This window comes from Pyrus communis, chromosome 11 (genome assembly GCF_041283825.1).
Source record: "Pyrus communis isolate YQ-2024b chromosome 11, ASM4128382v1, whole genome shotgun sequence".
Taxonomy (NCBI): Eukaryota; Viridiplantae; Streptophyta; class Magnoliopsida; order Rosales; family Rosaceae; genus Pyrus; species Pyrus communis.
In genome coordinates, this window is record NC_142575.1 from 19,768,775 (window position 1) to 19,912,953 (window position 144,179).

The following is a 144,179-nucleotide window of genomic DNA, read 5'->3' on the forward strand; positions in this document are numbered from 1 at the left end:
TATGTTGTGCTTGTATAATGATTAGTGAAGATCCTATTATTGAGAATGACCAAGCTTTAATGAAATTTTGAGAACGCGTTTTCAAGGTATTCAACGAGATCATGGCCGGCAAAGGAGAAAAACAAGGTGCTAAAAGTCTTACATCTCGATGATATAACACAATCAATTCGAAGTGTACCAAATTCAATGAGTATGTCATGAAGATAAGTCAAAGACCTAAAAGTGGGATAAGTGATTTCGATGAGGTGATATTTTGATTAAATTATATTTTTATTAGTTACTTGCACAAATTACTTTGTTTCATTTTTTGTGAAAAGGTAGGCCATCCTTTTCGCATGGATCATTGTTCGGAGATTACAAAAACTTTAGCGAAGTGGCCGAAAAAGATGGTCCCCAATCCTTCCCATCTCAAGCGTGTCCATATATTGTCGGGGATGACAATGAATTAGAGACTGTTCCTAAAACCCAAAACCTCTGTCATAGGCTTATGGCTAACAAAAGGGCTAAATACAAAATTGAAAAGCAAAAGAGAGGGATAAAGGTAGCGAAGTTGCTAAATAGATGAGAGAATTCAAAGAATGTTTTGAGAAAACGGCGGTCTTGAAGACAATGTTGGTCTATACTTCTCATATGGGTCCAGATTTAAAGGTGTGAATTTCATACCAAAAAGGAAAATAAAAGAAAATAGACAGCTCGTACTATAAACTTTGATGATGACTACCACCCCGCAATGTCACATCCCTGCCCGGGATGTGGTGGGGCCTCGGCTAGGTGTCAGCCAGCACACCTCGATTTGGGGTCCTAGTGGACATTACGGATCAGGGTGTGTCACGCAACCCCGTTATTGCCACCATCTTAAAATATGTGATAATGTATTTCTTATAATCTAAGTATTAAGCTAATGTTTTGTTAGTTAGGTATTAAATCAATGTATTTCTTTTAATTAATAGAAAGCTAATGTTATCTTATCTTCCATTTTTCCTTATATTCAGATATGATTTTCAAATTCCAATAAAAGAAAATGATATGAATCTAATTAACCCACAATCTTATTTTCCAATATGTTAATTAAATTGAGAAACCAAACAACAAAGTGAGAAACTAAATCCAAAAAAATATTCCAATACCAGAAATGCTTAACTATGTGAACGTCCACAACTATCCATTTTTTCTAAAAAAGAAAAAATGTTAATTAAATTGAGAAACCAAACAACAAAGTGAGAAACTAAATCCAAAAAAATATTCTAATACCAGAAACGCTTAACTATGTGAACGTCCACAACTATCCATTTTTTCTAAAAAAAAAAAATGTTAATTAAATTGAGAAACCAAACAACAAAGTGAGAAACTAAATCCAAAAAAATATTCCAGTACCAGAAACGCTTAACTATGTCAACGTCAACAACTATCCATTTTTTCTTGAAAAAAAAAAAAAAAAATCATGCATAGATAAATTACTCATTTCATTTCTCACACATCAAAACCGTTGTCCTCCCTCATTTTTCTCAAAAAACAAACAACCAAACTCAATTCATATACATTTACTAATTCTTTTATTCATTTTAAATTACAAACACACCAATTACGTACTTAACCAACAACAGTTAACTAAATAACATTACAATGATATTTCTAGTTACTTATTGAAAGCATAAAAAATTGATTTGCAAATTATTTAATTATGCACTCTTCGTTTGATCCAAAAGGGTTCAACTAGATCATTTTGAAGAGCAATGTGGCCAACTAGATTTGTGATAGCGTTGTGATGACGTAGATATTCATGAATAGTTGAACGATCTTGTTCAATTTGAACTAGGGCACTGTTCATAGTACAACCCATAAATAATGAAAAACTTCCACTAGAGTCGTGAACATGATCATCATCAAGGACATCTTCATCACGCTCATCCTCCATGATGATATTATGAAGAATAATGCAAGCTTGAATAATTTCAGATATCATATTCAAATGCCATTTTTGCGCAGGTCTCTTAACAATTGCAAAATGAGCCTAAAGGACGTAGAACGCTTGCTTAACATCCTTGCGGTAAGCCACTTGTTTCATGGCAAATATTTTTTTCTTTTCCTCAATAGGTTGTGTGATTGATTGAACAACGGTGGTCCACTTCGAATAGGTACCATCTACAAGATAGTATCCTCAACTGTATTCTTTTCCATTAATAAAATAGAACCATTGGAGCACGTACTCTAGTATATCATTAAATAAAGGTGAAACGTAGTAAAGTACGTTGAGATCGTTATGGGAACCTGGCACTCCAAAGTTAGCATGCCATATCCAAGTATCGAATGATGCCACATCCTCAAGAATGATTGTTTCACGAACATGGTGACCACCTCCCATGCAGAAAATAGCATGAATGTGAAAGATATAGAGACCTCACTTGTATAGTGAGAGGATAAAAAGATAGATAACAATCCAATGGATGAGATTGAGATAAAAAAAATTAATCCAATGGTTGCAAAGAGTTAAAATCTTATCTAGATCAGAAATAATTGATCATAACACAAGCATGACATAATCTAATAACAAAGCTATGGCATAGGCATGATGTAATCCAATAATGAAGCCATTCTAGTTATGTTTTTTTTGAAGAAAAAAATTTGGTGTCAAAAATTTAAACTTTTTTGGTCAAAATGTTCACAAAAATATTTATGACAACGTACCGTTAAATTAATTAAAAAAAGTTAACACAAAAAAAAAAAAAAAAAAACAATTTGCACCTAATCAAAGAATCACATAATACTGTAAAAACCTGAAATTTAGGGATAAAGACTCTCCCATTGAAGACAATATTCATTTAGGTACACAAAAATTATTTTTAAATATTTAAATGAGTACTCAAAAGTGGTGATGGGAGTCCCTATGAGTCCCTAAATAGGGACTCCCATTGGAAATGCTCTAAGTGGCACCTTTCTCACATTTGTTGAGTACATCGATATTTTTTATATGAAGGGGAGGGGGAGTTTGGCCAAGCCACACAATGGGCAACCTAACTTGGTATTGAATTCGTCATCCATGATATTCAAACCTAAGACCTCTTATTTCTAAGCGAAGAGGAATACTATTAGACCTTAATATTGAGTGGCACTTTCTCACATTTAGAATAAAGTAATTATTGAGGAAAAAAACGAAAAAGAATGAAAACATGAATTAGACCAACCCACCAACCCAATACAAAAAGGCCCAACTTTGTATAAAAGAAAAATCAGAATAAGAAACCCCCAAAATGGGGAAGAAAAAGAAAAAAAAAAAATCCCCGACATTTGTGACTTCTATCGCCTCGCAGGTTCTCTCTCTGGCCCATTGAGGTTTATCATTCATCAATTTTGATTTCCCAGAGCAATCAAGAAATCAAGACTCCCCATTTCTTCTTGTGATTTAATTTCCACTCCCTTACTCTAACCTGATTGACTTTCCGCTGCAAAAATTTCTTAGGAAATATAGCAATTTTTGGCTTCTGATTCAAAGGTAAATTTTGCTCGAATTGCTCTTCTCTTCGGCTGTTTTTGGGTATGCATTGTTTCAGCTATTCGGTAATTGAAACCCGTTTCGAATTGCTGATATTTTGAAGGTTGGATCATAGAATGTATTGATTGGGTAGGAGAAATTGACCGTTGTAATATTCTCTCCAATACCAAAAAATTGGTCTTGTTATCAAACACATTAGTTTAGTGTGTAGACTTTCACTTAAACCCAGTACGGCGAATTATTGAATAGTTTCTTAGTGTTGTTCAATACAATGCTAACAATTTAGTGTTGTATGTAGTAGCTAATCGAATCACTGATTATACAGTACCAATGTCCTTGACCAGAACAGAGTACCCTTCTCAATTGCACTGTCGCTGCAAAATCTGTTTGGCATAATACATAAGTGATGGAAATTTCGTAATTAAAGCCAAATCCCCATTTCAATTGCATGGTAGCTATAGTGCCACCCTCCCCAACTTTAGAACAGAGTATTGAATAACGGGTATTAATTCAAAATTAAAGCACTCATTCAAAGTCAAGATGAATAGTGCAATTAGAAATCCAACTTTAGGGTAGATAATAATTTTTATATATTTTTTTAGTGAATAGATTTATGTTTTTTGTGTGATATTGGTTTGATTTTGATTTCCACTCAATTGAAGATTTGGGTGTCTAATTGTGAGTTTCATATTATTTTAAGGTTCATATTTATTGAGCAGTCTTTGTACTTGAAATTAAGAATTGTGGAATGAAGCTAGTTTAAATTTAAAAATGTTAAATGCAAGATGTGATCGCATCATTGACAACCAGTTTGTTGCAAAAGCTAATTTGTTTAGAAGCAAATGACAACTTTTTGGTTTTTGTTTTAGGGTGAGTTGAATTGCTTGAGTTTGTCCGAGGGATTTTTGTTTTATCTTGGGGTGTAAGCATCACAACCGCCGTCAATGAAGAATCACACCAGGCTTTGGCTTAGAACTTTTGACACGACAGAGGAATTGGCGTACGACAAGGCAGCTTACAAGCTCAAAGGCGACTTTGCCAGGTTAATTGCTTGCACCTTCGCCATAATAGCTCTATCTTCGGAGGCAGCTTTGGCGAGTACAAGTCATGCATTCTTTTATCGACATTGCAATGAATGGGGTTTATGTTTTTTATTTTTTATTTTTTTTATTTTACTGTTTTTCCCTTCAAAAATTTCAGGAGTTATGGTGTGTTTGGTTATTGAGAAATTGTGGGAAGGGATGGGAAGATTTGGGAACGCCATCATTTTCTACAACATGAGTGACAGGGCGCGAGAGGTGTGGTCGAAGGTAGGGATTGATGTGGTGTGGTCGAAGGTAGGGATCGAGGGTGGCTGAGTGACAGTGGAGACGAAGGTGAGCATTTTAAACATATAATCACATCTTTTTATTATTTTTTGTCCAATGGTTCAAGCTTGACATCCATATCAGCATACATATGGGGCTTGCATTTGCCATGTCATCATTTAACGGCTAAATTAACAGAAAATTTAACGTAGGTCTGACATTGCAATGAATTCATAAGTCTTTTACGATTTAATAGCAATAGCAATTACCCTTTCCTTACTATTGCTTTGGTAAAACGAGTGAAATTGCTTTTACCTTAAAAAAATATCAGTACATATGGCATATTGAAAAAAAGAAAGCAAACACATGCCATGATTTTTACGGGTATGTACAAAGTACAATCATAGTGACGGAGAGCGTGAAGTCCAAGTCTCATACAGTGGTCGTGACCAAGGGGAAGTAACATGACTTTTTCATTTTATTTTTTTAAAATGGATCAGTTAATGGCTTTGCCACGACAGTCCACCATTCTAGAGGTTGGAAGAGCACATAGGCATTTCAGCCTTCGAGAGCCAACATCGTGTGATTCACCAACGTTAGAAATCGAACCAGGACGTGCAATATCAAATAGAGAGATTATATTCACACACCCCAAATTACTTCTCCCACACTCTTTTAATTTTGTAATATTTTCTACACACCACTAGCACTTGATATATAAATATTAAAAAAATTAAAAGGTTGTGGGAGAAGTAACTTGGGGTGTGTGAATATAATTTCCCTATCAAATAATGGTTTAAAATTCGTCGCCAACTATTTAGCTACCTCGTGGTGGTTATGTAATGCAACTCTTTTGACGAATTAGATTACTATATACAAGCATATGCCCCACACTTTGTGTGTGAATTTTTTTTTTAATTTTTAATTTTTAAATGGGAAGGAGAAAGGGGGAAAAAGAAATGTGGATTAGAGAGAGAAGTTTTTTTTTCCCAAAATTAGAGGGGTGATGTCACATCCCAACCCTCAGCTCCAACTATATTGTCCGCTTTGGCATTCCCTGCCCGAAGACAGAGCTACAGCACGGTTTTGTTTCTGTGGACTGGTACTCAGCCGTAGCCAGCGCCTGCCCTCCCCTCAGGGAGTCCACAAAAGGCCTAGTTGAAACTTAAGGTTGGCAATGGATATATAAGGCCCAAAGACCACGCCCTCACGGGGATGTGGGATACTACAATAGAGAATAGACAAGGGGTGAGGGAATCCCGGGAGGGAAAGAGAGGGTATGAGTGTGTGTGTCCGTATGTTGAAGAAGAAGAAGAAGAACTCGGGGAGAGAGAGAGAGAGAGACAGAGAAGAGACAAAAAGTGAGGGAAAGAGGGAGGGAATCCCGGGAGAGAAAGAGAGGGTATGAGTGTGTGTGGTCCTACAACACCACACAACACAACACTAATGTGATAAAAACGAACTAGGGGTAAAATGGTCAATTCACACGTACGTTTTAATAATCCCGGGACGGGATGTTACAGGTGAGACTTTGAAAAAAAAAACAATAAAATTTAGTTTGTGTGAATTTACTTTAGAGCAGTTCCACCGGAGGTGGACTTGCCCAGAACCAAGTCTAAAAAACAGGCCGGCACCCTGTCCAAAACCTCCAGCCCGCAAAACAGCCTGGCACCCAGCCCAAGCCAGGCAGCAGGCCAGCCCATTTCGGACAGACCCAGAAGCCGGTCCAAAAGGCTGGCGCGTGCACAACACTCGCGACTGGGCGCGAGTAGGCGACAGTGTTGCAGGCGGTGGGGTCCGCATTCAGGCCAACTTGCCTTCGAACAGCTGAGGGCTACGTGGCCCTCCTCAAAGTCGTTGGATTTCCAACGGCTAGTTTTTGTAGGTCCAACGGTAAAAAAAATTTAAATTTGACTTTTAAATTGGACCGTCCGATCACAGATCAACGATCCACATTTTTTTCACCAAAAATAAAATTAAAAAAAAAAAAGGCCCAACGGTCAGAAATTTGACCGTTGGCCACGTGGCCAGATTAATTGTGACATCCCACATCGCCCAGGGGGTGATGCTTAAATGTATATTCTCATCCCTACCTAGCACGAGGCCTTTTGGGAGCTCACTGGCTTCGGATTCCGTAGGAACTCCGAAGTTAACCGAAAAGGGGGCTAGAGCAATCCCATGATGGGTGACCCATTGGGAAGTTGCTCGTGAGTTCCCAAAAACAAAACCGTGAGGGCGTAGTCAGGGCCCAAAGCGGACAATATCGTGCTACGGTGGTGGAGCGGGCCCAGGAAGTGGTGCCGCCCGAGCCGGGATGCGACAATTTGGTATCAGAGCCTAACCCTGGTCGCGTGTGTGCCGACGAGGACGTCGGGCCCCTAAGGGGGGTGGATTGTGACATCCCACATCGCCCAGGGGGTGATCCTTAAATGTATATTCCCATCCCTACCTAGCACGAGGCTTTTTGGGAGCTCATTGGCTTCGGGTTCCGTAGGAACTTCGAAGTTAAGCGAGAAGGGGGCTAGAGCAATCCCATGATGGGTGACCCACTGGGAAGTTGCTCGTGAGTTCCCAAAAACAAAACCGTGAGGGAATGGTAAGCCCAAAGCGGACAATATCGTGCTACGGTAGTGGAGCGGGTCCGGGAAGTGATCCGCCCCGGACGGGGATGTGACATTAATTACAACATTAAAATTAATTAAAAATTGTGAAATTTTTTTAAAAAATACAAAAAAATTTTAAAAAATTAATTTTTTTTTCTATAAATACCTAACCCTCATCTTCCACCTTACACTACATTTCAATATTTTCTACACTTTCTACACTTTCTACATTTGAATATTTTGTACACTTTGAGAGAAAAAAATGACTTCGTGGAAGTTCATTGAAGATGTTACGTTGTGTGAATGTTGGGTTCGCACTACTCATAACCCGATTACGGTAATGAGATGGATAAGCGAGAAATGTGGAGTAAAATTACGAAATTGTTTTGCGATGTACATGGAAAAGATGCCAGATCTAGTCAAGGTCTTCAAGGTCGTTGGAAAAAACTCAACGCATCCTTTACTTGTTGGAAAAACGCCATCTCTCATGCTTCTGGTAATCTGCGTAGTGGGACAAGTTTAGCGGATGAGGTAACAATATTTTTATTTATTTGTATGCATTCCACCCACATCAATATTTTAATTTATTTAATTTCTTATGTAATTTCTATGTAATATGCATTCCACGCCCATCAATATTTTAATTTATTTATTTGTGTTACACCCACATCAATATTTTAATTTATTTAATTTCTTATGTAATTTCTATGTAATTTCTTATGTAATTTATATGCATTCCACGTCCATCAATATTTTAATTTATTTATTTATGTTACACCCGTATTTTTTAATACTATCTTATCCCACATTTTTATAGACACTACAAGCACAAGCATTCTACAATGCAAAGAACCATAACAAATCATTCAACAAATGGGAATGTTGGCAAATTGTCAAAGATTGCCCTAGATACAAAATTGTGGCAACCGATCCAGAAGTTGTCATGCACGGTATGGGTCTACACAGTTTTCCAGAAGCAGACACAGCCGAACAAGAAGCCAACACATTTGAAGACACGGAAGGGACGCCTGAAGAAGTGCCAGAGACCCAACCGACTCGTCAGTCCCTCAGGCCTTAAGGTAAAAAGGCATCAAAGAAAAGAGGTAGTTCTTCCAAAAATGACTACACTAAATATATGGAGGAACTTACTCGTCAAGGTGAACTGAACATGGCATGGGAAAAGGCTAAAGATGAGGAAAAAGCTACTGCTATGGCAACAATAATAGCAGCTACTGAGGCTCGTGATGCGGCGGCTGAGAGACAAAGAGAAATAGTTAATCGAGAGAACGAGATGATTAGAGAAGCACTTCATCGAGAGAATGAGATGCTTAGAGAAGAAAGGATGACTCAAACAGATCGTGACACTATGAACAAGTCTCTAGTAGAACTGTCTCCGAATTCAAAATATTTTTGGACATCAGAAAAAAGAGATGTCGTGCGAAAGAGGCGTGCAAGAGATGCCGAAACAAGTCAAGGGGGTTCCAGCTACAAAAATCCTAGCAAGCAAGATCCTAGCACTACATATCCTAACTCCACAGACTTTCTATAATTTCGCATTTATTTGTACTACTTTATTTAATTTCTTATGTAATTTCTTATTTATTTTTAGAACTTTATTTAATTTCTTATTTATTTTTAGAACTTTATTTAATTTCTTATTTACTTTTAGAACTTTATTTAATTTCTTATGTAATTTTTGTACTTTATATTTGAATAAGTTTACATAAACTCACCAAATAAACATTTAAAAAAAAAACACCAAATAAAATTACATAACCTCACCATTTAAACTTAAAAAAAAAAAAACACACTAAATAAGATTACTTAAAAAACAATACACTTTATTCTTCAACCACAAGCCTTATTTTAATTATCTTCGTCTTCGTGCAATCTCCACTAATGGTCAATCAAGTCATTCTGGCGGGTCATGTGCCAGTATGGCTCTTGTAATGAAGTGTACCGTTGAACGATCAATTCATTGTAACGTCCATCCCGTTCCAACGGCTCGTGTTGCACGGGATCTTCGGTCCGGTCATGAGCATAGTAGATTTGTGTTCTTGAGTTGTTCATCGGATCCGGCTCGTATTCATCGACGGCATCATAATCATACTCGTCTTCAACAATCATGTTGTGGAGAATAATACACGTCATCATGATGGATCGAAGAGCCTCGACATCAAACATTCTAGCTGCAACCCTGACAATGGCCCAACGAGCTTGCAGGATACCAAAACAACGCTTGACATCCTTCCTACACCCTTCTTGACACTTTGCGAAGTGTTTCTCTTTTTCACTCTGCGGATGTGGCACTGTTTTGACAAATGTTGACCACCTTGGGTAAATACCATCTGCAAGGTAGTATGGTCCCTCGTATTTATTACCATTAACCCAATACGTGCATCTCGGCCCATTTCTGTAGCAGTTCGTCAAACACTGGAGATTGGGCAAGGACATTTAGGTCATGTTGAGCTCCTGGAACACCAAAAAAAGCATGCCAAATCCATGTATCAAAAGAAGCCACCGCTTCGAAAATGATGTTTTTGGCTCCTTTTCTGTCGCCATAAGCTCCTTGCCACGCACTTGGACAGTTTTTCCATGTCCAGTGCATGCAGTCGATGCTTCCAATCATGCCAAGGAAGCCTCGCATCTCACCCTTCCTCAGAAGCCTTTGCATGTCCCTTGGCGTGGGTTGCCGAAGGTACCCATTGGTGTAGAGGGCTTCAATTGCAGAGCAAAACCTCATCAAGGACTCCAGAACTGTTGTTTTTCCCATCCTTGCGATCTCATCCACTTGATCTGCAGATGCTCCATATGCAAGCATTCGCAAGGCAGCCATAATTTTTTGCTCAGGAAGAAGACCTAGAACATGAAAAGCATCATCTTTTTGCACAAAATATGGATCATGGTTGCAAACATCACTCATGATTTTATCGAACAAACTTCGTTGCATTCTAAAACGACGTCTAAAAACATGATCAGGGAAAACGTTGTTGGGAATAAAATAATCTTCCAAGAGATCTTTACCTCGTCTTTCCTTTCTTTTATCGATGTTTGCCGCACGTCTGAGTTTAGCTATCTGACTCATAGTTTCCATGATACGGCGGGAATGTGAGGCCCTCCGCATTCTATGGTGATCATCTTCATCCTCCTCCATTGCGAAGGCCTCATCTCCACCTCCACCTTGGTCAAGATTGACCAATTCTTCTTATTGTGCCAACAACCTTTTCTGCTGCTCTTGCAACTGTTTATACGCTCTACTTGAAGAAGACATTGTAAGAACTCAAGATTTGAAAACGATAAAGAAGAATTCTGACCTAAAAAAAAGGATTGAGTTTAGTGTGAGGATGGATGTAGAGATGTAGGGTTTATATGGACAAAAAAAGAGGAGATGAGGTTCTGGACAATGCCACGTGGCACTATGTGATTGGTTGAAAATCTTATCGAAATCTTGCCTAAATTATTGTAAACAGGAAGTGACACGTGGGTTGTCGGGATTGGTTGAAAATCTTAGCGGAAATCTATTCAAAAAATAGTACGTTCGGATAATGACACGTGGCGTGACGAGATTGGTTAAAAATCCTATCCGAAATTAAAACTATTTTATTTATTTATTATGTTATAAAAAAATTATTTAATATTTTAAATGGACTGGATGCCAGCGCATTTTGTAGGGGTGGATATCATTTGTGCCAGCGCATTTTTAGACTGGGTGCCAGCACATTTTTTTTGGGGTGGAGATGCTTTGGCTTATTACTGTTCATTAGGGTCTATTACTGTTAACTGAAGTGGATAAATGGGCTAGGTGCTGGCGCAAAGTCTTTAAGGGTAGAGTTGCTCTTACTGTCCATGATTTTATTTTATAGTAAAAGATAAAATTGTATTTTTATTCTCCATTAGTTAAGATTAGGATGAGAGAGAATTTCTCTGTCTAGATTCCCTCCGTCTCCGCTGCCAGCTTGGTTTGTTTTGTACCCTCCTTCCCTTCCCGTCCCTCCCATTGGTCCGATTTCTCCACTGAGACTTAACCTCGACTGCAGACGACCACTCCCTCTCCCTCCTCCTCCTCGTCCAACTTCAGCTTCAAGCAAGTAGGTGAAAAAGCAAACACAGTCCTCCCTCCCCAACAAAAATACTACCACGGCCACTGCTGCTCCCTACCTAATTCATTTATTATTATTTAATTACTAATTAAATCTAACCCAACCAAACAAGAAATTTAAAAGAAAAAATAAAGATTTAGAACTATTTAATATTACGATTTATTGTTATTATTCTTTATTTATAAAAGAAAATTTTACAGTACCTTATCGGCAAAAACGAATTTCAACCGTATTATTGTTTAACTCCTCATCCAGTAGATAATACGTTAGTTAAAAAAAAATAAAATTAGAGATTCAGAAGTGCGCCTTTTTGGTTGCTTCCCTTGTCATTCTCCTCCCTGTTTTTACGTCTTAGCCGGGGCACACGGACAGCGCAGTAACTATGGTAGTTGCTCCTCCTTCTTTCTAAACTCCAACCATCTCTCTCTCTCTCTCTCTAAGTCTTAAACCCTAGAAAAAGCCTCTCTCTCTGTCTGTGCAGAGTTGCCAACACTAGAGAGAGAGAAAGGGCTTTTGGTTTCAGATCGCGCTGATACCTCAGCTCAGCTCGCTCGCCGATCTACGCCGTCTCGCCCGAGTTCGCTCAATGGGCGGCTCGGACGATTGAAATGCTGGCTACTGCTCTCCGCGATTTCGATGTTAATCGCCTAAAATGTCCGCTTTAGCTGCTTTTGAGCGCCCCCTTCGACCTGCTGCTTCTAACACGGTACTCTTTCTTCCTCCCCTCTCCTTTTCTTGCTTAAATTAGTAGAGTCGATTTATTTATTTTATTTTTGAATATTTGTTTAAATTCGTTTTAGCTGCCTTTCGTGGGAAGCAGCCAAACTGATGTTGTGAAACGCGATTTTTCAATTTTTTTTATTTTTTAGATTTTGGTTTTCGTTAAATCACGGGTGGTGGAATGTTCGTCGCAAATGTTGTGAAATTCGATTGCATTAGATTGATTTTGTTTCCATGTTCTGTTCGGATTGCTGGAGCAAAGTGTACAAGAAAGGAAATTAAAAGGCAAAGGAAATTCGACGCAATGGTTCCCATACTTGTTGGTGTGGCAATGCACTTGTCGAAATTAATGAAGTTGTGCTTAGCCCGAGTTTAATCGCCTATTTTATTTTCGAGTGATGTTGATTTGGATTTGGAATGTTTCCTTTCTGTTATGGAACAACCGAACAAGAATTTCATTAAGATGATACCAATAGTGTACAAAACAGGATGTACAAGTTTGGAATGAAACTGCAGTGCAGTTTCATTTCATCCGAACAAACACAAACGTGCCCAAGTTTTGAGGGAATTGATGGAAACTTGGATGTTTTAAAGTGAAATCAATTTCTTTATACTTGAATGTGTTCTTAACTTTCAGATTCTCGAAATCGCAGTCTGTCAGTTATCAATGTAACCTGATCATGTTTCGGTGTTCCTTTACATCCCTTGTGCTTAATTTTGCAAAGTAGTTTCACATTGTGCTTCGTGGGTGGGAAATATTTTCATGCCTTCTAACATATCAGATGATCCAGCAGGTGTTCAAGAGTGGCCCACTTTTCATATCTTCTAAAGGTTGGTATACATCTCTTGTTCTCCTGTTCGGTCTCCACCCAATGACAGTTTTGGTCGCATTGCATTTCCAATTTATTCGTTATAACGCTCGTTTGACTTCGACATGATTCATTAATCTTAGAAGGAAAAAAATTGTAAATCTGAAATTTGATAATTGGCCTTTATAATGTTATCTTTACTTGGAAAAGAATTCTTTACTAGACTTATCAGCATATCAATTTGTTGAATCCATTAATTGCTTTGATCATTGCCCAAGTGTTTATTTGTTAGACCAATGGATGTGGTACTAGGAACTAAGTTCTTTGGAAATTTCATAAGATTTAGACTTAATAGAGGATTAATGAGGGAGATAACAGAAAGAAGAAAACACATCAGAATGAAAGAGAGAAACGGAGATAACACTCCGAAAAGAAACACCCAAGGCATATAATTCTTAAACAAACCATTTAATTTCCAGAGATATTCATATCCTATTTATTTATCTGATTTGTACATTGATAAGTTTCTTTAACCTTATCCTATATCCGTGCAGCGTCTGACGTAATTCAAATAAACCACATCATAGGTGTTAAAGAGTATTTTTCTGAAAACTGTGTGCTTGTGGATTTTTACTTTTTCAAGAGAAATAACTATTTTTGCTTGGTCTAATTATGAACAGCTATTAATATATTTTAAGCAATTAAAAGAGAGGAAAAGGAGTTTTTCCAAGGAGTTTTTATTTTGTTTAATTTGAATAATGAAAACCTTCCAAACCAGTTTATGTTGCAGCCTCTGTGTGAGAGATCTTGGGGACAACTGAAGATTTTTCTTCTTTCCTCTCAAGCTGATATGTTAAGAGTATCTTGGTATTCGTGTTTGGTTTTGTCAACTAGCATTCAAACTTTAAAATTTTTCTATCATGCATTTCATAGTTTTTTCAGAATCACGTCTTCTGCACTCATTATTTATACATTCAGTTCTTATGTATTAACTTTGCAGGAATAGGTTGGAAGTCTTGGAAGAAGCGGTGGTTTATCCTCACACGGACTTCTTTGGTTTTCTTTAAAAATGATCCTGTTAGTATTCATCAGTAATGTTTACCTCTTTTTTGGTTATGCCATTATGTTTTGTCTTCCTTTTAATTCCTCTTCTTCTTCTATGATTGGCCGCATTATTTTGCATGAATTCAATATTGTTATTGGAAAAAATTTGTTGGTCACTGAATTGACGTGTAAGTTGTATTGGTGGTAAAAATGGTGGACTTGAGACATGCAGTTTTGATGGTTTATTTGTCGGAAAGGGTTCACACCTAGCTTCCCTGTATGTTTGAAAGACACTAATATTCTACCATGTCAAGAGCTATGGAAACTTCTTCTATTGCCTCATGAAATGGGATGAATCCCTGTTCAGTCCTTCATATTGTGATCTTGATGATATGTGAAATTATTGTAGTTGCTTCTCTTCCTTTAATGTATATGTTATTAAGGAAACCAACGAAGATGCATGGTTTCCCATCATTCCTCCTTCCTCAATTAAAATGTCACATTGCGAATACAATTTCAATTTATAAGGCTCTGTATTTCAAGTGTTTGCTGGTTGGTTATGTGTTGGAGTTCCCAGAACAACCTGCTAATTGCTAGCTTATTTGCTGAGCAGAACTCTTGAAAACTGAGGCAGGACCTTATTGATTTTGTGTGTGTGTGTTTCTCTCTCTCTCTCTCTCTCTCTCTCTCATACGTATCCGACAGTTGAACAACTGCGAAGTGAATGTTATTTTTTATTTCGTTTTTAGTAATGAATGTTGTTTTAAATCTTTGTACAGAGTGCACTTCCACAAAGAGGTGGTGAAGTAAATTTGACTTTGGGGGGCATTGACTTGAACAATTCTGGGAGGTATGCGTGACCATGCCGACTGTTTATTTATTTATTATTATCTGCAATCTGACTAATAAAATGCAACTGGTTTCATGTAGTGTTGTTGTAAGAGAAGATAAAAAGCTGCTGACGGTTTTATTTCCTGATGGACGTGATGGGCGGGCCTTCACTCTTAAGGTGACTTTTTTTGTGATATTTTTGTTCAAGACTTATTAGAATATATGGTATAATTGCATAGCTTCTGTTGATGTTTATGTACATTGCATAGCTTCTGCTGATATTTATGTACACAATAATTCGATTCATTTTTGTAATCATAGGCTGAGACATCGGAAGACTTGTATGAGTGGAAGACAGCCCTTGAACTTGCCCTTGCACAAGCTCCAAGTGCTGCCCTTGTCATGGGACACAATGGGATTTTCCGTAATGACACGAATGATACGCTTGAAGGGTCCTTCCATCAATGTTTGTACTTTTTCGTCATTACACATTCAATGTCTGATGATTTCATATATCTTGAGCTAGTATATTTATATATAATTTTGGGCTGTCAGGGAGGGATAAACGGCCTGTTAAATCTTTGGTTGTTGGAAGACCAATTCTGCTTGCGCTAGAAGATATTGATGGAGGTCCTTCCTTCCTCGAGAAAGCTCTTCGGTTCCTGGAAAAGTTTGGTAAGTTGTGATCCAGTTAATATTGACAAGAACTCAAACTGTACGGAAAAATTCCTTGCAAATGTGTGTAACCCTTGTTAATCCAGTTAATATTTACCTTAGAACCCCTGTGTTTTCTAGTTAAGATTTACCGTAGAACCCCTACGTTTTTGGTAATCCAGTTAATATTTACCGTAGAACCCTTATGTTTTCTAGACTAACGTACGGAACAACCCTTGTTCATCCTTCGTGTTTCTCTTGTTCATGTATCTTGTATCCAATATCAGATTTTCCAAAAAGTCAACTATGTATTTTGAGTAGCAGATGTGTTTGTAAGTCTTTTGTGGGCGCATAATTGGATACTTCATACCTGTGCTTTACAGATGCAATTTGTATGGATATAAATAAAAAGGTGGACCAGAGTTGCATAAATCACAGGTTTTATGTTCGAACTTGGGTTCACATGTAGTGGTGGGGCACTTTGTAGACTGCACAGTACCATCTCCACCCTCGTCTCCCTTTCTTTTATGTTTTCTTAAAAGCTAATGACCATTTCAAAAACAGATGCATATGTTGCCTTGTTGGCAAGGAAGTGAATTTCTCGCTTAGGCTTTAGCACATATTTGTGTTTTTCTTTAATAAATCTATTAGCTATTTAAAAAATAGTTAATGAGTATGGACTTTTAATTGTATTTTTAGCACAAATGAGTATACATTTGGTATGCAAATAAATTCTTTATTCGCAATAATGGGCGACCCAATCTCCTACTTCTGTTTTAGTTTTTAATCTCTCTTAGGCAAAATATTATTTAATGTTTTGGAGTTGCAGGAACTCTGAAAACTGATGAAGAGGAACAGTATTGTGGAATCCTCTCCTTTTTTGCTTTTACCAATACCAAGAAATAATGTGAAAAAAGCTTAGAGAAAATAATGTATTAAATCTGAACTATTCACTGTGGCTTCAGCTTGGAAAAATAATGGATAAAGTTTGATAAATCCATTTATAATTAGTATAAATATCGGTTTATATAAGTGAAAAATATGCAAAATTGTTTACCATAAGGAAAACAGTCTAGATTGAACTTTAAAATGAACCCATAATACCGTACCAACTGAGTATGACCCTAGCTTACTCTGTCTCCGTAAACTATCGTATGTTGTACCCTTTCCCATTTTATTTACTGACTGGACCCTTTGTCTATGTGTCAGTGCATTACACTCATATCTGAGTATGATTAGAATACCATTGTTGTGATATTGGCCATGCAGAAGTCAAGATACTCCTTCACATACCAGTGTGGAGACATCATCAGTACAAACTGTTAATCCTAAATTCCTAATTGCCAATGAAACTATTTGGAAGCACAAGTCTGGGAATTTACTCATTAAGTCATTATATTGGGAGATATACCAAAAGAAAGATAGTGTGAAAACATATTTTTGAGCATTATACTATACAGTTTTATAATCTGTAATTTATTTGTCTAATAGGTACGAAAGCTGAAGGAATTTTGCGACAGTCTGCGGATGTTGAGGAGGTAGAACGTAGAGTACAAGATTATGAGCAAGGTATCCATTTTATTCAAGTTGAAAATATCTGCTTCATTCAATTTGGTGATTGCTTTGAATGGCTTTAGTGGATCGTAAAATACATAATAGATCCTGTTGTGCCTATAGCTCATGCCCTCAATTTTCTTGGAAGTATACATTGATTTCCAGCTTAGTGTCCTAACTGTTTTTGATGTTTGAAGGCAAGACTGAATTTGATCCGGATGAGGACGCTCATGTTGTTGGTGATTGTGTCAAGGTACTTTCCCAAAATTTGTTTGGTGTCATTTGCTATCTGGTATGAATAATGCTTTATTTCAATATTTACTCAATGTGTTTGATCTACAGCATGTTCTGAGAGAACTGCCTTCATCTCCAGTACCAGCATCTTGCTGCACTGCATTGCTAGAGGCTTATAGTAAGTTTAGCTTTATGTTATGCCTTGTGAATTCATAAATTAATTAATGGGTTCTTTGTTTATCTGGGGAGTTAAACAACTGGAAAACTTGTGAGATTGTACAACCACATACTGCATAGAAAAGATTGACCATCAGTCTCATGTGCAGTTATCCTTTTGGACATATTAAATAATACTTTTATGCACGATTCAGAGATTTGTACAAAGTCTCCATGTCAAATTTTCTGTCAACTGATAGTTTCCTCAAGTTTCTGGATTTATTTGCACAAATTGATCAATTTATATTATTGTAATGGAATAAAAAAATTTACCGTTTGTTTTGTGTTCTCTTTGACTAGAAATTGATCGAAAGGAAGCTCGGATTAATGCAATGCGCTCTTCAATATTGGAGACATTTCCCGAGCCAAACCGCCGTTTATTACAGAGGTAACCTTCTCGTACATGATGTGAGATGTCTTCTTCCATTCTACGTTCTGAGTTGTACTCATAATGTTTGAGACACCTACTTCTGTAGTGTGCTTGTACATAATGCATGAGTTTTAAGGGAACGAGATGTCTCATATGCTGGCAGGGAAGGCATGCCCAATAGTTTGAAGGGTGATACATAAAACAATATATGAAGCAAGGATGAAGATGTTAGGGTCAGTTGAAATATCCTTAGTCATATTGAGGATTCAAGGATATATTCATTGAAATATGGTTAAAAATTATGAATACAATGGATACTTGTTTTAGAAGTAAATTTTGAATGAAACATTAGGAAATGTTACTCTAATTAGTAGAACGTCATTTAAACATGTAAATTGTATAGCATACTGTTCATAAATTATATGACATGTAAAATCAAAAGCGTTCGCATTTTGAGTGTGAATTTATACAATTTTTTTGTTATCTATTTTATTTTAGATTTATTTCAAGTTGTCTTTGGTATGTCTGAAATATATTAACGTCAATAATTTTAATAATAGTTCTGTGTTGAATTACCAAAATAGTCCTAGTCTGTAGAATATTATAAATAACCATATAGAGATCTGGCTATAATGTGGACCTAAGGACCCTGAAAAATAGGCTTAAATGTTAAAATGGTCCCAGTCTTTTAGTCATTAGGTCAATTGAGTCCCTTTGTTTTCAACTTGGCCAATTTGGTCCTTGTGTTTATCTCCGTTAGCCAATTAAGGACATTTCCATCTAATTTCTGTAAATTTTTTTTTTATAAGTTATTATAAACATTTATAAAATTATAATTTAGTTGATTTAAATAATTTAAAATTAAATAAAATTAAAAATTAAAAGAAAAATTATTCTCCTTCCAACTCTCCAACCTCCTCCCTAACATTACCCCCTCTCTTTTCTATGTCACAACCTTAATCATTTTTCAGATTGGAAGTTTTATTTCTTATGTGTCATTTCTCATTGATTTGCATTTTTTTGTAAGGAGAAAGGGTAATTATTGCTCATATGATTTTTCTTATGAATTTTTTAAAAGATATTGAATGAAATGCCCTAAAAGAGAAAGGGTAATTAGTCCTTGTAAACACAAGGACTAAATTAGCCAAATCGAAAACACGGGGACTAAATTGGCCATATGACTATAACACAGGGACTGTTTTGACATTTAAGCCTGAAAAATATGTTACAAAGAAGTTTGACATGATGTGATTGAAAATATATTAAACAATGTTATGGCCCTAGTTACTCAGTAGTGGAAGTAATATGGGCATGTAGATTGCAACAAAGCCCATCCCAATATTAAAATCTTATTTCCTTCCATTTCAGTATCCGGTGCTTCAAATCTTGGCATATTGGTGAAATGTTGGATTGATGTTTCGACATATTTATCCATATAAAAGTTAATGTTTTCTTACTAGACAGTTTATGCGATAACCTCTGTTGAATGTTAGGTTGTTAATTTGGGAAACAAAATTTTAGCCACTTTGGGTATATTATATTGTAGAGACCACTCTTTCCCATGGACATGCATTCTGTTAACGATTATGCAAAACAATCATATTGGTCTATAACTTGCTTTTCTCCTTTTCTTTTTGCAGAATTTTGAAGATGATGCATACCATATCTTCTCACTCTCATGAGAATCGGATGACTCCATCTGCAGTTGCTGCATGCATGGCACCCTTGCTCTTACGCCCTCTATTAGCTGGTGAATGTGAGCTGGATGATGACTTTGATATTAATGGTGATAATTCAACCCAGCTTATTGCTGCTGCAAATGCTGCTGCAAATGCTCAAGCTATCATCACAACTCTTTTGGAGGAGTATGAAAACGTTTTTGATGTAAGACAGTTGCATAGTTGGTTTATACATTGTGTTCTTGCTATTTCATAAGGTGGATCCTGGATTTATAATTCTCATTCTTTCAAACTGTATAACTTCACTTATTCCAATCAACTATAGTATTCAGCGCAACGTGTTAGGATATCTACTCTCCTTTTAACATCCCTTTTACTGTGGAATGGGGGTACCATGGGCTTAGTGAAGATTGGTTGAACTAATGAAGGAGATGAGTTTGGTACTGGTACAAGTCATAGGTCCACGGTCATAACAACCCAGACTTCGTTTTTCCTCGGAAATATATCTTGAATAAGTTGATATAATCATTGTAGTAAGTTTGTGTGGTGTTAGGTTGATAATCGTGTTGGATGTTAAATCCATTGATGTATCCAAGTGTGTTCTAGGGAGCAGTAGAGAAACTTAAGCTACTCAGTGGTGGTTTAGGCTGGGGTGGGGGTCGTGTAGAGTGATTAGGAGCACGAAAGATTTTATGTTAAGCCTCCTTTGAGGGGTGGGGGTCGTGTAGAGTGATTAGGAGCACGAAAGATTTTATGTTAAGCCTCCTTTGAGACACCAGATTGGACAAACTAGTATTTTGGATGGGACTTAATGATATGGTAAATACATTGGCTTATCTTTGCTTGATCTAGAACAAGATCCAGTCTTTATGAGTAATGGATTACCAGCTTATTGACATGTTAGTACCATATCATAGGTAAGGTCTGATATGTTGTAACCATGACATGGTGAGAGTGCCTGCTTGAGATGACATCCAACTCTAAAGTGTCTTTGTGAATGATAGAAAAAATTGGATGCAGTTCTAGTTGAAGAATTGGTTTGAGGTGTCTCGGTTGAAGAAGGAAGGTTTTGTAGTTGAATTTGCCTTCCTCTTTATCTAATGTTATGTGTCTCAGAGATAAATGCTTATGGGGGTTCAACTGCAATTCTTGCATTTCGCAGTATAAGATAGGAGTTTCATTATTGGGATTAGTGGGTGCCATGCTATTTTATCCTTCGAGAGAGATATCAATATCTATTTTTGTAGGATCCTTTTATACCTCACTCTGAAAAGCACTCGAATAATTTACTTCATTTTACTTTAATTGTTTGAATGTTTGGTTTTTTTGGATGTTTCTTTGGGCCGCATGGCTAGTTGTCAATTCAATGACATCTCTAGTAAGTTTTAAAATGAAATACATGATATATTGTTTAAACACAAATTGGGATGAAACACTTCATTCATGAATGATGGAACTTTTGCTGACACCGATTCTTATGGTCTTCCTTTACATGCTATTTACAAAGTCTCGAAATCTTAAGTTCATGTTAAATTTTTCAATTATGCAAAGTGGTCTTTACTTGTTGGGCTCTTGTTTCAGGATGAAAATCTTCTAAGGTGTTCCATCTCTGCTGATTCTCGAATTGAGAATAGTGGGAGTGAAGATTCATCTGATGATGAAAATCTTGATCTGAAAGACAATGGTTACCATGACGCAGAAAATGAAGTTGATCCGGAAGCAGATGATGACCCGGATAGAGTACATAGTGGAAAGTTGAGTGAAAGCAGTGGTTATGCTGGCAGTGACCTCTATGATTATAAGGTTCTCTCCCTCCGTTTCTCTCTCTCACTCACTCACTCCACAGTGCTTGTGTTATGCTCTGATTTGTGTATGGTTTTAAGAATTTTTTATGTGTGTGTATATATATATTAATGAAGGGATTAGAGTCTTTCTCCTGTGCGACATTAGTAGGTCATGCCTTTGTATGCCACTGATTGCGTTGACTTTCACATAATTGATTCCAACAATTGCTGTGGGGTCCTCTATGAGTTATATGATGTACAAAAAGTTATATTTCATTAGTTTGATACAAACACCTGGAAGATTTTTGTAACGTTACGTTGGTTCCAACATGATACTGCTAATAGATCTGTGTCACTGTTACCCCTTTTGTTTATTTATTTATTTTTATTTTCCATAACCTTGGTCTTTGATTAGCTCTTGGGTCTTTAGGAGTCTTAAGGGATGTACTAAGTCAATTAACTTATATGCAAGTTCCTGATTTTGCCTATTTGATCTGATTTTCTTCTCTGTTGAAATGTTCAACTGTGTGAGTTATAATATTTCTCATTGACATGTAAATTGGTGTCATCAAACAGGCGTTTGGGGTTGATGATTCAGATGTTGGATCACCTAAAGGAAATCATGTGTCAGCTCAGAGTTCAAGTTCATGTGTTCCTCAACCCATCAAAGATCCAAATGTTGGAGTCGTGGAAAGAGGAAGCAAACCAAAAAAGGAAAATGAAAATTTAATTAGTGAGACAGAAACACCAAGTGCGTCACTTGCTGGAGATTCTTACAGATCAATAGGAGAGATTTTGTCAGTAGTGGATCCAGGGCATCCTTTACTGGTGCCTGGACTTGATTCAGGAACTGCGAAGACAGTGGCTAAAGTCACAGGCTCCAATCATAATTCAAAGCGATCGGCATTTTGGGGAAGAAGCAATGTGAGTTGTCATTTTTTGTTATCTTTTTTTATCTTAAGTTGATTATCGGGTTAACCCAGTTAACAAGCAGCAGATAAATTATATGTCAATCAGTGAAGAAGCGGTTTCATTTACCTGACGTTCAATAATCAAACTTGATAGCTCTTTCTTTTTTTTAAAGTCAAATTAACTCTGCATGAGAGAAAGATGTGGAGCCCCTAATGTCTTAGACAAAAAAGAGAGATGGATCTTTTTCTATTGGGTTTAATTCTTTGCATCGAGTACAGACAATGATTTATTGGATACCTCCTGAAACTGTATGGCTTCATTATCATGAAGCTTGTGCATATTTATTAGTTTGTTGACTTTTAATGTCCTCTTCTTTTCTTATTTTCAAGGTGAATTTGCAGTCTAGATATTATTTTTAGGTTTTAGTCGGTATGTGACATGATAGCCTTATATTTGAGCATACCCTTTGTTTTAGGAGATAATAGCTTAGCCGGCATTTACAGTTTTGTTTTAAAATCCAGTGACATCTGATATTCTTCATTGATTGTTGTACAGGCAAGAAAGACACCGTCAATGGAATCAGTCGATTCTTCTGGAGAGGAAGAGTAAGTTACTCATAATATGCACTCGAAGTTTTGTACTTTGTTTTAGCAACAGGCTTAATGCTCATGAAATATATGGACGTGCTACCTTTTGTTTAAAGCTTTACAACTTTCAAGTAGCTGTTAAGAAATCTGATATGTGCTGTAAGTTATGTAGTACTTTTAGTAAACGAAATAATTTGGTTTGTTGGTTTTTTAGGCTTTCAATTCAGAGGCTTGAGATTGCGAAAAACGACTTGCAGCACAGGATTGCGAAAGAGGTAGCTATACTTGTGCTTGACTTATTGTAATGTCAAATCATAGAAACTGGTACTTTTACTAACCAGATTAGGCACTCATGTTATAGGCAAGAGGAAATGCAATATTACAAGCTAGTTTGGAGAGAAGGAAGCAAGCTTTACATGAGCGCCGCTTGGCACTGGAACAAGATGTATGTTCATGAAAATATTCCAGATTAATTTTCTTCCTCCGTCCCTGTTTATTTAAGGACCTGACTAGATAATAGAAGGGAACAACAAAAGAATGTGTGAATATATTTTTGCCTGCATTCGGTGATGTTGTGGGGTTTACTCCTGTTTGCCACCGGGAGGGTTTGCTTCTGAATTTCCTTTACATGAATGCAAATGAAAGACAACCCTTTTACTTTTTTAACCGATACACTTATGTAGTGGTGATGATACCTCATAACTACACCTCTGTTCTGTGGCTTACAAAGGCAATTAGACAGCAAAAATGCTGGTTCTGTTCAGTTGCATAGGCGACTGGCTAATATTCGTGTACAACACCTTTTATTTTATTTTTTGACAAGTAACATAATAAATTACAGGTTTTGTGTTTTCATTTTCTCAATCATTTTATATTTGACAAGTAAGGGTGTCACTTGATTAAGTTACACAATTATACTGATGCTAAAACCTCCTCACTGTTTTTTCAGTGGAAAACCTGCTTAAACCTCCTTACTACTCTATTATTAGTTTCTAGATTGTCAATGTGGGAGCTAGATCTTAGGTGTGAACGTGTATGGTATTTAATGACATCTATTGGTAGTACTTTGTATCTTACAAGTAATTTTCCTCTTTGCTTTTTGGCTGTGTATAAGATCTTCGATTAACTATCTGCAAATGATAATATAGGTTTCAAGATTGCAAGAGCAGCTACAAGCTGAACGAGATCTTAGAGCGGCATTAGAGGTTGGTTTGAGCATGTCTTCTGGACAGTTGGCCAGTTCACGTGGCATGGATTCTAAGGTTTGTAGATTATAAAGGATTAGTTTTATTTTAATTCTTTTTCATATCATTTATCCAAGCCAGATTCTTATGATTAAATTCTGGTTCGAAGACACGGGCTGAGCTTGAGGAGATTGCTCTTGCTGAAGCAGATGTGGCCAGGTTGAAGCAGAAAGTTGCAGAACTTCACCATCAACTTAATCAACAGCGACAGCATCATTATGGTTCTCTCTCTGATGCTTGTGACCGTTATCAAAATGGCCAAAATCATAATTCCCAACAGTGAGTGTGCAGAACCCATCTCTCTCTCAAAAGAATAAAAAAAAAAAAAGAAAAGACATAACCATCTTATATGATTGAATTTTTCTCTAAAAAAGTAAAAATTGGGAAATGATTTTTTCACACCCATTTGAGTCTTTGACCTTCTGCACTCTGCTAAATTCTGCCCCCTGATTCTCTTTTGATTTATCCAATCCAGAAAGAGGATGAGGTGTAGAAATCAGTCCCCAAAAGATCAGGGGTTGAAAAGGGGAGTGCAGAAATCAGTCCCCTAAAATTCGGGTTGCTAGGCTTCTTAACAGTGCAGAGTACATTGCTATATGATTGAGGGATTGATCAATGCAATTTGCAGAGCTTTAATACTACTAGGAATTTGTTTGGTTCAGGTCAAGAAGTTCTTATGATTTTAAATTGTTTGCTTTCTGCAGGAGGTTTCTTCAGCAAGATTTTGATGCAACCCTTGCCTTCTGTAATCATGAAAGGAAACAAAGGAATGAGGTGAGGTGTTATGTTTTTCTATCTTCGATAATTCATGCTTCATATTGGGAAGCATTCCTGCTTGGATATTTTCCAGTGATTTGCCCTTAACAACCCAGTACTCCTTGACTATTTTGCTACAGGAGAGTTTGCTGGGGGAAGATTGGAGGACTATCAAAGGCCAAATTGTAGCATCTGGTAGCAGTGTAAGGCAGCCTTCTAGGAAGCAATTCATGGATCCGGCTAGCATAAGTGAATCAAAAAGTACTGATGCATCGAAAAGTTTGTCTGTTGAGCTTTCTGCTGTTGATTCTGCGTCCATGCCATCGACTTCAAGAGCAGCAGAGGCAAGCGTTTCTATTTTTCTGCGACTGTCATTTCTCTCAAAAAATTAAAATTTTTCTATTTAGTATCTTTGAAACATTATCTTGTATTGACTCTGGAATGGTTCCCGCCAAATTCAAACAATTGTAACGTATTGAAGTTGTGACTATGGTTCCAGGTGGTGGATTATCCAAGGCATCCATCAACAGCATCTTCTGCCTTGGTAGAATTAACAACTCGTCTTGATTTCTTCAAGGAAAGACGTTCTCAGCTGATGGAACAGCTTCATAATCTTGATTTAAATTATGGCACGGCATCTTTGCAAGACTCTGTTTATAGACCATCGTCCCCACCGTGGAATTGACTGGCGGAGGAAATTGAGTCAGAAGAAGAATGCCGGATGCCTTGTTGTATATTCTTTGATAATGTTTGCATATAAATAGTCATGTGGTACTCTTGTTCGATATTGAAAGTTGCTCCTTTTTCTTTTCTTAGTGAGAGGAAGTGAACGGAATTTCGGTGAGAAGTGTTTTCTCTGTGTTATATGTTTTGATGATTCCTTTTGTTGTTGACAAGGACCCTGTCACTGTAAACAAATCTGTCTTCTGTTGTTGTGTCCATAGGTGGGGGTAATGTTATTGAACGATAATATTTTTAGTCAGCTACTTTTTGAGGTCGCTTCCCATATTTCTTACCGCATTACTTGTTTTTAATCTTAGTTTTCTATTACAAATCCAAGGGTCTTTCTATATGGCATTACTTTTTCCTGGCTCATTTGATGCGCTTTAAGAATAAGTAGCTGTAAATTGAGCGATCAAAAAATCGTAGGATGTTATGAGCGTATGGTTAGTAGTGTAAAAATGTTTAAATTTTAATGCAGAACTTGTGTATGATGAAAAAAATAGGCATGGTGGTGAGGGTAGTGGTGATGGTGACGATGTTGATGACAGTGATAATGGTGGGGGTGGTTGGCATTATAGAAGCAGTAGTCGTGGTAGAGGCAGTGGAAGCGATAGTGGTGGTAGTTGTGGTTTCGGTGGTGACAGTGGCATGACCATGATGAGGTTGGTGATTGTATTAGGATGCAGTGGTCGCTTTCTTTCACAATGGAGAAAATGTATATAAAACATAGTAAAATACAGAACTGGTATAATACGTACTTGTATTATTGGGCGGCTTTGCTAAAAGATATTTTGAAAAATTCGGCAATTTTTTTAGATATTAATATTTTGTATGTAAAATATCTATTTATTTAAAAAAAATTATTTATCTTTGTTTTTTCAATAATATGTCCAAAATACATATTATTGAAAAAATGTGTCAATAATTTTATTAAACGTGAAAAGTATGTATGTACCTGTATCATACATTAGAGTTTTATCATGCATTATTGTATCATGTATTATTAAGAAGTGTACGGAAATGAGAGTTGTGGGACCATGATTTTCCAAGGCCAGAGTAAGACTGATTAAAATACGAATACCTCAAAAGTTTGGTTATGGACTTAACAACTTCGATTAGTAAAGCTGCTCGAATGGGCCATCGATGCCACCACATCCTGTTGTGCTCCATAAAGGTAGGCAAAGTCCTGCTTCGCTGAGATTGACCATTCTTGTTCCGCAATATATGAAACTTGATCCGATTGGGGATCAAATAAGCTTCCTATATTCTTGAGATTCCTACAATCTAGGGATTGATGTGCGCCGCAATTAATCACATTCATAAGAGGATGCAATATCTACTCCTCGATGTGGGACCATGATTTTTCAGGACCGGAGTAAGGTAGATCAGAATACGAATATCTATGAAGTTTGATCATGAAATCAACAACTCCAGCCTTATCGAATTGCACAAACGGATTAGCGATGCTACCATCATCTTGTTAGGATTAAGTACATGACATCTGTTGACTTCCCTGAGATAGACCATCCTTGTTTGGCAAGATACAGAAACCTAATTCGGTATGGAATCAACAAGGTTTTCTATATTCTTGGAGAATCCTACAATCTAGGAATTTAGCGTGTGTTGCAAGTAATTACACTCATAAGAGAATGCAATTTCTACTCCTAGATATCCTCTGAGAATCTTCCAATTTAATATGGATTCTATATTCTAAAAGAACTCTTTTTCGACTGGTATAAATACACCATTCTAGAGTTAATCCCTAAGAATGCGATTATCGTGTACTTATTTTATTGCCTACTGCTTGAGTCTCATATATTGCTTACTAAAATGATTGTCAAAGAGCCTTTGGTGGGCACCCCTATTATTCCTAAGGTTTCTTACATCTGTTTTCCAGTTTACAGGTAGTCAAGTTTATGCATCTCCACCCCTCGCGACGATGTGTGAATTTGGTTCAAATTATTGGTGCTTTCATGAGAATGAACTCATATTCCACGAATAGTGACCTTTGCTACGAGCGATGATGGAAACCAAATGATCTTGTTGACGGAGATTTTGATTAATGTCCAGAGAAAAAATCTCTTGCAGTTCGTAACAACCACCGATTTTGGTGACTCATATGAAGATTGCTTTTTGAATGGACTTGTTACTACTACTGTCGATGATCAAGGACTAGGTTTTCCCATCAAGGGAGGGTTTCTAATACATTTGTTTATTTTCTTCCAATATCTTAATTGCTTCGAAAAGTTTAAATCACTTCAGCATAAAATATCTAAGAGCACCATGTGACTAATTTGTATTGTTTTGCAAAAGGGATGTATGCTGATCGCACATCCCTTTTTTGTTTTGTTTTTTTTTTTTTTTTTTTTTTTTTTTATAAATTAATATTTTTTTTTCAACTCCCATAGCATTGGACTAACTCATTATGATACCATTCTAGTGTAGTGAGTAACTCTGACTCTGACGCCGACACGACTGCTTTGATGAGCATAACAGAGTCCAAGCACGGGAAAAAAAATTCAATGGGGGGATGCTACTCCAAAAAAAGAATAAGTTCAACTCTACCTACAACTCAAAACACAATGAATTTGGGGCATCTTGTTTATAGTGTCAGAGGAGTCTCCTATAGCCTATTCCATGGTATTCCGGTTAGTAGCTTAGGAGCCTCGAGCCGTATTAAGTGCAGTTATGATAAGTGAACTATGGACAGATAGACATAGTCCCCTAATCCAGAAGTTCTAATGCACCATCTGGCTTCTGGAAATATTATACAACCTAAGGTTGTGGGTTATAACATTCATGCTTGGGCTCTATGCCATTTGAGGAATAATAGAAAGGGCAATCCAAAAATCATCCGAGTAGTGACTTTGAACTTTGACCCTGAGTACGATTACTTCTATCTCGGATCAATGTAGGGTGTATTCAATTGAGATTTTGAGGGATTTTAATGGATTTATAAATCCTTTGATGGAGTTTAATTGATTTGTAAAGATTCCATAAATTTTTTTATTCAATTTCCTCGAAATCTCAGGGGAGGTGAGATTTGTGATTGCTTAAAATACATTACAAATTTCTCAATTTTTAAAATTATTTAAAAGTAATTGCTAATTGAATGCGCATGTAATCTTATAAACTTCTTTAATATCCTAATTGAATACACCAGAATTTCTAAGGATTTTAACAAATTATTTTAAAATTATGATTGAATACACTTAGAATTTTAGAGAATCATATAAAATCTTGATCAAATACCCCTAGATTTATTAAAAGAATTAAAATTCATCAAATCTCAATTGAAAACACCTCTTAAGTGAAGTACGTTCTTGGTGCCATATGTCTAATGTAGGTCCGAATGAGGCATCCATACTAGAAAATCTTCAAAAGGAATTTTATTTTAGTAGAGCTTCGATTAGCCAAGTCAACTAAGTGTAGGCCGATCAGAAATGCTCAGATGCAACGCATATGGTCTAACAAAAGGATTCTAAAGGTGTTACTAACCCACATGCAAATGGCCAAGTCCATAACGAACTTGGTTCCAACAATTGGTGCTTTCATTGAAAGTGCACTCATATTCCCTTAACCAAATCACTTTACCACAATGTGATGGCCAGATTATCAATCATACCTCTGCAGGCGTGACCTAAACTTGACGCACCTCTGATCCCTTGGACACTACAAGAGCCCCACTATCTTAACTTCGATGATCCAGATTTGTCAGAATAGCAAGAGTGGTGCAGATCACTGAATCGCGATGTTTTTAGGGATGCTCCAAGAGACACTCAAAATCGCCTCCCCAACAAGGTTGTCGCTAAAGTTAGAGATCCTATTTCTTCAACAATCGAATATGTACATTCTCTAAAGAAGTTCGCTCAACCCATGTTTAAGTACTTCCACAGAGATTTTGGCCCTAACTACTACGTCATTTATTGTCAGAATGTTATAGCTCTATACAACAATAAGAATGCATAGATGTGCAAGATGTTCCTATCTACCTTGGAGGGACATGCTATGAGATAGTTCTCAGAATTGCCAGCCCGCAGAGTTCTTATAATTGCCAGCCCATTTTCTTGACAATTACGACCTTACTAACATCTTCCTAATTACTTACTATGTCTATTGTGATGTTCACAATGTCACGAGGCCATTTTTCAGCATGAGCACTCAAATTATGAATGAGATAAAAAAGCTGGATGACAGACTCGTTACAATGGATGACAAACTCGTTACAATTGATTTCAAGCAAGGGCTCTATGTCCCTTGCCTCTCGCACAGAAGAATCAGAAAAACTACGATTACGACACCCTAGTAGAATGCTTCGATATTGTTGATGATATCATCGACTGAGAAGATAGAGCTTGGAAGAAAAACTCTAACACAATTCATGAAAGAAGGTCCATTTAGAGAAGAAATGATCGAGATACACTGCCCTATTTCCTCATCAGAATGACAAGAGAAGATGCAAGGATAAGCCAGCTCTTCCCAAGCTAAAACAGTACATTGCTTTAAACATTACCATCAACAACGTCCTTCATAGCGCCAAGGATAAACTCCTCCTCAAAAAGCCCAAACTTAATTGACTAGTACGTCCAACTAGTCAGAGTCTACGCATATCAATCTCACAACAACAATCCTTAAACTTGAACACATTCACATATCAGTTCATTGTGCAAACAATAATGACAAAGCAATTATGAATTAAAGTATGCTGGATTGACTAGTCAAACTCACCAGCCAACTATGTACATATTTGTTAGTTAACTAAACACAAGCCTATCAATCAAACTTAGTTTATTACAAGTTATCCTAGTTAATAACAATTCAATTCATTACTCATAATATGTAGTGTAAACTTAGTCCCAAACACATATCAAATAGCAACCCATAGGATGCATGTAACAAATGCTAATAAACAAGATACGTGGACAAGTCAAGTGTGAAATCCCGTTCCCGGATTTCACTGTTTAAAATTACGTATTACGTATTTCGTATTCTTAGTTTCGACACTTTTATATTTACGGCGTACTTGACCCCTATATATTGTTCCACTTATTTTTATATATTTGGATACTACTCGTCGATACGAATGCGTGAGCGCAAACGAAGTGTGATTCGGAATTATAACGAAGATTTTGTGAGGTTTTGAATGTTGAGGATATTTTGGTAAAGTGATAATTAATTGGACATGTGATATTTTTGTCTAACCATTGGGTGAGTGCCACGTGGGCACCCAAAAAAAATTCTGAAGCTTTCTTTCTTCCCTCTTTTATCCTATATCTCTTCACTCTCCTTCTAAAACTTTCTAACTCTCTCTTGGCTTTCCCTTTCTTCCCGTGAAACAAACAACCATCATCACCAAAAATTTTGGCTTGTTGAACACCAAAACCACCATTATCTACATGTCTTCACCACCATAAACCTAGTTTTGAGTTTTGTTTCATTGAAAACAAATCCTAACCTCGAGTTCGAAGAATAGGGTTTTGGGTCGAGACTTCTAGGCGTGATTTAGACAATTTTCAGCCATCTTCTGGACTCGAAAAAGGTATAAATCGATTCCTCATGATGTCTAGATGAATTTTTACGTGTGGATCGTGTGATTTGGTTGAGAAATGAGAAAGTTATAACAATTTAAAGTTTGCCCTGTTTCCGGCAAACTCATGAACTTCCATACCATTTCTGGCCAAATCACGTTGATTTTGCCATCACGAAATGTACCAATCTATTCGTCTCATTCCAAGCTATGATTTTTGTTTTTGAATCACTCGATTTTGTTGAGTATTGACAAAGTTATGGACGTTTAAAATTTGTCCAGAAATTCCGGCGAGTAACTTGTTTTCCCGCGGACAGCAATATTTCAGGCCATTTTACGGCCACCTCCAGCCACCATTTGGACTCCAAGCTCTACACTTCTCTAGCTTCGTTTTGGTATATTATGGGTCTAATTTGGGTGAGAAACGAGTGAGTTATGAAGTTCTAAAGATTGCCCAGAAAGCCTGCAAAATCTGCAGAATCCGGCGAAATTTCGTTAAGGTCCGCCACTGGAAGATTATAGCAATCGACGATCCGACCGTTGGATCATCACTAAACTTTGTTACGTTATAGTACGTAATATTTAAGGACCTTAGGAACTTACAAATCAAAAATCTAGTGGTTGGATCTTACGGAGCAAGTGACGTAAGATCATGGACCCTACTTTTGAACGACGATTTGATTCTCATTAACTGTTGTTGTGGGGGACATATGGGAGTTTTTGAGTATGTGAATTATCGAAGGAAATCTAAATGTGGAATTGTACTTTGTTTTAGGCGACGATAGTGCGTGACGTCTCAATTATTGTGCTAAGGTGCGTTAGCGCGGACTCCAAGTGAGTGACTTTAATATATGTGATATTGGTGATTACCCTATTTTCGTAATTGTTATCTTGTGTGGATATGACTTGGTTTTATAATTATGTTTTCTATAAAATTGTTTTTTTATTTTTATTTTTTATTTTTTATATTTAGCCATCGATGTAGTTTTATGAAATGTGATTTGACGTGTATATTTGAAATATGGTTTGATTTGTATGATTGGCATGTTGTGATGGAATGTGAGGGCTAGTAGTAGACCGTTAACCCATTGTGATGGGGATTTGTTGCTTCGATATTGTTTCATTTCCCACTTCGTTGATTCGTTCCAAATTTAGTATTTGTGCCTTGTTTCACTTGTTGAGCTTTTGTAAATTGAGTAACTTGATTCATGTTTCATTTCTTTGAGCCGTTGTACATTATGGTTGATGGCCTTCTGCTCGGCTCCGTTAAGTGATCTAGAACTGGTTTTCCGTGGGGGTTCCATTGAGTGGTCCGGTTCCCTACTCCGTTTGGATTTCGTTGAGTGGTCTGGAATCCCTCATGCTTTGCGATTCCTTTGAGTGGTCCGGAATCGTATCTAGCTTGGATTTCATTGAGTGGTCTGATATCTATTGTACTTCGTGATTTTGTTGAGTGGTTCGGAATTGTATCTTGGTTGGATTCCATTGAGTGGTCTGGAATCCCGATCGGTGTTATGGTTCCGTTGAGAGGTCCGGAACCTGATTAATTGCTTTGTTGATTCTTCGGATTGAGTTGGATTGAGATAGCTTCCGAGATTTAGGCTTCGACCGAACTGTGTCACTCTAGCCCTACTTTTCATTATGTTGTATGAGTTTATGGTTGTGAGCTTTTGTGACTTGTTTTAGACGAGCCGTTGGATGTGTGGGTGACTCCTTCGGGATTTTCAGTGGCTTGATTATGATTTCATAAAATATGATTTTATATTTGATGAATATAAACCGTGACATGGATGGTTTTTAATATCATCACATACGTTGCATTATTGTCACTCACACAAGTTTCGCGGCTTATCAGGGTTGTTGTTTGCCCGGTGCACCATTCCCATGGTGTAGGGGCGATTGTGCAGGTTTTAGTACATAGGGGAGCTTTGGGGTAGCAGACACAGTTAAGAGAATTTGGAGTGTTAGGTTACCCCTATACTTTTCCTTAAAAGGATGTGATTATTGTTATTTTTAGTTCAATATTTTAGTTTGTATTTCCTGGCATCCCCTACAATTCACCGTCGCACATCGATCCTGGACGTACGTCAAGATCGGGGTGTGACATCAAATAACAAAGATCATAAGCAGTTTTTGACTGGAAAAACCCACCTCTGGATTTAAAAAATTAGGGACTCCATCGAGTCTAATCCACTAGTGAAAATAAGATTCATACAAGGTCAAGCTCATTTTCTAGACCTAATCTATGAAGCATCTTTACCTTTGTACAAACTTACTTTGCATGAGATGGAGACATCTTCAATCTTCATAAGAGGGCAGATTCATCCATCTTGTGGCACTGAGACCAAACCGATTCATGTAGAATGATATGATGATGATGATGATATGAAATATCGATTCAAATGACAAGTCAGTTTCTCCAGTCAAATAGTTGAAGCAAGAAAACTGATGTGAATCCAACCTAGGTCTATATGAAGATTTGAAACTTAAAAATCTAGACTATGAACATTGCAAACCTTTTTCAAAGATAATGTGAGTGAGTTAGCATAAGATTAAAGACATGAAAAAAGATATGCAACTTGGGTTTCTAGTAAAGGATAAGAGAGGAAACTTCAAGCTTTTACAACACTCTCTAAAATCTAAACCCTCTAACCAACCACGAACTATGTAAATGATATGTAGCTGTGGATTAAAAAAAAAATCAATTTCCTCAACCAAGCATTAAGGATTGAAGAAACTAACTGAGAATCCTCCCTATAAAGGTCTATTAAAAAAGATTTTGAAATAAGATTGAAATCAAAGATTGGAGCAAGCAATTTTTATGAATAATTTTAAGAATATTCAATGAAGAACTTTTATCCAGAAAATGATTTGCTCCTTGATGTGTTATAAAATAGCACACAAACTTAAACCTTTTTTATGTAGTTGTACTATGAATAAGTAGGGATCATTATAGGCCAGGGATTAGAAGGAATGCTAATCAACTCAATTTTAAATTCTAAAACACTAAACTAGACTCAAAAACAGAAAACTAGACTCTAATGACTCAAAACAAACTAGAATGACTCAAAACAGCACAAAACATGCAAATTGACTCAAAACATAAACTAAGGGGGATTTTGGATGAATTTTGATTTAACTTGACTCAAAACACTAATAAAAATAGAATTGAACATGTTCTAGCTAAGTACATACGAAATATAAAAAGGGGGATTGGTTTTGACGAATTTAAAACTTAAACAAATAAGTTACAAAAACAAAGTAAATTGATATGAATTTGGGTGAATTGATGGGTGATAGGCTAGCTAGAGGGTCATTCTCCACACATGACACATATGCATACAAATCGATTTCCAATTATTATTCCAATAAACCATGAATGACAATGCCCCAAATTAATTGTGAACTGCACAAATTAACTCTCAGGTTTCCCTAATTTCATTGAATTGGACTCAGCAACGCAATCAAATTATTCTTATCAAGTTCCCATATGAACAACATGATAGAGATACATATCAAAGATCATTAAGTTCTATGAAAATCATAAGCATTGACAAGACATTCGTAACTATGAACTTCATGATACTTCTGCCATGGATTTACTTAACACAATCATGATTAGTGACTTCCACTACTTATAAATATAAGTTCATAAAGATTAGGTGAAATTCCCTTATATTTTAGCATCAAATTCATGCATGCAAACTAAGTAGGTCTCCTTAATCAACATACAAGAATAAGTTATCAATCAAATAGATAAGTAAATCGCATTCATGTTTTACGAAACAATAACTGGATGAAATCAATTCATATCACATATATGTTCATGACTTTGAATTCTCCTCTAGCCAAAATGAGTTTAGCTCCTCATGTTTGCACTTAAACAAAGATAACTTAAATTAAACATTGAAAATAAAAGATAGAATACACCTAAGAACGTTCCAACAATCCAAACTTGAATGGCAGGGCATGGCTCCAAGGGTCTCCTCTCTTCTCTCCTTGCAAGGCTGCGGCACAAAGGTGTTTGGCTCTGAAAATAGGTTAAAGTGTGTGATGGATAGATTCTATCCTCCCTTTTGTGCGGCAGAATACATATATCATTAAAAGGAGAAAGGCATGGCCCTTATTAAAATTTAGGAAAGATTTGCACACCAAATCCACAAGGAAAAAGGCTAATTAAAATCAGAATCCAAGAGGGAAAAGGGAAAGAAAATGTGGTAGGATCTTGGAGAGAAAGGGAAAGGGAGTGCACGACAAGGCATGGGTTTTCTAGAAGGAATAGGTGCGACACCCTTGTAGAATTAGGATTAAGCCTTCTAGAATCATATATTTAGGTGTCCTATTATAATCAAGGATTCCCCTAGCAGCTGGAACTTAAGTAGTGTAGGATTAGGATTGGCTAAGACAAAATAAGGTAGTTTGGCTCATGTTTCCTTCTTTCTTGCTGAGCTCCATATCTTCTTTGTCTTGAATTAATTCTTCCATCTCTTTAGCATATTCTTAGCCCTTCTTGAACTTCAAATTCGTCCATCCACCTTGCTCCATGCATGTGCTATCCATTCCAAGCCCAAAATTGCTCTAACATGCTCCAAATTGCCTTTTCTTGCCACATTAGCCAATTAAACCTACAAACACACGAAAATAGCTTAAATCACTATAATAAATAGAAACTAACTCACTAAATGCAAGGAAATAAGCTAACAAAGTCGCATAAATATGCTCCTATCAAATTCCCCCACACTTAGCTTTTGCTAGTCCCCGAGCAAAACAAAACAAACAAAACACAATCTAGACCTTCCAACAATTGCCTCAGGGATTTTCAATGCAACATGACATGTTAAAAATCACTACTCACATAGATTTTAGCTATCCTTACACTTGAGCTTATACTTAATCGCAGTAACCACTCACTAGCTCGCATTTAATGAATTAAAACAACATTTTGAATGTAGTAACATACCTTAGAGAATTCCCTCAATTCCTCACCGGATATACTCTATATTTTCACACAGAATTTCTAATTACACTTCCTACACTAAGTATATGTGAGAAGATTGATGTAAACATGTAGACTAGCACTCACATATGTTATAACAAAGAAAGCACTTTCTGGAATTATTAACATGAACATGTATATGATCTCATGAACGGAATGCCACTACTTAGAAGTGAGAACCAGGGATCCCATATGCTCATACTAGTTTCAAACTCCACATATTGAAACACGTAACAATCAAGATAGAAGTCTAAGGGTTGTAACGGGGCTAAGGTATTGGCTAACAAAGAAAGGTTAAGGATAAACAAGGGTTCTTAAAGCAATAGTAAGCAAAGTAATGAAATAAACACTTAGAATTCACTTTTGAATGCAGAAATCAACTTTAAACACCCATGGGAGAGTCACATAACACTTAGGGCCAGATTCAAACTTTTGGACCCTTTATTCAACAACCAATACTTGTGAGTTCATTCTCACTTATTTATCAACTCTTTTCCTTCTTTTCTTTCTTTTTTTTCACCTTTTTATTTTTTATTTTTTGTGCCATTTTCTTTCTGTGGTACACTAAACGTACATCCTCATAGATTTCCAACAAGAAACCTTCCCCCACACTTGTTTTTCTACATAATGTTGGTCAAAAGGAATTCCCTCTAAGTCATGCTCCACTATTATTTAAGAACAAGGGTATGAATAGTCCTATTCTAGGCTAGGTAAGAATAATGTGGCTAACAAAGAAAATAGGCTAAGTAAGGCTCAAAGGGGTTAAACCTACAATACATATGCAAAGGGTAAGACTGTTTGGCTCTGGTTTAACTAAACAACTTCATCTTATTGTATGTTATGCACTCAATATTATGCTTTAAATGAAACAAACATGAGTTCTAGTATTTGGAACTATAATGATGAAAACGCATTCTAAATAGTAACCAAGCAAAGAATTAATGAGACCATGCAACGACTTTAGAAAACAAGAAATCACAGATTAATAACTCTCCAAATAAAGCTTAGGCTTAAGTCGCTCAGGGTTGTAGCGTTAGTTTGAGTTCCTTCCTTCAAGCATGTTACAAAAAAAAAATTTTCTCTTTGTGATTACATGTGAATTCGTAAATGAGAACTACAACTAAGCATAAACCAAAGAGCATATCAAACTTCCATTGAATTTTGTAACTTTCTTTAACAGTCATGCAATTAAAAACCAAATCCTCATCATCTTGTTGTAAGGTACCCTAAGACACAAACGCACAAATGACTCTTTTTGGGTTTTTCAAAGCTTTTTCGAAAAAAAATTCAAAATTTTCGGATTTTCTGTTATAGGACACATTAAAACACTTCAAAACACAATAAAAACACTTAAAAACAGTGAGTAACAACTTTTGAAGTGATAGGTGATAAAATTTGACGAAATTCGTGTGTTTAAACACCCCCCCCCATTTAAACCAAACATTGTCCTCAATGTTTCAAACATAGACTCACACACAACAATCAAACAACACAACTAACAAACATGATAATTACGGCAAAGTAAAAGCAATAAAGAGGAGGGTTAAGGAATGCCAATCTGGTTTTGGAGTCGGAGATTCCTAGGTCTTCTTTATTTGAACACATAGGTTGCCTCCCAAGAAGCGCTTGCTTTAACGTCTTCTAGCCGGACGATACCTCCATTCAAGGTTCACTAGGGCCAACGACATGGAGGGGTACATCCTCCACGACATGCTCCTCAAAATACTCATGCATTGGATCTATGAACGGAATAGGGTAGTGATCCTTCCTGATTGTGGCGTTGAGCTTCCTAAAGTCAATGTAACCTTTCTCACCACCTTGGATTCGATGGGGTACCTGCGCCAAATAAGGTAACAACCTATTAGTTGAAATGGGAATTGGACTAGGTGGAACCAATGTACATTGACGAAGGCTCAAAAGTAGCAGCACTGTCAACAAATTCACTAGGGGTGTTCTCGGCCAGATTGGGTATTTTAAGGGCAGTGGCGTGTTCCTTGTGCTTCACTCCAATTCCCTCTTCGATAGTGGTTTTAGATACATCCTTCTTGATTGGTGCTGAACGTTCTTGCCCTGTATTTTTATTCACATCAATGACAAAACAAGGACGAACATCATTAGGATTCTTAACAGATTCAAAAACATTGAATTTAATAATATTACCACCAAACTCCATTGTTAACGCTCATTTGGCCACATCAATCTTGGTTTAGGCTGTTTTCATGAAAGGTCGTCCCAAGTAAGATTGGTAACGGTGGAGAGTGGGCTGAATGTTCCATCTCAAGCACATAGAAATCGGCTGGAAAAATCAAATAGTTAACCTGCACCAAAATATCTTCCAAAACTCCTTTTGGATATGCATTAGAACGATCGGCTAATTGGATAATAACTCTATCATTTTTAAGCTCTCCTAGATTCATAGATACATAAACAGAATATGGCATGACATTAATGGAAGCACCTAAATCTAGCATAGCATGTTCAAACCTTGTATTACCGATTACACAAGGGATAGTGAAACTACCTGGATCTTTGCATTTAGGTGGCAGCTTCCTTTGCAACATTGTAGAGACATTTTCACTTACATGTACCACCTTTTTCTCCCGAGTTCGTTTCTTTGTTGTACAAAGCTTCTTCAAAAACTTAGCATACTTCAGCATTTTCTTTATCGCATCAAGAAGCGGGATATTGACCTGCACTTTCCTAAATGTCTCTAGAATGTCTTTTTCATTCTCTTCATTCCTAAATTGCATAAACCTGCTAGGAAAAGGCATATTTGGTGGAATAACGTTAGAAGGAGTTGAATTTGGACCTACCTTACTTGTGTTGGACAGCTTAGGGTTTTTAGGTGGTTGCGGCAAGGGTTGTTCTACCTTTCCCATGGCTTTGGCATCCTCCTCTTCCTCGAGCAGCAGCTTTTCGTCCTCATTTTGACTTGATTTGGACGTTTGTGGGGTGGTTCCCACCTCCTTGCCACTTCTCAAAGTGATGGCGTTGTCAGTTTCAAATCATTCCCTTAGATTCATAATGGTTGAACTAGGCAGTTTGCCTTGTTCTCTAAATTGTCCCATGAACTCCGCTACTTGCCCCATTTGCTTCTTCAATTCGTCCACCTCTTTAGCTTGATTTTGCATCTCTTTAGTTTGATTTTGTACTCCCTGTGTCAAAGAGGTGAGTAATTGAATAACTTTATCATTATCCAAAGACGTACCTGAATTTGGTTGGGCCGAGTGTGGTTGAGGTTGCATTGGTGCAAATGGCCTTTGAAATATGCCAAGGAGTGGTTGTCAAAATCCTCCTTGTTATTGAGTTTGTTGAGGCTCCCTCCACTTCATGTTTGAGTGATCTCTCCATGTGTTGGCGTATGGGTCGTGCCTTGGTTGATTTTGGCCTTGATAGCCCACAACATTGGCATTTTCCCATCCCCTGTTTTCAATCAATTGAGGACATTGATCATTGGAATATCCTTGCATAGTGCACACGCCACAAACACTTGCTCTTTGCACTTTGGATCCATCAATAACCTGTGACACAAGAATAGTGAGATTAGTCAATTGAGATTGAATTTCAGAAATTGTACTTACCTCATTCACTTGTTGTTGTTGCCATGAGGGTTCTTTTTGTCCAACCTTTCGTATTGTTGTGCATTCAAGGCTCGATTTGCAATTAAGGTCTTGGCATCAATTGGTGTTTTGTCAACCAAAGCACCTCTTGCCGAGGCATCTAACATTTGTCTCTCAAAGGGAAAAAGTCCTTCGTAGAAATATTAAATTAGAAGCTTTTCTTTCATTTGATGTTGAGGGCATAATGCAACTAGAATCTTGAAATGCTTATAATATGCTGGAAAGGATTCTCCTTGATTTTGTTGAATTCCACTAATCTTCTTCCTCAAAAGAATGACTCTCGAAGTTGGGAAAAATTTCTCTAAGAATGCTCTCTTCATGCTTTCCCAAGAGGTGACGGTTTCAGGTGCCAATTTGTATAACCAATCCTTAGCTTTTTCCAAAAGAGAGAATGGAAAAGCTTTCATCTTCAAAATGTTCCCATCTATGTTGATTGGTGTCATGCTTGAACATACCACTTCGAATTCCTTCAAGTGCTTGTTTGGTTCTTCCATGGACAACCTATGGTATTTGGGAATGTGATGCAGCAAACTAGACTTTAATTCAAACTCATCGGTTTTGTTCGGAGATGCCCTAGGATATTGAATGCATAGGGGTACGACATTGTCCAATCCCGAGGCTGAAAGTTCCTTGACTGTTCGATTATCCACATCCATGAGTTGTTCGTCCTCTTCTTCTTCGTCAAACTTAGATTCAGAGCTAGAATTAGGTGGATTAGGTTATGGATCTTTCCTTTTCCTTCTCAAAGTTCGTTCAAAATCGTCGTCAAACTCCAAGATATGTGCATGAATAGGTTGAGAACTTCGAATCATAAACTAGTACCTAAACAAAATAAAACAAAACAAAATCAGAAACCAAAACTAAAAGACACAAACAGAAACAAAGAGGAATTAGCAATTTTGCTAATCCTCGACAATGGCGCCAAAAATTTGATGTGTTATAAAATAGCACACAAACTTAAACCTTTTTTATGTAGTTGTAGTATGAATAAGTAAGGATCGTTATAGGCCGGTGATTAGAGGGATGCTAATCTACTCAATTTTAAATTCTAAAACACTAAACTAGACTAAAAAACAGAAAACTATACTTTAATGACTCAAAACAGCACAAAACACGCAAATTGACTCAAAACAGAAACTAAGGGTAATTTTGGATGAATTTTGATTTAACTTGACTCAAAACACTAATAAAAATAGATTTGAATAGGTTCTAGCTAAGTAAATACGAAGTATAAAAAGGGGGATTGGTTTTGACGAATTTAAAACTTAAACAAACAGGTTACAGAAACAAAGTAAATTGATATGAATTTGGGTGAATTGATGGGTGATAGGCTAGCTAGAGGGTCCTTCTCCACACATGACACATATGCATACAAATCGATTTCCAATTATTATTCCAATAAACTATGAATGACAATGCCCCAAATTAATTGTGGACTGCACAAATTAACTCTCAGATTTCCCTAATTTCATTGAATTAGACTCAGCGGCGCAATCAAATTATTCTTATCAAGTTCCCTATATGAACAACATGATAGAGATACATATCAAAGATCATTAAGTTCTATGAAAATCATAAGCATTGACAAGGTATTCGTAACTATGAACTGCATGATTGGATTTACTTGACACAATCATGGCTAGTGACATCCACTACTTATAAATATAAGTTCATAACGATTAGGTGAAATTCCCTTATATTTTAGCATCAAATTCATGCATGCAAACTAAGTAGGTCTCCTTAATCAACATACAACAATAAGTTATCAATCAAATAGATAACTAAACCGTATTCATGTTTTACGAAACAATAACGGGATGAAATCAATTCATATCACATATATGTTCATGACTTTGAATTCTCCTCTAGCCAAAACGAGTTTAGCTCCTCATGTTCGCACTTAAACAAAGATAACTTAAATTAAACATTGAAAACAAAAGATAGAATACACCTAAGAACGTTCCAACAATCCAAACTTGAATGGCAGGGCATGGCTCCAAGGGTCTCCTCTCCTCTCTCCTTGCAAGGTTGCGGCACAAAGGTGTTTGGCTCTGAAAATAGGTTAAAGTGTGTGATGGATGGATTCTGTCCTCCCTTTTGTGCGGCATAATACATATATCTTTAAAAGGAGAAAGGCACGATCCTTATTAATTTTTGGGAAAGATTTGCACACCAAATCCACAAGGAAAAAGGCTAATTAAAATCAAAATCCAAGAGGGAAAAGGGAAAGAAAATGCGGCAGGATCTTGGAGAGAAAGGGAAAGGGAGTGCACGGCAATGCATGGGTTTTCTAGAAGAAATAGGTGCGGCACCCTTGTGGAATTAGGATTAGGCCTTCTAGAATCATATATTTAGGTGTCCTAATATAATCAGGGATTCCCCTAGCAGCTGGAACTTAAGTAGTGTAGGATTAGGATTAGCTAAGACAAAATAAGGTAGTTTGGCTCATGTTTCCTTCTTTCTTGCTGAGTTCCATATCTTCTTTATCTTGAATTAATTCTTCCATCTCTTTAGCATATTCTTAGCCCTTCTTGAACTTCAAATTCATCCATCCACCTTGCTTCATGCATGTGCTATCCATTACAAGCCCAAAACTGCTCTAACATGCTCCAAATTGCCTTTTCTTGCCACATTAGCCAATTGAACCTACAAACACACGAAAATAGCTTAAATCACTATAATAAATAGAAACTAACTCACTAAATGCAAGGAAATAAACTAATAAAGTCGCATAAATATGCTCCTATCACTCATTCTAGGGTTTCTAAGCTGGAGAGGAAAAAGAAAGACACTATCACTTTGAAGATGAAGTTGGAAATCCCAAAAAAACAAAAGGCCACCACACAAGGCTTTTATCAATTTATTTTATTTTATTTTGTTTTGGTTTAGTTGGAGTACCACAAGGACATGTGTCAAATGAAAAGCAATTGAAAAAGATCAATGGTGAAAAACTCACACTTGGGTAAAAGGTGTCAGTCAACTCGTTTATCTTAAATTGCTTGCCTGACTCACATGAAAACAATGAACAATTCTGACAAGGCAACTTCACTAGTCAAAATGTTTAAGAAATTTAAATGTAAAATGCATATGCATGTATAAACCTTACTTGAGCTGAGGCAACACCATTTGCAGTTTGATCTTTCATAACCCAGACTTTAGACCCAAGTATCCTAAGGTCTCATCTAAGGAAAATAGATCTAAAGAGCATGTGTGGTACATGATTACAAGATTTACAAGAAAAGCCAAAAACAACTAACTCTAGATACTTCACAAAGTATAATTATATTCTCAATGACAAATTGAGAACCCCGAGTCATATACTAGTATTTGAAACAAAATAAAACAAAACAAAATAAGAAACAAAATAAAAGAAACAAACGGCAACAAAGGGGAATATAAGCAATTTTGCTTATCCCCAGCAACAGCTCCAAAATTTGATGTAACTAATGCACAAATTAAACCCTGCAAAAGATGTGATCGTAGTACGAGTAAGTAGGGATCGTTCTATTTCAAAGATTCGAAGGGATGTTAATCAACACAAACTAAACAAAAAACAAAAAACCAAGTTAAACTAACAACAAAACAATGAATGAGAGATTTTGAACGAATTTAATTGAACTAAACTGAAATGAAAATAAATGGCAGCAAGTAAATTAAGTTGTGAGTGAGACATGGATGAAAGGCTAGCTAAGGGATTATTCTCCACACATGAAACATATGCACACAAATTAATTTCCAGTTATTCTTCCTATAAACTGTGAACGACAATGCACCAAATTAACCGTGAACACTAATTAACTCTCAAATTTTCCTAAGCTCATTGAATTTGATCGTCGCACAACTCAAATCGTTCTTCTCAAATTTCGTAACTATGAACAGATGATAGAAATACATCTCAAAGATCATTAAGTTATGTGAAAATCATAAGTATTAATGACAAAACATTCGTAACTATGAACTGTTGGAAATGTGCCCTAAAACCAATCATATGATGATACTTTATGGACATTTCACATGTTAAACTAATCTAGTTTAATATTAAGGGCAAAGATTATTGTTTGAGCCGTCTCATATAAATGTTATATGCTTAAACGATAAGTCCAAGGAATATGTGATTGGGAGAATGCGATCTAAAGAAGTTAGATTCATGAGACCATTCTTTCGTAGACACATCCTAAACGTTCCTGATCATAGGATTGCCAATTGGGCATTGACAGTCCGTTAAGATCAGTACGTGCTGTGTCTTCTCTCATGGAGAGTGACCAGTCTCGAGTCATTGGTGTGAGTGACACCAAGACAAGCATGTAGGTGCTCAATAGAGAATGAGTTCACTGAACACGATCAACGAAGAGTTCTCATATTCATGTCACATGGGAACTTATGGTTGGGATAATGCAAATTAGTCTTTTGACCTGAGGCATCACAGTTGTCTTGTGGTTAGGTCCTTAATCTTTGATTATGTCAAAGTCACTCCATCAGGAGGGTGTCCACGGCATCGTTGGGGTTAAGCCACTTAGCCATGGAGGCAAGTGAATGCGCAACAAGGGATCTCTAACCTTCAAACTGTTTGAGGGAGAATACTCTATGATATGATTTAGAATCTCTGGCCAGAGTATGAATGAGATGTTGGAATGCGTTCCAGATCACATTCAAGGTAATCATATAAGCACAAGACTCACATTGGATAGTAGACATGAATAAACTATCAAACCAAACAATGTGGTCAAGAGTATTGTATTAGAGAAAGACCGTATTGCATTTGTAATCCTAAAACTGAATAGGTTATCCACCTCTTCTGATTAGCTTGGGTAACCATGACATGCTGCTAGGCGTCAACCATGGTTTGTGGAAGCCCTAAAAGTGTATTATCACTAACGGGAGAATTGAAAGTAAGTTTCAATTCACAATCGATTTGAAAGAGTTTGAATCGCCCACTGCCTCGCTAAAAGGAACCTAATGGATCGTACACCGTGTAAGGTAGAGATTGAAGATTCAACGGAGATGAGTAAGAATAATTAAATGGTTTAATTATTTATGGCAAGGATTAATTAATATGTTAATTAATCAAACGAATAAGTTCGTTAAAGACCTTGGGATAGTTTTGGACCTTAAGACCCAATGGGCTTCGAACGTCAAGTCCATTGACTTAAGTTGTATGACAACTTAATGAATAATGATTCACAAAGGCCCAAATAGCCCAATAAATCCCCTTAAATTCGGCCATTTAGAGGAGGGTAGTAAACTTGGCTTAATTGCAAGTTTGCCACTCCATTGTGAGGTGGTATAAAGACATCTTTATAGCCATTTCATCAAAAGGGTTTTTCTAAGGAGTAAAGATGAGAACAAACTCTCCTTTCTCTCTAAAATGGCCGGCCACTCTTGAGGAAAACATCTAGCAATCTTACTTCCTCAAGGTCACTCATTTCTTCTCCAATCTTACCTTGGTGTGGAGACTTAGAGGTTCTCAATTTTGGGAACTTGGAGAAACCTTTTCATCCATCCAAATCCATGGATCTAAGATGCAAGGAATGAAGGCCCTCTCTTTGGGTGATTAGCCTTTGCTTATGCAAAGAGGAATCTACAAAGGTATTGATTTCTCAACTCACTTTCTTTTGAGTTGAGTCTTGGTTCACCTATCTACTAGGCTTTGAAGTTCATGGGTTAAGTTTTGTTTTTGAGTGCATATAAACATGATTCCGCCTTTTAATTGTTAATTGCATGTTGTTGATGTTGCTCAAATGAACTTGTTTTTCACAAATTTTCCTTCAAGTGGTATCAAGAGCCTAAGTCTAGTAGTTGGTGAATCCTTTTGGGTTTTGTAGTTCATAGTTTGTGATTTGAATGTTGTAATTGTTACAAGCTTTATTCTTGCTTCTTTGAATGTAAATTTTGTTAGAAAATTTGTCATCTCAAATGTTGTAGATGTAGTTCATATGAGCATGAATTTTGGAGCTAAATTTTGGTGCCATGTTTTTGGGGAAATTCGGCCAAATCCAAAGGGTGGATTTTTGGGTTCTTGTTTGACTTGTTAAAAGTGTTTTAAAGTGACTTTTGGAACCCCTATGTACCCTAGTATGGTTGTATGTTATTTCCCTTAAGTTTGAGTGGTTTTGGTATGTTTTTGGGTGAAGAATGTTCATGGAGCTCTTATGGGTTTTCATGGATGTTCTTCATTGTTCTTGATATGTTCTTGCCAAGAACAAAAGGTTTGGTGTTTTGATTCAAAGTTTTGATTTATTTCATAAAGTTTTTGTTTTGAAATATTTCTTATGTTTAAATATCTTAGATATTTGTTTTGAAAAATTAAAGAAATTTTAGTGGGTAGGTGTGTAATGATTTATTCCATTTCACCCACCCCACTTACAAAAACTTTGAAATTTTTTTTAATACTTTGCTTCAATGGCCGGCCACCCTACTCAATTAGGGTCCTTGTGGGGCTTTTATGCAATTACATAAAGTTTTGATACTTTTGTGTATTTGTAGTTTGACCCAAAAGTTTACGTTTTTACGTAAAGGTCCAAAATCACTAAAAGGACAAATTGTTTTGCTCCTTTAATGAAGTTTTAGCTTTTGTGGAAATTTTTGGGTTCTAGTTGTAATTACATGAAGTAGTGGACTTTTGTGTTTTTACAAAGTGACCCCAAAAGTTTTTGTTTTAACATAGTGACCCAAATTGTTGTGGTCATTGTTTTTGGCCCAAAACAAAATGAGAACAAAAATTGTTTTGTCTCTTTAAATGAGAATTGGATTTTCATTTCATTTAGCTCCATTTAAATCAATTCTATGGATACAAAAACCAAATGAAAATGTTGCATTCATGTTTAATTAGTTAAAGCGTTAATTAATTAAAGAAAGGGTGATTATGAACCTTAGCCTACGATAATTGAGCTATGTGAAAGGCCGTTTCAAATTTGTTTGAACCATGGGAATGTGTAGATTAAATTTTGGTTGTAATTTGATATGATCAATTGTTGTAAAAGAGCATAAGCTCTTCTTTACTTTAAAGTAATTTGATTTGATCAATTGTTGTAAAAGAGCATAAGCTCTTATTTACTTTGAAGTACTCCTTTCTTGTTTTATTCAATATGCATGAAATTGGAGTAGTTGGGTCCAACGCCCAATAGACAACACGCCTTAATGTGATTAAACGCGTAACTAAAATCAATCACCATCCCTAGACCGAGATTCAACACTAGGCTCGTGTTGAATCGAATCAAAGGTTCATAGTCATCCTAAGGCCCTAAGGCAACTATATAGTCCATCAATGAATGCAAATCTTATGTTAGTAGTACCATATAGTCTTGCTTTAAAAACCGTTTTAAAAGCATAGTGGGAGTATTATATACTACTAAATCAATCATATGGACCAATAGTTGTAATAGGACCAAAATGTTTTAATTGGATTAAAATGTATGTTTATATCTGATGAGACCTAAAAACCCTCAACCAAATGATTATTAAGTTGATAAGCGAGAGATGCTTTGAATATCTCTTCGTAGGCCTTCCACCGTGGTGGGCTCCAATCGTTTGTGACTCATGCACCGGCTTCACCCTATAATGGGGAAGTACAAAGTATGTGCTTACATCCAGGAGGAGTCCATAAACATATGATGAGGTGAGTGTAGACAACGAGTATGACCAACATGATATAATTCTGAGGTTGTGCTTGAACCTCTACATAAACTAAGCATGGTGGGAATAACTTAACTAAGTGCAATGGTGCCAACATGATATAATTCTGAGGCATTCATTCTCTAGAGGCCAAACTAGATGGGTAATTACAAGAGTTGTAAATGACTAAAGTGTTATTCTCTCATCATTATTTTTGCTAACCAACATGATATAATTCTGAGGTGGGCTTGGTAATGGTGAGTCTCCCATACCCCGCTAAGAGTTCAACAAAACTCTCGAATTCCGATGAGGGATATGGAATTTGCCAAAAATAGTGGGTGGTGCTATTTTGATTTAAAGATCCGGATCAAATAGCTTAAAATCAATCAATTTATATTCGTTATGTATTTGTTTACCAATATATTTGCAAACGCTATCCAAAAAATTGACAAAGAAAAACCGAATGCTTAAGTTTCCGAACTTGGTACCACAATCCCATAGATTGTCTTGAATGGATTGTAAAAGTGCCTAAGTAGTCTCATCCTCACAATCTTCCTATTGATAATGTATCAATGGAAGAACATGTTAGATAAGTCTATCATGAAGAGGACAATGCAAACTTTAGTGCTTGTCTCTTTGTTACACGAACAAGGAACTTGAGAAGTAAGCACAAGGGCATGGACACTTTATGTGCCATGATTCTTCACTTACAAATTGTTGTATGAAGAAATGAGAGTTGCCTTGAACAACTCTTGAAAGTTTGTAATTATGTTGAGAACATAATGGTTGGTTGACAAAAATAGTCCATCAACATGGACTTATGATGATTTTGAATCATTGAATGTTGAAGTGTCAAAACACTTAACGAGACGGAAACTAGGCAAGGACTTCACCTTTGTGTCCCTATCCTAATGGTTCACTAAGTTTATTGTAAACTATATAGTGAACAATAACCGCACGCTCTCCAAATCGTTTGATGTGTATAACACATTTGAAATAAGTTTCAAGAGAGATAGTGGGAGTTTAGGGACCATGACTATTGTAGTCAAAAGGGAAGTCAAATGAAGAAGGCAAAATAACTCCAAGGGAACAAACTTTCTTTATGAAAGGATGGACATTGGAAGGGGTATTTGCAAGAAATGTCTTGCAAGTGTCAAGAACACACCTTTCGAAGGTGTTGTAAAATGTTCTTGAATAATTCAAAACAGTTGGTTCTTCTACTTGAATACATGATTCTATATTAGCAACTATGTTTTACAATTGTTGTAAAGGTGTGCTAATAAAAAGTAGAAGATTAATAAGAGAAGAGAAAGTACTTCACATTCGGAAAGTGAATAAAATATAGATCTCTGCGAAAGCGGATTGTACTTACTTCCTCATATGAACTACCAAAGAAATTGGAAAATACTAAAGATTGTATTTACATTCCAATTTTAAGGAACTTAAATCCGTCACTATAGTAGAGATGGATAAATGTTTTGTTTGACAAAACATTGTTCTTTATTAATCAATAATTAGATTATTGTAATTTAATTGGTTGTCTCTATAGTAGAGATGATGTGGTAGTTTAACTGTTTAGAATACGATGATGCTTAAAACCCAAAAGGTTGCAAGGTAGTGACTAATCCCAACTGAGTTGTGATACCTCTAAAACATAAGTTACGAGTTGGTCATAGATGGATGCTTTGGATCGTTAGATCCGGATCCAATACCTTCTTGTTAAAATTGTATAGAGGCGAAATGTTCGAATCTTTATTCTTTTGGAAAGAAGAAAGAATCACAAAGTTGTTGAGGTTAATTCACTTAGATATTAGTGGCACTTGTCCACAACATAATACTGTATGACATTCACCGAAGATCACTCTCGGTTGGACTAGACTTTATTTTGAATAAACACAATTCCGAATACTTTGCAAAAGGTTTCAAAGAATTCAAGAAATGTAAGTAGATGAGTAAGACGTCTAAAGTATTTACCTCCTTAGATTTGATCCAAGGAAAGATAACACTTTAGATGAGTTTCCTTGAAAGATATCAAGGAAAATAGCATCATAAGATAATGAATTTCTCCATTAGGAGAAGAACGAACTTGAATAAAATTTAGTTCGTTGGATGTTATCTATTACCCATATATATATGATATATACTTCTAAGACAACCTAGTTCCTATACCACAAGCTCCAAGGTAGTCCAGAAGGATTTATAAACCGTCTCAGTTGAATGGTTTGAACTTTATGACTATGTCATAGAGTTGCACCTCTTAATTTGAAAGAAATAAGAATGAAAATCCTTATGACTACATTGAGTGTATATACGATATATACTCAAGGAAATGGTAAAGTACCATTTGACCCGAAATAATGAAACCTTCACAGCTAATTGGTAGCTTAAGGTGACTACAAAAGATTAGTGGGAGCTATAAGCATCTTATGAGAAAAAGGATCAAATCGTTTGATTTCTCACAAAGATGTAAATGAATCTTTTGTTTACTAGGTTTACAAAAGATTAGTGGGAGTTAATCATATTCCTAAATTTGAATATATATATATATACATGATATATATTAATTTTGAAAATGAAAGGAATTCTTCATCGTTAAAGTTATGACTTTAAACATTCTATAATGATAGAATGTATATGGGAGACATAGTCTACATACATGGGATGGAAATCTATAATGATAGATTTCAAGATATAATTGGATTATATCAATCCCTAAAATAGACAAGAGATGCTAGGAAGTTTCTCATATGATGATAAACTTCAATTAGAATGACAATTCTAGTGAGACTAGGAAGTTGTTCTTCTCAAAGGGAATGTACCCTTTGACTCCCAAAGAAATAAATAGAATCCTTTATGCATATGCAGAAAGGTGATTTATATATTTCATATTGTATGAAAACATTGATATAAGTTGTACCTAGAATGGTACAAGATGATATCAGTGCAAGCCCAGGATCAGAACCATGGCAACTGTCAAGTGAATCCTTAGGTATTTAAGAAATACTAAGGATGGATTCCTCAAGAATGAGGAAGAATTAGAGTAATGTAATGGAAGCGTAAATGTATTAGATTATGAATCTAATCCATCATAGAATATCTCTTCATTATGAATGAAGTGATAATGAGATATCTCTTTATTATGACTAAAGAGATATTTGGGTGAAAATGTTAAAAGTAATGACTTTAATGTGTTCCATCATGTATGCAAAATATATTGCCATATAGAAGCTTACAACATTGTTGTTTGGATGAGAAAGTTCATTTATGAACTCTCCATTCGGTTCCAACCAGAAAGTGTATGACACTAATGGGGCGATAGCTCAAGCCAGGGAATCAAGGTCTCATCAAGGTCCGAACTCAAATGAGAGACTGAACCACATGATTGAGAATCATGTATAATGGTGACGTCGTTATTCTCAAGGTTGCTTCTATGGATAACATATAGATATCCATTGTCTAGGCCTACTACTCAGCCATTTATGAAATGACTACAGAAGAGGTATCATCACTGATGACTAAGCTGATTGGCTCTAGTGCAAGTGGGAGATTGTTGGAAATGTGCCCTAAAACCAATCATATGATGATACTTTATGGACATTTCACATGTTAAACTAATCTAGTTTAATATTAAGGGCAAAGATTATTGTTTGAGCCGTCTCATATAAATGTTATATGCTTAAACGATAAGTCCAAGGAATATGTGATTGGGAGAATGCGATCTAAAGAAGTTAGATTCATGAGACCATTCTTTCGCAGACACATCCTAAACGTTCCTAATCATAGGATTGCCAATTGGGCATTGACAGTCCGTTAAGATCAGTATGTGCTGTGTCTTCTCTCATGGAGAGTGACCAGTCTCGAGTCATTGGTGTGAGTGACACCAAGACAAGCATGTAGGTGCTCAATAGAGAATGAGTTCACTGAACACGATCAACGAAGAGTTCTCATATTCATGTCACATGGGAACTTATGGTTGGGACAATGCAAATTAGTCTTTTGACCTGAGGCATCACAGTTGTCTTGTGGTTAGGTCATTAATCTTTGATTATGTCAAAGTCATTCCATCAGGAGGGTGTCCACGACATCGTTGGGGTTAAGCCACTTAGCCATGGAGGCAAGTGAATGCGCAACAAGGGATCTCTAACCTTCAAACTGTTTGAGGGAGAATACTCTATGATATGATTTAGAATCTCTGGCCAGAGTATGAATGAGATGTTGGAATGTGTTCCAGATCACATTCAAGGTAATCATATAAGCACAAGACTCACATTGGATAGTAGACATGAATAAACTATCAAACCAAACAATGTGGTCAAGAGTATTGTATTAGAGAAAGACCGTATTGCATTTGTAATCCTAAAACTGAATAGGTTCTCCACCTCTTCTGATTAGCTTGGGTAACCATGACATGCTGCTAGGCGTCAACCATGGTTTGTGGAAGCCCTAAAAGTGTATTATCACTAACGGGAGAATTGAAAGTAAGTTTCAATTCACAATCGATTTGAAAGAGTTTGAATCGCCCACTGCCTCGCTAAAAGGAACCTAATGGATCGTACACCGTGTAAGGTAGAGATTGAAGATTCAACGAAGATGAGTAAGAATAATTAAATGGTTTAATTATTTATGGCAAGGATTAATTAATATGTTAATTAATCAAACGAATAAGTTTGTTAAAGACCTCGGGATAGTTTTGGACCTTAAGGCCCAATGGGCTTCGAACGTCAAGTCCATTGACTTAAGTTGTATGACAACTTAATGAATAATGATTCACAAAGGCCCATATAGCCCAATAGATCCCCTTAAATTCGGCCATTTAGAGGAGGGTAGTAAACTTGGCTTAATTGCAAGTTTGCCACTCCATTGTGAGGTGGTATAAAGACATCTTTATAGCCATTTCATCAAAAGGGTTTTTCTAAGGAGTAAAGATGAGAACAAACTCTCCTTTCTCTCTAAAATGGCCGGCCACTCTTGAGGAAAACATCTAGCAATCTTACTTCCTCAAGGTCACTCATTTCTTCTCCAATCTTACCTTGGTGTGGAGACTTAGAGGTTCTCAATTTTGGGAACTTGGAGAAACCTTTTCATCCATCCAAATCCATGGATCTAAGATGCAAGGAATGAAGGCCCTCTCTTTGGGTGATTAGCATTTGCTTATGCAAAGAGGAATCTACAAAGGTATTGATTTCTCAACTCACTTTCTTTTGAGTTGAGTCTTGGTTCACCTATCTACTAGGCTTTGAAGTTCATGGGTTAAGTTTTGTTTTTGAGTGCATATAAACATGATTCCGCCTTTTAATTGTTAATTGCATGTTATTGATGTTGCTCAAATGAACTTGTTTTTCACAAATTTTCCTTCATGAACATCGTGATATCCTTTCAAAATATTTACTTAACTCAATCATGATTAGTGACTTTTACTACTTATGAATATAAGTTCATAACAATCAGGTAAAATTCCCCTATATTCTAGCATCAAATCCCAGAGTGTAAACTAGTGACTTTTACTGCTTGTGAATACAAGTTCATAACGATTAGGTGAAATTCACTTAATAAACATACAAGAATGAGTTCTCTACAAACTTGTTAAGTAAATTACATTCATATTTTTTATGAAATAATAACTACATGCAATCAATTCATATAAAAGTTATGCTTATGGCTTCAAATTCATCTCTAGCTAAAAGGAAACTTAATTACACATGTTCATCATAATTGAAAAACAATTTATAAGAAACATTGAAACTTAAAACAAAGATAGAAAAAAATCTAAATTTCCAGCAACTTTAATGGATGAATAAATAATGGGTGTGGCAGACTTGTGAAATACATATATCTTTAAAAGGAGAAAAGCACGATCCTTATTACTTTTTGGGAAAGATTTGCACACCAAATCCACAAGGAAAAAGGCTAATTAAAATCAAAATCCAAGAGGGAAAAGGGAAAGAAAATGCGGCAGGATCTTGGAGAGAAAGGGAAAGGGAGTGCACGGCAAGGCATGGGTTTTCTAGAAGAAATAGGTGCAGCACCCTTGTGGAATTAGGATTAGGCCTTCTAGAATCATATATTTAGGTGTCCTAATATGATGTAACTAATGCGCAAATTAAACCCTGCAAAAGATGTGATCGTAGTATGAGTAAGTAGGGATCGTTCTATTTCAAAGATTTGAAGGGATGTTAATCAACACAAACTAAACAAAAAACAAAAAACAAAAAACCAAGTTAAACTAACAACAAAACAATGAATGAGAGATTTTGAACGAATTTAATTGAACTAAACCGAAATGAAAATAAATGGCAGCAAGTAAATTAAGTTGTGAGTGAGACATGGATGAAAGGCTAGCTAAGGGATTATTCTCCACACATGAAACATATGCACACAAATTAATTTCCAGTTATTCTTCCTATAAACTGTGAATGACAATGCACCAAATTAACCGTGAACAACACTAATTAACTCTCAAATTTTCCTAAGCTCATTGAATTTGATCGTCGCACAACTTAAATCATTCTTCTCAAATTTCGTAACTATGAACAGATGATAGAAATACATCTCAAAGATCATTAAGTTATGTGAAAATCATAAGTATTAATGACAAAACATTCGTAACTATGAACATCGTGATATCCTTTCAAAATATTTACTTAACTCAATCATGATTAGTGACTTTTACTACTTATGAATATAAGTTCATAACAATCAGGTAAAATTCCCCTATATTCTAGCATCCAATCCCAGCATGCAAACTAGTGACTTTTACTGCTTGTAAATACAAGTTCATAACGATTAGGTGAAATTCACTTAATAAACATACAAGAATGAGTTCTCTACAAACTTGTTAAGTAAATTACATTCATATTTTTTATGAAATAATAACTACATGCAATCTATTCATATAAAAGTTATGCTCATGGCTTCAAATTCACCTCTAGCTAAAAAGAAACTTAATGACACATGTTCATCATAATTGAAAAACAATCTATAAGAAACATTGAAACTTAAAACAAAGATAGAAAAAAATCTAAATTTCCAGCAACTTTAATGGATGAATAAATAATGGGTGTGGCAGACTTGTGAAATAGGTTGCATGACACTTTATAAAGCATGACAGAATCCAAGGTTTATAAGTCCAAAGAAGAAATGGATGAGGGCGTTTAAATTATTTTAGACTCTAAGGAAATAGTTGGAGATTGTTTAAATTTGATTTAAACTTTTCTTAGAAGTTGGAGATGAGATAAGATAAAATACATATCAATTGCCTTATTAACTTTAAATCCTCCAGATTTTAGTGCATGTTAAACACTCCAAAAATATCCATCTCTTGTACAATCCAACATATCCAATCTAAGTCCAAAATTGCTCCTATTCCCTGAACCATTTATCGTCAACTTTGTCCACTAGACCTAAAATAAAACGAAAATAACTTAAATCAATATAACAAAAGGACATTAACTACGTAAATGCAAAGAAATAAGATAACAAAGTCTTATAAATATGCTCCTATCGAGATCCCATATAATCAAATTTAACGATAAAAAAAGAAGAAGATCTAACTGCCCAAAACGAAACTCAATGTTTAAAACAACTAAAAAATTTATTTAAATAAAAATTCATCCAAAATCTCTATAAATACTTATGTATTTGTTCAAACATTCACACAATATTCACTTTTCTCATACAATTGGCCTATCGAGCTTCTAGGATCCCGAACGCTCTCGCCACCTTTCCTACAATTAGCAATGAATATTAAGCAATATATCAAAAGAGGTGAAGAACTCTTAGTCAGGATCAACTCAGTTCTACCAGAATGGGAAGAAAAAGAAGCAGTCTTTATGCAAGACAAAGCAGATCCTTTCAAGATCGTAGAAAGAAAAGCTCGAACTGGTTATATTCCAGCCTTCCATATTATAAGCATTGAAGGATATGGTTGTGAGGTTGTTGCAAAAACAAACAAAATTATGTTGCATGTAATTATTAGATTGCCCATGTTTTTTTTAATTTTGCTTAATTTTGACGAGAGAGTCGGAATGTAATTTCGTGAAGTTTAACAGTCTTATTAATAGGTATTTTAGATTAATATATGTAATTTAGGTTATTAAATACCGGAATTCCCGACTCCGCAATAGTCAATACAGAGGAAAAAAGGAAAAATAAAACAAAATATATAACTGGACAGCCAAATGAAGACAACATTGATGAGGTCAAAACGTCGGCGTTCAATGGCTCGCCGCCTGAAACCAAAGCCGGTAAATGCCAAATAAAGAGAAAATGCAAAAATGAAGAAAAGAAAATAGAAAAAACTAAACGAAAAAGAAGAAAAAAAAGAAAAAGAAAAAGAAAAAGAAATTGCGTCTCTCTAACCTCATACCGTTTTGGACCCAAAAACCACAAATCCAAAAGAAACCAAACCACACCGCTCTCTCTCTCTCTCTCTCTCTCTCTCTCTCTCTCTCACCAAACCCTAAACGCGAAGACTTTCAAATTCGCAATCCGATTCTCTAATCCGTCGAATCGCTGCGTGGATCCGCGGTGGAGAGGTGCGTTTCTCTTCCATCTTTAATCTTCCTTTGTTTTTTTTCCCTTAATTTTTCAATCTATTTTCCGTATTTTATCGTGGAAAATTTTAGAGCTGTTTGATGTAAGTCCGATACGGGGTTTTGATTTATAGGATCTGATGTCGTCGTTCTTCTCTCGCAAGATTTTATGTATACGTTGAATGTTCTCATCTTTCTTTGCGGTGGGAAAATCTCTTGCAATTTTTTTTTTCTTTCTGAATTTATATTTTGCTCTATTCAGGAAAGGGAAATGGAAAGGGTATTGATACGCAGCTATTGGTTTTGAAAGCCATTTTTAAATTTTAGGTTTTGGTTTGTGTTTATTCTTTATCCCAAAATTTTCCAGAAACTAAACGTGGGTTTTATACATGTGGGTTTTATTATTATTATTTCCGAGTCGTCGATGAATATTAGGTGGTGGTATGAAGTTAGTGTTTCATGTTCTAAATTTCTAACTTCGGTTTAAGAATGTTGTTGGGTTGCTTTAATCTGCACGCCCGTTTTTACGAATAAATATGTGGGATGATTTTGTGACCTGGGGTAGTTGTCTGACAAGAAGCAAGAGTTTTTTGCGAGAGCAGGGGAATCCTTTCTCATGGGTAGAAGAAATGTAGAATGCGGTTGCGGTCTTTAATGGGTCATACTATGTGCTGGATGGGTTGGTAGTCTTTCGGAAGAGCATTATAAACTGTTAATTGTATTATTGGGTTTGTAAGGTAGTTGGTTTTGACAATAAATAGTTGTTGTGTTGTGACTGATCACTGTCCTTTCATGATTTTGTTTTGCTTCACGCGGGACACTTTTGTATAATTCTCACCTAAGTTGTTTTTGGTAGCATTATTCATGGTGTGTATAATTAATCAAGTTTGCCACTTAGTTTTTATTCTCTTTTTATTTTCTAAGGCATGACTATTCCGTGATGGCATGTTTGATTAAATTGAGTGGATAACTTGTTGAGTTAGCAAAAGGCTCGCCTCAGCCTAGGCGGCCTATGAGGTTGGGCGTCAGTGTTCCCACCTCTGTTTTGAGGGAGTGGGCGGAAGGCATTGCTAGAGTGCGTCTGGGCTGCGGAGGCCCGCCTCAAGGCTTCTAGGGCATTCATCTAGGCGTTTTTTCCCTTCAAAATCCAGGTTTTCTGAAATGTTTTCTGCCGTTCTAGTTTCAACAAAGAAGGAGAGACTTTCTCTCTCCAAATCCCATAAATTTCCATAATAGTTGCTCCACTCAGCCTTTATTTCATTTTAAATACCCTATAATTACTTCACTCAACCCTTTATTTTCCTTTAAATTCTCATAATTATTGCTTGATATCATTTTAAATACCCTATACTACTCCACTCAGCCTTTATTTCCTTTCAAATTACTTATAATTGCAACATTCAGCCTTTATAAATTTTCCTATAATTGTGACCATTCATCCTTATTTTCCTTGAAGTTCTCTATAATTGCTTACAATAAAATAAATTATAACATTTTGAGACTATATGACATAGTTTCCAAGTACAACTAGACTTGTTAATAAAGAAGATGACATTATCTTTGATTTAGTTATAGTTATATTTGTTTTTACAAAGTATTATATTGTTATAAATATACTTATATATAATATTTATTAAAATTTTAGGTTCCGTGAGGCTTCTCCTCATGCCTCGCGCCTAAGCTGGGCTATCCATTGGACGCCTTGGCCATGCCCCCGCCTTTTAATACATTTGTTCACAATGATTGGTCTTGTGAATGCTTAGTATGAAATCTTTTCAGCTAAATATGTGGCTCAAACAATAGGAATTTATGGTGTGCTATTCATGCCATATTTCAATGGTCTTGATTTCATTCTATTGAGGGACAAAATTTAGTTGATTTGTTTCTCAACAACTGATGCAGCTTAATTTTTTATGCAGATTTAATGCTGTATTCAGTTAATCAAACATATTTGATGGATGATGATTCCACAGATGGATAAAATGTCTGCTCCTTCATCAAGGGAGCGTGCCCAACGTCTATATGACAAGGTATATCCTTTTGCTCTTCCCCTTTTGGGAAAAATTATGCTGTTTCTTCCTATATGTTCAAACTGCAACTACAACTTTTTTGATAGAAAATGTTAAATGGGAATCCATATTTGATGCGATTTCACATTCATATTTATACCTTTCAGATTCTTGAGTTGGAGAATAGGCGTCGGAGGTCTACCCAAGCACGAATTCCATCAGATCCCAATGCCTGGCAACAGATGCGTGAGAATTATGAAGCAATAATTCTTGAGGACCATGCTTTCTCCGAGCAGCACAATATCGAGTATGCTTTGTGGCAGTTACATTACAAGCGCATTGAGGAATTGCGAGCACACTTCGGTGCTGCTACAGCTTCTGCAGGTTCAAACACATCTCAGGGTGTGAAGGGGCCAATTCGGCCTGATCGAGTTACAAAAATAAGACTGCAGTTTAAAACATTCCTTTCAGAAGCAACTGGATTTTATCATGATTTAATAGTGAAGATCAGAGCGAAATATGGGCTTCCTCTTGGTTATTTCTCTGAAGATTCTGAAAACCAGATTGTTATGGACAAGGATGGAAATAAAGGTCTAATATCGTGCCACAGATGCTTGATATATTTGGGTGACCTTGCACGCTACAAAGGATTGTATGGGGAAGGGGACTCAAAAACTCGTGAGTATGCTGCAGCCTCAAGTTACTACATGCAAGCTGTATCTCTCTGGCCATCCAGTGGGAACCCCCATCACCAGGTATTCGTTTTTTAATATTTTTCTTCGTAAATTTTTCTCTGGATGTCTGTTTATCATTATTTTGACTGTTCACTCTGAAATGCTTCAGCTTGCTATATTGGCTTCCTATTCGGGGGATGAGTTGGTGGCTGTTTATCGATATTTTCGTAGCCTGGCGGTAGATAGTCCCTTTTCAACTGCAAGAGATAACTTGATTGTTGCATTTGAGAAGGTATTGTGTATTTAACATGATCTAATTAAATTTATTAACTATATATTTTGATCTTGTCTTGAAATTTTGATGAATTTTTAATTATTTAGATCTTCCAATATAATTCTTTCCAATGTTTAAGCCATACTTAGAAAGCATTAGTTCTAATTTTTGTGCACTGAGAATGATAGAGGTTACTAATGGCTATCATGTATTTGTTCTAATTCTTTTCCGAGTATAAATTTTTCACGCAAGTTTCTGCTCTATTGTCTGATATTCTGTGTTTAAAACGTTTTTATTATTTCTTTTTTCTTTTAGAATCGTCAGAGTTACTCTCAACTGTCTGGGAATACTAATGCTTCTGCAGTCAAAGAGTTGCCTGCACGGTTGGCAGGCAAAGGTAGAAGGAAAGGGGAAATAATACCCGCATCTAAAGATAACAATACCAAGGTAAGCCTTGTTAAGGAAAGAGCATCCAGTGCTCAGGAGACCTATAAGGCTTTTTGCATCCGGTTTGTCCGTCTGAATGGCATTCTTTTCACGCGTACTAGGTATTTTTTTATTTTTTTGTTGAAGTTTATTAGTTTGGAGTTTTGTTGAAATATATCAGTCTGAAGTTTATTAGTTTGAAGTTTATTACAAAATTGTTTGGAAGATTAACCTCCTTATTATGATGTTCTTTCTTTAGCCTGGAGACATTTGCAGAAGTTCAATCTGTGGTAAGCAGTGGCTTATGTGAGCTTCTGTCTACTGGAGCAGAAGAGGTGCTGAATTTTGGTGCAGATGCTGTTGAGAATGGACTTGCTATTGTTAGACTTATCTCCATATTGATATTCACAATTCATTATGTGAAAAAGGAAAGCGAAGGTCAGACATATGCAGAAATTGTACAACGTGCTGTCCTACTGCAGAATGCATTTACTGCTGTTTTTGAGTTGGCGGGGCTAATCTTAGAGAGATGCGTGCAGTTGTGTGATCCGTCTTCAAGTTTCCTGTTACCAGGTATTCTCGTTTTTGTGGAATGGTTGGCATGTTGTCCTGATGTTGCAGCTGGAAGTGATGCAGACGAAAAACAGTCCTCTGTTAGATCCAAATTCTGGAAAGTTTGCATATCCTTCTTCAATAATCTCTTGTCGACTGGGCCAATGTCGATAGATGATGATGAAGATGAGACTTGCTTTAATAACATGAGCAGATATGAAGAAGGTGAAACTGAAAATCGTCTTGCTTTGTTGGAGGATTTTGAGTTGAGAGGATTTATTCCACTAATTCCAGCACAAACAATATTGGACTTCTCGAGGAAGCATTCTTTTGGAAGTGATGGCCATAAGGAAAAAGGGGCCCGTGTTAAAAGGATTCTGGCAGCAGGCAAAGCCCTTGCAAATGTGGTTAAGGTTGACCAGAAAGCAGTATATTTTGATTCGAAGTTAAAGAAATTTGTCATAGGCTTTGAACCTCAAGGGCAAAATGATATCGTTGCTACCTCCTATCGACATATGGCTACTAGAGATGATAATCTACAAGAAAATCAAGTAGAGAGCACAATAAATTTGGGAGCTGCATATCCAAAGACAGAGTTATCCATGGAAGGGGACGAGGAAGATGAAGTAATAGTATTTAAGCCAGTAGTGGCGGAGAAACGACCTGATGCTGTAAGCACTACGTGGACAGCGTATGACGGCGTAGAGACTGGTAAAAATGCTTCTACAGGTGATCAAACAGTTGATGGAACTTATAGTTCTGCCACTTTGGATAATCTGCACCATCAAAATGCTTTTAGGGCTGATTCACAAACACCTGTATCTTTTGCTAATGGTATACACCAGCACTTGCAACCGATCCAGTCACATGCTTCCAAGTTTTCAGTGGAAACTGGTTTTGGTGTTGGTTCACAACTACCTGCATCAATTGCCAATACTATCCCCCAGAATTTACAACCCATTCAATCAAATGCTTTGAATCCGGCAATGGAGGAAGAGATGTCTCTTGCTAATAGCTTAAGGAGTATGGGATTTATGGGAAATGGGCATGCACTAAAATCTGAGCCTGTGGCAGTTTCTGTACCATACCAACTCCCAGTGAATGGTAGTGCTAGTGGTATGTTTTACAGCCACACGAAAGCTTCAGAAGCTTTTTTGCCATATAAAGTTGATGCAATTGCTGACAGGTTGACTGTAAAGACATCATCAGCTCTGCCTACAGGTATCCGAAAAAGTCCAGTAAGTCGACCTGTTAGGCACCTTGGTCCACCACCAGGTTTTAGCCATGTTCCTCCTAAAAATGCAAACGAATCAATTTATGGTTCAGATTCAATGAGTGAGAGTCTAGTTATGGATGATTACAGCTGGTTGGATGGATATCAGATGCCATCTTCAACGAAAGTAAATGGGCTGAATAATTATGTTAATTACTCATCTCATTCCAATCCCCATAGCTTCACAAACAGCAATGGCTTAAGTGGAGCAGTGAACTTCCCCTTTCCTGGTAAACAGGGTACACCTATACAACTGTCAATGGAAAACCAGAAAAGCTGGCAAGATTTCCAGAGGCTTGATGACCTCAAGCTACACCATGAAATGCAGCTGCAGCAACAGCAACAACTTGTAAATGGAAATCTGCACCAGAATCCACAGCCTGAACAATATCAAGGACAGTCTTTCTGGAAGGGCCGCCATTTTGTGTGAAGTCGGTATGGTTATGATGGTAAGAATGTTCTTCTCTTCCTGCTGGTATTACAACTGTTGCCTATCTGTTCTTCATGTAGTGTGTGCCCTTGTTATTGTTATTATTGTTAAGGTTCCTGAGGATGATCCGGTGAATATCTGCATTGCCCTTTGCTATGGAATTCAAACTCCAACTTTGAAGCTTTGTCAATGTTAATTTTGTGTTGGAGCATTGGTGGCCTTGGCTTCTTGCTGGCAGTTACAACTACACAGGTATGTGTTTGTGAAATGTTATTGTTCACAAATTACTTTTCCTCCCGAACTGATGTTTTATTTTATGGTTTGTGTATTCTGTTGGTCAAAGTGTAATACAAATAGGTATCTCGGTTTCTAACATTCAAAGTCTATATTAAGTAAGTAATCTATGCCTGCAGATACTTCCCATCTCTTGCTTATAATATGCTAGGAGGTTCTTTCTATGAAGTGTCTATAATGTACCTAGCCCGTGTCTCCTATTAGTTGCAACCTTCTCCATTCCATAGACCATATATGGCCTAAATTTGTTGTTTAACTTTGTTGGTTGTTGATTACCTCGTCTTCTCAAAGAAAACGATGAGTGTTCAGATCATGCTACCCTGCACTACACTTTGCTTTCACTCCGCCAGGAACATATATCGTAAGATTCTGTTCACAGAGATACCGGCTTTGCCAATACTATCCTTGAAATGGTTGTTCATAGCGTTTTGGAAGTATAAAAATCTTTAGTTACTCATCCAGAAGTAATGATTCTGATGTTTTAATGCTTAAAAACAACCTTCCAATCATTTCATTGGGAGGATACTTTGAAGGTTGAGCTCTATTTACTTATTCTGGGTATTGATTTTGTGATTTTGTTTTGTTCAAGACAGATTTTGCCAAAACTCTTCAGCTCGGAGGATGAGAAATATGGATACATGTTTCGTGCTGCGGAGTTCATAAGAAGTAAATGCCTTGTCAGGTAACTTGGGGATGGATAGAAGGTGTTAATAAGATCATATGTTGGTTTTGGGGGGTATGCATGCCTCTGGCAACTGGTGGAATAAAAACTCTGTACCGGCTAGCTTGCTCTCTACAGAAGTGCGGAAGCATATATTGCTGTTGGATATCGGTAATCATCAGGTGGGAGATGATAGTATGTAATTCTACTTGACTTTGCTTTTCGGAAAGCTCGAGTTGGTGCACAGGTTATTGGGAATGAATGATATACTAGAAAGGATATGGATGTGAAATGGGATACGCGGTAGATATTATAGTTGCATATGAAAAATATTTGCGCTGTGTGAGTGTGATGTGGTGAATGGTGTCCCAATTTGGTCCCTGATGTTTTTATTGAGCTTTTCTAGCAAACTAATATGGTGAGTGGAATATTCAGCACGTGATGTATTTGAATAAAATAAATTATGTGAACAATTTGGAAATGTTGAATGTCCGGTTTTGTTGGTTTCGTTTGCGGTCGGCTCGCAGATATGGGCTGTTATTTGAGTGATCGATTGATCGATTGCGCATGGGATTGGGATGCCTGTCTGTCGACATTAGTCCTCTTATTACGTCGTCATGTAGATGACTTGAGAGGCACGCAACCATTTTCTTTGCTGTCTGCTGGTTAAAATAAAATTATTACATATTTCCTCTTGAGGTGCGTCGATAGTATATTCCTTGTACGAACAACCAGATTCATACGCGGGATGCCTAAATAAGTTAAAACTCATCGCTAAGTTGAATTAATGGTCCCCGTACCCTATTACTAATAGGGTAATTGGAAGATTCGAATTAATGGTCCCCGTCCCCGTACCCTATTACCGTGGGGAAAATTTGAATTTATAATCTCGCGTTGAAGTCCTTTAAGATTCAAGCCTAACATTAATGTTACCGTTAACTCTCCGTTAACATTGTCCACCCCAACCAACCCGCCTTTTTTCAAATAGTTTTCAATCAGATTGCAAAATTGTTTCCAAAAATTTTAGCTATAATATCGCCTATTAAGTCCAGTTTTCTATAGAATTACCAAATAAGCAATTCAATTAAAGTTTCCACATAAGAAAAGGATAACTAAAATTTTCAATGTTAATTAGATTGTAGTGCTAGAAGAAAAAAAAAAAAAAAAAGTAGCTTTGAATGGAATCGAAGCATGAAGCAAAGAATTCATAGTCTCGGATAAATGAGTTTTTTTATTTTTTATTTTCCTTTTGGTTGTGAAGGTTGGATGGAGTGTTGATGAAAATGTTAGTATTAGGCTCGAATCCTAACGGCTTTTTATCACGAGGGTTTAAATTTGAATTTTTTTCATCATGAGGGCGATGTTCTGATTCCCTTATCACCAAGGTTCTAAAAATTGTTAGGCACTAGTCCGGCGGCGGAAAGGGGCCTAGCGCATAGACGGATTTATGTAAATTTATTATATATCTTGTAAATAAGTGCCTATTTACACATAAAAAAACTGTACTTGTATGGATAATAAAAGAATGATAAAATGACAAAAAAAAATAGAAGTAGAAAAATACACAAGTTATATACATCCAAAAAGTTCAATATTTAAAAAACAGTAAGCATATAATCATAATGAGGAGGATGTGGATGATAGACTAAATTCTTCTTGTTCATGAATCATGATCCTTGCATTGGATTGGATATAGACTAAATTATTTAACCTTGTTGTATCTAGTTTATTTCTTTTCTTTGTATGTATCCCCTCAAAAGTGCTCCAATTTGTTTCACTATTGGATGAACTTGTAGTAAATCCATCATTTGCAAATTAGGTACACCATTTCCATAAGTATGCCACCATGAAACCAAAAGAGAAAAAAGCACACAATTAATAAAAAAAAAAACCGCCTAGGACCATCTAGCTCTAGACCAATTTTTTGAAAAAATTTGCCCAAAATGATAGTACCCACCCCCTCCTAACCCTCCTCCCTCTTACCCTTTCTTTCCCATCCTCTGATTCCTCCCTTCCCCTATCCTTCCTTGTTTTTGGTTTCCAGCCCTCCCTCCGACTCCCCCTCTATTTTTCCTTCCTTCCCCCATCCTTCCCTGGGGATTTTCTTCCTCCTTTTCCTACACCAAACCACTATTGACGGTGGTCTTGGATTATATTTTAATGCCCTTAGCTTTCGACTGCCATCACTTTGAGCGTTTTGCATCTTAGTTTGCTCTGACTTTGTCCCAGATCGTTTTCTTATGCCTTCTTTCTCTCCAAAAATTGCTCCTCAACTTGAATCCTCCACCATCTGCCCATGCTACTCATTTCATCGAGTGCCTCCTCCAAGAATCACCTACGCCGGTGCACTTCGGTGGTTGGGAGCATTTAAAGTGCAAGCATTTATAATGCTAAGTGCACTACTTGGTAGGATTATGGCACAAGTAGCTTGCCTACCACCATTTTCCGTTCATCATGTTGGTTCTCTGGTCTTTCTTCCAAGTAGTGGTGATGACTTTGCGGTGTTGGTGCGGCTGTTTAGGTGGAGGTGGCTACTTAACATTTTCAAATCTAGGTTTTTTTTTGTTGGAATGTTGCTATGGGCTGCTTAGCTAAGGCCTATTTCATTGTAATTTTCTTTTGTGGAGTTGGATTTTTGCTTAGCTATCTTGAATTCTATTTTGTATTGTCCTTACCTTGTCATAACTTTCTCTTTCAATGAGTTTCATTGTGTTTTTTTTGTGAACAAACGATATTATAACACTAAAAAGAGGTGGGTGTGCGCTTAGCCTCGCAATAGATTATCAATAATGTGGTTCAAATTCACCTTTGACGGGAATCGAACCTAAGACCTCTCACTTACAAGTGAATAGGAATACCACTTTTCATTGTTTGTGAAGATGGAGCTTGAACATCTCCAAATAGACAATGACTATGTATAGAGCTTACGTATTCTTTTTTTTAGTACAACGATATATTTTACACTAATGGGAGGAGAAGTTCGGCTAAGCTACACAATGGGCAACCTAATTTGATTTCGAATTCGCCATCTAAGAAATTCGAATCTACGACCTCTCACTTACAAGTGAAAATGAATACCACCAGACCGTAGTACTGAGTGACTAAAGCTTACGTGTTCTAGAAAGATAATATTCCATTTCCACATTTGTGTTAAATGGTTTTGTTTCACCAAACTAAAATATGAAACACATAATTAAATTAACCATATCATTATCAAACTTCATTCACAAAATTAGGTAATATGACAAACTAAGAATTTGCAAAATTAGGGGAATATTAGTAATTGTTCCGCTGTAATTTTTCGTTTGCTTCAATTTTGATATATATTTATGGTTTTCAGGTCCTACCACAATTTATTTTTACGTTATTTTTCTTTCCAGACATAGGAAAAAAACCCTTTGCAAAAATGAGAAGAACACAATGAACTGGACAATACAATGTATCATTTGAAATTCATTCACAAAAAGAATTATGTGAAATTCAGTTTCTCTTATGCACCTAGGAATATTTTAGCCAACGGATTTGGCCATAAATATTAATTAAATTTTCTAAACTGGAAATCTTTCATTTACCTTTACATTATTTTAATTTATTAGGGGTTGTTTGGTAAAAATGATTCGAAGAGAATTAGACATGAAATTATTTTGTTCTCTTTTAAACCTCTCAATTCCTTATAATTCTCCTATTTTGAGAGGATTCTTCTTGACTAATCATTCTCCAACCTCCAATTTGATTAAAATACATTAAAATAGTGCCGCACTTATTTCAATTAAATTATGTACACGAGCTAGATCTTAAATTCAAAAAAGGGAAAGAGATAAAATCTGAGAGGGTAAATTTCTGAAAAAGCCACACCCTGCGAGGCTGTGCCATGTTGTCCTCGTGCCCCGACCCAAAATAAGAAAACCGAGAAGCTTGTGGTTTCGAAATACATCTCTATTTCTAATCTAACATCTAATCTAATAATTTTATCGTTTGAAAAAAAAAAAAAAAAATCATATCTCCATGTCTAGGCAATTACTTAATGCACTGCCATCACCACTTGCCCTATAAAAACCAGGTACTCACGGGCTCGCCATCTCCAACTCTCTCTCTCTCTCTCTCTCTCTCTCTCGCCAGGCAACAGTGATTAATTTAGTCACATTACTCACCAAAACATACATATTTAAGTCCTTCAATCCAATCCAATCCAATCCAATCCGGTCCAGTCCAATCCGTAACTCTAAAATGGCAGCCACCGCCGCCATTTCCGTCCTCCTCCTGCTGCTCGTAGGACTCTATAGTCCAGTCCATGCCAATCCCATAAAAAACATAGTTGTTCTAGTGATGGAGAACAGGTCGTTCGACCACATGCTAGGGTGGATGAAGAAAACCAACCCAGAAATCAACGGAGTGGACGGCTCCGAGTCCAACCCTCTCTCCACCACCGACCCCAACTCCAAGCGCTTCTTCTTCAAGAACGAGTCTCACTATGTGGACCCTGATCCTGGCCACTCCTTCCAAGCCATCCGAGAGCAGATATTCGGGTCGGATAACACGTCGGCCGACCGGCCTCCCATGAATGGGTTTGCTCAGCAGGCTTACTCCATGGACAACACCACCGCCATGTCTCAGGACGTTATGAATGGATTCAATCCTGATATGGTTGCTATCTACAAAACTCTTGTTTCTGAATTTGCAGTCTTTGACAGGTAGGTAACTACGTACCAATTTTTTTTTTAATGATTTTCAGCACATTTTTTTTCTTTGTATGCGCATGTTTATTTTGGATAAATTACACTTTTATACCTCGGGTTTGAAGTCTATTTCAATCCTTACAACATCTTCAAAACATTTCGCTTTCATACTTTCAGTACTATTTTATTTCAAAATAATACATCCGTTACATTTTCTATCCATTAATTCGTTAAGTGCTGACATGGCCACCACGTGGCTGCCAAATGTGTGCCCCGTGGCAAAAAAAACAATTTTTTACTTTTTATGTAAAAAAAACCCTAAATCTTCTAAACATATTAATTAAAAAAAAAAAAAACAACTGAAGTTAACCTTCCCGTCATCCCCCCAATCCCCGTTGTCCCCTCAAAACCAAAAACCTAAAATAATCCCCTCCCCCCCCCCCCCCCCCCCCCCCCCCGCCCCCCGCCCCCCGGGGCCGCCGCCGCATCTCCCCCACCCGCGACCCTCCCTCCCTCCGCACCCACCTCTTTCCTTTTCTACACACCCCCACTCTCCTCTACACACCCCCCACTCCTTAAATCCACATCAATTCCACGAACTCGGCGAGGGCGAGACGGGATCTGGGGTTTTTTTTTCTTCTTCTTCTTCTTCTTCTTTTTGGGTTTGCAGGAAAGAAGATGAAGATGGGGGAGATGGGTTTGGGGGTTGCCAGGAGAAGACAGGTTTCAGTTTTTTTTTTTTTGGGAGAAAATTCATGTTTAAAAACAAATTTAAAAAATATTATTTTTGCCACGTGGCAGACATTTGGCAGCTACGTGCATATATGTGGCAGCCATATCAGCACTTAACGGATCAATGGATGAAAAATGTAACGGAGATATTATTTTGAAATAAAATAGTACTTAAGGTATGAAGGTGAAATGTTTTGAAGATATTGTAAGGAATTGAAATAGACCCCAAACCTGAGGTATGAAAGTGTAATTTATCTTTATTTTTTATATTTAAATTGAATAAATAAAAAATCAAAAGCAAAAGTAAACAGGGATTTGATGAATTCTCTGCTAACTAATTCTTGTTAAGCATACATTATTCTCATTATTAATGGTAAAAAATATTAAAAAGAGAAAGCCGTTGAGAGAATTGAATGCCAGCGAGAGAAAATGAATGCTTTGACCATCCACGGAAGATGTCAAAATTTTTATGTGAACTGTTTTTGACCAAAAAAAAAAGAGAAAAAAGATTAAATAAATAAAGATGGATTTTTTATTTTAAAGGAGAATAGATTTTTTTGTGTGACTGGAATAAGAGATGGTACATCACGTGATACTATGCAAATAATGAGATATGTGTGTTAAAAAGTTAATAACTTAAAAAATACAATTTTTCACCACTTATATAAAAACACGTGATGTTCCACTCGTGTTCCGTTCACAATGAAAAATAGATGCCAAAATCCTACATTAATTGATATTCTCCACTTTGCTGTTAAATTTGAAAGTAACATCAAAAATTTTATTTTATTTTATTTTAATGCTGGATTCACATTTGTTTTTTCATTATCAATTATTTGATTATTAGATTCTGGATTATATAAATAATTATAAAAATTTTACTCTGACATAGCAGTTGGGAATAAGAAACTTTACAAAATGTTATTTTAACACATCAGCAATTAAAATGAAATTTGACATTTTAATTTGGAGTAATGCTAGATAAATTAACTTTCACACAGAAATGTTTCGTTTTATCTTTACTTTTTCATGTTTCTGAACAGTAAATCTTTACCTTTTCATATTTTGTGAACAGTAAAATTCAGAAAATTTGAAGTATTATTTTTGTTTTCAGAATGTAAATTTCTTTGGCGTTGATGACATTTTGCGATAACAACAAGACAACTAACGTGTTGTGAAAATGTCAAATCCATCAAATCCATTTTGTTCCACTTTTGTAGTTTGCCATGCAAATAATTGCGGTTAACTCTTGTAGTTTGTTAGTTGACCTGCATTCGGGTTGTGTTTTTCTGATTTGTGTCGTTTTCATGATATACCCAATATTTTAACAGATCGTATCGTGTAACACTCGTTAAAGTAAATGAGTAATATGACGAGACCCAAAATTGACCCGTTAATGTTATTAGGTAATATGACCTAACTCGTTATCTGTTAAGGAAAATATATTTTAAAATAATAAATAATGAAAATAAAAAACATAATTTGACCCAAAAAATTGAAAAAATAATACTAAATTTGTACATATATATCACATTATCACATAAATATTACTTCAAAACATAAAAACAACATTTGTCTTTTAAATATTGCATACCCCAAAATAAGAGTCTAATGAAAAAATATTAGTACATTACTACAAGATACCAAATGTATATGCAAAACCTTGCACGTTTTTTACAATAAAACCCTTCAATTTTCATCAATCACCAAAGGAAATGATATTGGCTTATTTTGAACTCCTTTAAAAACACTATTCATGAGGGTTTGTATGATTTTAAAAATTCAAACGATGATGTACCCATCCTCAAAGCTTCTATGTGAACACAAGCATTTGTATATTATTTCACATTTTTTCGCATTTGTAAATTAATTATTTTATTTTTTTAGGGAATTTTTATTAGCACTTCAAAAATCCTTTAAAAATCTCATTTTTTCGCATTTGTAAATTTATATTTATATTTTGTAATTTTTAAAATTTATATAGAATAATAATACAATAATACATATTTTAATATATAATATATATACATATACACTATGACTATTGTATTTTATAATAAGTTTTTTTTAAAGTAGTTTAAAAAAAATTAAAATCATCAAAATAATTTTTTTCTTAACGTGTCGAAACGGGTTAGCAGTGTGTCACTCTTGTGTAAACCTGTTAAGGACCCGTTATTAACTCGTTCTTATCGTGTGACACGATAACGATCCAATTAGTTATTATGTCGCCCAAAATTCATTATCTTCGTATCGTTTAATTGTCTTTTTAACGGGTTGTATAAGAAACTGCCAGGTCTATTTGTTAGATTATGACTTATGAGCACACTGTTTTCATTATTTTCCTTTTTTTATTTTTTATTTTTTTACATTAAGAGTATTTGTTTATACATTTGAGGTCTTGTGTTCAAATATTCTTTATTGTAATTTATTATACATTCTCTTATCGTTTGTTAAAAAAATAAAAAATAAAAAAAGAAAAAAAAAACCTATAGAAAACGTTTATGTAACACACAGTGGCACTTCTGAGCACATTGTTTTCATTATTTTCCTTATTTATTTATTTTTAACATTAAGAGTATTTGTTTATACATTTGAGGTCTTGTGTTCAAATATTCTTTATTGTAATTTATTATACATTCTCTTAATGTTTGTAAAAAAAAAGAAAAAAGAAAGAAACTATGGAAAACGTTTATGTAACACAAAGTGAGGAATCTAGGATTTCAAGATCGGGGGTTCCAACATAAAAGCTCAAAAAAATTTTATTAAACTAATTTGGTTTCCATATCACTATTTTCTACAGAATTTGGTTCATTGAATAAATCAAGATTAATCTCAAACGTAATAAAACCAACAAATTTTCCTTAGCAACATAACGCAATTAGTGACTCTACAACGATAAAATTTGTTAATGTAACATATATATTATTAATTGGGAGTTGGGACCATGGGACCAGAGTCTAGGATTAAAAAACTTATATGAATTTGGAAGAAATAAAATTAGGCAGCTAAAGGTGGTGGAACAACAAATGGTGGTGGGGAATAGGGTAACTTGAGTTTAAAGTTGGAAGGTTGTGATGATTGGGGCTGAGAGTTTTTAAATATAATCTGGGGATACTGGAAAAGATTGGGGTTCTCGGGCTCTGTAGAGAAAACAGAGATATTTTAGTTTTTAGATTTCTTATAATGAGCTGGCTCAAAAACGCTGTCGTTTTGGCTAGGTCCTTTCAAACAAAAATTTAAAGCCTCTTCTTCTTCTTTGTTATAAGCACGGCTGCCGGCACATCCATGGAGGCAACAAACCTCTCCACTGCACCTGCCCAAATTGTTGGAAGGTTGATCAAAAGTGTTTATTCGGGCTTCCGAATGTCCCAAGACCCTTTGGGTCCCTGTATGGATCTGCCTGTGGTAACACATTGGTGTACGATCTAATTCATGTGCCAAATAATCATTTCGTGCATGTATTATTTGCCACTTCGAAGTTTTACATTATGTTTGGATGAGGGAAATAAACTTGGAATTTGGTAGAAAATCAGAATTTGTATATTGAGATGCACCATTTCCCTTGTCAGATTCATAAACATAGGAATCTAGAATTTCTGTGTGGAAAAAAAAAAACTTGGAATTTGGAACCTCCAATTCCCAAGTTTAAATTTCATGTAATTAAATATGTGTCATTCCCCAATTTCTATGATTAAAATCTTAAAAATAACAAATTCCGTGTGTAATTCCATTGTACTTTTAGGTTAACCAAAGAAGAAAATTTCCAAATCCTAGAAAATAAAATCCCGTCAATTCAATTTCCATCATTTTAAAATTCCTTAGTAATCTTAAATTTCTTCATCCAAACATAGTATTACTGTTTTACTTGACATTGTCGGCTGTCCGAAGCAATTAACATAAGAATTTTGTTAAGGTGGTTCGCCTCACTGCCAACCTCAACACAGCCGAATCGGCTCTACGTGCATTCAGGGACATCAGCTGGTGCAACAAGCAACATCCCAGCCCTTCTCGCCAAGGGTTACCCTCAAAGAACCATCTTCCAGAACCTCGATGACGCCGGAATATCCTTTGGGATATACTACCAAAACATTCCATCTACATTGTTCTACAGGAACTTGAGGAAGCTCAAGTACATATTCAAGTTCCATCGGTACAAAACCTTCAAGAGACATGCAAGCGAAGGGAAACTACCCGGGTACACTGTCATAGAACAGAGGTACTTTGACATCAAGAGTGCACCTGCAAATGACGATCATCCCTCCCATGACGTGTACCACGGGCAAATGTTTGTAAAGGAGGTGTACGAGACACTAAGAGCAAGCCCTCAGTGGAACGACACCCTATTCATCATCTCGTATGATGAACATGGGGGTTTCTATGATCATGTGTCTACACCGGTTCGTGAAGTCCCCAGCCCTGACGGGATTGTGGGGCCGGAACCTTTCTTCTTTCAGTTTGACCGGTTGGGAGTTAGGGTTCCAACGATCATGGTCTCACCATGGATAGAGAAGGGTACAGGTGAGTACTGCTGCTTCTTGATTAATTTCAAATTTTCAGCTAATTAAATGATTGACATGTGATTTTCTGCTTAAGTTTTCTATGTTCATATTATTCTGAGTTTTAATGTTGGCGACTCAGCATTTGGAGTTCATAGAAAGATAAAACACATTGGTAAAGTAATTCAAAATATCAACCAAATAGTTCAAAATATCAACACATGAAATTGTTCAAGTTGGTCATAGAATGTGTCTTTCTAGTATCTAAAGTGTTTTTTTTTAGATTATACACTTGGAGGGAACGAAACCTATATCTATCAATATCCTTGTCCTAATCCCACCTCCCATCACCACTAGAGTTCATATTACATGACGGGGTGTTTGTTTCACTGGACTAAGACTAGATTGAGCTATTTAACAATTATCCCAACATGAACTAAACATTGGAATCTGATTGATTAACAATTGGATAAATTGAGATTATACATATTTGTTGCGGGCTTATTTAAAGCCATTTAAAATGAGGGATCTAAATAGAACGAAGACAGGCCAAACAAATCCAAGCTAATCCCCGCAATTAGTTCGAGTCAGGTCAATCCCTATGTATCAAACGTGTGTCATGTTATATTATATATTATATTATTATAAGCCACCAGTCGATAACATAAGTTAGAAGTAAAAAGTAACAATCAAATGTTACAAACCTCAGTTTGTGGGTATAGTTGTTCCATGTTCATATTTGGATTGCTTCCAGAAATTGGTGCCCATTTCACATTGCCTTTTTGTATGGAATGGGTCGTCTACATCGTCAACGAACAACAAACTTTTTTGGTTGATAACATAATCAGCTATATATATGTGTCTGCATGCTAAATTTTATATAACTCTTATGGTTAGTAACTTATTTTTTGCATTGATGATGATGAAGCAGTCGTTCATGGTCCTAATGGATCGCCATTTCCGACTTCGGAATTTGAACACTCGTCTATTCCGGCGACAGTCAAGAAGATCTTCAACCTAACTGCACCCTTCCTAACAAAGAGGGATGAATGGGCTGGTACCTTTGAAGGCATTGTCCAAACACGGACAGAACCCCGAACTGACTGCCCAGGTAAGTCACATTTTACTAACAAAACAGGAAAAGATTACATGCAACGTTGATGCATCAATCCTGCATGGCGAATGGATTTCTAATATGTACGTCTCAATTGTCTGAATTTTGACCAGAGCAACTGCCAACACCAGTCGCCATCAGAAAGAGTGAGCCTAACGAAGATGCCAAGCTTACAGAATTTCAGCAGGAGATGATACAACTCGCGGCAGTTCTAAAAGGAGACAACATATTTACAAGTTACCCAAAAAAGACAGGGAAGGCGATGACGGTCAAGGATGGGAAGAAATACGCAGATGATGCAGTTAAAGGATTCTTTGAAGCGGGGCTTTACGCTAAGAGAATGGGAGTTAATGAGGAGCAGATTGTCCAGATGAAACCCTCCCTTACTTCGAGATCGTCCAGAACTTCACCAGAACACCCATAGAAATCTGGCAGTGGATCCTCCGGTGCATATGTAAAAGAGCAATCATATATTTATCTAGTTGTACAAATCCAAGGAAAGAAATGAAATAATCAAATGAAGTTTGAGCATTTCATGATATTCTGCATTATTTTGCCCATCTCGAATTCCAAGTTCTTAAACCGTATCTTGATATCTGGGAGAAAAAAATAAAAATCCCTCTCGAACTAAACTGAGGAGTTCGAAGAGACAGTTTGGACCTAAAGAGCTGAAACCGGTCTTTGGAAAGAGATTTTGTGCAGATCTTGAGTGCAGATAAAATGGACTGAGATGGCCTTCGATAACACCTTTTCTCAAATGTGGTGGTGTTGATCTCTACATGCTTTGGTCTAGCATGAGACAAAGGATTTTTGGCAAGAGAGATAGCTGATTGATTATCACACCAAAGTTGAGGAGTACATGGAAGATGGAAACCAATATCAGCAAGTAACTGTCATATCCATGTAATTCAGCCTTTGTTGAAGGACGAGCCATTGTTAGTTGCTTCTTAGCACTCCAACTGATGATAGATGAACCCAGAAAAATACAATAACCACCAATTGATCTTCAATCAAGTGTGCAACCTGCCCAGTTAGCATCTGAGAAGGCTTTGAGAGATGGAACAGAGATAGATTTTGTAAACCAAAGACCAATGTCAATAGAACCCTTAAGATATCGAAGGATCCTTTTGACAGCTTGAAAATGAGACTGGCTTGGATTGTGCATGAATTGACAAACAAGGTTGACTGCAAATGATAAATCTGGCCGAGTCCAAGTGAGATATTGTAATGCACCAACCAAAGATCAATATTCTGCAGGATTGTCAAGCAATGGAGAAGAATGATCCATCTTAGATGTACTGAGTGGGGGTAGCACATGATTTGGCTCTAGCCATGCTAGCCTTCTTTAATAGATCCAAGATATACTTGGTTTGTGAAATAAAGATGCCTTTGGAGGATCGCTTGACTTTAATTCCCAAAAAATAATGAAGTGCAGCAAGGTCTAATGGGAAAAAGAGAGCTAAGTTGAGAAATAACATGCTTGCAAGCTGATGTAGATGGCCCTATGATAATAATGTCATCAACAGATACCAGAACAAAGACCATAGGATCCCTTTTGACAAACAATGAATGATTTGATTTAGAACCAGTGAAGCCAAGGGTGTGCAATGCTCCATGGAGTTTTTCATACCGGGCTCAGGGAGCCTGTTTAAGACCATATAGGGATTTTGACAAACATGAGTAGGATGAATATCATCTTCAAAACCAAGCGACTGTTGCATATAAACAGATTCAGACAATGTCCCATGTAGAAATGCTTTGCTTACATTTAGTTGACTGAGACTCCAATCAAATTGGGCAGCAAGAGTGAGGAGGAGTCGAATTGTCATAGGCTTGGCTACTGGACTAAAGTCTCAGTATAATCCAGTCCTTCTTGCTGATGAAAACCTTTGGCAACTAAGCAAGCTTTGTATCAATCTATGGTACCATCAAGTTTTCTTTTAATATTGAAAACCCATTTACATCCCACAATGTTTTGATGAGTAATTTTGGGTACTAAAGACCAAGTACCAGTTTGTTGCTAGGCAAAAAACTCCTCTTGCATTGCCTTAGCCCAATGTGGATATTTGGAAGCTTGGAGATATGTAGGGGGAACAAATTCATTGGAAAGATGAGAAGGGAGAGGATGTTTGGTTGCAGAAAAGGCTTTTGGTTTGTAAATACCAAATTTGGCCTAGTTTGCATAGGGTGAGTATTAGTAGGAACTGAGTGAGATGTAGGTATAGGGGCTGTTGGAGAAGAGCTACTTGGCAATATAGAAGATGGAGATGAAGGTATAGGGGAATGGATCTATGGTTTAGTGAATGTGAAGTGAGTGGGAATGGTATTGAGAGATGAAACTGCTGCTGAGGACAAAGAGCACTGTGAAGCTGCAAGATTGTGAAAGGGAAAACCGCCTTCATCAAAGATCACATTTCATGAGATGTATAACTTGTTGGTAGTGAGATCCAAACATTTGTAACCTTTGCAATTGAGACAATAACCAAGGAACACACAGAGCTTGCTTTTGGGATCTAATTTAGACTCAGAGTAAGGTTGCAGCCATGGAAAACAACTACACCCAAAAACCTTCAAAGTGGTATAGTTAGGTGATAGGATTAAAAGCACACCACAAAGTAGCACACAAATGTCCTATTCATTTTCCTTATTAACACTAAGATTTTTCAATTGTAGCATATTAAAATAAAGGTCTTTCTTGCAGAAGATTGTTTTATCTAACTACTTAAAATGTCACAAAAACTGGGTTGCTGTCCCCACTGGCTAGCCACCGAAAAATAATTATTAGACCGACTTACACTTGTCTAAAGTCTGCGAAATTTTATATGCAAACACTAGACACATAGAGCTACACTCACACAAAATTTTGGGATTTTTGGAGTTGATTTGCTATTTAAATTAAATCGAACAAAAACAGGGCAAAAACAGATTTTAAGTAGTTCACAAATTAAGAAAAACGAGTTAGGGGGGTTGATATCCACCACCAAATAATCATGCAAACATGTTATGTTTCATTCAAATTCCTTCTATTTCTGGATGAAGATGCTCAAGTTGGCTCAATGTTAGAACTCAACCAATTACTCTTTCTTATGTAGTAAGTTAAGAGAATGGCGTTTTCAACTTAACTTAGTCCCTAACATGCAATCTAGAATGGCGTGTTCATAGATTTAACAAGTGAAAATCATTAAGAACGTTTAATTTTTAAACTTTATACATAACAAAAAATAAAAATAAAAAAATAAAAGGGATGGGAGGTAGGAGTGACATGAGAAAGAGATTACGATGATTGGTGAAAGAGGAGAGAGATGATGGTTATAGGTGAAAGAGAATGGAGATGATGGTGATGAGTAAAAGATGAGAGAGACAAATGTGATGGGAAGAGAGGGAGAATAGCGAGAGAGGATGGGAGAGAGAGAAAGGTGAAGACACACGAGACCCGTGCGTTAGTCTTTTTTTAAGTTTTGTTTTATTTTATATTAAACTTTTGTCATTAAAATTCAAGACATTTTCATTAAATATAGTTATTTTTTGTTAAGAAAAAGTTTGAATAACCCTTTTTCATAAAGCTCCCTAAAAATAAATTTAGAATTCCTATACTAATTTAGGGAATTCATTCATAATATATATAATTGCTAGACCCACCCTAGTATCCTATTTTCCCACCCACATTATAATCTCATCCACCATAAAATGTTAAAAAAATTGGAATGTTATTTTCCTACACGCTATTATTCCTAAAATAACATGTAATATATATTTTAAATTGTAAACTTGTCTCTTAGAAAAAAGAATATAAATAAATAATATATAAAACTAAAATTAAGAACAAATATGTGATAACCCCGCCCTAATTTTTTTTACGATTTTATTAATTTTAAAAGGGTGAATTGATGAAAATGCTCCTAGAGGCGAGGGTATTGACTTCGTTGACCAGCGTATAGTGAGATGTACTAAATATTCTTTTAGTGTATCCTTATAGTAATTGACAATATGAACATGTAGGCACGAGCAGAATTGAATTTGGAGTTACAGTTAAAATTTTACGAAACCACGAAAGTGAAGGGCATTTTGGTAACTTCACATCACGGGGATATTTTTCTGTTTTGTTCTTTTGTTACATTGCTTTGTGAGCTAGTGGGGCCCACAACCCATTCTCTCCCCATTCCCCTGGGTCCCCTATCTCCTAGACCTCTTTCTCTCTTTCAACTCTCACTTCTCCCCCTCTCATCTCTCATCCCTCACCTCTCATTTCAAACCTTTTCTCTGCAAGTGCAAAGAGTGACTCGTACGCCATCAACGTTGCTAACCACATACAATTGGTACTTCAGCAAGCCCTCAGGTCATTCTACCACTATCTTTCTTGTCTGTTCTCTCTCTCTCTCTCTTTCTCGACCTTTCCCCTTAACTCTTTTTTCTTTTGTTGAAACACCGAGGAGTTGCAGTGGCCAACACCACCGCCAGCCACTCATGACGATGACCATTCTAGCAAACTAGATCATCACCACTAGGTCTCGCATGTTTTTCCTCGAACTTTGGAACGAACCCCGATGCCATGTTTTTCTGGCGAACTCGTGAAGCTCGACCACGGTGAGTCTCAGGATTCTCAACCTCAAATCTTCTTGATTTCGAAGTTCTATATTGTTTTTCAACCTTAAAGTGAGATTTGGGGGAAAGTTAGTGCATATTGGATGAAGGGGAGAATTTTCTAGTTTTCTGGGAAACTCATGATCCGTGGCTATCCGGCTTCTTTCAGGCCCATTTTCCTGCTAACACCAATGTTGACTCAACCCCTAATAGGTATAAACTAATTACTCTGGTTTTTAAATCACTAAAAATGACTGAGATTTAAGCTCGTTAGGAGCTAGAAGTCGGACTAAAAACTTGCAAAATTGTAGAAACTCACGAGGAAGGCGAGTACAGTCGTACTCGCAGGCGCGCGTGGACACTTGAGGGTGGTCGGTGCGTGCGGCGCGTGGCTGCCAGGCTAACCACCTTTTGGCGGCGGGTAGAGGAACCTGAGGTCCCTCCTTAGGTTTCTCGATGTGCCGAATCTAAATCCGCCCTTCGTTTTCCAGAATTCGACCGTTTTAAAATAGTTCCTTTATTAGTAGTACTGTGTACAAAAAACATGTTTATACGTTAGTACGTTTTATATTTATGTTAATGGTTTCATTCTAGGACATGATCTGTGAGTGGGTCTTTTCTTTATATATATATATTTGTTTAGTTTGCATATATAAATCTAATAATGAACTTTCTGTATAACTGCTGTAATTAAATTAACATTTCTAGGAAATGACGTAACGATGAGAATTACGAAATCACTATAAATCTTAGGGGATGCCTTAATTAAATGTACGACTATGATTAATGTTATGTTGACTAGAATTATCGAATCACTGTGGCATGACTATATTTACATTATCTGTTCATCGTTGCTGCACTGGTGTTAGTACTCGCGGGGGCCTGGGGCCAGTCTTTCACGTGTATGTGCACATCGCATCGTACGTTCACTTTGGATCCATTGTAGGTGCTAGTCCTGTCCTAGATTGTTATAGGCAATTAGGACTCGTATGTGATGCACATAGTGCCAGTCTTCACGTGATTGTTGTACTATAGCGTATATCATTGTTACACCAAGTCTTGTTCATGTCAGAATACCTCTGCATGAACTCGTGTGTCAACATGTGTCGATGAACACTCGATATGATATGTTTGCTTATGCGAGATTATGTGACTACGGACATCATGTGTTTACTTACGAAATATTGTGTTGTATTGAATTCTTGGAATATTGCAGGCTATGGTAAGTACTTTCTTACTATACGTAGTATGTATATTTTGGAAACTATACTTGTTCTACGGCGAGGGGTAATTATGTTTTCAAAAAGGTTTTTACAAAGCTTTATTTTTAGGCCTAGTCACCCTTGTTTTTCACCTCTCCAGGTTTTAGTGCTAAGTTTTTGTGTCGGTGATGATTCTTGGCAAATCATGGTATTGGAGATTACATTCGATGGTATAATTCTCATCCTACTTTACTGTACTATACTTCTGCTCTAACATTACGTGTGAAATAGGTTCATTTCCGCTCACAAGCGCACTCTTATACTTAGGCATTTTTAGGTTTAAATTTACTCACATTTTCCACATCACTACACATTATGGCTTCATCACCCTCTTGGTGTCGGCCAACATAACTCGATTCGGAGCCCAAGCAGGCATTCCGAGTCGAGGTGTGTCAAAATCTATCGTTTGACCAAAAAAATAAAATAAAAAATAAGAACATGATAATGATAGAATTTCATCTGCTTTATCTTTTTTTTTTTTTTTTGGTCAATATCTGCTTTATCTAACATAAGAAAAATACATAGTTGTTTCGTATTAAAAAAAAAAAATAACGGCTTGTTATATTAACACCCCACATATTATTGAATACACCTCACATACTTAATGCACCCATATTCTTACATACACCCACACTCTTTACATCTTACGTGCAAACACATAATATAATCCAAAGCACCTGTGGCATGAAACTGAAGGCCTATATACCGGAGTTTTTCTAGTTTCTTCCAATCACACGTGAAGGACAACTCCACTTTGGACTTAAGGGATTTAGTTGAATTCCTAAACGAGGTGTTGATGGGTTACCACCTTAAGGATCGGCCATTCTGGGCTCCAAGAACTCATCTTGGGGTGCAAAATTTACAACAGGTGATGTGATTCTCATCACTTGGCTCTTCAAATTGTTCAAATTAGTTTTGTATTCTCTTAGCTTGGCAAGAAAAGTTGTCTCACACTTGGCTGCAAACTCCTTGCCTCAAGCTCCATTTTCATGAGATGGATATTTTTCCGACATGGTATAATCATTAATCAAATATCATAAATAGAAGAAAAACTATATGAAATCATAAAACAACGAAAATATGAAGCCTTACCTCAAGTGAAACTTTCAAAACATCGATTTCGTGTTCAATTTGTCAAAAATAAATTATTTTTTTTCAATCAACGGGTTTGTAGTTTCATTGGTTAGAGTTTTGTTCTACAATGAAGGGTGAGAGATGTTTTGAGAGTTGAAGAAGATAAATAATACGTTAAAAGTGATTTGAGGTGTATTTAGAAATTTCTTATTTCTTTAAAACCTAATAAGGTCGAAATTGTCATTGCATAGTAGGATACATAAGTCATCTAATATTAAATTTTAATGTGGCATGCTAATAAAAAAATCAAAATTAAATTTGATTTATCAACATGAAAAAGATCTCAGTGCCTTTCCTTCCAAAAGTATTCATTTTAATGGTTTCTCCCCTCAACCTTCCAGTGATTTCCATAGGTTGGGTAAAGGAAGGGGTGCCCCAATTTTACATCACGTACTTTTTTTCGAGAGACCTGATACAAATTAAAGAATACCCTTGCATATAAATACAATTTTGTTGTAGGCCTATTTGACTGAACTGTATAAGGATAGAGAGGGAGAGGGGCGGCAAAAACAAGAGAGAAAGAGAGAGATTTATTTCTGAGGTGTGTGTATTGTATCACCCCCTTATGCCTGTATTTATAGTAATATGATAGGAAGAATCCATACCCTTTTAGGATTACATCTCTTAATAGGTAATCAACTCCTAATAGGAATATACAAGATACTCCTAGATACACTAGGATTTACACAATCACATTCTTGATCCGATCTTCCCCTTTGAGTGTGTAAATACTTAAACAAAACGTCGCATCAGGTCTTCAATAGATGAGGTAGAACGGTTAATGAAGTCATCGGCATAATGAGTGAACACAAGTCTCAAATACAAGAAACGTAAGTATGCATTGGTAGTAAAACTCACAAAACCTCGCTATGGTAAAACCCATAGACTAAGGAGAAAAGTGAGAAGCATGCATAATGTCTAAAACAAACGTCAAACATGATTAAAGTAGTGAACTCAACAGAGTATGATCATCCCAGGATGGGTGCCTCATTAAAACCTCGTTAGGTAGCAAAAACCCAGTGGGAAAAATGCTCCTAATCATAGGAAAAAGAGTACATTAAAATCAAGTGAGTATGCTTCAGGATATTTCCCCTGAGTTAGACATAACTTACAAATAAGACTACAGGCGATTCAACTCAGATGATTTAGGCATACTGATTCCTTAGACGAGCTTCTGAAAAGTAGACTTGGGCAATGACATTGGGAGTAGCTTGGCATACACGTGACCAATGATCCTTTGATCCACAGCGGTAACACATATCCGGTTTAGTGGAATCTGATTAAACGGTAGGTTTTCCCTTGTTCTTGAAGTTTGGGGCCTTCAAGGCAAAGGGTTGGTGCTTCTAGGCCAAGTTTCCTCCCTTGGACGAGCCTCTATTCGGTGAACCTTGGGCTGGTGATGGGGCTTGCCACCCTTTCCCATGGCCACGACGGGATCTCCATTGGTTATGGCTGCTAGAAGCTATTGTGTGCGCTTCAGGCGCAGCGTGTGAGCCAAGAGGTAGAGCTTGATGAACTTTTATCAAAAGCTGGTTCTGTTTTTCAGCGAGAAGTAGAATAGATATCAAATCCGAAAATTTGGGGAACTTCTATGTCCTATATTGTTTGCTGCAGGACAATATTAGTGGCATTCGAAGGTTGAATAGGTCTTCTCCAGGGGATCCTATTCGGTTAAGTCCTCGTTACAAAACTTAAGTAGTGATCAGATTCTACAAACTTCAAAGTTGTATTCATTCACGGACTTAAAGTCTTGGAAGCGTAGATGATGCCAGTTGTGTCTTGCTTCAGGTAAGAAGATGTCTTTTTGGTGTTTGAAGCGATCCGCCAGGGCGAGCAAGAGGGTATGGGGATCATCCTCTGCGAGGTACTCGGTCTGTAGTGCATCATGGATGTGTCTTCGAATGAAGATCATAGTAGTAGCCTTCTGAGCTTCGTCGACAAGTGCATCGTCAGTTAATTCCTCGATGGTAGCTCTAAGACTCTTTGTAGTAAGGTGGAGTTTCACATCTTGAACCCACTTCAAGTAGTTTTTTCCAGAGACTTCCAGAGCTGTGAAATCGAGCTTGTTCAAGTTCGACATGTCCCTAAAAAGAGGGTACAACAAAACGTGGTTAGTCATATGGAAAGCCATAGGCATACATCATAGAACATTCGGGGTTCTATAGACATATATTGGTTTAATTTATGCATGAAAGCTACAGGTTTCATGTGGTAAGTTTTGAATGAAAACTTTGGGTTTCAAAGGCACTAAATTCAAAACTACAGGTTCGATTTAGATATGAACGTTTAGTGCATATATAGGGGTACTAGCAAGAACACATAATACAATATACAATAAAGTGTAGTGGATTTGTGGATTGCTTCAGGAACCCAAGTGTGAGTGCTTCGGGACTACGAAAGATAGTCAACGGTTCAACGAGACGAAATAATTTATTGAATTGTTAATTGCCAAAAAGTGAGCTTCAGGCCAATAATTTTGGATTAATTGTCAGATTAGTGGACTGCTGGTCACTTTAATTAATTCAATAAATTGAGACCATTCGAGGTCGATCGTAGAATCACAATAATTATAACATACGGGTTAAAATTATTTAGAATGCCAAAAGTTAGCATTGGGTTCGAAAAACCATAGCCTAGACACGGTAGGCATGGGTGCCGTGAGTAGGGCAAGGCCTTAAATGACTTATTGGACTTAGGTGGCTGCTAGGAGCAGCCCAATGCGTGGCAACTGGCCATATGCCGAGGGACAGAAAGGCTAGCAGCAAGCTACTGGCGTTCATCAGTCAAGACTAATGCGGGAGCAAGCCCAGCCCGAAGGCTGGCGTACTGGTGGTTCGGGGATACCCCAGCCGAAGTTAGGTTTCAATTCTGAGCCGCAGGGACAAACCCAACCTACAGGGTTGGCTCTGGTGTTGCGGGCCATAGCTTGGGCTAAGCCCAGCAGCAAGGCTTTTGGCATGGACCAAGACGAAGGACCAGCCCAGCATGCACTGGTGTGGGTCGGGTTTAGACTGAGGTTGCAGGCCCATGTATCAGGCAACGCAAGTCAAAGCTTGGTTGGGTCCGAGAGAGGCAGTAAGCCTAGAGAGCTGCGAGCAAGGTCTAGGGCGTCAGAAACGTCAACCCAAGCTTTTTTGCCACACAGTTGGGCTTCAAGCCAGCACGGTGGTGCCGCAAAAATCCCAGATTTTTGGTTTTTTTTTTTATTTTTTTTTATTTTTTATATTTAGGGTTAAAAACCCTAATTGCTTCTAAATTAATTTCCATTCTTTGACTCACAATTCCACATTGCATAAATGCGTAATGCATGACCAATTATATATATTGACAAAATATGTGAACATATATACTATATATATAATTGGAAGGAAAATATAAATATAGGGGTTCATGCATTATGTGGAATGTTTTCATACTTTAAGGTTTTTTCAAATATCTTAATTTATTTTAGAAAAAACCTGATTGGCAGAAAACGATTGAAAGCCTTTGAATTTGTAGAAGATAGCCTCCTCCTACAATCCTTCAGTTCCTTAGCTTCTGGCAAGAGCGTGCTAATAATGTGTTGTAGGCCTATTTGACTGAATTGTATAAAGACAGAGAGGGAGAGGGGGGCGGCAGAAACAAGAAAGAAAGAGAGATTTAATTATGAGGTGTGTCTATTGTAGCACCCCCTTATGCCTTCATTTATAGTAGTAGGATAGGTAGAATCCATACCCCTTTAGGATTACATCTCTTAAGAGGTAATCAACTCCTAATAAGAATATATAAGATACTCCTAGATACACTAGGATTTACACAATCATATTCCTGATCCAATAGGCCCTTGACGGTCATTTTACAAATGAGCAAAACCTGTAATTAAAATTTCATTAAAAAGTAGGTGGAGAGATAAGACAATGAGGTGTGAATAAGAACACTCAAAATAAATTATAATTGTGTCTAGATATTTGGAATAAATAATAAACAAAACAAAAATTGTATCTAATATTTGTACTTTGGATTCTTTCTGGCATATTTTCATGGAATTTCGGGGAGCTTTTTCAGCAGAATCTGATTTTAAATAGATGCATTAGCTACTCCTACTTGTCAAGCAGTTCGGAAGAGAAGGATATTTCAGGAGACATTAATACAACGGACGGAAACAAGAAGCCATGCATGCACGCAGATTTACTGTGATTAATCCGATTTCTTAATACACGCTTCACAAATAACATTAACACATTCAGCACATTCAGCACATTTCTACAGGGGATAATGTTTTGAATAATTTCTTGTAATTGAGTAATGCAATGGATGCAACTAGGGTTGAAGAGCCTGTATTAATTTTAACAAATTAAAGGCTTATATATATATATATATATATATATATATATATATATATTCTAGCACATCGTGAAAGACCATTAACAATAATCTGACATCTTAAACTGCTTAGATTCTTGTTTTCGAAGCCCTTCGAGATAGTATTATCCAACAAAGAACACGGTAGAGTAAAAAGAAGCCGAACATGACGCCCACATTGATCCACCTGGTGTCCTTGTCCAGTCCCCTACTCTTCAACACATCATTCCCTGTAAGCAAACAGTTTGAATGACTGAGATCCTGAGGATGCCAAGAGAAGCACTCACTTCTAACGCTCCAGTACTCGTTTGTCAGCAACGTGTCCAACGGATACCTATAAAGGGAAACATAGTACATGAAGAGCCAGTATTTCGGTATGCTCTCTTTCGGAATGAAGTACCCGGAGAAGAGAAAGAAGGCTCCAAGGACCGTGCAGATAAGAGAATTTCCTGATATGAAGTCAGGGGAGACTGCACTCAGAAAGAGCACCAGAGAACTAGCCATCAGCACGATGAGCCAAACCACAAAAGTGAAAAAAGCAAAGGCCGCAACGGAAGGATTGAGTCCTACTAGCCAATACACAGGAACGGCAAAGAGAAGAGCCACTGCAAACAAGAAGGGTAGGAAGACAATGGTATTGGCAATCATGTAAGACGATATTCTGTAGGCTCCTCTCGAGGCTTCCTTCATTAAAACTCGCCGCTCTTGAAGGTATATTGGTAGTGCCTCAACTGTAGAAGACAGGAGAAAGCTGAGGCTGAAGGCAAAGAGACCTAACCGCTCTGTTACTCCTTCTTCGTCCTTCCTCAGTTTCAAGTATACGCTTGCCAACCCAAATCCTCCCACAACAGCTTGCATTGTTCGAGCCAGGAAAAGCTGCTTCGTTCTGTAAATGATCTTCCAAAATCTTGAGCACAATATCAGAATTTCATACAAATTTAAAAAATATGCAATACCAATTTTTCTGCTATCAGGTTGATCTCCGCCAGCAATTTCTTCTTCTCGCCATGAGGAGTAGGAGTATGCTTCTTTGTTCTCTGTCTCAGATATCTGATCAGTTCTTGAATACGAATCTCCCAGTTTCTGTATTATTTCCATGGAAAATTCTATTGCATTTAGTTGCAACGGAATCTGCATTCCCAATTGTTCTATCCTTTCTTCGAGTAACTCAATGCTACCGTTATGGACAACAGAACCACGAGAGAGGATCAAAAAGCTAGAGATGTGGTAGAGAATTCTATAGCTGGGTTGGTGTATTGACAAAACCACGGTTCTTTGCTTTGATTTTGCCATTGAAGACAGCATCTCAATCACCTGAAGTGCCGAGGTGCTGTCTAGGCCAGAAGTCGGCTCATCAAGGAGTAAAATTGGAGGGTCATGAATCATATCAACACCAATTGATACCCTTTTCCTCTCTCCACCAGATATCCCTCTGTTCTCTTCGTCTCCAACGAAACTATCAGCGACATGCACAAGACCGAGTTCTTGCATTAACCTCTCCACCCTCTCTTCCCTCTCTTTTGCATCAACACCTTTGAGCCTAAACCTTGCAGTAAACATCAAAGTTTCCTTCACAGTGAGCAAGGGAAGCAAATTATCTTCTTGCGTAACGAATCCACATATCTTTCGCAACTGAGCAGGACTAGTTATTTCGCGATTGTTGATTGAAACGCATTTCGAGTCAAAATCTTTGTCTTTGACCCTCCCCGATATTATTCGAAGAAGGGTAGATTTTCCAGTACCACTTGGGCCAACAACGGCAAGAATTTCAGAACTTGTAGCAGCAAAGGAGACCGAGTTGAGTACGCTGACTGACTTTGGCTTTTGCTCCACCAATTGGCGAATAGAATCCGGTAGAATACCCGACTTAGGGTGGAAAGTGTAGGAAAGTTTATGGACAGTGAGTTTGTAAGTAGGGTTATCGGAATGGTGAGGGGGAGGTGATGAGTTGTAGAAAGAAGAGGAGGAAGGGCTGGTGGATTCTTCAGCGGAGTTTGAGGTCGAAAAGAGTATCACCGTGTCGTCTGTGTTGATGCTTGGCCGTGGTTGCTTCAAGCAAATGGCAGCCATAGTTTTTTTCTGCTCTCAGTTTTCAGCTTGAAAATGCATGAGAAGAAGGGCTAATTAGAAATGAAAGGAGGAAGTTGAGAAAAGTAGGTTATCTAGTATTGTTGGCAAAGGTGGGTCTGGTTGGTGGTGTTCGGTTACTGAGAAAATTTGACTAAACATTGCCCATGGAACACTTCATTGGAGTCCTGATTTCTAGTGAAGTGGTTTAGAAATTTATATATACCTAATAAAACTTTTCCATATTTGATGCATAGGTTGTTTTAGGTGAAGTAAATTGCAGGTTAATTAGTGTGTTACGCCACTTTTTCCATTTTCCAGCTTTTTACCTACTATGATGGAGGTGAAACAGCTCTCCTAACCCCAAGAATTGAGTCTCAACCAGAGTTCGAACTCCATGTATACATTTCAGAGTTATCAATTATTTTTTGGCCATACCGTTGACATGGAGATAAAAAATACGCACCTTCAATTTTTCCAAGTGTCTGGTATTCAAGTGAGTATTCCACGTGCCCTAAAATAAGTAGAGACATGAAAAAAAATATTATTTCCTTCAATGATATTATAACATGTGAAACACCACTTGAACAAGTGGTACTTGAAAACATATCATTTACTTTTAAGTTTCATAAAATAAGTGGGTGTGTTAGCAAGGCTTCCACTATTTCCCTCACTACTAATAGGATGCTGTGTATTGTGACATATCAGCATAGTTATGTTGATAAGATTGACAGTGCTGACTAGGACAAACAAGAATTAGTTAGAATTGGTTGTTGGTTAAGGGTTGTTAGGGAGTGACTTAGGGAGGAAGCCGCCTGGTTACCATATAAAAGAATATTGTAAGAGGGAAAGGTTGTTGTAAAAGTTGATATTGCAATGAAATGTACTAGCTACTGATACATTGAGTAAGAAGCAGAGTAAGGGTTGTATCATTGGTATCAGCCATTGTTTCCGATCCTGACTTGATCCTTCTCGTGTATGACTCGACTCGCTTCCAGAAGAACAATGGAATCGCGTGTATCCAAACTGGAATCCTTGTTCGAAGAATTTCAAAAAGAATTCAAGGAATCCAGAATCAAGTTTCACGAATCGCGAATGGAGTTCCGAGCGACTCATGATTTGATTCTTCAATAGCTACATTCCTTATCTTCGAAGAGTGGTGGGTCTGTAGGCAAATCTTTGGAAGCAACACATTCTGATCCAAATCAGCAAATGGGTACAAACCCTAATTTCGCCGCCAATTCTTTTCATCAAGAAATCGCCACGAATGCTTCGAATCCGCGTCAACCATTTCTAAAGATGGACTTTCCTAGATTTGGCGATGGTGATGAACCCTTAGGGTGGATTTACAAAGCGAGCACTATTTTGATTTCTTTAACATTGAAGAATTCAAGAAAGTGAAAATGGCTTTCTTCCATCTGGAAGGCGAACCCTTGCAGTGGTTTCAATGGGCTAATTGCATTGCCAATTATCCAAAGTGGGAAGATTTCACTCAAGCACTATGTCAAGAATTCGGGCCTTCCGAGTTTGAAGACGCCGCTGAGAGTTTAGCGAAATTGAGACAAACTGGATCTTTGAGGGATTATGTTCTTGAATTTAGAAGATTGGCCAATCGCACAAGAGATATGACTCCTTCTCTTCTGAAATCTCGCTTTAATGGAGGTCTCAAATCTGAATTGCGCCATGATGTAAAGATCTTGAAACCCAGGGACATTCTTGAAGCAACTGCATATGCACAACAGTTGGATGCGAAATTGTCAGACTTAAAGGTCAAATATTTTCCTCATTCTTCTGTTAATTCTTTTTATCGTACTCCATTACAGACTGTTAATACTAGTAATACTGGAGAAATTAAAATCAAGACTGAGATTGTTAGGAGAATGACTCCTGAAGAAGTCGAATACTGTAGGAAACATGGGTTATGCTTTCATTATAAGGAAAAGTATGCTAGAGGTCATTCTTGTGAGAAAAAACAGCTTCTGCTTATTGATGTTCACGCTCCTGATGATAATGAATCCTCTGATGATGATGAGAATCTAGAACCAAAGATCACTTCTTTTGCTCTTTTTGGCACTCACGCACCTAAATCCATCAAGATTATGAAAGTATTAGGTTGTATCAAAAATTGCCCTGTGATAATCCTCATTGATTCTGGAAGTTCACACAATTTCATTGATTCTTCTTTGGTAAAGAAGATTAATGGTCATCTTGATACATCTCACTCTTTTAGTGTCAAGATTGCTGATGGGAGAAAAGTTAATACAATTGGATCCTTGGAAGCTATCCCTTTAAAAATTCAGACTTATCATTGTATAACTGAATTGTATGCTATGGCTCTTGGTGGTTGTGACATTGTATTAAGGGTTCAGTGGTTGAGAGCTCTTGGACCCTTTGGGATTTTGATAAATTGTATATGAAGTTCACAAAGGGTGATGTCACTTACTGTCTTTCTAGTCCTGAGACTCCTAAGGAGCACATTCAAGATGTCTCTATTTTCCAAATGGAGGAACTTATGCAAAAAGAGTCTTCCATTGGCGCTTTCTTGTTTCAAATCCAGATTGAAGACATGGTTTAGACTCAAGACTCACTTACTGCTCAACAATCTGTGGAATTGCAATAGTTATTACAAGAATTTGAGGGAGTTTTCTTGACTCCAAGCACTGTTCCACCTCACGGGTCACATGACCATCGCATTCCTTTATTAGAGGGAAGCAAGCCCCCAAGCATGAGGCCCTATAGATATGGACCTTTGCAGAAGACATAAATTGAAAAGTGTGTGCATGAATTGTTAGAGGCTCGGTTTATCAGAATCAGTAATAGTCCATATTCTTCCCCAGTTATCTGAGTCAAGAAAAAGGAGGGGACTTGGAGAATGTGTATGGACTATAGGGGACTCAACTAGATTACAATTAAAGACAAGTTTCCTATCCCATTGATTGATGAGCTGCTTGATTAACTGTTTGGGGCTCAGTTTTTTTCGAAATTGGACCTGCGATCTGGGTATCACCAAATCAGAATGCATCCCAATGACATTGAGAAGATTGCTTTCCGAACACATGATGGCCACTATGAGTTTTTGGTTATGCCTTTCGGCTTAACTAATGCTCCTGCAACATTTCAGTGTCTTATGAATGAGATCTTTAGGCCTTATCTTAGAAGATTTATTCTGGTTTTTTTTAATGATATTCTCGTATATAGCAGCTTTTGGGAATCTCATTTAACTCATCTCAGAGTGGTTTTTCAAGTGTTACAAGATCATACCTTGTTTGTGAAGAAATCCAAGTGTGCTTTTGGACAATCAACAATTGAATATCTTGGTCACATTGTTTCAAAAATGGGGTTGCAGCTGATCCTAGTAAATTGGCATCCATTGCCAATTGGCCAATACCTACATTTGTGAAGGCATTTCGAGGATTTCTCGGTTTGACAGGATATTATAGGAAGTTTATTCCTGGTTTTGGGAAGATCATCAGTCTTCTCACAGTTTTAACTAAGAAAGATAACTTCCATTGGACTTCAGAAGCCACCACTACTTTCAATGAGTTGAAAACAGTCATGCTTTCTCCACAGGTTTTGGCTCTCCTTGATTTTACATAGCCTTTTATCATTGAGAGTGATGCCTCTGGGTTTGGAATTGGTGTTGTGTTACAACAGAATGGCAAGCCTATTGCTTTTACTAGCAAGGCTCTGAGTATTCGGAATCAATCGTTATCTGCATATGAACGGGAGATGATGGCGATTATTCATGCAGTGAAAAAATGGCAATCATATCTGGTTGGGAGACACTTTATCATTAAAACGGACCATGACAGCCTTAAATTTTTTCTACATAATCGAGCAAATACTCCATTTCAGCAGAAATAGGTTTAAAAAATTATTGGGTTTCGATTACGAAATTCAATATAAACAGGGTTGTGATAACCAAGTGGCAGATGGCCTTTGAAGATTGCCTATTGATATCAAATCTCAGAATTGTGACATGGAATTGGCTGCTATTTCCTACCCTTATCTAAGTTGGTTGGATGACTTTGCGGAGGCATCTTGAGCAAGACACTTGGATTGTGTCAAAAATCCAAGAAGTTTTACAGCTCAATGATTCAACTTTGCTCAACAACTTGAAGTACAAGGTAGACAATGGGTTTCTCTGATACAAAGGCAGAATAATATTAAGTCCCACTAGTTCTTGGAGGCATAAGGTGTTTAACGAACATCACTGTAGTGCCATTGCAGGCCATGCTAGGTTTCTTAAATCTTATAAAAGACTCTCTTGGTCTTTCTATTGGATTGGTATGAAGAAGGATATTAAGGAGTTTGTAGCAAATTGTGCCATTTGTCAACAATAGAAATATGAGACCTTGGTTCCTGCCAGATTAATTCAACCTCTGCCTATTCCTTTTAGAGTTTGGAAGGACATTTCTATGGATTTTATCATTGGGCTACCTCCTTGCAAAGGTAAAATTGTTATTTGGGTGGTTGTTGACAAACTTTCCAAGTATGCCCATTTTCTTCCCCTTTCATATCCCTACACGGCTATCTCTGTCACACATCTCTTTGTTGAACACATCTTTAAACTCCATGGAATGCATGCTTCTATAGTGTCAGATAGGGATCCCATCTTTATGAGTAAATTTTGAAAAGAATTCTTTGCACTACAGGGTTCATCTCTGTATTTTAGTTCAGGTTTCCATCCACAAACAGATGGTCAAACAGAGGTGGTTAACAGGTGCTTGGAGACATATCTAAGGTGTTTTTGTAGCTTACAACCCAAGAAATGGGCCAATTGGCTACCATGGGCAGACTACAGTTATAACACGGCTTTCCACAGTGCAACTAAACTTAGTCCTTATGAAGTGGTTTATGGACAAGAACTTCCTGAGATTCAAGTTTATGAAGCTGGCACTACAAAGCTTGACATGGTTGATAGGTGTTTACAAGAGAGAGACCGAGTCTTATCTCTTTTGAAGGTAAATCTGTTGGCTGCTCTAAATCAAATGATTGTTCAAGCTAACAAGCACAGAACTGAAGGGGTTTTTCAAGTGGGTGACTTGGTGTACTTAAGATTGGTTCCATATCAGCAATTATCTTTGGCTTCACATCCATTTCACAAGGTTCAGCCTCGATTTTATGGCCCATTTGAAATGTTGGCTAAGGTGGGCCGTGGCCTATAAATTCAAATTGCCAGCCAATTTGAAATTACACCCAGTCTTCCATGTCTCTTGCCTTAAAAAGCTTATGGGCGAACACATTCAACCTGCAGTTCAATTACCAGTCATTACTGATGAGGGGATACTACAAGACGTTCCAGTGGCAATATTGGAGCGAAGGATGGTCAAGAAAGGTACTACTGTAACAACTGAAGTTCTAGTCCAGTGGCAAAACCATGCTCCAGCAGATGCAACTTGGGAAGATTATGCAGATTTGAAGTCCAAATTTCCGATGCTGGCTCAATTATGATGTTTCCATTCCATCAATGCATTGTCTTAAGTGTTGCGATTTCTTTTGAAGTCTTGTGTACAAGCCTTGTTTTGAAGAGGGGGGGGGGTATTGATAGGATGTTGTGTATTGTGACATCAGCATAGTTATGTTGATAAGATTGACAGTGCTGACTAGGACAAACAAGAATTAGTTAGAATTGGTTGTTGGTTAAGGGTTGTTAGGGAGTGACTTAGGAAGGAAGCTGCTTGGTTACTATATAAGAGAATATTGTAAAAAGGAAAGGTTGTTGTATAAGTTGATATTGCAATGAAATGTACTACCTACTAATACATTGAGTAAGAAGCAGAGTAAGGGTTGTATCAGCTACCATGGATTCACACGAAAACTAACAACCCAATCGAACCCTAAAAAACCCCAACTTTCGAATGGTTATCGCGCGACATGGTGATCAGGAATCGTTGGAATTCTGGGAGGGGTATCAGCCTATCAGGAAATTGGTAGTTGAGCTTTACAACACAACGTAGTATGAAGCAATGAGCCCGGCACATGGAACCGACTATTGTTCAAAACACTGCCTTGCCCACCAGCTGCTTACCAAAAGTTCAAGTCCGTCATCGGGCGGATCATGTTTGAAACCAATGGAGAGAACTCGCAGAACGTGAAGTGCTGTAATCGGATAGATTGTGTTTGGGTTCCTACCGAGTCTCGTGTGTCGTTTTGTACAAAGTGGGGTTGATCCTGCCAAGGTGGTGAAAATTGGGCATCCTATTGATGTCGAGTTCGTTGATCTGCTCGCATATGAGCCGTTGGATCTTGCCTCTTTAGGGAAGTTGATTATGAGGAAGGGAACGCTGGACTAAACATTTCCCGAAAATTGAACACAGTGAGCATCAGATGAAAAGGACTGGGTGGCCAAGTCACAGCAAACTTTCAATAATGCATTCTACAAATCCTGGTTTCAAGACTGTAAAATTAAAATTAAAATTTCAAAATATAACTTATTACATGGGATGCCAAACAGAAACTCACTAATATGGATGATCAACGATAGATACTTGAGAAAATCATTACTCAAATCATTCTATCAGAAGAGCTAGTCACTTTTCTGTCAACAGCCATTGAAACATTCATCCTAGCAAGTAAAAATGTTTTGATATATGGGTTCATGTAGTTGAAGAAGAATGGGAATAAGCCTTGTTGACGGCACTCACCAAAGGCTATTGAAAATAGGGTGCAAAAGATGCAAGAACTTCCTTGTAAACAGGCTTCTTAAAATCCACAGCCTGGAGAAAGAAGAAAGAATGCATGTTGAATAATATGACTACGTAACTTTTGCTATTTGAACAAATGTATATGGGAAGGTTAACTTACATGATCAACTACTTGTTCAGGTGACATCCATGACCACTCCCCAAACTCAGGTTTTTCACTTCCATCACCTAAAAGATTGATTTCGTCATCCTTCCCGGTGAACTTCAGAAGAAACCTGTGAAATTCCACGTGCATGTAATTCTATAAATAATACAATGTGAACGTGAGCATGGCGTTCCAAAAACACTAAAAAATTCAAATAAAATTCTTTCACTTAAGAAAAGACAAAGCAAAAGCAGAAGCAAAATTTTTGATATGGTTTAAGCAATAATTTTGAGAACCAATCGATGCACAAATGAATTCTCGGGTAATTGATAGCACGTTTAAACGATTAAACTTGTAATGATATTTAAATGAAGGTGATGGGATGCCTCTAGGTTATAATCTGGAATAAATGTGCTCAGATGATGGATGAAACAGGTTGCAGCCTACACAACATGCAAGGCACTGTTATCCTGACACTAACCATTTCTGTGCTTGGCCTTTCCAATCTGATCCCCACTGATGCCGAAGTTTTTCCCTAACTTCTGGTGGGAAATCATAAGTTAACCAATAAGGTGCCTGGAAAAAAAATCCAATACTCAAAAAGGTAGATTGCAAGTGAGAAAAATAATGTCTGGACTTCTTTTGAAAAATGCAAAAACAGAAGGATACAGAAAAAGCACGGATAATAGACAGCTCTAGAATGTTCAAATATAACAGATAATATAAAAATAACTGATTACCTTCTTTTCTATTACTTAAATGATTCCATGTTAATCAAGTAACCAAAGCATAAAACATGCGATGAAAGAAAGGAAAGAACCACTAAATGCCAACTTGACAAAACCATTCTCTTTGTTATTTGTTGATTAAGATCTAGGCCAAGCATAAATAATGAGTGTCAAATGTGGTTTTTGGCTAGATAATTGAAGAATATTCGATGCCTGACAAATTATAACCAACGAAAACAACCAACAGAATTCAACAAAGACAAACAGCTTTATCAGCTTATCCTTTTGCATTCTCAAACACTTTCTTCAGCCAAATGCAATCACAAATTTACGTCAAGCATTTTAAAAATGCCCTAAAACAATGAAACAAGAGGGGAATACTAGCGTAGCATGCTTTGTACCTCTGCAAGAATTTCTGCTGATTTAACTCCTGTCTCTTCTCTCAATTCCCTGACGGCTGCACTTCTTGGATCTTCAGCCTCATCAATGCCGCCCTTTCCAAAACAATTTAAAAAAAAAAAAAAAGTATTTCAGTAAATTGAAAATAAAGAAATCTCACACTAAAGGAAGCAAAGTTGTCTAAGATACTAAAAGCATGTAACGACCACAGCTAGTAGCTGTACTTGAACACTATCACCCTACGTTCTAGTTCGTAATAGTTGTAAAATTGATTCATTCATGCGTCAAGCAGGCCCATAGAACAGCATATTTGCACTAGTAACTTTGTATATGCAATACGGTTTCCAAACTCAACAATGTTTATTTAGACCTATATGGCCACCAATCACCGCATTAAAATATCAGGGGATACCACCACTCTGCCCTTTTGGATACTTTATCTCTATCCTTGAGTTTGGATGAGGGAGTTCAAAGTAACATTAGATTTTACGCTAAATTTGTTAGGAATGCACTACATAGATTAGAACATTAGATAAAAAAGGGACTTGAGGATGACTAGATGCAATAGATTCGAGAGAACTTTCAGTGACACGGGTCGTTTGTTTAGTGTCTTTGTTGTGCATTTGTAGTGTTATAATAGTAGCTTTGTAGTGCATGAGTGGTTCATTGGTAATCTTCTTCTAATTGTCATTCAAAAGTTCCTCCTCTTCAGCCAAATATATACAGAAAGGAGTACACATCTATCAGATCAAATTCCAAGTTCTAAGTAAATGCTCAAAAGAAGCTTAAATTATATGTGTATGTGCAGTGTATATGATTGAGTGCTCGCAATTGATGGAACTCAGAAAAATTTATACAACAAAATGTATGTATGTATCATGTATGCATATGAATCGAACTTCCACATATATTGCATATTTTCCCCATAAATCAAAATGGTTACAACTTACAAATAGAACTAAAAGCCTAAACATTCAATCCAAAACTGTGACCAAATTTACCTGCGGCATTTGCCACGCACTGGGAATATCCAACCTCGAAGCAGCAAAAATCTGTGGAGATAACAAACGTACATAGACAAGTTCAGTTCATTGACAAAAACATACAACAAAAAAGTAAAAAGGAGATGGAGAGAGACCTTTTTCGAATCATTGATGAGGCAGATGCCGACGTTCCTTCTATAACCTTCGGGAGGCGCTTCCATTGCCGTTGAAGAAGAAGATTGGGAAGAGGTACACAGGAGTCTGGTTCTGGTATAAATAATGGGGTTCCGGCGGAGGAGTGGCAGATGCGAAAATTTAGCGAGTTTAGGAGGGCAAGTTGGGAAGGATGGAAATAGATAAGGAGGCCTGCTGAGAATCGATAGAGGGGGAAGATGGAGTGTAGAATTAAGCAATCCAAATCGGCAGCATATATCCATTCAATTCCAATGCTTCTCTCACCATCGTTGAGGGGGAAGGCATCTTATAATTTGCTAGCAAATTGCACCTCTATTTAATTTTTTTAATTATTGTATTTTCTTTCATTTTTTATTTGTTGTTTTTTTTTTTTTTTGAACACTATTTGTTGTTTTTATAACTTGTGTAAAATTACATTTTATCCTCATAAGTTATTTATAATAATACTGGGTGCACACAAAATGTGGGTGAATTTTTTTTTACTTTTGTTTTTAAAGTGGAAGGAGAGATGAGGAGAGTGAGAGAACATGGGGAGTACGGAGAGAAGGGAAAAAGTTTTATTTTATAAAAATATGATTTTAATCTCTGAAATTCAATTTTCGTTAAATAAAATCCGACATAAATATTTTACTTGATTAAAATCCGTTGACTAGGCTCCACACAAGAAATTCATTAACTATGTTTGACTTTACCATGATATCTTTTTTGAATGCCTAATATACCCTTAATTACATTTTTGACATATACAATTAATTGTATACGGATTAAAAGGTGGATTAATGATTCTTGAAAAGAGAAATAAGCATTAATTCATATTGTGATTTGATCACAATATATATGATGTAATTTAACAAATATGTGGAGAATCAATAAATGTGCCTAATGGTTGTGCTAATATATGGAGAATAATTTACCCACAGCATAAAGAAATGTTAGTTGCCTCAAAATTATTTTACATATAAATATAGGTAAATTATTTTACACACACATATATAATAATAATATTTTAGATATAAACATAGGTGACGTGAATTTAAACTAACCTAATAAATAGATTAATTCAAACCAAATTTACTCGCAAGTTCACGAATCAATTGTAGTGAAAATATGTAAATATGAGATTGAATCCACCGGAGTTGACTTAACAATTTAATCCTATAACCATTACTTAAGGAATTAAAATAAAGATTGGGTTTGTATCAAAGAATAATTAAAATTAACAATGATTAAACAAAAATATGATTGAGAATAAATGTAAGAAAACACTAAGGCTTTGATTCCACCACTAATTGTCATACCCTAGTATTCAATTGTCAAACCATGAATTATCAAATTAATGAAAACAACTTCCGTACATATGTCCGTGGTCAGGTACACATGCCAATAATTTCCCAAATGGATGTGAATTTTACCATGGTCAAGCTTAAACTCAACTATTCCTACAGTGACACACCCCGACCAAAATCAAGGTGTGATGCCCGTCATGTGAGGGTGACGTAGCCATGTGCACAGTGCAGAAACAATAATAATACAAGAAATGCGAATAAATAAAAACCAAACTAACTAGAGCACTAAATAAGAACAAGTGCAAGATGAAATAAGTGTGAATTTACAACCAGAGCATAAGTAGCCTAAGTGCAGTCCAGTAGGACGAATACTAATTACACAACACCAAAGGTAATCCTACAATGATGATAATCTATCAGAGCTGCTGTGGATTCCTCGCAAACCACCAAAAGCATTACTAACTAGAACCTGGAGGGGCGCAAAATAGAAAGTGTGAGTGGGCAAAAACAAAGCTTTTCAAAATCATTTCATTCACCAAAGATAGTAACCCCTCGCCGTAAAACCTGTATAATTTCCCAAAAAATAGAATACATATCTATACCACAACCATGCTCAGAATAACAAAATTCACAAATATGTCATGTCGAATATCTTAGCATAAAAATATATGTAAGCCAGGTGATATAAATCAATGCAAAATGATATGTCAGCCAGAGTCACCTAACGTGACCTGTATGGCTCAAATCCACATCTCAAGAAATATACCTGCACACGAGTCGAAACCACCTAAAGTGGTATGTACGACAAGACTGGGTGTAAATAAATACGCTCAAGTGCTACGATCACGTGAAGACTGTACGAATAATCGCGAGTCACCTACGAGTCAGAACCACCTAAAGTGGTCTGTACGACAGGATTGTGCACCTAACTTGGATCCAAGATGAGCGTATGGTGCGGGAGGTGAACATCACGTGAAAGACTATGCCCTAACCACGGGTGGGAGCACTAACACCGGGGTGCAGGTTTATGAGCTCTCAACACATCTCACATAATCATCAATTCACATAAACAATCTACAACTCACTTGGTACTTACCTGAGCATCCATCGCGTCAAATCACAATATGCACATATCATACAAATTCATAGTCTAAGCATAAATCAATAGGCATGACATTTCAAACATAATATCATTTAAATCGATTTTTTGGGCAAAATCTCAAGTATATAGGTATATACGGAAAACCAAAAGCCCACTCACTGGTATGTGGAAGGATCGTAGCCCCCAAGCCTCGATTGATTGTGCTCGTCCTGAAGATAGGTCTCACCTATATGCGAAACAACTATATAAACATTAATTTAAAGCACATAAACGAAACTAGGTAATAACTTCTCATACAATGCTCAAATGGGGTGATTGAATATACCAACATGATCTACTCAACCTCACGAACATCCCCATATTTTTAGAAAAATTTTCCGACCACCCACGCGCTGACCAAGGCACGGCCAGACACGCCCCCATGCGAGGCCATGTGCATGGCACGCCTAACGGTAACCGTTAACGCCGGTAGGAATATTCCGTAAAAAAGTAGCATATTTTGTTAAAACTAACCTAACGCTGCTAGAATATTCCGTCAAACTTGATGGAATATCCGTCTCCTTCTCCGGCGAGCCTCGCCGGTCGTCGCCATCTGCAACTTGAATTTTCACCAGTTTCTGGAAAAACTTTAAAACTTCATATCTTCTCCATTTCTCAACCAAATTCCATGAAATTTGTACCAAAATGAAGTTTACAATGAGTAGAACAAAACCTTACCATTTTTAGGACTTAAATCCAACGGAATCTCGCTGGAAAAACCCACGATAATCCGGCCAAACTTGAAACTAGCCAAACTCAACTTCTCGGCGTCCAAAACACTTCGTTTTTCTTCTCCAAGCTTCGTGAAGATGTTCTAAAGCTTGCTAGCAGCTAGCAGCTTAAAACTCCCTAAAAACTTTACGATCACATTTGCATGAACAGTGCACCAAATCGGGAATTCTTGGTTCCAAAGGTTTATGAGGTTTTCACATCCAACAACCACCACCAATTAACTCCTAAGCTTGCAAGGAGTCCAAAAACACGATTCACGACCTCGATCCGTCATGTTTGAAAGGTTTTTTAGGGTTGTCCATACAGGTTGTACGGAAATGGCAAGAAAATCCGAGAGAGGGAGGAGAGAGAGGGTACACAGGAGTGCGGTATGGGTGTGTGTGTGTGGTCCAGATGGCAATCAACCAAAACAAAAGAAAATAAAATAAACCTAAGTTCTAATTGGTTCCAAAAACTAAGAAAAACATGAATTGGACCACACCCAAAATGCAAGTCACACCACAACACCTAATGTCCAACGGTATAAAAGTCATTTCACGGTATCAAGGATAAAATAATACACACATTAGGGATGTCACATATAGTCTCTATATCCATGGTCTGGTATACACAAATATGTAGAAATCCAATTAAGCACAATGAGAAACTGTCACATCCCGGCCCGAGGGGGACCACTTCCCGGGCCCGCTCCACCACCGTAGCACGATATTGTCCGCTTTAGGCTTACCATTCCCTCACGGTTTTGTTTTTGGGAACTCACAAGCAACTTCCCAGTGGGTCACCCATCATGGGATTGCTCTAGCCCCCTTCTCGCTTAACTTCGGAGTTCCTACGGAACCCGAAGCCAGTGAGCTCCCAAAAGGCCTCGTGCTAGGTAGAAATGAGAATATACATTTAAGGATCACTCCCCTGGGTGATGTGGGATGTCACAATCCACCCCCCTTAGGGGCCCGACGTCCTCGTCGGCACACCACGGCCAGGGTTAGGCTCTGATACCAAATTGTCACATCCCGGCCCAGGGGGGACCACTTCCTGGGCCCGCTCCACCACCGTAGCACGATATTGTCCGCTTTAGGCTTACCATTCCTTCACGGTTTTGTTTTTGGGAACTCACGAGCAACTTCCCAGTGGGTCACCCATCATGGGATTGCTCTAGCCCCCTTCTCGCTTAACTTCGAAGTTCCTACGGAACCCGAAGCCAGTGAGCTCCCGAAAGGCCTCGTGCTAGGTAGAAATGGGAATATACATTTAAGGATCACTCCCCTGGGTGATGTGGGATGTCACAATCCACCCCCCTTAAGGGCCCGACGTCCTCGTCGGCACACCACGGCCAGGGTTAGGCTCTGATACCAAATTGTCACATCCCGGCCCAGGGGGGACCACTTCCCGGGCCCGCTCCACCACCGTAGCATGATATTGTCCGCTTTGGGCTTACCGTTCCCTCACGGTTTTGTTTTTGGGAACTCACGAGCAACTTCCCAGTGGGTCACCCATCATGGGATTGCTCTAGCCCCCTTCTCGCTTAACTTCGGAGTTCCTACGGAACCCGAAGCCAGTGAGCTCCCAAAAGGCCTCGTGCTAGGTAGGGATGGGGAAATACATATAAGGATCACTCCCCTGGGTGATGTGGGATGTCACAGAAATAAATTAACCACTTATCAGCTTGGTCACGTCAAACAAATAGCTAATTTTCTAGGAAGCCACACAAACCAATATTCGTCTACGGTCGGATCAATATATAAGTTCATGATTCTCATTCACAAAACATCAATAGAATCCAATTCATGGTTAGAAATAAATTCATTGCAAATAATTTCAATGTCAAAATCCTAGGCTATGTTCAAGCACAAAGAACCAAATATCAAAATTGCAATTCCACTAATGAATGAAAACTAATCATCAATCTTCACGAATCAAACAATCAAATAACTAGAGTAATCATAAGTAGGGCTTCCTCTTAGCCTTAGCTAAGAGTTTAGAACCCTATGAACAAAGAATTCTTAGTAATTCTAAGAAGGAAATTTTGCATAAAACAAAACTAGAGAAAAAGAACCAAATTGTTGCTGCTCTGCCACTGCTCTCTCTGTTTCATGCCAGAAGAAGTCAGAGACCCCCCCCCCCCCCCCTACAAAAAAAAAGCCTTTGCTTCCTATCTTTATGTACTGGTCATTTCCAATTCATAGGACCCCCTTCGTCTAATAAAATTGAGGATTTTATTCCTTGATCTCACAAATATTTTCTCCTGACTTGTGGGTTGCCAATCCTTGGAGCCATCGATTTGAATTCTATTGGCAATAGTAATTCCTTGTGTGTAAAGTTGAAAAGCCTCCTTTGTAAGTCAACTCCAAATAAATAAGATTTCCCAATAGCCTTCAACCTAATAATAAAATAACAAGTAATTAAATAAATGAAGCCAATGTTAATAGCATGACTAAAACGTAACGAATGTGCTGAGACCATGTTAAATTTCACTTTTAACAATGAGCATCCTAATCCTTACAAATTACAAAACTAAAGTAATTTACTCACAATAGTCTAAATGAGACACTAACAAATATAAATAATAGGATAACAATTGTAATAAATACGTGTCTATCAAATACCTCAAACCTTATCTTTTGCTAGTATTTCCAAACAACTTAGGGAGTCTACATACACGCATGCCCAAAATAATAAAGTGTAACAACATATAGTGCTCAAACCTTACTCACAAAATAACACATTCTTAAAACATAACATGCTCGGGTAAAAATAGCCAAAAGTTGATACAACACAATTAAAAGTAAACCCAACATGCTTGACCCAACTTCAACCCTTAAACTTACAAGAGATACACTCAAATAGCACTCAAAGTGTTTAAGGTTAAGTGTATACACTCAAAAGATCATTATATGAATGTTATACCATAGACTTGCAGATTGATCTAATCTTCACAAATAAAAAATTACTCTCCTTGGATCAAGTAGGTCTTTATTAAAGGTTGTAATAAGGGCTTAAGGTGAATGGCTAAACAAATGAAAGGATTAGGAATACAAAAATTCTGGGAAAATATTAGAGGCCTTCCGAAAAATAGCATAAAGCACGAACAACACTCAATTCTCTTACAGCTCAATGTTCTCCAGAAATCATATATATACTTGAGCAACACACACTTTCCAAATCTTCTCATCAATTTTCACATTATTCCCCAGCACGGCTCTCTTCATACAAAATACTCCACTGTATCCCTCTTATTTTCATTTTTCTTTTCAGTCTCTTTTTTTTGACCTTCTACTTAATTCCAAAACCATATTTGCAGTGCTATGCCACAATATAAACACAATGAAACACTTCCAATGCAATGAATCATCTGTAATATTTTCTCAGAATATAAAAAGGTAGGTTATATAAATATGGGTTAAGAATGGTAAGGATTTTGGCTCAACAAAGAAAAGGCTCGATTTAAGGCTCAAAGTAGCTAACTAGGAGTAATGTATAGGACACTGGCATACATGGCAATGGTAGCCTACTATCGTCTCCAAGTTGAAGTAATACATAATACAAAGTCTCGAAAAGGTCTTAAAGCAAGTTTTGGAGATACATAACATATAAGATTACACACATGAAAGTGTATGAAAAATGCACACACTATATTTAGGCACAAAAGCTCACATGGCCGTGGGTTTTGTTCAAGTTAAGTGATGTGATATAAACTAGCACTCAAATTAAACCCTCTTATTGACAATTGTAGTAAAGATGTAAGTAGGGATCGTTCTAGGCCGGAGATTAGGAGGGATTGCTAATCTATTCTAAACTGACTTAAAAACACAAAACTAAACTTAAAAATAGAAAACTAGACTTAAAACTCCTAACTAGACTTATATGACTCAAAATAAGCTAAACAAACTCAAAACTGCACAAAACAATAAAAAAGACTCAAAACAAACACTAGGACTTACTTTGGACGAAAATTGAATTGATTATGACTCAAAACACTCAAAAACACAAACTAAGACAGATTCTAACTAATTTGACACAACAAAGTAAGGGGGATTGGGTTTTTTTTTGACAAATTTAAAGTTTAAACAAACAGATTTGAATAACAAACTAAAGGAATACGAATTTGGTGAATTAATGGGTGATAAGCTAGCTAGAAAGTCATTCTCCACACATGACACACTTGCATACAAATTGATTTCCAGTTGCTTTTTCATTAAACCATGAACCTCAACACCCAGATTAACCGTGACATCACTAATTAACCCTCAGATTTTCCTTAAGTCATTGAATTGGATGGAATACGCATCGGCAACCAAATTATTCTTCAATAGTTCCCTACATGAACATCATAATAGAGATACAATCAAAGATCATTAAGCTTTGTGAAAATCATAAGAATTGACAAAGCATGCGTAACTATGACATCATGATACTCATGCCAGGAATATAACTTAACACGATCGTGACCAGCAACCTCCACTACTTATGAATATAAGTTCGTAACGATTATGTAAAAATCCCTTATATTCTAGCATCAAATTCATGCATGCAAACTAAGCGGGTCCTCTTAATCAACACACAAGAATAAGTTCTTAATCAAACAGTTAAGTAAATTGCATTCATGATTTATGAAATCACAACTGGAAGTAATCAATTCATATTGCAAATAGAATCATGGTTTCAAAGTTTCCTCTAGCTAAAACAAGTTTAGCTCCTCATGTCCACAATTAAACAAAGAAAACTTAAATTAAACATTGAAAACAAAGATTGAATACACCTAGAAACGCTCCAACAATCCAATCTTGAATGGCAAGCATGACTCCAAGGGGTCTTCTCTCCTTTTTCCTTGCAAAATTGCGGCACAAGGGTGTTTGGGTATGAAATTGGGTTGTGGTGGATGGATGGTGCGAATTCTGGTGGTAGAGGATGGATGATTGAATCATTGAATGGTTCCTTCAATATATGTGCGGCAGAATGTGTATATATTTTAGGAAAAGGGCATGGCATTAATTAAATGTTTTGGGAAAGATTTGGACTCCAAATCCTCAAGGAGAAAGGGTAATTAAATCAGAATCCAAGAGAGAAAAAGGGAAGAAGGGTGCGGCAGCACCTAGAGAGAATGGGAAAGGTGTTTTGCACGACAAGGAATGGGAAAGTAAAAGGGATATGTGCGGCATCCCTTTTAGGGATGGGATTAGGCCTTCTAGAACATATATTTAAGTGTCCTAATATAATTAGGAAGACTCTTTGCAGCTGGAACTTAAGTAGGAAAAGGTTAGGATTGACTAAGTCAAAATAAGGAAGTTTGACTCATGTTTCCTTCTTTGTAGCTGATTCATTTTCTTTCAAGTCTTGAATTAATTTCTTCCATCTCTTTAGCAAATTCCTAGCCTTCTTTGGTCTTCAATTTTGTCCATCCACCTTGCTTCAAGCATGTGCTAACCATTCCAAGCCCAAAACTGCTCCAAAATGCTCCAAATTGCACTTTCTTGCCACTTTAGCCAATTGAACCTACAAACACACGAAAATAGCTTAAAATACTAAAATAACTAGGAACTAACAATATAAATGTAAGAAAACAAGCTAACTAAGTCGCATAAATATGCTCCTATTATTAAACATGATTAGCTTAATAAAATTTACATCAACCAAAGGCTATTGTGCATCAAACACGTCATGCTAGAATCATGTTATAAAGTAAATAAAGCTAAAACCCCATATGTTACCACACTTTTCTTATTCAAGTTATACAAGTTATCAACTCAATTTCGTCATGGAAATTTGGAAAGCGACTCAAAGGAAAAGAGAAAGAAACATATAAAGAAATATATTTTTCTTTTTGGTTTTTTTTTTTTTAAATACCTTACTCCCAAACTTGAATCGAACATTGTCCTCAATGTTAAAAGTAAAGAAATGCAATGTAATTGGGACAAAAAGAAATATGGGATAAGAGTATAAAATAAAGAAAATAAAAGAAAAGGAGAAAAGTCAGGGAACTTCCCTGTTTCGAACAAAACTGGTAAGCAAATCATGGTTGTGGTTCTGAAAGAATGGAATGTCATCAGAAATCAGGTGTCAGTGGTTGCGGCAAGTTACTCTCAGGACAAAAGCATCCATTTCATCCCCCAAGTGAAACCATAACGTTTGAACGCATGCTGCTGCTTATTTTCTCCTTCCATCACAATTACACCATTATGCACCAACTATCGAATTAGATAACAGCCACAACCTGCAAAATAAAACTGGCAGCAATGAGCAAAGAACATCAGAGAAGCAATCTAATCAAAACTAAAATAAAATAATAAAATTTAAAGAAAGAGAACTAAGGAAAAGAAATTGGGTTGCCTCCCAATAGCGCTAAGTTTACTGTCTTCAGCCAGACACTGCTTTGTGCTAGCCTTTCTTGTACGCCCAAACTGCAGGACGAATACTTTCAACATGATCAACACCAGATTGAAGGCCAGGAGCAGGATACAAGTCGAATTTAGCCTTCATGTTCCCAAAATACAAAGTTAAAACTCCAGTGTCACATTGAATATTAGCCTTTGCAGTAGCTAAAAAGGGACGTCCAAGAATAATCGGAATTTCAGTAGATGAATAACGCATGGGCCCTGTATCAAGAACAATAAAGTCCATCGGATAATAAAATTTGTCAATCTGCATCAACACATCTTCAATAACACCACATGACTTCTTCACATATCCATCGGCAAATTCTAATGTAATAGGGCTTCGTTTCAGTTCCCCGAGACCCAATTCTACATAAACTGAATATGGCATTAAATTCACACTTGCTCCATGATCAACCAATGCTTCTTCGAATTTATGACTCCCAATGGCACAACATAGTGTAGGAATTCCAGGATCCTTGAGTTTCGATGGATTTTTCCGTAGATAGATATCACTCAACTTCTTGGTAAGAAAAACCTTTTCTTCGCCATTCAACCTGCGCTAATGTGAACAAAGACCCTTGAGAAATTTGGCATAGGAAGGGATTTGCCTGATAGCCTCGAGTAGTGGAATATTGATATGGACCTTTTTGAACAATTCCATGATCTCACTGAAATGATTATCCTTCTTTGGCCTCATCAACGCTTGAGGAAAAGGAGGCTTCTCCTTACAAGTTGCTAAAGGATCAAACTTTGATGAATTAAGAGACTTTGGGCTGTTTACTTGAGCATTTTTACCCTTTACATCCACCGCTTCATTCTTTTTCAGGTTGGTCTCTCGGTCCTCCTTCATCATTTGAACTTTATTATCCACTTGTAGTGTGCCACTCTTGAATGTGGTGATGGACTTAACCTGATGATGCAAATCAGTTCACCACTGCATTTATTGAATCATTGGGATAAAATCAATAACTATAGCCAATCAGAAGAACATAATAACATTAGTAGCTCTTAATCATTTGGCTGATTGGATTACCTTCTTCATGTAATTTGCAGTTTTTTGTCATTTTAAGTTTATTGCCTTTTTAATTTTTGAATGTATGTTACAAAATGGTTATAAATACTACGTCTTTCTGTAAGATGAAGGAGTTGGACGTTTTTTATTAATGAAAATTCTCAGAGTGTTTCTCTGTTTCAGTTTTGTGCCTTTCTCTTTGTGAGATTGTTCTGCTTTGTTTTTCTAGTTGTCTACATTGTAGGCTGATATTGGAGACGGGTTTTGGGGTTTTTAGGTCTCTCATCGCACTAGGAGATAGTGGACCCTATATATATATATGAGTTTTCCTTTTCGTTTTATTTCGTTTCTATCCACTGCGCCTTGCATCAGTTGATATCAGAGCGTCAACTCGATCAAATGGTGACGCTATATTTAGCATGTCGCCGATGCCATTAGAAGAAGATCTTAATCTGGACCTTCCTCCAATATTTGATCATTGCTTGGATGGTTCATGTCCCATATGTTGTGAAAATTATTCAGGTGATTGTCTTGTAAATCTTGATCTTCCTCCCCAGTTCAATCGTTCTCCATATGGTACTTATTACGTTTGCTGTCAAAGTTCTTGTGTGGTTCAATGAAATGTTGATATGGAATCTTGTCTAATTATTAAAAATGCTAATTACAAAGAAATTTTGAAGTTGGAGTTTCATGATTTAATGAGTTCATTGGAAACTTCTGAATATGTTGAATTAATTGGGGTTGATGTCTTTTACTTCAGAATTTCCAAAGTTTTGGTTGACCTTATAAATCAAATGAAAGAGAATGTTAAGGTTGTGAGGTATGCTATTAAGGGTGTTTTTCACACTTCAACAATCAATATTAAATGCTGTAAATATCTATTTGTTTGGACTGGCATAGTTCAATTTTACCGCTCCAAATCAGAGAATGATCCGAATTTGAGGACGAATTCTCTCCAACCCCACGAGAATGATGCAGGCCAAGGACTAAAGGCGTTATTACGTAAAATTACTGGCAGTTGGGATTTAAGTTTTATAATATAATACATACATTTTTAGAGTTATAATGCATGTATCTAGCTTTAAATTTGTGGCTTATGGATGATACTGGTTTGTACATGCCATTACCCATTCAATCACGACCATGGGTGGACATGAGCATGGATTTTGTTTTGGGTTTGCCTCGTATTCAGCATGGTGTAGACTCAATTTTTGTTGTGGGGGATCAATTTTCCAAAATGGCTTACCTTATTGCCTGCAAGAAGACAACAAATGCTTCAGAAGTTGCTAAGTTATTCTTTTGTGGAGTGTACTTACTTCTTGGATTACCAAGTTTGATTGTTTCAATCATGACACCAAGTTACCAAGCCATATTCGATTTGTTCAAAGTGAAACACCTTATTCCATACAGAGGGGACATCGATGATACTGGAAATGCAAATTCGAGGGTGAATTTTCTCCAACCTCGAGAGGATGATGCAAATCAATTTGCCACTGCATTTATTGAATCATTGGGATAAAATCAATGACTATAGCCAATCAGAAGAACATAATAACATTAGTAGCTCTTAATAATAGCCAGGGCGTTTTGGACGTTTTTAAGCTAATTGGATTACTTTCTTTATGTAATTTTTAGTTTTTTGTCATTTTAAGTTTATTGCCTTTTTAATTTCTGAATGTATGTTACAAAATGGTTATAAATACCACCTCTTTCTGTAAGATGAAGGAGTTGGATGTTTTTGATTGATGAAAATTCTGAGAGTGTTTCTCTATTTCAGTTTTGTGCCTTTCTCTTTGTGAGATTGTTCTGCTTTGTTCTTCTAGTTGTTTATGTTGTAGGTTGGTACTAGAGACGGGGTTTTGGGTTTTTCAGGTCTCTCATCGCACTAGGAGATAATGGACCCTATATATCAATTTTCCTTTTCGTTTCTATCTGCTGCGCCCTGCATCACTTGCTTATGTGATGGGTTATGATTCAAACTATAGCTGATCTTATATGCACCTTTCGGATTAGCTATGGGTTGACTTGGAAATTTGCCTCTCTCTCTTTCATTTACTGCACTAGCAAGCTATCCCACTTGAATTTCCAATTTCTGAAGTGAAGTTTGAGTAGTCTGAATAGCAGCTTGTGTTTGTTGTTGGAAAACTTGGGTACTTTGTTGCAAGCTGACTTTGTGCAAGCGCAGCTATGCTATCCTCCAAAGACGACTTCTTCGGTTTGGAGAAACTTGGAGCAGTCTCTTGAAGTTGTGTGTTCCCTTGTGAAGGATTCAATACATTCTGCTGATTTTCATAACTAAAATTAGGGTGATCCCGCCATCCTGGATTATATGTATTTGAGTACGGATTGTGCTTCGAAGAATACGCTCCTTGTCCAACAAAATTGACTTGCTCTTTATCTGAAAAAGAAGTTATCAGACAAGTATTAGTAGCATGATCATTTTCTGAAAAGATTGCACATACATCAGACTTGAGGGCTTGTTCCAAGAGTTGTTCATTTTTTCGATTGCACAGAGAAGAGAAAAGAACTTTCTTTCCCATCTTCTAGGGATCAGCCGACATACCCAATTTCACAAAGAAAAGAAGGGTTTCAAATGAAGCAAAATTAGAGAAATGGAAAATCAGCTTTCCAAATGAAGTTCCAGATCGTGGTTTTTATGTGGAAATGCAAATTGGGGATGTTTGGTTCTATATTATGTTCAATTGCTGTCAAAGTTGAAGACATCGATAGGGGATGCGATTTCTATTCAAATCAAATGGAGAATTAAAGAGGGCAATATGGAGGATGCTAGCAAGAAAATCAATTCAGTTTCTTCTCTTTTACTGTTAGCAATAAATTGGCATTAAGCTTTCATCCATTACGGAAACGAAAAAGGGGAAAATAAGAAAAATAATGGCGGATCATAGTAGCAGAGATATAAGGCAAGACAACAGTAGTAGAGAAAAAAGGAATTTTCAGGGTTCTAAACTAAATTTTCATTTTTTTTTATTATGGATTCATTGTCGTTTTTATCTATGTTTCAAAACTAATTTTCATTAGCCAGACTATGAATGCTTAGATTCTGAAGTGAATATTTGAAGTTTTAAGTTTCATTGAGTATCGTTTGCTATGTTTATATGCTTGGTTTTAGTCTTGGTGAATAGCTACCATCTTGGCTTTTACTTAGTAAATTTGATACAAGTTGTGCAGATGCCATCTTTGCAACTTGAGTTAAAGTTTCTTGCAAATAGATACCACAAATTACCTAGTAGTAGATGCCATGCTCTAGGATTTGTGGAGTATTTACATAAATTTCCACTGATCATAATGAGTTTCGTTATGTTAAACTAATCCATATACCATGGATGGTTAGAAAGTGGAATATACAGAATAGTCTAGATGCCATAGATGAAGTAAATATTTGTGAAAACTAGTTCATTTAAGCAACATCTATGCATGCTATTAAGAATTAAAAGGCGGAATCATGCTTGTATGCACTCAAAAACAAGGCTTTACCCATGAAATTCAAAGCCTAGTAGTTATGGTGAACCAAGACTCAACTCAAAAGAAAGTGAGTTGAGAAATCTTATACCTTTGTTGACTTCTCTTTGCATAAGCAAAGGCTAATCACCCAAGAGAGAGGGCCTTCATTCCTTACTTCTTAGCTGCATGGATTTCTTGGAGGAGGATGGATGAATGGATTCTCCAAGTTCCCAAACCAAGGATAACATTGATAAAGAGATGAATGACCTAGAGGAAGAAAGATTGCTAGCTAAGTTCCTTTAGGGTGGCCGACCTCTTAGAGAATCAAGAGAGCTTTTGTTCTTTTTTTTTCTCCAAAGAAAACCCTTAGGATGAAATGGCTATAAAGTTGCCTTTATACCACCTCATAATGGAGTGGCAAACTTGCAATTAAGGCAAGTTCACTACCCTTCTTTATATGGCCGGCCTTAAGGGTTTATTGGGCTTTCAAGCCCTTTGTGCTTTCAAGTTGTCATATAACTTGAGTTATTGGACTTGACATTCAAGTCCCATTGGGCCTTGCGGCCCAAAACTAACCCGAAGTCTAAAACGAACTTATTCGTTTGATTAATCATCATATTAATTAATCCTTGCCATAAATAATTAAACCATTTAATTATCCTTACACGTCTTCATTATTTCTTCAATGTGTACCTTACACGGTGTATGATCCATTAGGTTTTATTAGCGACGCAGTGGGCGATTAGAACTCTTCAAATCGATTGTGAATTGAAACTTACTTTCAATTCTCCCTTTAGTGATTACACACCTTTAGGGCTTCCACAAACCATGAGTGACACCTAACAGTATGTCATCACTACCCAAGCTTATCAGAAGAGGTGGAGAACCTATTCAATTTAGGATTACAATGCAATACGGTCTTTCTCTAATACAATACTCTTGACCACATTGTTTGGTTTGATAGTTTATTCATGTCTACTATCTAATGTGATTCTCTTACTTATATGATTACCTTGAATGTCATTTGGAACAACTTCCTAATCTCATTCATATTCTGGCTAGAGATTCTTAATCATATCATAGAGTATTCTCCCTCAAACGGTTTGAAGGTTAGAAATCCCTTGTTGCGCATTCACTTGTCTCCATGGTTAAGTGGCTTAACCCCAACTATGCCGTGGACACCCTCTGACGGAGTGACTTTGATATAGTCAAAGATCAAGGACCTAGCCATAAGACAACTATGATGCCTCAGGTCAAATGACTACTTTGCATTATCCCAACCATGAGTTCTCATGTGACATGAGTATGAGAACTCCTTGTTGATCGTGTTCAGTGGACTCATTCTCCATTGAGCACCTACATGCTTTTCTTGATGTCAGTCACACCAATGACTCGAGACCAGTAACTCTCCCTAAGAGAAGACATAGCACGTACTTATCTTAATGGATTGTCAATGCCTAATTGGCAATCTTATGATCAAGAACATTTAGGATATGTATACGAAAGAGAATGGTCTCATGAATCTAACTTCTTTAGATCACATTCTCCCAATTACATATTCCTTGGACTTATTGTTTAAGCATATAACATTTATATGAGATGGCTTTAAACAATAATTTTAGCCCTTTATATTAAACTAGATTAGTTTAACATGTGAAATGTCTATAAAGTATCATCATATTGGGCACATTTCCAACAATAGATATTACAGGAGTTAAGGGAAATTTGACTATCAATGAGGTTGAATACTTGTTCATAATTCATTACAGGAAATAAATGGATTGGTTATGATGAATCAAAAGCTCTAGAAACTCAATTGAATTATAAATTGCTTGCTTTGTTGCCACATTTAGTTTCATTGATCATACTTTCTTGTTTTCATTATTTCTTTTTACCATTAGCTTCAATTTTCAAACCAATCTTCATTCATCAATCTTTGATAAATTTAAATAACGTTGCAATTGGATTTTTAAGTTAGTCGATTAGAATTTGATTAATTTTTGAGGGACGATATTAAGTGCTTGTTTTCTATACTATCCAACGATTCGTACACTTGCGAGCATAAAATTTGAAACTAAGTTGGAATGATTTTGGTTAGTTTAATTTTTGCAATATTAATCCAAATATACCTTTCCCTCGTAGGTTTGTGCAGTTAAAGAACAAAGAACATGAAAGACACATCTTAGAAATCTGAAAGGTGCAAGTTAACAGTCCGCTTCTTGATGCCATAAAGCAAGTTCAGAAGTATGCTAAATTTTTGAAAGAGCTTTGTACAACAAGAAGAAGGATTCCAAAAATAAATAAATAAATAAATAAATAAAGTAGTAAGGGATTGTTTAGAATTTATCAATAAGGATGTATCTGAGACAACCATATCCAAAGGAACTGGATTTTAGCACATGGGACAATCCACTGCCCTCAAACTAAGTTTGGCCAAAAGCAATAACTCTGAAAGTTTTGAAACCTTGGCTGCCCTTGAGTTCTTGCTGTAACACATAGGTAAGCCACCTCCCCTCGATTCCAATTCCTTTTTATACTTACAAGTTGTTATCTTCAGTGATTTGGGCACCCACTTTTGAGCATAAACCATTACCCAATCATTTGAAGTATCACCTTATGTTCAAAGATCAAATGCATGAGTCATTTGTTGAGCATATTGTGGAGGATAACTCTTCCATGCCACATGCCCTAGTGAAGCTTCTGGAAGATGGAAATCTTTTGTGCGGCACTTGGGAAGTCTCATGACTATGTGGAATAAGTTAGATGTTTATCTACCTCATACCATTAAAGCTACTGTTCTTTTGAAAAGGGCTGAAAAAGACAAGATATATCAATTGCTTGCTAGCTTGAACTCATACTATGAGGATCTCAGAAGCCACATCTTGATGAATGTTAAACTTAATTCGTTTAAAATTGTGTATGCTACTATTCAACATGAAGAAGCTCGAAGAAGGGTGATGAACTTGGAGAAGAATCCCAAAAACTCTTAATCTAGAGTCTACACTGCAAAGGATAAACCCTCAGACAACAGGCCTTACAAGGTTAAGAATCCACATTTGAAGTGCAATTACTGTGATGCAGTAGGTCATGTTGAGGAAAAGTGCTGGATTCTTCATCTCAAATTGAAGCCTAAGTTCAATAAGGATCATAAAATGATTCATTCAAGGCTGTCCAGTGCTGGCTTATACAAACCTCAGCATGTTGTTAATCACAGCTATAATTCATTCACTAATGGTATTCAGGACTTCACTTCAAATCCTATTTCACTTATCAATGAATTTGCAATGTACTTGCAAAACAAGGGAACATTGATATGATAATTATACGCATACAAATTAAACCCTATTTGTGAAAATTGTAGTAATGATGTAAGTAGGGATCGTTCTAACCGGGGATTAACTAGGGGTGCTAAACACTTGATTCAAATAAATAAAACTAATTTTTAAAACACTTAACTTACTTAACAAGAACTCAAAACAAGTACACAAAACTTCAAATACTTGAAAACACAAAAATAAAACAAATACGAATGATTAAGACTTAATAAAAGATGGGGGGGATTGTGTTTGGACGAGATTAAATTAAATGGACAAATTGTAATTAAAGGCAAAACGTAAATATGAATGTGATGAAAATATGGATGATGGAATAGCCAAGGGGTTCTTCTCCACACATGTTACACTTGCATACAAGATTGATTCTCAGTTGGTCTTTCGATAAATTATGAAACTCAACACTCCGGGTTAATTAAGTCCGCTTAAATTAACCGTCAAGTTCTCCTTAAGTTAATGAATTGGATGGGTTAGCGCAACGCAATTCACCACATTCTCCAAAAGTCCTTTACGTGAAAAGCACAATAAAGATACAATCAAAGATCATTAAGCATTATGAAAACTATAAGTGTTGACGAGGCATTCGTTACTATGATGAGCATGAAACTCATGCCAAGAATTCATTTAACGCGATTGTTTATAAGCAACCTCCACTACTTGTGAATATAAGTTCATAACGATTAGGTGAAATTCACTTATATTCTAGCGTCATATTTATGCATGAAAATTAAGCGCGCATTCTTAATAAACATTCATAAATAAGTTATCAATCAAACGGTTAAACAAATTGAATCCACAACTTATGAAATTCCAACGAAAGTTAATCAATTCATATTGCAAATATAAACATAGTTTCGAATCACCCCCTAGCTAAAGGGGGTTTAGTTCTTCATAACTTTGAAATCAAAGAAACACCTAAACATTCCAACAACTCGGACTTGAATTGTATGAACGTTTAGGTCCTCTTATCTTCCATTCCTCATACGTACAAAACAAAGAGAATTAAATTATAACTTTGAAATCAAAGAAACACCCAAACATTCCAACAACTCGGACTTGAATTGTATGAACGTTTAGGCACTCTTCTCTTCCTCTTCGTTGTGGCACAAGGTCTAAGGAGATGTTTAGGGCTTTAGGTGTATGTGGAATGGAGTGAGGAGTGGTTGGACATGGAAGAAAAGATGCAGGAAATGGAAGTGGGACTCACGGCAATGGAAGAATGGGATGTGTTTGTATGAAAAAAATCAGATGTCAATTAGGAGTGAATGCAAGGGCTTTTATAGGAGAATGAAGGTGTAAATGGCTGTTTGTTTAAGCATGCAAGTGGCTAATTAATGATGAACAAACAGCTGGAAATGCAAGGTGGAAAGCTGGAAAGCATGTGAAGATGCTGGAATTGCATTGAAAGCCCACGACATTGATGTTTTCTTGCTAATTTTCTGGCTACATGATGAAAGGTTAATGAATAATGCATGTAGGTGGCAGCAATGATGAAGAGTTAGAGCTGGAAATGAAAGGGAAAGCTGGAAAGGGGAATGAATGCCACGAAAAAGGTGTTAATGGTGCTGAAAATGCATGTGAATGCATGCTGGAATTGCATAAGGAAGCTAGAAAGGTAATGGGATTGCACGGCATTGAGTGTGGGATGAGTGATTTGTGGTGCAATGATGAAGAATGCATGAGGAATGGATGCAATGATGAAGGAATAATCTGGAAATGCAAGGTGGAAAGCTGGAAGTGTGAGTGAAGGCCACGGCAAGGGTGTTTTCTTGATGGTTTTGGGGTTGTGATGCATGTGAATGCATGTGAATGATAGCTAGGGTGTGTGATGATGAGTGTATGTGGAATAAAGAATGAATGGTGGCTTAATTGAATGAGTGAGAAGCTGGAAAGTTGAAGGGGATACACGGCACAAGGTTTTCAGGATGCATGTGTGTGCATGTGATAGCTAGGGTGAATTATATGTGGAATAAAGATGGAGAAGGTGGTGTAATGATGCATGGTTGTAGTTTAAGGTGTTGAATATGGATTTGCATGGCCTTTGAAGTGATTGTGGGTTTTGGAATTGGAAGGAAAAGCATGGCCTTGGGGTTGGTTTAAGAGAGAATGGGCTAGGCCCTTTGTTTTATGTCCAAAGTGAATATAAGGCCTTCAAATTCGTCCAAACTTTGGCTCCATGGATAAGCTATCCAATCCATGCCCAAAAATGCTCCAAATAGCCTCAAAATGCACTTTCTTGCTCCCTAAGCCCTTAGAACCTGAAAACACACAAAAGAAGCATAAAGAACTAAAATAACTAAAGAAACATAACGTAAATGTACGAGAACAAGCCATTTAAGTCGCATGAATATGCTCCTATCAAACATAAAAAAGCTGCAAAGAGCTCAAAAGTTACAAATGAAAATCCCATTACACTGCTGGGACAGTTCGTATGTTTTCTTACTGGAAAATGAGAACATACCAAGAAGCAAAGCTCTAGGTATTTTTAGTGCTTTCTCAACTGCTCTACACACTGGTATTGAACATGATTGTTGGATTATCGGCTCATGAGCCACTGACCATATGACAAACAAAGCCTCCAACTTACACAGTTTTCAAGCCTTGTCAAAACCCTCTCATGTGTCAGTTGCTAATGGAAAAAATGCCATGGTTTTGTGTGTGGGAAAAGTCAAATTGCTTTCAAACAACATTGAATCTACTGCACAATTTGTTCCTACTTTTCCTTTTTAACTATTTTGAATAGGGAAGATCACTAGAACACTAAATTGTCTTGTCACTTTCTCACCAAGCAATGTTGTGTTTCAGGATTCTCTCACCAAGAAGACGATTGATGAAGGGTTCTTTTTGAATGGTCTTTACTATTTATGCAAGGAACCTCATCTAGTCAAAGCTTTTGAAGTTGATTCAATCTCTCCTAAGGACCAATAAATCTAGCACCAAAGATTAGCCTATCCATCAGAGGCTGTTTTGTTTAAACTTATTCCCAAAATGTACCAATCATCTATAATGTTCGATACATGTTAGTTCTCTAAGTTTACTAGGCTCCCTTTTGGTTCCTCAATGTCTAGAGCTAGCAAACCTTTTGAACTTGTACATTCCGATGTTTGGAGTCCAACTATTGAATCTTTTGATGGATATAAATACTTTGTTATCCTTGTGGATCACTTTACTAGAACAACATGGGTATATCTCTTGAAATCCAAAAATGAGGTTTTCACTATGGTTAAAGACTTTCATCAACTTGTCATAACTCAATTTTAGTCAACCATTAAGAACCTAAGAACCGTTAATGGCACTCAGTTCTTATCTAACAATATGAATCAATATTTGAGCTTTCATGGTATTATCCACCACACAACAAAATGGGATCTCTAAAAGGAAGAACAAAGATTTCTGCAGAAGACTCATGCATTAATGTTGCATATGAAAGTACCAAAGAAATTTTGGTCACAAGCCATGCTTACTGCAACTTATTTAATCAACCAATTGCCTAGTCATGTTTTAGAGTTTAAGTCCCCTAATGAAACTCTTAAAGGAAGGCCCATAACTCTAACACATTTGAGGGTATTTGGCTACACTTGCTTTGTTCATGTTCAAGTATCGCAATGTGACAAATTGGATGCTAGGGTTGCAAAATGTGTCTTCATGGGGTATTCATCAATACAAAAAGGTTAGAAATGTTTTCATCCTATCACTAACAAAATGGTTGTGTCTAAGGATGTAAAATTTGAGGAAATTGTTCAATACTTCTTCAAGAAGGCTGCCCATTCCTGAGTGGGGGAGCTAATGTGTGACTTATTTCCTTTCCTTGCGTGCATTGACCACTCAGCGCCTTTAGATCCTAAAGCCACTAGGAATCATGAACAAGAAGAGATTGTGAGTGATACTACTCATGTCCCCTCCTCAACCCAGTAATCTAGGGGATAGTGATGAGTCTACTCAAGATGAACATCAAAAGGAAGTTTCCACCTTGCATCATACAAGGCGTAATCGACTGCGTGCTCGACAACCTCCGACAAGGCCCCGAGACTATGTTACTTTTGCTTCCGAACACCCCATCACTAAGGTGTTGAATTATAGTCATGTCTTCGCATGCTACATTTCTTGCTGAAATTTCCCACCACATTGAACCACGAACCTTTTAAGTAGGTCAACTTATTCCTGAGTGGAGGAATGCTATAAAGGATGAACTTCGTGCCTTGGAGGAAAATCAAACATGGAGCATTGTGAAGTTACCACCGGGGAAAAAAGCTGTTGGGAGTAGATGAATCTATAAGATAAAGTTCAAGGTTGATTGATCAATTGAACGCCATAAGGCAAGATTGGTTGCACGTGGTTTTACTCAGAGATTTGGAGTAGATTACAAGGAGACATTCGCTCTAGTAGCCAAAATGAACTTTGTTAGGGTTTTTCTTTCAGTGGCTTTGAATTGTAGCTGGTCATTGTATCAAATGTAAAAAATGCGTTCCTCTATGGGGATTTACAGAAGGAAGTATATATGCAACTTCCACTAGAGTTTCCCAAGGAAAAAATGGTATGGTTTTTTAGTTGCATGAAGCAATTTATGGGTTGAAATAGTCTCCACGTGCATGGTATGCCAAGTTGAGTTCTGTGTTGGAAGCTGCTGGTTTTATTCAAAGTAATGCAGACACACCCTTGTTTACTTGTAATGGATCAGCTGGTCTATTAGTGGTTCTTATATATGTCGATGACCTCATCATGGCTGGTGAAAATAAAGTTGAAATTGAAGCTCTTAAGCAATCTCTCAATCACACCTTTGCCATTAAAGACCTGGGGAGATTAAAATATTTTCTTGGCATTGAAATGGCAACATCTCAAAAAGGTTTATTTATAAACCAGCGTAAGTATGTTGTGCATCTTCTTACTAAGGCTGAATTACTTGATTGCAATCCTATTGTCTCTCCCCTTGATAGCAAGCTAAAACTTGATATAGATAGAGAACCTCTCACCGATGTGAGTCATCACCAAAGGTTAGTTGGAAAACTTATATATCTTACAATAACTAGACCTGATATTACCAATGCTGTGAGCTTGGTTACTCAATTCACACATACACCATTTATGAAACATCTCTTCATTGTGAAAAGGATCATATGCTACCTAAAAGGCTCTATTGGTAAAGGTATTCTTATAAAGAACAACCACTCCACTCAGATCAGTGGTTACACTGATTGGGATTGGGCCGAGAATGCAATTGATAGGAAGTCTACCATTGGATATTGTATGTTTGTCAGAGGAAATCTCGTCACATGGAAAGGCAAAAAACAGCAAGTTATTGCACGTTTTAGCGCAGAGGCTGAGTATTGCGCAAAGGGTTACTTTCAGATTTAGGATTCTCTAGCTCTACCCCAATGTCATTCATGTGTGACAATTAAACAGCCATGCATATCACTGCCAATTCAGTGTTTCATGAAATGACCCAACACATTGAGCTGGACTGTCACTGCATTAGGGATTACAATTTGGTGTCATTTTTGTTAGGATTTTTATCATAAATGGTCCTTGAAATTGAAAATCAATCAATGTAGTCCCTGAAAATAGGTGTTACAAATCAATGTCGTTCTTTCGTTACAATTCTGTTAAGTGCTGATATGGCACATAACCCATAAGTCATTTTTTTCTCACAAATGGTCCTTGAAATTTGCCCACGACATCAAAGTGGTCCCTAAAATTGACTCGCGACATTAAAATGGTCCCTAAAATTAAAAATTGACCAATGTAGTCCTTCCGTCACAATTTTGTAAAAAATTATGTTATGTGCTAATGTGACACATAAATGGGTCACACAAGTTTAATTAAATTAAAAAAAATTACAAATAGGCTTAATAATTTAATAGTTAAGAAAAAAATTGTCAACCCAAAAACCCAATCCTGCAATCACCTCTAATCGCAGTTCATATTTCTCTACCTCCTTCGCTCTCTATTCTCTAAAAAAAAAATCAATACACACTTCGACACCCTTCATCGGATTGAGACCACCTTTGGTGACGGCTTGGCCCATTGGCAACGACTTCTGGGACATCACCGTTAACATTTAGGCGATTAACATCCTCAAAATCTTAATCTTGGAGAGCTTATGCAGCGCTTCCCTGGTGGTCTTGTGATGCAAAGAATGGCGAGGTCTGCCTTGAGATAATGAGGTTATAACCGAGGTGAGTCTATTGTTGGTTGAAAAATATTTCTACACCCCCTTTTAGGCCTTGGTTAAGCCATGTGCTTTGAAAATTTATGGAAGAGATTTCTCTTTGGAGTAGACCCTACTATAAGAAAAAAAAATTCATTGTGCAAAAGGTATTTAGACAACTTTTTAATTAATTATTAAACCCACATCAACACATAACAACATTTTTTTATAGAATAGTGGTGGAATGATCATATTGATTTGCGACATCTATTTTCAAGGACTACATTGATTGATTTTCAATTTTAAGGACCATATTGATGGTGTGAGTCAATTTCAGGGACCACTTGATGGTGTGGGTTAATTTCAGGGACCATTGTGTTAAAAACCTGTAAATCTTATGGGGCCCATTTATGCGCCACAATAACACTTAACATGATTTTTAATAGAATTGGGACGGAAGGACCACATTAATTTGCGATAACTATTTTCAGGGACTACCTAGATTGATTTTTAATTATAGAGATCATCTTGATGATGATGATTAATTTCAGAGAAACCTTTTTTTTGTAAAAAATTCATTTTAAGTGTCATTATTCCTCATTATCCCACTACTTTTCTTGCGTCGTCAAACTATAACTTGTATAAAGTAATTCTAACCAGTAACCATGCATGGAGGCAATCAAATAATTCCTCATTTCCCACTACTTTTCTTGTTTGGTCAAACTTTTAGCTTGTATAAAGTAATTCTAACCAGTAACCATACATGGAGGCAATCAAGTTAATCTTTATGGACTCCTCAATCCCGCCATCTCTCGTTGTCTTGATTTCTAAACTTTGACAACAGACGTTGCTCTTAATTCTGCATTTGGTGTGTGGTAGAAAGGTATTTGGGAATGAGAATTTGTAACCGTTTTTCTTGTTTGGTAGAGAGTAAATATGAGAAATGATTTTGTAGCTAATTTGAATCTTTTCATTCTATTTTTATGAATCTCATCTCATTCTGTAATGTTGCATAGCAATCAAAATCGTTTATTTTTGTGTCATCTTTGACATTGACTCTAACAACAATCAACCACATCTAATAAATAGATGAACTTATTTAGTTGATTTTGCACAGAGATGATATTAATAAGTAGCGAATTAGAAAATGCACGGTTTTTAGTCATCCTGCAACATTGTAGAATGAGAACAAATGTTAAGAAAGTAAAATGAGAAGGACCAACTAAAAAGAACGGTAGCATTCCCAATGGAAAATATAAGAAAAAATTAGCAGTACTAGTCTTACCATCCTATGGTACCAAATTTAGCTTACAACAGCACATGGCAGCTTAGGTATAATTTCTCTTTTATTTTATTAAATTTTATTTTACTGTTTTGTTTAAACTCCAGAATACTAATATAAATAATTCAACAAAAGAAAACCCCTTAGTTTAAAATAGAAGAAATAAAAATTAAACTCAATAATCATCGCCTCTAAAAATATTTTTGTTCATAGAGCACTTTAGGATTTCTGTTCAGGCGCAAAGCACCGTAGGATGTCTTTTCACAAAGCAATTCGTTGATTAAAAAAAGGAAGAAGTGGTAAGATAGAATACAAATTGCAACGGTGTGAAGTCTAGATTTTTATGTTTGGCTTTCCTTGTCAAATATTGTAATTGTACCATACATGCTCAAACGAGTTTTAGGTTATACTCTGATTATGGGCTGCCACTGCGTGAATGAATGTTCAAAGGTGTGGCACATCTTACTTCATCAAAAGGTTTGTTCTTGCATGTGCATTTCACATCTACATTCCTATGACATTCTGACTAGCTTAGTTGTCTTGCCAACTTTGCGCGCGGATTTCCAGCAAGTTGGGCATGCAATTTAAGGCTTGTCCACATGGGTTGACTGGCACCTTTTTGTTAGTTGCCAACTTTTAGCTGTTCCTGATCGTTTTGTAGCTTGACACGTGTTTCTTGTCCTCGCTAACTGAAAAGAAACTTTTTTTTTTTTTTTGCTTACATCTTCAGCTAGGTTTTTGTTTTTGGGTTGTGGTTTTCAGATTACATTTTAGAGAGAGAAAGTGCCTTAAAAGCTCTAGAGCTTGCCTCTTCATCATTTATGTAACCCTAGCTGCCAAACCTTCTTTATGCATTAAACACCCAATTATTAAGAAGTAGGTTTGCATTGTTTTCATGTTCTAGTATTAAGTTTCAACTCTTCATTTAAGACCAAGTTTTTCGGATTCACGTTGGTTTCTTTGTTCAACTATTTGATTGAAGAAATTGACTGGTCATTGGATCTAGATTTCACTTGACCATCATCATCATATCATTTGCATTGGTTGTGTTTCTTTTTGGTGCCACAAGGTGAAAAATTCAGGAGGAGCTACCACCTTGTGAGGACCGGAGGGATCCTCATCTCATGCAAAGGTTGCACATGGGTAAAGTTGCTCTATAGATTAGATCTAGGAATTGAGCCTTGTGTGGAACTTTGTAAGAACCTTATTTGCATTAGTGGATTGGATTTAGTGGAGAGTCCTACGTTGTTGAACCCAAATGTGGGTTTTTTTCAGCAAAAAATTTCTTGTGTTGAATATCATTTATTACTTATCACATATCTCACTTTTGGTAAACTAACAAATCTGACCTTAGTTGATTAGAAATGCTAACTAGTCAGCCAAGCATTTATTGAATTTTAAATTATAGCACATTCCTCTTGGTACCAATTTTAATTGGTATCAGAGCCTTACTCTACATATACATAAAGTGATCTCTGGGAGTAATTGGTATTGGGTGGAATTTCATCATGGACAGTGAACGTGTTGCTACTTCTTGCAATTCTCCTCTATTCTTTGATGGAACTAATTATGTTACATGGAGTGAAAAGTTTCAAATCTATCTAGAAGCTCAAGACTTAATTGTTGTTAACCACCTTACCCTGGAATGGAAGGCATTGTCCAGAAGTGTTAATGGTGAATCTGTGGTTAAACCTAAAGGAGAATGGAACCCTGGGGAACTTTCTGCTACCATGGCAAATAGAAAAGCACGAAATGCCAATGTCACCACCATTTCTCCAACTCAATTTGCACATATTTGTTATTGCACAATGACCAAGCAAGCTTGGGATAACTCAGAATACTTCATGAAGGAGATAAACAAGTGACGGATCTTAAACTTCAAATGACCCTTTCAAAGTTTGAGACGTGAGGATGAAAGAATTAGAAACCTTCTCGCCCTTTTATGAAAAAGTTGAAAATCTGACCAATAAAGCTTTAGGGTTGGGCAAGCCTATTGATGAAAACTACCATTGTTCAAACGATATTGAGATCATTGCCTAAGAGATTCATGGCTACGAATGCTGCCATTCAAGACTTTCAAGATTTGGATGAGATCGAACTTGGAAAACTAGTGGGCAAGCTTATCACTAAGAAATGGAGTTAGATATGGACAATAATGATGCTAAAAAGAGGAGAGATGTCACTCTTCATAGTGTTGAAAATACTTAGACTATCAATGAGCCTTGTGAGCAAGCTCCAGAAGATGATCTTGCCTTGTTTGTCAATCAATTTGGAATGATTCTCAACAATAAAGGAATGAAGATAAAAAAAAGGTTGGGGAGTCTTCTAGAATCTTAAAATCACCTATCACATGGAAAGTTTAATTTTGGCAGAAAACAAGGAAGATTTAAAAGTAGAGGGGAAAAATTTTCCTCAGGAAAATCTGGTCTCTGCTTTTCTTGTGGTTGAAGTGGACATTGTGATGCTAAGTGTGCAAACAACAGGAAGTCTAGTCAGAAAAAGGACAAAGCAAATATGGCTACTTGGAGTGAAAGTGAAGGTGAAGGGTCTGTGCATTTTGATGAATCGTCAAATGATCTAGAAAAAATTGTCGCTTTTGTTGCTCCAATGGAGGAAGTGTTTCCAAGTGATGATGATCTAGTGTTGAATGACAATGAGGAGATGACTTATGATGAATTGTGCATTAAGTATGATACTTTATTTGATGAAACTTGTACTACCAAATTAGAGAAGATTCAGCTGACTAAGAAGGTTGTTGAGTTACATAAAGAAAACAAGTCTCTTGGTCTGGTCAGAACTGAACTGGATCAAAAAATTGGTTATCTTGAGGCCCATGCCGAGGAGTTGAATGAGAACGATTCCACTTACAATAATAAAGATGAAAAAGATGATATTATTGCTGCTCTTGAAGCTCAGGTTCTTGCTGGAATCTTAAGAAAACTTGATGAATCAAATCCATGTGTTGAATGCAAATAATGTTTTATATCATGAGGCTAACTTGAAAAGCTACTTAAGTTGAATGAGGCAAATGACAAAGTTATTTGTCCTACTATTGGAGCTGAAAAAATTGACAAGATGTTGAGTTTTGGCAAACTACATGGTGACAACAGTGGTCTTGGTTATGTGAAAAATGGATCATGCTAAATAGCTACCAAATCAAAATTTGTGAGAGAATATAGTCTTGTGGCACCTAAGGTCAATCCAAGTTTTACGACTAAATTTATTCCCATATGTCATCATTGCGATGAATTAAGCAACATTTGTCCTAAGTGTAGGAAACTCAAATCTGGGAAGAATGATACTTTGAAGAATCAATAGGATCGACTGAACAATGAAGTCAACAAAATTACTGAACTCGTGGAGCCATCCACTGTGGAAAGTGTGAAGCCTTGCTTCAATTGGGTTCAAAAATTCTCCAACAGATGCTTAGCTATTCTTAATGCGCTCTCTGCCACCAAACCAAATGTATGGTATCTTGATAGTGGGTGTTCTTGCCACATGTCTAGGGACAAAGATACCTTCCTATATCTTTTACCTTTCAATGGTGGAGGTGTTGTTTTTGGTAGTGGAGACAAGTTCCAAATCACAGGAAAGGGTGTTGTTAATATTCATGGTATTCCTCAACTTAAGAATGATAGTTATGTAAAAGGCTTCAAGTTAAGCCTCAGTAACATTAGCCAGTTATGTGATGAAGTGGTGACTGAAGTGTGCTTTGGCAAGAAAGGCTGTCGAATTATGGACGAACATCGGAAGAATATTCTGGTTCTTCCAGGATCTAGAGACAATTGTTACATTCTTGATGCTTCAAAGGTTGGTGATTCCCCAAAGTGCAACAATGCAATTGAAGACACTATTGTGTTGTGGCTCAGAAAACTTGGTCATGTTAACTTTAACGATCCTAGAAAATTGTCTAATAGGGGTTTGCCTCATCTTTCAGTGTCTGGCTCCTATGTTTGTGGATCTTGCCAGTTACGTAAGCAAACCAAAGTCGTTCACAAGAGAGTGAATGATATTACAACTTCCAAGACTCTACAATTAGTGCATATGGATCTTGTTGGTCCAATCTAGACATTGTCCATTAAAGGGAAGAAGTATATTCTGGTAATTGTGGATGACTAGTCTAGGTATACTTACGTGTGTTTCTTGAAGGAAAAATTAGATATTTTCAACAGTTCCTCACCGTGTCCAAAGTAAATGTTATATGAATCTTTGACAGGTTGGCTTTCTTTTGTCAGAATCAGAATTGATCATGGTACTGAATTTGAGGATGCTATGTTTGATGAATTATATTCAACCAATGGCATCAAACATGAATTTTTAGCTCCTATCACTCCTCCATAAAATGGGGTTATGGAAAGGAAAAATCATGTTCTGATTGAGATGACTAGGGTGATGTTGAATAGCAAGAATCTGGCAAAACACTTTTGGGTCGAAGACATGAATATTGCATACTACATTTCAAATCATGTGTTTCTCAGGCCAAGCACTGATGTGACTCCTTATGAACTCTGGAGTGATGAATGAATCTTCTTGGGGTACTTCAACAACAGCAGGGCGTATAGGGTTTACAACCTTCGAACAAAAACCAACATGGAGTTCATAATTGGTAAAGTTGATGAACTACGTTATTCCCCCTGCTCCTAATGTTGAAAATGGTGATTTGTTCTCTCCTATCTTGAAGGATAAAGGTGATGCTTCTGTTGAGTCAGGTGAGTTATCAGGAAGTGACACAAAGTAGGCTAGAAGTAGGCTAGAAGTCATAAAGATGAGGACATAGTGGGTCCTGTTCACAATGGTGTTTGAACTCGAAGGCAAATTGCTGATGAAGTTGGCAATGTGTGTTATATGTCCCGGATTGAGCCCAAGAATATCAAAGATGCTTTAACTAATGAGGATTGGATTTTGGACATGCAGGAATAACTGAATCAGTTTGAGAGGAATGAAGTTAGGTCCCTTACTGACTGTCCATGGAATGCTAATGTTATTTGCACTAAATGAATTTACAAGAATACATCAAGGATACTCACAACTTAAAGGTGTTAGTTTTGATGAAACTTTTGCTCCAGTTGTTCGTCTTGCATCTGTCAGACTTCTTTGTGTTCTTGCATGCCATTTAAAGTTCAAACTATTTTAAATGGATGTTAAGACCCCATTTCTTAATGGGGTATCTTAATGAGGAAGTTTATATGGAACAACCAAAGAGATTTGAAGATCCTCACAAGCTAGATAGGGTGTACCAATTGAGGAGGCTCTTTACTATCTTAAACAAGCCCCACATGTATGGTATGCCATATTGTCTTCTCATCTTCTCACTCATGGTTATACTCATGATTCTATTGATAAGACATTGTTTGTGAAGAATGTGAAGTCTCATGTTGTGATTGCTCATGCGTATGTAGATGGTATTGTTGTTGGCTCCACCTTTGATTCTCTTGTGAATCAGTTCATTGATATAATGACTAGTGAGTTTGAAATGAACTTAGTTGGAGAACAAAACTACTTTCTTTGACTTGAAGTAAAGCAAGAAGTGGATGGCATTTTCATCTCCCAAGCTAAGTATGCCAAGAATTTAGTGAAGAAATTTGGTATTGAAGGATCAAAAGCTGCTAGGTCACCAATGAACATGTGTGCCCAAATTCACAAAGTCTCGACTGGAAAGGATGTTGACCAAACTTTGTATAGAAGCATGATTTGAAGCCTACCTGATATTGCCTTTGTGGTAGGTGTGTATGCTAGGCTTTAAAGCTGTCCCAAGGAGTCTCATTTATTAGCTGTCAAGATAGTTATCAAATATGTTTGTGGGACTACTGATGTTGGTTTACAGTATACTCATGACACTAACACAAATCTGGTTGGATACAGTGATGCCAATTAGGCTGGGTGCATTGATTATTGAAAGAGTACCTTTGTAGGACTATTCTATATTGAGAACAATCTCAGGCTTGCCACATTAATAAGCAAAACTGTGTTTCCTTATTTACAGCTGAAGCCGAATATGTTGCTGTCAGAAGTTGTTGCACTAAGTTAATGCAGATGAAGCAAATGCTCAGTGATTATGGTACCTCTGAATCCGCTTTTCTTGTTTATTGTGACAACATGAGTGCAATTGATATTTCTTAAAACCCACTCCAACATTCGAGAATAAAAAATATAGATATAAGGCATCATTAGAGATCTAGTGGAACATAAAATACTTACTTTAACCTTTGTGACAACCAAGAAACAACTAGCTGACATCTTCACTAAAGCCCTAGATAATCGAAGGTACGAAGATCTTCGACGATCTATTGGTCTTTGTGCTGTGAATTGAATAGGTTGTATAGCCTTACTTCCAAGAATTTAATATTTTGTCCTGTTTCTATGCATGTTTTTGTGTAGACAGTTAACTTATCAAGTATTTTCATTTTGCTCTTTGTATGCATCTCTTAACTGTCATACATTGTTCATAATATGTGGATTAACCATGGATAATTATTCACTGTGATGTCAAATGTCTCCCTATTCTCTCAGATGGCCTCTGAACAATCATTTTTCCAATCATCCAAATCTAGAGGTGTTTTTTGAATTTAAATTTGCTTTAGTCCTAGTTAAATGGTAGTGACTTTACTTACTCTATAATCTGAATCAAGTGTTAATTGTCATTTTTTTTTATTATCCTCACCCCTAGTCAAAACAAAAATTCAAATGGGAGAATGTTGTATGAGAGGGGTGCCTTAAAAAAACAAATTATATATTATCAAAAATGGGAAAATCACATCAATTTGGCATTCCATGCAATGTCATGAGGTTGTGCTTCAAGATCCATTCTGCATGCCATAAATTCAAATTTCTAAAAAATCAAATGGTGTCCTGATAGGAGCATATTTATGCTACTTAGTTATGTTGTTTCCTTGCATTTGGTTAGCTAATTATTACTTATTATAGTGTTGTAAGCTATTTTCGTGTGTTTGTAGGTCCTATTGACAAAGTTGGCAAGAAAAGGCAATTTTGAGTCTTTTAGAGCTGTTTTGGGCACTAATTGGATAGCATGCATATGGAGCAAGGTGGATGGACGAATTTAGAGTCAAAAGAGGCTAGGAACTGATGCGAGAATTACTTGACACTCAAATTAAACCCTCGTTTGACAATTGTAGTAGAATGGATAAGTGAGGGATCGTTCTAGACCGGGGATTAGGAGGGCTTGTTAAAACCTTCTAAATTGACTTAAAAACATAAAAACACAATATAAAACACTATTTAATGCTCGAAGAAAGCAAAACTAAAAATAAGAAAGATTAAGACTAAGACTTCAACGAAATAGGGGGGAATTGGATTTGGACGAATTTAAACTAAAATGAATACTTGGAAACAAAACAAATTGTAAATATGGATTTGACGGAAATGAATGGATGGGAAGCTAGCTAAGGGTTCTTTCTCTACACATGATATTTATGCATATGAATCAATTTCCAGTTATTCCTTCATTGAATTATGAACGACAATGCCCCAAATTAACCGTGACATCACTAGTTAACCCTTAGATTTTCCTTATATTATTGGATTGGATGGCATCATTCGACAACCCAAAACATTCTCAAAAGTTCCCTACATGTCATCATAATAGAGATACAATCGAAGATCATTAAGAATAATGAAAACCATAAGCATTGACAAAGCATTTGTAACTATGACATCATGTTACTCATGCTAAGAATTAAACTTAACGCGATCGTGACAAGCGACCTTCACTACTTTCAAGTATAAGTTAGTAACGATTATGTGAAGCCTTCTTAAACTTTAGCCACATATTCATGCATGCTAATTAAGTGTCGACCCTCAATCAACAAACACAAATAAGTTAATCATCAAATAGTTAAGCCAATTGCATTCACGAATCAAGAGTTCATAACCGGAATTCATCAATTTATATCACATAAATAAACATGGTATTGAAATCACCCCTAGCCAAAAAGGGTTTAGTTCCTCATAACTTTGAAATCAAAGAAACACCTAAACATTCCAACAACTCAAACTTGAATTGTATGAACGTTTAGGCACTCTTCTCTTCCATTCCTCATATTACAAAACAAAGAGAATTGAATTTAAACATTGAAATCAAAGAAACGCATAAACATTCCAACAACTCAAACGTGAATTGTCTGAACGTTTAGGCCCTCTTCTCTTCGTCTTCGTTTGAGCACAAGGACTAAGGGATGTTGTTGGTGTGTTGAATGGATTGGGGGATTATGGAAATGGAAGAAATGGAGAAGAAAGGGAAGGGAATGGTGTAGAAAATGGAGAGACTCACGGCTAGGGAGAAGATGGAAGTGTTTGTGGTGTGTTGTGTATGAAAATGAGATGTTCATGAATGAATGAATGCAAGGGTATTTATAGGAGTAGTGGAGGGAACATATGGCTATGTCATTTGTAGGTGAAGTAGGTGGATGTTGTAGGTGGATGTTGTAGGTGAAGTAGGTGGATGTTGTAGGTGAAGTGGATGTTGTAGGTGAAGTAGGTGGATGTTGTAGGTGAAGTAGGTGGATGATATGTTAAGTGATAAGTGATAAGTGATATGATATGTGGTTATGATATGATAAGTGGTTAAGTGGTGATGATAAGTGATAAGTGATTAAGTGATATGATATGTGGTGATGATAAGTGATAAGTGCATGTGGGTTAACTAATGAAGGAAATGCATGTGCAATGACAATGTGTTAGAATGGATGTGTGTTATGCATGGCATGATTGGGATTAGGAAAGGTTTAAATGTCCTAAAACTAAAGAGAACAAGGTTCCAACACTTTGGCTCCAATTAGGTCTTCAATTTCGTCCAACACTTTGGCTTCAAGCATAAGCTATCCGTCCTTAGCCCAAAAGTGCTCCAAAAGTCTCCAAAATGCATCTTTTTGCTCCTTTAGCCCTTTGGACCTACAAACACACGAAAATAGCTTAAAGTACTAAAATAACTAAAGAAACATAACGTAAATGTACGAGAACAAGCCATTTAAGTCGCATAAATATGCTCCTATCAGGAACATGTTACAAATCTGGAGAAACAAGTTTAAGACAAAGAAGAGAAGGAAAGAGCAAGAAACATGGATCATTAATCAAACAACCTTATCTTATCCTTCTCCTACATTGGTGTCGCACCTCTTAGCCCTTGTTCTTCTAGAAATCTGCCATAATTCCCTTTCTAGAAGACCTTATATGTCCCTAAATACATGTTGCACCCTTTATCCCTTCTAGAAGTCCTAATTTCTACCACAAAACACATTGTTTCTAGAACCCCTAGAAAGGTGGCGCATCTCCCTCTCCTAGAAGCCCTAAAATCTGCAATCCTTTTCTCCTAGAATTGTGCAATCCTTTTCCCTTCAGATTTTGGTGCACCCTAGTCCTTCTTCCACCTGATTTCTACCAAACCCTAGACCTAATTCTGATTTCCTAGGGTTTGCCGTGCACTATATATATATTTTTAACTTGTGCCGCACCTCTCCCCTCTACATACACAGCCATTCATCCTTCCATTCATTGATTCAACCACACCACACATCATATACTCAGAAATACATCTTTGCCGTAGCTTTTGGGAGAAGAAGGAGTTTGCCATAGCTTCCATTGGAGAAGGAGATCTTGTCCCACAAGCCACCTACATCCATTGGAGACATTCAGAGTTCTTTCTTCCCTCGTTTCGTTTCCATGTTTATTTTAATTTGCTTTTCAATTGTTATGAACATGTGTAACTAAGTTTTTCTTAGTTAGAGGTGAATTCAAAGCCATGGACATATGTTTTATATGAATTGATTTCATCCAGTTTTGTTTCTTGAATTGTGAATGCAATTTACTTGACTGATTTATTGAGAACTTGTTCTTATGTGTGGATTAAGGATGCATACTTAGTTTTCATGCATGAATTTGATGCTAGAATATAAAGGAATTTCACCTGATCGTTAAGAACTTATATTCACAAGTAGTAAAAGTCACTAGTCATGATTGTGTTAAGTAAATTCTAGGCAAAAGTATCATGCAGTTCATAGTTACGAATGCCTTGTCAATGCTTATGATTTTCATAAAACTTAATGACTTTTGATATGTATCTCTATCATGCGTTTCATATAGAGAACTTGAGAAAGATAATTTGGTTGTGATGCGTATTCCATCCAATTCAATGAAACTAGGAAAATCTGAAAGTTAATTTGTGCTTCTCAAGATTAATTTGGGGCATTGTCATTCATGGTTTAAAGGGATAATAACTGGAAATTAATTTGTGTTTCATATGTGCATGTGTGGAGAAGGATCCTCTAACTAGCCTTTACCCATTTAGTGTCTAATCTGTTTAGTTTTGCAATGTGCCTAGTTTAATTAATTTCGTCCAAATCAATTCACCGTTTTATTAAGTGTGTTAGATTAGTTAGAAAAGTGTTCAAATCTGTCCAATTTTGTGTTTTGAGTCTAAGTTAGTTAAATTTCGTCCAAATAACTCCATAGAGTCAGTTTTGTGTCTATTTGCTAGTATTGTGCTATTTAGAGTCAGTTTGGTGTTTCAAAGTCTAGTTTAGTGTTATTTAGTCTTTTGAGTCAAGTTAAGTCTTATTTTCATCAAAATCACTTGTTAGGTCTAGAATTGAGTCTTTTTTATTGTTTGTTGCTGTTTTGAGTGTTTTAAGTTAGTTGTGAGTCTATAGAGTCTAATTTAGTGTTTTTGAGTCTTATTTGTGTTGATTAGCATCCCTAGTTAATCCCCGGTCTAGAACGATCCCTACTTGCATATATACTACAATTGTCAACAATAGGGTTTAATTTGTGTGTCAAGTTAATTTTCACATCAAATTTTGGCGCCATTGCCGGGGATTAGCAAAATTGCTAATCTTCCCCTAGTTAGTGCCGTGAGTTTTCCTTTCATTTTTGTTTCTGTTTTGTTTTGTTTTTTGATTTTATTTTGTTTTGTTTGCTTTGTTTTAGGTATTAGTTTATGACTCGTAGTTCTTAACCTGTTCGTGAGAATATATTGGAGTTTGACGACGATTTTGAACGAACATTGAGAAGGAAGATGAGGCATCCAGAACCTAGTCCATCTAGTTCTAAGGCCGAATCTGAAGAAGAAGAAGTCGAAGAAGAAGAACAAGCCATGGTTGTGGATAATCGAACAATCAAGGAAGTTTCAGCCTCAGGGTTAGACAATGTCGTGCCTTTATGCATTCAATACCCTAGGGAGGCTCAAGGCAAGACCGATGAGTTCGAATTGAAGTCAAGCTTGCTGCATCATATTCCCAAATACCATAGGCTGTCCATGGAAGATCCAAACAAGCATCTTAAGCAGTTTGAAGTGGTATGTTCGAGCATGACACCCATCAATGTCGATGGGAACATTTTGAAGATGAAAGCCTTTCCATTCTCTATTTTGGAAAAGGCTAAAGATTGGCTATACGAATTGGCACTTGGATCTGTCACTTCTTGGGAAAGCATGAAGAGAGCATTCTTAGAGAAGTTTTTCCCAACTTCAAGGGTCATTCTCTTGAGGAAGAGAATTAGTGGCATTCAACAAAACCAAGGGGAGTTTTTTCCATCGTACTATGAGCGTTTCAAGACTCTAGTTGCATCATGCCCTCAACATCAAATGAAGGAAGACCTTTTAATTCAATATTTCTACGAGGGAGTCCTTCCAATTGAGAGACAAATGCTAGATGCCTCGACAGCGGGTGCTTTGGTTGACAAAACACCAGTTGCTGCCAAGGTTTTAATTGCAAATCAAGCCTTAAATGCACAACAATACGAGGAAGTTGGACAAAGAGACCCCCCACGGCAACACCAAGTGAATGAGGTAAGTGCAATTTCTGAAATTCAATCTCAATTGGCTAATCTCACTGTTCTTATGTCACAAGTTGTCGATGGATCCAAAGTGCAAGGTGCGGCCATATGTGGAGTGTGCTCTATGCAAGGACATTCCAATGATCAATGTCCTCAATTGATAGAGAATGGAAGATGGGAAAGTGTCCATGCCGTGGGGTACCAAAGTCAAAATCAACCAAGGCATGATCCGTACTCAAATACATACAATCCGGGTTGGAGAGATCATTCAAACTTCAAGTGGAGGGAGCCTTAACAACCTCAGCAACAAGGAGGATATAGACAACCACCTTCTGGGCTCTATCAAAGGCCATACGTACTACCACAACTTCCACCACAATCTGCGCAACCAAATTTAGGTTCATCTTTGGATAATGATAAAATGCTTCAAATACTAACTTCTTTGACTCAGGGATTACAAAATCAAGCCAAAGAGATGGGCAAAGTGAAGAAGCAAATTGGGCAGATGGCGGAGTTCGTGGGGCAGTTTCGAGAAGAAGGCAAACTACCTAGCTCAACCATTGTCAATCCAAAATGAGGTTTTGAAACCGCTAAGGCTATCACCTTGAAAAGTGGTAAGGAAGTTGGAACCAACCCCAAACCAATCAAAGTAAGTCAAAAAGAGGATGAAAAGTTGCTGCTTAAAGAGGATGAAATGATCAAAGCCACGGCAAGGAGGGAACAAACCTTGCCGCAGGCCCCTAGTGCACCTAAACCATCCCACACCACCAAGGTAAGTTCAAATTTGAATTTTTCTAGTTCTATTCCACTAAATGTGCCCTTTCCTAGCAGGTTTAGGCAATCAAAGAAAGAAGAGAATGAGAAAGACATTCTAGAAACCTTTAGGAAAGTTCAAGTCAATATCCCGCTCCTTGATGCAATCAAGCAAGTTCCTAAGTATGCCAAATTCTTGAAAGAGCTTTGCACAACAAGGAAGAGGATTTCGAACAAGGAAGTAGTCCAGGTAAGTGAGAATGTCTTTACGGTGTTACAAAGGAAACTACTACCTAAATGCAAAGATCTGGGTAGTTTTACAATTCCTTGTGTTATTGGTAATACTAAGTTTGAACATGCTATGTTAGACTTAGGAGCTTCAATTAATGTCATGCCTTACTTAATTTATGCATCTATGAACTTAGGAGAGCTTAAAAACGATGGTGTGATTATTCAATTGGCCGATCATTCTAATGCATATCTAAAAGGAGTTTTGGAAGATGTTTTGGGGTAGGTTAACAATTTGATCTTTCCAACAGACTTTTATGTGCTTGACATGGAAGATTCAACCTATTCTACACCATTGCCGATCCTTCTTGAGAGACCTTTCATGAAAACAGCCCGCACCAAGATCGATGTGTTCAAGGGGACATTAACAATGGAATTTGATGGGGAAGTTATTGATTTCAATCTTTCTGAAACTATCAAATATCCTAAAGATGATCATTCTTATTTTTCTATTAATATATTTGATTCATTGGCGCATGACTGTCTTGACTCCTTGGAGAGGGATCCCCTTCAAACGGCCATTACAAAAGGAATGGGACTAAAAAACCAAAGGGCAAGAAATGACCAAACCCACGACATGCATGAAGAGGTTCTTGCCATGCTTGCATGTGAAGATGAAGCCGAGATGGTTGCTGCCCTTGAGTCGTTGCCACAACACCTTGGTAAGCCTCCAAACCCAATTCCAATTCCTGTTTCTACTAACAAGTTGTTACCTTCAGTGATTCAGGCACCCATTCTTGAGCTTAAACCATTGCCGGATCACTTGAAGTATGTTTATTTGGGAGAAAAAGAAACATTGCCTGTCATTGTTTCTTCATCCCTCATGGAAAAAGAGGAGGAAAAATTGATTCGGGTGTTGAAAGAGCACAAAACAGCCATAGGATGGACCTTGGCCGACATTAAGGGTATTAGTCCTATAACTTGCATGCATCGCATACTTCTAGAGAAGGGGGCTAAACCAACTCAAGAGGCTGAACGCCGCCTCAACCTTTCAATGGTGGAAGTTGTGAAAAAGGAGATTATAAAGCTTCTTGATTGTGGAGTGATTTATCCTATCTCGGATAGCCGTTGGGTTTCACCGGTTCAAGTTGTGCCAAAGAAATCCAGAGTGACTGTGGTGAAGAATGCCGAGAATGAGCTTGTACCAACCCGTATCCAAACAGGTTGGAGAGTGTGCAATGACTATTGGAAGCTCAACGCCACCACAAGGAAAGATCACTTCCCTTTGCCATTCATTGATAAAATGCTTGAAAGGTTAGCTGGTCATTCTTTTTATTGTTTTCTTGATGGTTATTCGAGATATAATCAAATTGTTATAGCTCCAGATGATCAAGAAAATACTACTTTTACTTGTCCATTTGGTACTTTTGCATATCGTTGAATGCCATTTGGTTTATGTAATGCACCAGCCACCTTTCAAAGATGCATGGTAAGTATCTTTTCAGATTTTGTAGAGAAGATTATTGAAGTTTTCATGGATGATTTTAGCGTATTTGGTGATTCATTTGATGATTGTTTAGATAATCTCACATTAATCTTGAAATGATGCATTGAAACTAACCTTGTTTTAAATTGGGAAAAATGTCACTTTATGGTAAAACAAGGCATAGTTTTAGGTCATATTGTTTCGGCCAAGGGTATTGAAGTTGATAAATCAAAAATAGATCTTGTACGCTACTTACCCTCTCTTACTTCGGTTAGAGAGGTTCGTTCTTTTCTTGGACATGCAGGATTCTATAGGCGATTCATCAAGGACTTTTCAAGGATTTCCACCCCGCTTTGTCATCTCCTTCAGAAAGATGTCCCATTCAAGTTCAACGAGGAATGTGAGAAGGCCTTCAAACACCTCAAAGAGATGCTCACTTCAGCCCCTATGATAGTTCCACCAGATTGGAGTCTTCCTTTTGAGCTTATGTGTAATGCCTCAGATTATGCATAAAGAGCTATTTTAGGCCAAAGGAAGAACAAGCAGCCACACGTCATATATTATGCATCCCGGGCCCTAAATGATGTCAATTAAACTACTCCACAACGGAAAAAAAAACTTCTTGCTGTTGTTTTTGCCTTAGATAAAGTTCGTTCTTATTTAGTTGGTACTAAAGTTATAATCTACTCTGATCATGCAGTGTTGAAGTACTTACTTACGAAGAATGAGGCCAAACCAAGGCTTATTCTTTGGATGCTCCTTCTCCACGAGTTCGATATCGAAATCCGAGACAAGAAAGGAAGTGAAAACGTGGTGGCTGACCACTTGAGCCGTATGGTGCATGACAAGGATGCCGTGCCTATCCCAAAGACATTCCCAGATAAAGAGCTGCTAGCCATTAAGGTAAGTGTGCCATGGTATGCCGATTTAGAAAATTATTTGGTGTCTACATAAGTTCCAAGCAACCTAAAGAAATACCAATGTGATAAACTTAAAAATGATGCACATTTTTATGTGTGGGATGACCCATATTTGTGGAAATATTGCCCTGATCATATTTTACGTAGGTGTGTGCATGAATCAGAGTTTAATTCAATTTTAACTTTCTATCACACTTATACATGTGGGGGTCATTTTGGCTCTCAAAGAATAGCACATAAAGTTTTAGATGTGGATTTTATTGGCCTACAATATTTAAGGATGCTAGAACTTTTTCTGTGACTTGTGATCGTTGTCAAAGAACGGGCAATATAGGTGCAAAAGACCAACTGCCGCAACATCCCATCTTTTCTGTCGAAATTTTTGATGTTTGGGGTATTGATTTCATGGGTCATTTTCCTTCATCTCATGGTTTTGTTTATATTTTACTTGCGTTTGATTATGTGTCCAAATGGATGGAAGCAAAAGCCACCCATACTAATGATTCCAAAGTGGTTGCAGAATTTGTGAAAACTAACATATTTGCAAGATTTGAAATGCCAAGGGTTCTTATAAGTGATGGAGGTTCCCATTTTTGCAATCGAACCATTAAGGCTCTGCTCAAGAAGTATAATGTCATGCATAAGGTTTCCACACCTTATCATCCTCAAACAAGTGGGCAAGCCAAGGTTTCTAATCGAGAAATCAAGCAGACTTTGGAGAAGACCATTAGACCAACTACGAAGGATTGGAGCTTGCATTTGAATGATGCATTGTGGGCATATCGTACAACCTACAAAACACCAATTGGGATGTCCTAATTTCAGCTCATCTATGGGAAACCATGCCATCTTCCCGTCGAATTGGAGCACAAAACACATTGGGCCATCAAAACTTTCAATATGGACATTGATGCCACTGGAAGTCATAGGAAGCTTCAATTGAATGAGCTTGAGGAGATAAGGAATGAGGCTTATGAGAATGCTCGCATTTACAAAGAGAAAACAAAGGCTTTCCATGACAAGATGATATGTAGCAAGACGTTCTTTATAGGGCAGAAAGTGTTACTTTTCAATTCTCGCCTTTGTTTGTTTCCGGTTAAGTTGCGTTCTAAATGGATTGGTCATTTTGTTATTATTACTAATGTCTTTCCTTATGGTGCAGTCCAAATTCAAAGTTTGAAGACGGCACATGAATTTAAAGTGAACAGACACCGTTTGAAGCCATACTACAAGAATTTCAAGGAGCATACCATGGAGGACATACCCCTCCATGCCATGAGCCCTATTGAAGCTTAAAATGAGGTATCGTCCGACTGGAAGACATTAAAGCAAGCGCTTCTTGAGAGGCAACCCATGTGTTCAAACGAGGAGATGATGGAATTCTAGCTCCATAACCAGATTTGAGGTTCTAAACCCTACTCTTTATTGCTTTTACTTTGCCATGCTTATCATGTTTATTAGTTGTGTTATTTGTTTGTTTGTTTGTGAGTCTATGTTTGACACATTGAGGACAATGTTTGGTTTAAGTGTGGGGGGAGGGGGGTAAACAAGCTGTTTTTGCATGATTTTCGTGGGATTTTATCACCTTTCCCTTCTAAAGTTGTCATTCACTGTTTTGAAGTGTTTTTAGTGTGTTTTGAAGTGTTTTTATGTGTCTTAAACAGAAAATCCAAAAATTTGAAAAAAAAAATCGAAAAAGTGTTTAAAAAACCCAAAAAAAGTTGTTTTTAGAGTCGTTTTTGTTTTTATGTTTGTTTGTGTCTTAGGGTACCTTCCAACACAATGATGAGGATTTGGTTTTTAATTGCATGACTGTTAAAGAAAGTTACAAACATGGATGGAAGTTCGATATGCTCTTTGGTTTATGCTTAGTTATAGTTGTCATTTACGAATTCACATGTAATCACAAAAAGAAAAAAAATCAGTTTTTGTAACATGCTTGAAGGAAGGAACTCAAACTAACGCTACAACCCTGAGAGACATGAGCCTAAACTTTATTTGGAGAGTTATTAATCTTGATTTTTTTGTTTTCTAAAGTCGTTGCATGATCTCATTGTTCTTTGCTTGGCTACTTAGAATGCATTTCATCACTATAGTTCCAAATACTAGAACTCATGCCCATTTCATTCAAATCATGATATTGATTGCATAACATATAACAATATGAAGTGTAAACCCCTTTGACCCTAGAACTCATGCCCATTTCACTCAAAGCATGATATTGATTCCAAATACTAGAACTCATGCCCATTTCATTCAAAGCCTTACCCTTCGCATATGTATTGTAGGTTTAACCCCCTTGAGCCTTAGTTAGCCTAATTTTCTTTGTTAGCCCACATTATCCTTACCTAGCCAAGAATAGGACTATCCATTCCCTTGTTCTCAAAGGATAGTGAAGCATGACTTAGAGGGAATTCCTTTTGGTCTAAAAATTGCAGAAAAACAAGTGTGGGGGAAAGGGTTTTTCGTTTGAAGTCTTTGAAGTTGTGTTTAGTGTGCCAGAAGAAAGAAAAGGGCACGTGAAAGAAAAGACAAGAAAAAAAATGTGAAAAAGAAGAGAGAAAAAAAAGAGAAAGAAAATGAGTGAAAATAAGTGAGAATGAACTCACAAGTATTGGTTGTTGAAGAAAGGGTCCAAAAGTTTGAATCTGGCCTCAAGTGTTATGTGAAGTTTCCCTTTGTGTTCAAAGTTGATTTCTGCATTCAAAAGTGAATTCTAAGTGCTTATTCCATTACTTTGCTTACTATTACCTTAAGAACTTTTGTTTATTCTTACCTTTCTTTGTTAGCCAATACCTTATCCCCGTTACAACCCTTTGACTTCTATCTTGATTGTTATGTGTATCAATATGTGGAGTTTGAAAGTGGTTTGAGCATATGGTATCCCTGGTTCCCGCGTCTAGGTAGTGGCATTCCATTCATGAGATCATATACATATCCATGTTAATAATTCCAGAAAGTGCCTTCTTTGATTATACATATGTGAGTGTTAGTCTACATATTTACATCAATCTTCTCACATATACCTAGTGTAGGGGGTGTAGTCAGAAAATCTTTGTGAAAATAGAGTGTATCCGGTGAGGAATTGAGGGAATTCTCTAAGGCATGTTACAACATTCAAAATCATGTTTTAATTAATTAAATGGGAGCTAGCGAGTGGTGGCGCCTCTCCTTCTAGAAGTCCTAATTTCTGCCACAAAACACATTGTTTCTAGAACACCTAGAAAGGTGGTGCCTCTCCCTTTTCTAGAAGCCCTAAAATCTGCAATCCTTTTCTCCTAAGATTGTGGAATCCTTTCCCTTTAGATTTTGGTGCACCTTAGTCCTTCTTCCACCTGATTTCTACCAAACCCTAGACCTAATTCTGATTTCCTAGGGTTTGTCGTGCACGATATATATATATATATATATATATATATATATATATATTAATTTTTTTGTTTTTTTTAACTTGTGCCACACCCCCCCTACACACACAGCCATTCATCCTTCCATTCATTGATTCAACCACACCACACACCATATACTTAGAAATACATCCACCATATACTTAGAAATACATCTTTGCTGCAACTTTTGCGAGAAGAAGGAGTTTGCCGTGGCTTCCATTGGAGAAGAAGATCTTGTGCCGTAAGCCACCTACATCCATTGGAGACATTCAGAGTTCTTTCTTCCCTCGTTTCGTTTCCAAGTTTATTTTAATTTGCTTTTCAATTGTTATGAACATGTGTAATTAAGTTTTTCTTAGTTAGAGGTGAATTCAAAGCCATGGACATATGTTTTATATGAATTGATTTCATCCAGTTTTGGTTCTTGCATTGTGAATGCAATTTGCTTGACTGATTTATTGAGAACTTGTTCTTGTGTGTTGATTAAGGATGCATACTTAGTTTTCATGCATGAATTTGATGCTAGAATATAAGGGAATTTCACCTAATCGTTATGAACTTATATTCACAAGTAGTAAAAGTCACTAGTCATGATTGTCTTAAGTAAATTCTAGGCAAGAGTATCGTGCAGTTCATTGTTACGAATGCCTTGTCAATGCTTATGATTTTCATAAAACTTAATGACTTTTGATATGTATCTCTATCATGCGTTTCATATAGAGAACTTGAGAAAGATAATTTGGTTGTGATGCGTATTCCATCCAATTCAATGAAACTAGGAAAATCTGAAAGCTAATTTGTGCTTCTCATAATTAATTTGGGGCATTGTCATTCATGGTTTAAAGGGATAATAACTGGAAATCAATTTGTGTTTCATATGTGCATTTGTGGAGAAGGATCCTCTAACTAGCCTTTACCCATTTAATTCACCTAATTTAGTGTCTAATCTTTTTAGTTTTGCAATCTGCCTAGTTTAATTAATTTCGTCCAAATCAATTCCCCATTTTATTAAGTGTGTTAGATTAGTTAGAAAAGTGTCAAATTTGTCCAATTTTGTGTTTTGAGTCTAAGTTAGTTAAATTTCGTCCAAATAACTCCATAAAGTCAGTTTTGTGTCTATTTGCTAGTATTGTGCTGTTTAGAGTCAGTTTGGTGTTTCTAAGTCTAGTTTAGTGTTATTTAGTCTTTTGAGTCAATTTACATCTTATTTTCGTCAAAATCACTTATTAGGTCTAGAATTGAGTATTTTTTATTGTTTGTTACTGTTTTGAGTGTTTTAAGTTAGTTGTGAGTCTATATAGTCTAATTTAGTGTTTTTGAGTCTTATTTGTGTTGATTAGCATCCCTAGTTAATCCCCAGTGTAGAACGATCCCTACTTGCATATATACTACAATTGTCAACAATAGGGTTTCAAATTCACCTTCATTCCAATGACCTTGGTATTTCTCAAATTAGTGTCTCACTCAAAGTTGGTCATCAAAGTTATCTTTTCTTTTGAGGCTTATGTCTTGCTTTTTGTTAATCTTATCATTTGTTCATATTATGTAGGAAGTACTATTTCTTAAGGTCAATGGATTATTAAAAGCTTGGTAAACTTTGAAAATGCTTTTCAGATTAAGTGTTTGGTTCTATTATTTCAAGATAGCTATCACCAATCCTATATCCTTACCTTGACACATCATTGTTGTATCATGACCAAGTGTTCATCTTTGCATTACTGTCTATGTATGCCTTTGAAGAGTTGTCTTTTAAGAATTGCATTACATGTCTTTTTGTCAAACACTTGTCTTATCAATATCTCTTGGAAGCATCTATGTTCAAACTACTTTTACTTATCCCCTTCGTGGCTTGTGCTTTAGCTGTCATTTATGGGTGCAAAGATTACAGCTGTTATCTTGATCTCTATCGTTTTAATGAGCTATCTTCTATTGTTTGGGTACTTTGTTTTATGCTCTTGCACAAAACTACTTGTAAATGAACATCTTTCTTTTTTGTTGCATCACTATCCCTTGTTAGAAAAGTGAATCCATGATCTAGGATTATGGGGGAGCTTGTTTATCTGATGTGCATCATTTATGAGGGCGTTCAATTACATCGCATGCAATCTATTTGGGGGAGTTGAGTCACCTACATATTCTTACTTGTTGCTACTCTCAATCATTGCTTCACTTTACTTAGGCATGCTTGTATGATCTATTGCTCTTTCTATCCGTTGTGCTTTTGCTACTCGTGCTTTGTGTTTATTTGTTGCCAATTCTGATTTTGCATGTGATATTCCACCTTGACATTGTCTTACCATGACAAAATTGGGGAGAAAACTTCAACTTAATCATTGTGTTGCAAGCTTCTCATTCTTACCTACGCTAAATTTCACTTGTTCTTGTCAAGAGTTGTTCATTTGCAAGATTCGTCCTTGTTCCTTCACTTGAGTGTGGGTGATGAAATTAGTTATAGGTTTGAGTTATTTTTTCAAGGAAAGCCAAAGGGGGTGATTGTTAAGTCTTAATTTTTACATTTGGCTTTCCTTGTCAAATGTTGTAATTGTACCACATATGCTCAAACTAGTTTTAGACTATACTCTAATTAGGGGCTGCTGCTGTTAGAATAAATGTTCAAAGCTGTGGCACTTCTTACTTCAAAAGGTCTGTTCCTGCATGTGCATTTCACATCTACATTCCTATTACATTCTAACTAGCTTAGCTATCTCTTCAGCTTTGCGCACGGATATCTAGCGAGCTGGGCACGTATTTTAAGACTTGCTCACATAGTCTAACTGGCACCTTTTTGTTGGTTGCCAGCTTTTAGCCGTTGATCTTCCCTGATCATTTTGTAGCTTGAAACGTGTTCTTTGTCCTTATTAGTTAAAAGGAAACATCTATTTTGCTTATATCTTCAACTAGGTTTTTGTTTTTGGGTTGTAATTTCCATATTACATTTTAAAGAGAGAGAGAGAGAGAGAGAGAGAGAGAGAGAGAGAGAGAGTGTGTGTGTGTGTGTGTGTGAGAGAGAGAGAGAGAGAGAGAGAGAGAGTGTGTGTGTGTGTGTGTGTGCGCGCGCGCCTCAAAAGCTCTAGAGCTTGCCTTGTCATGGTTCTAGTATTAAGTTTCATATTTTCATTTAAGCACAAGTTTTTCAAATTCACGTTAGTTTCTTCTTTTCAACTATTTGACTAAAGAAACTAACTGGCCATTGAATCCAGATATCACATAACCATTATCATCATATCATTTGCATTGGTTGTGTTTGTTTTTTGTGCCCCAAGGTGGAGAGTTTAGGAGGAGCTACCTAGTGAAGATCAAAAGGATCCTTATCTCATGCAAAGTAATGTTACACAAAGGTAAAGTTGCTTCGTAGATTAGATCTAGGAATTGAGCTTTGTGTGGAACTTTATGAGAACCTTATTTGCATTAGTGGATTGGACTCAGTGAAGAGTCCATGTTAAAAAAACCCTGGGTTTTTCTAGCCAAAAACTTCTTGTGTTGAAAGTCATTTATTAGTTGTCACATATCTCACTTTTATGTACATGCTACATGTATCTCTTAACTTGCAAATAGATATGTGTGTTCAACTAAGTTTATCAGAGTTTAAATATTTACTGAACTGGACCTTTGTTAACTAGAACCACGTTAGCAAACTAGGTATAATAAACTGGTGACGCTAGTCGCATATATTGAATTTAAATTACAAGGTATTCTACGTGGTGTACCTATTTCAAACGGTCACACAATTAATAATTAATTATCAATTAATTGCTATAAATGTTTTGAACTAATAAAAAAATAAGAAAAAGCATTAGAATTAATTAAAAATTATTTAAAGGTGCTGTGAAATTTTATTGCAACCCCCGATGCTACCATTCTATATCCTGTAGATAGGAATTAGCATTTTGGTTCAAAGACACCAGTGCTATCTTTTTTTTTACTGTTATTATTGATGTGGGCTTTTTGACATCTCATTTGGAGATGCTTTTAGATGACTGAGTAGGCAAGCAACGAACTTCCCCATAATCTAAAGTTCGTTCTCTTAGAGCACTTCCACCTCTAAAAAGCCCCTTTGCAATAGACAATTTAATCCCCCAAGTGAATAGTACCTGCCCAAGTACATCTCCACCCCTAAACTGAATACCCCTGACAATTCGTATTACAATATTATTAATTTTTTGCATAACTTGTGATCGTTGTCAAAGAATAGGGAATATAGGTCCAAAAGACCAAATGCCGCAAACCCCAATCTACTCTGTTGAAATTTTTGATGCTTGATGCGAGATTTATACGCACACAAATTAAACCCTCTTTTTGTCGATTTGTAGTATAAGTGTAAGTAGGGATCGTTCTGGACCGGGGATTAGGAGGGATTGCAAATCTCTTGGAAACTGACTCAAAAACGTAAAATAAAGTTTAAAACACTAAACTAGACTCAAAGAATGCAAAATTAAAGTTTAAAACACTAAGACAAACCAAAAAAACAAAAAAATACTTTAAAACATAAACTAAACAGATTCTAAGCACTAAAGAACAGGAAAGTAAATGGGGGGTTTGATTTGACGAAATTAGCTAAATTGCACAAATTGTAATTAAAGGCAAAACGTAAATATAAATGTGATGAAAATATGGATGATGGAATAGCCAAGGGGTTCTTCTCCACACATGTTACACTTGCATACAAGATTGATTCTCAGTTGGTCTTTCGATAAATTATGAAACTCAACGCCCCGGGTTAATTAGGTCCGCTTAAATTAACCGTCAAGTTTTCCTTAAGTTAATGAATTGGATGGGTTAGCGCAACGCAATTCACAACATTCTCCAAAAGTCCTTTACGTGAACAACACAATAAAGATACAGTAAAAAATCATTAAGCATC

General features: G+C 36.8%; 8 protein-coding genes and 1 pseudogene across 15 annotated transcripts; 5 read left to right on the forward strand and 4 right to left on the reverse strand.

Moving 5' to 3' along the window:
- The first annotated feature begins 11,768 nt into the window (after positions 1-11,768).
- Positions 11,769-25,892, forward strand: LOC148693021 (rho GTPase-activating protein 7-like). Of its 3 annotated transcripts, none has more exons than XM_088680584.1 (22): positions 11,769-12,206; positions 13,012-13,051; positions 14,030-14,106; positions 14,853-14,923; positions 15,004-15,082; positions 15,226-15,370; positions 15,460-15,579; positions 17,050-17,127; positions 17,310-17,365; positions 17,455-17,524; positions 17,863-17,950; positions 19,573-19,816; positions 21,193-21,414; positions 21,972-22,319; positions 22,863-22,912; positions 23,109-23,169; positions 23,256-23,339; positions 24,043-24,156; positions 24,248-24,417; positions 24,843-24,912; positions 25,035-25,238; positions 25,394-25,892. In XM_088680584.1, exons 1-22 carry the CDS (start codon positions 12,153-12,155, stop codon positions 25,577-25,579), a joined length of 2,631 nt encoding a protein of 876 aa, XP_088536710.1. In that variant the 5' UTR covers positions 11,769-12,152; the 3' UTR covers positions 25,580-25,892. The 3 variants fall into 3 exon arrangements, with proteins under 3 accessions (XP_088536710.1, XP_088536711.1, XP_088536709.1); XM_088680585.1 differs by having other exon boundaries at positions 13,015-13,051; XM_088680583.1 differs by having other exon boundaries at positions 11,800-12,206; positions 13,003-13,051.
- Positions 25,893-55,689: 29,797 nt separating this feature from the next.
- SMG7 (Telomerase activating protein Est1) lies at positions 55,690-62,976 on the forward strand. 4 transcript variants are annotated; one of them, XM_088679356.1, is made up of 9 exons: positions 55,740-55,905; positions 57,822-57,932; positions 58,079-58,666; positions 58,755-58,877; positions 59,175-59,407; positions 59,545-61,559; positions 61,653-61,792; positions 62,126-62,195; positions 62,424-62,976. In XM_088679356.1, the coding sequence occupies exons 2-6, from the start codon at positions 57,861-57,863 to the stop codon at positions 61,538-61,540; spliced, it is 3,012 nt and encodes a 1,003-aa protein (XP_088535482.1). In that variant the 5' UTR covers positions 55,740-55,905; positions 57,822-57,860; the 3' UTR covers positions 61,541-61,559; positions 61,653-61,792; positions 62,126-62,195; positions 62,424-62,976. The 4 variants fall into 4 exon arrangements, with proteins under 4 accessions (XP_088535483.1, XP_088535482.1, XP_088535481.1 ...); XM_088679355.1 differs by having other exon boundaries at positions 62,428-62,976; XM_088679357.1 differs by lacking the exon at positions 62,126-62,195 and having other exon boundaries at positions 55,690-55,905; positions 62,428-62,976.
- A 3,595-nt stretch (positions 62,977-66,571) lies between these two features.
- LOC148693023 (non-specific phospholipase C2-like) lies at positions 66,572-74,043 on the forward strand. Its single transcript, XM_088679358.1, has 4 exons — positions 66,572-67,186; positions 71,817-72,421; positions 73,331-73,510; positions 73,627-74,043. Exons 1-4 carry the CDS (start codon positions 66,723-66,725, stop codon positions 73,935-73,937), a joined length of 1,560 nt encoding a protein of 519 aa, XP_088535484.1. The 5' UTR covers positions 66,572-66,722; the 3' UTR covers positions 73,938-74,043.
- A 7,790-nt stretch (positions 74,044-81,833) lies between these two features.
- On the reverse strand, positions 81,834-82,570 carry LOC148693024 (uncharacterized). Its single transcript, XM_088680286.1, has 2 exons — positions 82,229-82,570; positions 81,834-82,025 (listed from the first exon to the last, which is right to left on the reverse strand). Exons 1-2 carry the CDS (start codon positions 82,568-82,570, stop codon positions 81,834-81,836), a joined length of 534 nt encoding a protein of 177 aa, XP_088536412.1.
- Positions 82,571-84,656: 2,086 nt separating this feature from the next.
- On the reverse strand, positions 84,657-86,973 carry ABCG23 (ABC-2 type transporter family protein). The gene has a single exon (XM_088679089.1). It carries the CDS (start codon positions 86,899-86,901, stop codon positions 84,922-84,924), a length of 1,980 nt encoding a protein of 659 aa, XP_088535215.1. The 5' UTR covers positions 86,902-86,973; the 3' UTR covers positions 84,657-84,921.
- Positions 86,974-88,301: 1,328 nt separating this feature from the next.
- LOC148693026 (uncharacterized) lies at positions 88,302-92,352 on the forward strand. The gene is made up of 6 exons (XM_088680287.1): positions 88,302-89,307; positions 90,245-90,468; positions 90,553-90,659; positions 90,935-91,025; positions 91,554-92,048; positions 92,128-92,352. Exons 1-6 carry the CDS (start codon positions 88,302-88,304, stop codon positions 92,350-92,352), a joined length of 2,148 nt encoding a protein of 715 aa, XP_088536413.1.
- An 872-nt stretch (positions 92,353-93,224) lies between these two features.
- LOC148693027 (nudix hydrolase 26, chloroplastic-like) lies at positions 93,225-96,331 on the reverse strand. 3 transcript variants are annotated; one of them, XM_088680602.1, is made up of 7 exons: positions 95,956-96,331; positions 95,819-95,869; positions 94,820-94,912; positions 94,172-94,266; positions 93,706-93,820; positions 93,546-93,617; positions 93,225-93,298 (listed from the first exon to the last, which is right to left on the reverse strand). In XM_088680602.1, exons 1-6 carry the CDS (start codon positions 96,235-96,237, stop codon positions 93,552-93,554), a joined length of 702 nt encoding a protein of 233 aa, XP_088536728.1. In that variant the 5' UTR covers positions 96,238-96,331; the 3' UTR covers positions 93,225-93,298; positions 93,546-93,551. The 3 variants fall into 3 exon arrangements, with proteins under 3 accessions (XP_088536728.1, XP_088536727.1, XP_088536726.1); XM_088680601.1 differs by having other exon boundaries at positions 93,225-93,466; XM_088680600.1 differs by having other exon boundaries at positions 93,288-93,617.
- A 9,195-nt stretch (positions 96,332-105,526) lies between these two features.
- LOC148693028 (uncharacterized) lies at positions 105,527-109,077 on the reverse strand. Its single transcript, XM_088680288.1, has 4 exons — positions 108,615-109,077; positions 107,784-107,791; positions 106,134-106,435; positions 105,527-106,079 (listed from the first exon to the last, which is right to left on the reverse strand). The coding sequence occupies exons 1-4, from the start codon at positions 109,075-109,077 to the stop codon at positions 105,527-105,529; spliced, it is 1,326 nt and encodes a 441-aa protein (XP_088536414.1).
- Positions 109,078-132,405: 23,328 nt separating this feature from the next.
- On the forward strand, positions 132,406-137,225 carry LOC148693029 (uncharacterized; annotated as a pseudogene).
- The last annotated feature ends 6,954 nt before the right edge of the window (positions 137,226-144,179 follow it).

Bases quoted from the DNA above. Each gene is read 5' to 3' on its own strand.
- LOC148693021 (XM_088680583.1), top strand. From the start codon at position 12,153: ATGTCCGCTTTAGCTGCTTTTGAGCGCCCCCTTCGACCTGCTGCTTCT. The intron at 14,924-15,003 runs GTATGCGTGACC...GGTTTCATGTAG, and splicing joins GACTTGAACAATTCTGGGAG to TGTTGTTGTAAGAGAAGATA. The intron at 22,320-22,862 runs GTGAGTTGTCAT...ATTGTTGTACAG, and splicing joins CATTTTGGGGAAGAAGCAAT to GCAAGAAAGACACCGTCAAT.
- SMG7 (XM_088679357.1), top strand. From the start codon at position 57,861: ATGATGATTCCACAGATGGATAAAATGTCTGCTCCTTCATCAAGGGAG. The intron at 58,667-58,754 runs GTATTCGTTTTT...GAAATGCTTCAG, and splicing joins GTGGGAACCCCCATCACCAG to CTTGCTATATTGGCTTCCTA. The intron at 58,878-59,174 runs GTATTGTGTATT...TTTTTCTTTTAG, and splicing joins TGATTGTTGCATTTGAGAAG to AATCGTCAGAGTTACTCTCA.
- LOC148693023 (XM_088679358.1), top strand. From the start codon at position 66,723: ATGGCAGCCACCGCCGCCATTTCCGTCCTCCTCCTGCTGCTCGTAGGA. The intron at 67,187-71,816 runs GTAGGTAACTAC...AATTTTGTTAAG, and splicing joins GAATTTGCAGTCTTTGACAG to GTGGTTCGCCTCACTGCCAA. The intron at 72,422-73,330 runs GTGAGTACTGCT...ATGATGAAGCAG, and splicing joins ATGGATAGAGAAGGGTACAG to TCGTTCATGGTCCTAATGGA.
- LOC148693024 (XM_088680286.1), bottom strand. From the start codon at position 82,570: ATGTCGAACTTGAACAAGCTCGATTTCACAGCTCTGGAAGTCTCTGGA. The intron at 82,026-82,228 runs GTGAATGAATAC...GCTGAAAAACAG, and splicing joins GCTTCCAAGACTTTAAGTCC to AACCAGCTTTTGATAAAAGT.
- ABCG23 (XM_088679089.1), bottom strand. From the start codon at position 86,901: ATGGCTGCCATTTGCTTGAAGCAACCACGGCCAAGCATCAACACAGAC.
- LOC148693026 (XM_088680287.1), top strand. From the start codon at position 88,302: ATGGCTTTCTTCCATCTGGAAGGCGAACCCTTGCAGTGGTTTCAATGG. The intron at 90,660-90,934 runs GCAATCATATCT...GACTTTGCGGAG, and splicing joins ATTCATGCAGTGAAAAAATG to GCATCTTGAGCAAGACACTT. The intron at 92,049-92,127 runs GTGGGCCGTGGC...TGCCTTAAAAAG, and splicing joins CATTTGAAATGTTGGCTAAG to CTTATGGGCGAACACATTCA.
- LOC148693027 (XM_088680602.1), bottom strand. From the start codon at position 96,237: ATGGATATATGCTGCCGATTTGGATTGCTTAATTCTACACTCCATCTT. The intron at 95,870-95,955 runs GTCTCTCTCCAT...TTATCTCCACAG, and splicing joins TCATCAATGATTCGAAAAAG to ATTTTTGCTGCTTCGAGGTT. The intron at 94,267-94,819 runs GTACAAAGCATG...TTTTTTTTCCAG, and splicing joins CAGCAGAAATTCTTGCAGAG to GCACCTTATTGGTTAACTTA.
- LOC148693028 (XM_088680288.1), bottom strand. From the start codon at position 109,077: ATGGGAAAGAAAGTTCTTTTCTCTTCTCTGTGCAATCGAAAAAATGAA. The intron at 106,080-106,133 runs GCAAATCCCTTC...ACATTAGCGCAG, and splicing joins CCACTACTCGAGGCTATCAG to GTTGAATGGCGAAGAAAAGG.